The sequence below is a fragment of the Cryptomeria japonica genome, chromosome 4 (genome assembly GCF_030272615.1).
Source record: "Cryptomeria japonica chromosome 4, Sugi_1.0, whole genome shotgun sequence".
Lineage (NCBI taxonomy): Eukaryota > Viridiplantae > Streptophyta > Pinopsida > Cupressales > Cupressaceae > Cryptomeria > Cryptomeria japonica.
In genome coordinates, this window is record NC_081408.1 from 446732213 (window position 1) to 446876391 (window position 144179).

Genomic DNA, 144179 nt, shown 5'->3' on the forward strand with positions numbered 1-144179 from the left:
TCGCAGGTAGAGGGATCTTGTCTATTCTTATCCCCTCCCATTATGCTCTTGGTCGCTAGAAAATAGGAGATCACTATTGCCAACCAGATGTAGAAAATGAGCCACACCCAAAGGATATCAAAACAGTAGTACAAAAGCCACAGACTGAGATAGGAAAACCAATTGCCAAGGAGGTTTCTGGGATTATGATTAGGGAAAACCAGAAAGAGTCGTTTCCCTATCAACTCAGTCATGTATGGTGAGGGATCATTGATTAACGCAATAATCATTACGTGCCATATCGCACAAATTTTTGTGGAAAACATCCCTGCTACTCCACCAATTGGTTGCCACGTATCCCACCGCAAGATTGGCCAGAAGATCTACCGCCTTATTGCCTTCCTGATATATGTGCGAGATTTTAAAATTAGGCAGATCATTGATTATATTTTGGTAGTCCTTGATCAGATTGGCAATCGTGCAGCTAGGATCCGTGCGGCCACTCAAGCAGTTGATAGTGTTTAGAGAGTCAGACTCCAACCACACTTTAGTAAACCCCTCTCTTTTAGCCATGTGTAGCCCAATGTGAGCAGCACTGACTTCTGCGTAATGGTTAGTCTGGGTGCCTAGAGGGAGCGCCACCGTGGAAACCAGTAGACCAGATTGATTCCTAGCCACTCCCCCATACCCAACCGGCCCAGGATTTCCTTTAGCCGCCCCATCCACCTTGATTTTGATCCAGCCCATAGGGGGAGGATGCCAAACAACATTTTGTCTACACTGCTTTGTTTTGTAGATTGGGTTGGCAATGTTCCAATCAATTTTCCACCAATTGACAGTATCCCAATCCTCCTGGAGAGTAGGAATGGGGGAGTCATTCTTTCTGCTAGGGTAGGCATAGAAAAAGTTCTCTTTGATAGCATTGTGTATTCTAACAACCACAACAGAATGAGGGGTTTCCAAGTCCTTGAAAAATGTATTATTTCTTTCTTTCCAGATGCCCCAGGCAATATGAGGAAGAGATAAATTCCAAAGAACACCTATGGATTGATTATCAGAAGGGTATTTCCATACAAACCACATTCGCTGAGTAGAAACAGGGAAGACCCAAGCAATGTTCCGGGTGTTAAGGAAGTGGTTCCAGATATCTTTGGTATAGGCACAATGCAGCAAGAGATGGCTAGCATTTTCCTCCGCCTCTTTATAGAGAAAGCATCTGTTAGTGAGAGGAATACCTCTTCTGCAAAGATTATCGATGGTAGAGATCTTGCCCTGCATAAACAACTAGAAAAAGATGTTAATTTTAGGAATTAGGAGTTTGATCCAAATACCTGCCCAATAGGGGGGAGAAGGATCTAGAGATGAACTTGTAGGCATCAACATAATGAACATTTGTTTGAATAAGGGAAACTGATTATTTCTATAATTTCATAAACCCTAAATTGGTACAATGGACCTATTGTTTTATGTATGAGCATAAGTCTAGAACTATTAAATTTTCTAAAGTGAATTTCAATTGATGATCTTGTTATCCTAAGGTAAAATAACTTGCTAACATTTAAGGGAGTAATTACTTTAAAAACATTGGTGGCAATCGCCTAATTTTATCTATAGTACATAGGGAATTATCTTCTTTAGTACATACAATTTTCTCAAGACATACACAGGCATAAAATCTATTCCAAACCTTTTTATAGTTCAAGCCTAAGTGGAATTTTAATGTTCTAACCATTGTATGCAAACACTAGAGTTAATTGATGCTATTAACAAATTTTTGTGCCACTCATACATAAAATTCAAATATAAAAATATAATTCATTATAATATTGCAAATTAATAGAGTAATCATTAAGTTTCTCCACCAAATAAAAATATAGATACATACTAATAAATTTTCATTGCATTCACAATCTAACATTATTAAACACTAGTGAGTGCCTTGAATCATTCTACTAATTTTTTAAGCATGTACATATATGTGTAATTTTTTTTGTGGATATACAACATGTTGATTCCTCCTGAGAATGACTCATAATATTTCCTATCTATATGTATCTAATTGCTTTATTTTATAAGAATAAATCCCCAAAATAACTTTTATGGTCCACTTTATGTTTGCAATTTTCCAACATGATTGTTAATGTGAGGGTATCCATATTGATCCAATTAATTGGTTTAATATAATGTGGAAGAATTACTATAATATTTTAATTTCATATATGATAGCTATACACATTTGAATATTGTATTAAAATGACCAATATCATCATTGTGAATAAATTTATAAGCATCATCTTGCCTCTCCAATTGAGACTTAAAGAGGTGGATATATTGGTTCATATTGTTACCTCATTAGGCAGATTCTCGATGACCTAAATACATTGTTCTTAGAAACATAGGGTGGTACATTTTGTTTGCAAATTTAGTATCACACCTCTTAAAGGTATTTGAAGGATCTACCTATCCACCCAATTACTTCAAGAGAAATATCTCTATCCATGAATCTATTTCCTTTTCTTCTTTTTTTAGATAATGCATTATTATTTTAGAATCTTGCATAATGCTACTCAATGTTTCTTTTTTATTATTATATAAGTTTCCAAGTTAGAGCACTTATTTCAAGAAAAAAAGTTGCAAGGTAAAATATTCATCTATATTACTATCTTTTTATAGCTCTATACACATTTACTTTATTATTGGCTACTTGTATTTACTTCAAAATGAATACAAGTCAAAGTTGGTGAAAGATGCAATGGTGAGAAATACACACCTCACACTTTTCACATTTATTTTCAACTCATTTTGAGTTGCTTAACTTCTTTATAAAATAATAACAAGTATACTTCTAATTGTATATTTTTAGTTGAGTGGACAAACAATCTAGGTCTTATCTATTATATTCTTATTTGAACTTATCCCTATAGACCAATTCTAACCTTTAGTTGACTCTTTTCTATCTTAAATTAGAATTGCAGTAATAAAAGTGATATAGATCATTTCAATATTCACATAATGATTTTTTTTTTTTAAATTCATGTTTAAATTTAGATTTGATGTTACATCTATTTATGACCATCATGTACCAACACAAATGTATACAAGTATTTCCTTTGATCCTTGATGCTATATTTGAAGGGATGCCCCTAGTTTATTTTGATTATTTGATTAATATCATGTAGATATGACCATTCATGCTATAGATTATGTTTTGAGTTGTTAATCACTATTTACATGCATTATTAAGGACTATTTATCATGGAATCTAAATCACAAAGAACCTAAGATGTCTCAAGTATGTTTGAGAGTGTTGTCATTGATGTTTTTATCTAGTTACTAGATTAATATTCTTACATGGTTTGACACAAGAGAAGAAATTATCCTTACCAAGAGTAGACCGACAAACACCAAAACCTTGTTTTTTATGTGAGGGTAGATTAATGACATCGAATAGAGCTAAAAAGCCAACAAAGATGAAACTCATAATTACAGTTGAATTCTATAAAATAAAGATCAAAATTGAATTTACACAATCAATTTTACAATTATTGATCTAACTCAAAATAATAAATTTATCTTTTAATTCGTAAATATTCATCTAAACATTAATAACATCTTTCTTTAGTCGATAAATCATATCCTATTATTGATCACAATATGTTTAACTAGATACTATTATTTTATACATTTAATTTAGTACATTTATTCTCATTTTTAATCAACTAAATTATTAGCACATATACTATGTATTTATCCTGAATTCATTCCACAAGGTATTTTAGAAGATCTTCCATAATATTTAACTTTTCTAATAATAATGAGAATGTTCGTTTATGGTTCTTTGAAAAGGTTGAATTCTTGTATCTAATGAATCTCTTTTAATTAAGAACTCCTCTTTTCACATGAAACGCGGAAGTAAGGTAAAGAATATAAATATATATATTTAAGCCTAGACAAGGAATACTCACTCTGAGTCGTCATCAAAGTATAAAATAAAATAATCAAAAGTGAGCACTTGTTAAAGTAAATGAGTTGAATATATGTAACGTTTCCTTTTCTAACAGTCAAAGAAAAAGTTGAGTTGAGTATATCCAACTTTTCCTTTCCTAACAATCAAACATAACTTTCCCTATTCTATCCCCAATTCTAATTCTTCCTTTACTTGATCTCCAAGTTAATAAAATAAACAAATTAATTTAAATTAAAAGATAAGGATTTATAATAGATGATATGACAAATAATGTATTTGATGTAATTTTTTCATAAAATAATTAAAAGGTATTATGTATTTGATTTGTCAAAGAAAAGTTTGTTATAATAGTTGTAATTTGATCTATAATTGTATTAAGGAATCTAAGAAATCTTAGATGTGACTTCAAAATAATAATTTTTTTAAGTTATTTTATTTAAGGTCATGTTTATAAATATGATTTTCACATTTACAAAAGTGAAATGTGTACTTGCAAAAGTTAACTTGATATGGAATTTTCAACTTATGTAAATGATTTAATAGAATATTGAAGACTAAAAAGTGTTCAACTTGATATGTTATACTTGCATCAAGGAAAATGGTGTTTAATAGACATTGTTGGGAACTTTCTCAATAAAGATTTCTTCTCTTTTGGTCAATTTTCTATGCAAGTTAATTCAATGATGATGAATATGTTGGATATTGTTGCTACTATGATATGTTGTTGTCATTGATGTCAACATATTCCCGTGTTTTGGTGCTTCGGTGATTGCAGAGAGTTGATCTAGTCAGTTTATTGGTTTGATATGTTGAATCAACTAGAGGTACTTGATTCAGTGTTGATTTCATGATGCTATGTGGTGATTTGATCGAGTTATGGATTTGGGTATGAAGATTGGTTTTTCAATGTTAAGTGTTGCAGTGTTCTGGTATTTGATCCATTGTGCTCCAGAATGATTATATCTTGAGTTGTGGATTTGGGAGAGCATTTGAGATGTTCATGTGTGTCTTCAATTCAGATGGTTCGTGATTTGGTACTCTGCAACTTATCTTTCTAGTCCCAGTTGTTGTTGTTGAGTGTTCTTGAGTATCAACATGTTGATTGATGAAGATTTGATTAAGTAGTTTTGGTGCAACTATTGTAGATGGTTCTAGCATGCTTGTTGGTGTTTCCTAATCGTGTCCTATTTGTTTTGCTAGTCAACATTGACCATTGTGCACATTATTGAGGATCTTATGGGTCTGACGATGTTCTTCGTGTTATGCAACATTTTCGGTGGTGTTACGTGTTGCAAATGATCTTGGCAAGATTTCTAGTGGTGTTGCATGTTCGAGGATTTGATTTGGGTCCATGCTATGTTGTCATGGCATTGTATTGGTCCGATGATTGATCTATGTATTGTGTGATGTAATTTTGTAATTAGGTCTTAAGGGTTGAGCTAACCTTGTAGCCAAGGTTGATGACTTGTATAAATAGGTGTCATATTCATGTAATTTGGTGATCGGTGTTGAGTCTGCATTATAAGAGAGTGGTGTATGTGAGAACAAGTGAATTTATCTTTCGATGAGAAGTGTAGGGCAGAGAGTGTTGCAGAGCAAACAAATGTGCTTAACTGGAACGGTCGGGTAAAAGTACAAAGCCGCCACACTTTTATAAAGGAAACGGTCAATGTTGATTCAACTTTTTAAATTAAATCAATAGAAAGTGAAATATATGTTTTGAATTTTGAAATGATGTAAAATAATAAAATTTATATTCTTATGTCTATTTTATGTTTGTAATTTTAACAAAAATAAAAAAAATTATTTGAATGTAGTTTTTTATAAAGTAAACACTATAATTTAGTTGTTGAAAAATGTTGAAATTTAAGTTACACAAGCCACCACACTTTATTTAGTAAATTTTACCTTTTTTTCTTCAATTTTTTTTGTATATTGATAACTTGAAACTTTAGTGCATAGTTATATTTTTTACTATTTTTTATAAATATATATTTTTCAATAAATTTGAAAAGTTGTGTGTGCCGAAATACAACTCGTTCCAATTCCCACCACCTTTTTTCTTAATTATCTATCCAAATTAGAAAATAATTATATCATCTTCATGTAGATTCTTTTCTCTACAACATCATATTTTTTTCAAAATTTTAAAATAAATTTTAGCATTTTTCCTTTGTAGGATAATCAACCTTATATTTTAGTGTTGATGACCTACTTTCAATACAAAAAAATATAAAATATTAAAACTAATTAAAATATATATATATATATATATATATATATATATATATATATATTCACTTATAGATCTATAAAAGAGTATTTTTACATTTCAAAAAAAAAAATTATTTATAAGAGTATGAGTTGTTGAAACATCGAGTTTTATTTTTTTTGTAATTAGACCAAAAGAAGTATGAAATATACATTTAGTAGGCACTTCCAATTGGAAAAGTTGTGGCCCATATATAACTTAGCTATAATGAATCTATATAGACCATATGTTTGACTAAAATTAATTTTTAGTTAGAATTACTTAAATTCACTTGTGTTGATAAGTTGGCCTGAAACGTGACACAATTTTGTGCTTTTACCCTGTCATCAGGCATTTGGAGATGTTATTCTTTCAATTCATCTAATCCAGATTGTAGTCTGATCTTTGTAAGGCAGTGAGCCTTCCTCGGGGTTGTAACCCTTCTTGTTTTTGAGCAATGAGCTCTAGGCAGTGTGCCTGAATGCATGTGCATTCCCCATTGTAATATTTTCACATACTACTACAAAGTATCATCTTATTGTGGGTAGGTTCCCACTGTGGTTTTTCCCTTAACCAGGTTTTTCACGTAAAATTTTTGGTGTAATGTGTATTGTTATTTTGTTTATCTTTGTTCTTGTTGCAATTGATTAGATTTGAAGTTGTGCTTAAATAGTTTGATCCGGTGAAAACTGATTCACACCCCCCCCCCTCATTTTTCATTCATTGTTGTTGCCAACAAAATAAAGATTGAATATATCATATAGACATGTAATAGGCTCCTAGGATGATGTAAATATTTCTTAATCTTCTTACAATTGATTTCTATATTTATTGAATAGATCCTAGATCCTTCTCCAAATTACTCAAATGAAAATTAAGGTTAATACTTAAACACCACTTTACCATACAATTTTGAAATAATTTATGAATTATTTATCTCATAATGGATGGTAAGAGAGTAGAACATGGGTCTAATTTACAAATTTTAAATTTAATTTTTTAAGGATTAGATTTGCACATGTATAAGTCACCTGGGCTAATTAGTAAGTTGTAAATTGTAATTGATCTATAAAATGATGGATTTAGTAAGAAAGTATGAGCTCTTGATATTTATGGAGATTAAATGCAAAGATACCAAATTTATCAACTTAGATACTAATCAATCCATTAAGGACAACCTAGTTTCTATATGTCCAAAACTTGAGGGAGAATCGCATGAATGCTTTGTTTTCATGATTTAATTTGTGCCTACTTTGACTTGCATGAAAACTACCATGAGGATACCTTAAATGCATTAACTAGTTATCATTTAAATTAGATCATTTAGGCACTAAAAAAAGTTACAAGTATGAATCTTAATTATGTGAGTACTCTTCTCACCCTGTGTGCTCCATCTGAACAAATTGTAGGAAAAAAATTAAAATTCTAAGCAGTATAATTTGTCAATAATTTAAAAGAAATCATAATCACAACAAAGGAAGGTAAAATCATAATCAAAATTTACTTTTATAGAACTTAGCTAACTAGTAACTGTGTTAAACTCATTCAAATGATCACTAACAGACTCACCTTCTGGCATCTTCAAATTAAATAAATGTTTCATAAGAAATACCTCATTTGAGGTCAAGGGTTTCTCATACAGTTTGTCTAATGCCTTCATTAGACCCTCCATTCTTGTTTCTTTTTCCATATTGAAAGCCATCAATGATGCCAGGAACAACCATATTGCTCCTAGTGCCTTCCTATCAAGAACCTCCCATTGTTCATCTGATGTAGTCATCGACTTCTTTTCTACTCCACCCAATGGTAAATAAAGATCCTTCTAATGTAGATAATCTTCCATTTGTATCTTCCATAGATGATAGTTTTCTTCATTGAACTTCTCAACATTAAGCATGCCTTCCTCTACCATTGCTCCCACTTGAATCTAATATTTCCTTTCAAATCATTGAAATATACACCACTCTAATACTAGTTGTTAGGGTTTTGACAAATATGAGCACTAAAACAATATTAAGAAAATGCAGAAATAAGAGAAGACAAAAAAAATAATAACACAGAAATTTCATGTGGTTCACCCAATATGGGCTACATCCACCAGAGAAACAATCATCCACCCTTTTTATTATCCAACAAAGAAAAAATTACAATTTGATAATTTTCACACAACACGCCCACTTATTTAACAAGCCTTTTTGAGGTGGTTTACAAAGTCGGTTAACAAAATTAACCCTAACCCTAAAAGAATATTCTCATAATCTTTTCCTTGTACTCGTATTCTCGTACACATAAGAAAATTTGGGGGGGGGAGCTACGCTCCCCATTATGGCAGCCCTTTGGGTTGATTCCTCCACCCAATGAGTGTACAATACTTGCATGATCACTCATCACATACCAAAACATTAGATCTTATAGCCTTCTTCAATGGGTTTAAGATCCCTCAATCTATGAATGAAGCTTTGAAGGAGCCTTGTGTGTCATTTATCCAAACTTCTTCTAAAATAATTCCTACCTCCCCTTCCAACACATGTCTTGATGATGATGGGGGCTCTTTAGACTTTGACACTAAGAATGAACCCTCTCCTCTATACATTTCAACACACATAAATATGATTCTACACATGGATACAATTGACATGGTTTAGGATGTGTACAACAAATTTTTGATAGTTAGGTGAAATCTACACCGCACATTCCAAAGAAGGTCTAAGTTTCCAAAGTCCTCCTTTGTCAACATCTTATCCCCCATTGTCGAAGGCATCCATGTCTTCTTACAAATTCTCACCACAACAAGAGAGTATTTTGTATGAGCTTCTTAAAGCTAACTTGGTTACTCTCTCTTTAAAAAACCAAAGAAAGAATCATAAGAAAAATCAACACAATCCTTCTTTTTTTGCATGTATCATCAAATTTATGGCCATTCCACTAATGAATGTTGTGGTCTAGGGGATAAAATTTAACAACTTATTGTAATTGGTATCATTCAAATACTAGATGACAATGAGTTGGACTCCCATATTATTCCTTCCACATAAAATTGTTGTTCCTATTATGTCGCTCCTCACTATGTGACACTATTAGCTTATTTATTGGGGGCTCATTGTCATTCATGGTGGTACAATTTCAGGTGCAATCATAATTAGGTAGCAACATAATAGCATTGTTATTCTTGTTGGCAATACGACAGAAAACAAGGAGAGGGGGGGGGGGTGAATTAGTTTTCTCACAAACTTTATTCAACTCAAACACAATTTCATATATGATAATTAACAATGAAAGCACGAATCAAAACCACATCATTAACACACATAAGACCAATATTTTTGACATGGAAAACCTGGTTAAGGGAAAAACCATGGTGAGAACCTACCCACAATATGATAATAACCTATTAGAAGTATATGAAATATTACAATGGGGAATACACATGCATTCAGACACACTACCTAGAGCTCACTGCTCAAAACACATAACAAGAAGGGATACAACCCTTGGGAAGACTCGTTATCTTACAGAAACATTCGGATTACATCCGAAAGATAATGAAATGATAAAATAGAATCTCCTCATGCTTGGTTACCATTTCGAATAAGCACATATCACATACTTTACTCTTTCGCACTTCTTCACGCTTCTTCTCACTTATTCTCTGCTATTGAATGATTAATACATTATTTGCACATAGCTACATCTCATACATGACTATTACATTTATTTATACATATCATCAACCTATCTTTAAAGTTCGGCTCAACACACATCATAAATTACAAGAATATAACCACACACACTACAATATAACATGCAGACCAAAACAATGTTAGCTAAGACATAGTATGGACCTAAATCAACACCTCAAACAAGAAACACGTCCTAGAATTATGCCTCAAACATCCACAACACGCTACAATCATCATGTCGGCCAAGAACATGAAGAACATAAAAGAATCAAAGAAAATCATCAATAATGCTCACAACGATCAATGTGGACCATCAACATGGATAGGAAATGATCTAGAAACATCCAAAAGTATCATGAATTACCACAACAACAACCACAACATCACCACTTACTAGAATCTTTATCATCATTATATTGAACCTCAAGAACACCAACTGAACTGACTATCAAACTGAAAGATTCACTTGTAGACCTCCAAATCATGAACCATCTGAATTGAGGACACATAAAAACATCCCAAACACTTTGCCAAATCTAAAAAACAAGATATTTCAATGTGGAGAAATGCAAAGAAAAATATAGAACACTGATCAACATTGAGCAATAGAAAAAACAAGTGCAATACTAGAACTCATAACTCGATCAAATCACCATGCAGACCTTTGAAACTATAGATGAATCAACTAGAGATACTTATATCAAAACCCTTTAATCTAAAACAACTCATCTGCAACACACTAACAAAACCAACTCATTTAATTTGACTGCAACACTGGAACACACAGAGGAATATGTTGACATCAATGACAACACATCACTCAACAAACTTCTCAACAATATCCAACAATCCCCCCCTTTGGAATTTATGGAAATATATGAATGTGAAAACAATCAATGCAAAGAAATAATTCAACTACCAACAATCTCCCCATAACACTCAACAATCTCCCCCTGAGATCTAACACATGATATGACAGTGTTTCACATGATTCTCTCTACCTTTGACATCAATGCAAAAGGAACATATGGAAATCACAAATCATGACATTGAATACTCCTTCTGAGTAACAACCACAACTCATCAATCTAGATCACAAGATATCTCTATGAAATCCACCAGACTCATGCAACTCAATACATCTTAGTTCTCATTAGGAGGGGCAATCACCCCTATCTTCTCTTTGAGATACTCAAAAGTATTCTTAGGCAAAGGCTTAGTAATGATATTTGCAATCTGTTCCTTTGTAGATACATACTCCAATATGGCTTCCTTCCCATTCACCTTCTCTCTCAAGAAATGAAACTTGATTGATATATGCTTGGTCATAGACTATAACACCGAATTATTAGAAATGTTGATAGACTTGAATTATCACAGTATATAGTAGTAGACTCATAAAAGATAACTCTAATATCCTTTAGCATTTGCTTCATCCATACCATTTGAGTACAATTTCTAGTAGCAACAATGTATTCAGCCTCTGCAGTAGATAAATAAATAGCATTATGCTTCTTACTCATCCAAGAAACTAACTTCTTTCCCAAGAAAAATGCACCACCACTAGTATTCTTTTGGTCATCAACATCACCTACCTAATCAACATCAGTAAAAGCACTCAAAGTAAAATCATCATCTTTAGGATAACACCAACCAAAATCAACTGACACTTTCAAATATCTGAAAATTTCTTTTCACAGCTACAACATGCGATTCCTTAAGATTAGCTTGAAATCTAGCAACAAGACAAACAACATTCATAATATTCAACCTAGTCTGAGTTAAATATAACAATCCACCAATCATAGATCTGTATCTAGTCTAATTTTCTTTCAGAGAATCATCATCCTTAGTCAACTTTTATCCAGTCACCATAGGAGTACCAACTAGCTTTTAATCATATAAAACAAACTTCTTCAACAATTCCTTCACATACTTAAATTGAGATATAAATATGCCTTTATCCAACTAAGTAATTTGCAATGCCAAAAAGAATTTCATCTCACCAATCATAGACATCTCAAACTCATTTTGCATATCATCAACAAACTTGCACAAACTATCATCTCCTCCAAAAATAATATCATCAACAAAAAATTCAACAATCAAGATGTTATCATGATCAATCTTGAAATAGAGATTACTATCAGCAGTACCTTTCTTGAATCAAAACTTTCACAAATACTTATCCAATCCAGAATACCAAGGTCTCAGGGCTTGCTTCAATTTGCAAACCATATCTCTCTAATGTTTCAACTGAAATCCATCTAGTTACTCAATATAAAATTCCTCTTACAACTCACCATTAAGAAAGGATGACTTGACATCCATCTGATAAATTTTAAAATCTTTATAAGCAACATAAGTAGGAAATAATCTAGCAGCTTCTATTCTTGCCACCAGATTAAAAGTCTCCTCAAAATCAATTCCTTCCATCTGAGAATAACCCTTACAAACAAGTCTTGCTTTATTCCTAACAACTTCACCTTTTTCATCTAATTTATTCCAGAACACCCATTTAGTTCCAATCACATTTTTATCCTTAGGTCTATGAACAAGAATCCATGTATTATTCTTTTCAATCTGGTTCAATTCTTCTTCCATTGCTTTAGCTCAATTTTCATCTTTGCTTGCTTCACTAATATCCTTTGGTTCAATTTTAAAAATCAAGCAATATTCTTCAACAATTCTTCTTCTAGTCATCACACTTTTATTCTTATCTCCTATGATCTAATTTTATGAATGATTCAATCTTACATACCTGGGAGTCTTAGAATTTTCTTGATTTTTAGATTCTTGAGCTCTTCCTTCTATGTTAGCACTTGTATCTTCTCCTTCCTTCTTAGGCTTATTCAAAGCAATATTAATTAGGTTTTGAGTGTGCACTTACTTTCCTTTACCAAATCTATCAGTCTGGTCATCTGAATCATATCTAGAACATCTAGGCTGATACTCATTGCCTTCAACTTTCACATTAGCACTCTTAACTATCTTTCTCAAAATCTTATTATCACACCAGTAGGCCTTGCTCTTAGTAGAATAACCAAGAAAGATTCCTTCATCACATCTGTTAGATACTTGGTTAATCCCAAAGACACTGAGACGGGGGGGGGGGGGGGGGGTGTGAATCAGTGTCTGACCGGTAGATGAAAGGTTTAAACTTATTTGCAATTCTGTAACTAAAATTAATATACCGGTAAGAAAACAATAATGCAGTAAAGAGAAACAAAAGGATCAACATCAATGCACACCATAACATAGATATTTTGGCGAGGAAACTTGGTAAGGGAAAAACCTTGGTGGGATTTGTGACCCACAATATTTACTCACTGGCCAATACAAATAAATATTACTTAGTACAATAGGGGCCTACACATGTAGGAAGGACAATTGTCTAGAGATCACTGCTCAACAATAAAAATGGAGTCCCACTAACTACACAATTGGATGGTTAAATCCAATAACAATATATTGCTTCAAAATAGCATCTACAATGCTAGATTCAGTGTCGGTTTAAGCTTTGTCTGATACGTCTGCCAAAAACCTTGCTAGTAAATGATTATGCTTATATAGAATAGTCTTCACTCTACTCTGCTTCTTATTCACTCTCAAGATAAACACATCAAAGTGCATATACAATTATCTGGTATCATATCCCTATCTTATCACATATATCGCTTACATACACACATTTCATTACCTACTTCTACTAACCAAATGACCTACAAGATCTCATACATATATGAGTCTTTACAATCATGTCGGCCATACAATTACAATTTACATTACATAAAAAATATAATTTCCAAGTCAGCTTTGGATGCTGGTATGATCTGTTGCCGGTGTAAACTAGATGCCGGTGTGAATAAACCTTTTTGTATCTGTCGGTTCCGGTAGGTGAAGTCTGTTGCTGGTTGAACCTGTGAAACCTTGTTGCCACTTTGTTGCCATCAATGACAACATCTACCATTCTCATCTATGTGTATAATACCAACAATCTCCCCCTCTGGCATTGATGGCAACACTCAGGAGAAAAATTAAAAACTGAAATCCAAAACTGAAAGTGCTCCCCTTGAGCAACTGATCTCCTTCTGTTCACTTGTCACCATGCCTTATTCTGTACATTTTTCTCACTATACCACTCCCCCTTTGACATAAATGACAAAGGATGTCAAAAGTATAAAAAAATTTCAAAAATTACCTAGACACTTGTAGTCTGTTATGTACAATCTGAAAAATATCCGCCAAAACTAAGTTAAGACCCTGTAGGAACTTTGTACTGTCGGTAATTATTGTTTCAGTCTACCTGATCATCCCTATAAGATAGTGCATTTGTTGTTCTTTTGATCTATCTCCTTGAATTGTTGCCTTTGATAGTTCATTCTGGTGTGTTAATAGATTGTCCAATCTTGGACCAAGTTTATTCTTTAACTCCCAGGTTTTCATCTTCAACCTTGCTTTCTCTTTTTCTGGATTTTCAATGTTCTCTTCATGAATAGCCATTTCCTGATCCAAAACTGATGTTAGTTTTGAACAAACAATCATGTTATCTGCAATGTCATCAATCTCTTTCTGAGTTTTCCTGATTTGTTCATCAATATCATCTGTTAGATGACGAGGTTTGCAAGCTTCCCTGTACAATTTCTTATATTCCAAAATGGTGGAATTCAATGTCGGTAGCAATGAATCAATCTGCTAATTACAATCCTTTATTCTTTTATCAAAGAATTCTTCCTTTTCTTTATTTACTCTTTCCTGAATAGTTTCCTCATTTATTTTATCTAAAGACTAAATGTTAGAAGAGATGAATTTGGACAATGTGTCCAATTAACTTATTGAACCAACAATGTGATCTACCTTGCACACCGGTGCAATCATTTGCAAAATCGGTAGAGATTCATCAATAGCCTTAAATGCTAAGGCATTGCATTCAGTTATCTTCTTTATAGAATCCAATAATACATCAGTGATAGTTGTCAGTCTGAAGTCCATAGTAAAAGTACTGGAAGAAGTGCTAGGTTCTGCATTAAGTTTCTTCTCTTCTCCAGATACCTATTCAACCACCTTAACCACTTCCATATTCTCATCATTACTCTCATTCTTATTCTTTTTCAGTTTAGATTCTATTTGTTCTTGTTATTTTTTTGCTGGTATCTCAACATTTTGTTGAGTGTCAACTGTGATTGATTCCGATTTCTTTTCCTCAGCAATTTCCTTATCCATTACAATATTGATGTCCTAAGTGTCAACATTCATTGTGAATAGAATGTTTGACTCGGGATCAATATCATCTGCTTTCACTTCCTCTGACTTCTCTTTAGGCTGATTTTGCATTTCTATCGGTGCCTCTGCTACTGTCGATGGGGTGTCCTGAGCCGATGGGGGTAGGTTATCTTTTATTGTGAAGTTAGGTACACTGCCAACCTTATTCTTTCCTTTATCTCCTTTTTGGTATACCTTAGTAAGAGATTTGTCGACCTTTTGTCTTTCTTTTTCTTCTCTTTTCTCTTTCTCCACAAAGAAAATGTCCCATTAATCTATTGTCTCATCTTCTATTTCCTTTATTTTGTCATTTGTGAGGCTTACTTGTCGGTGACCACTTGCAAAAATAGTTCTGTTAGCTTCAGCTATTAGTTCATCAATTTCTTGTCTAGATTTAACTGGATGAACAACCAATAGTGCTTCAACTTTCAATTTCTTATCCAATTCCATAGTAGACATTCTTTTAGCTTCAAGTCTCAGATATAAGTCATTAGGGAGAACATCAATGACTTCAATAAGAACTTTCTTATATATATCTAAGTAAAAAATTATGCTCTCCTCAATGGTATCCTTATCATAATCTTTGAAAGAATGATAGAACTTACTAACATTTCCAAGATTGTCATCCTGAGTTATTTCATTTACAAGCTCTTTCGGGGAAAGAGTATCAGATACCTTTTGTTCCAGTTTCTTCTATGTGACCTTCCTCTTCGGACCACTGGGCTCTCTCACAACATGTTGTTTCTTTCTTAGAATCCTTGTTTTCTTCGGTGATAGAGCAGGTGTTGATGAGGATTTTCTCTTCTTCCTATCCACCCTTTTGAATTTTTCAGCCTTGTCATTATTAGAGTCAAATGAGGTAGCCACAGGAGAAATATGTGCTACTAGTTGCTATTTTGATTTTATTTCTTGTGCAGCAGCACCACTCATCGAATCAAGTTTCAATAAGACCTTAGTAACAACTTCAACAAACTTCAAAGCATATTTCAATATTTTGTCTCTTTTCTTCCTCTGCTTCTAAATTTCAACATCTTTTTCAATAGTTTCTGCATTGCCAAAGATCTTCTCTATCGGTTCCAGTGGAGCATCTAGGAGTATCTTGGCATAAGATTCCAGAATGTTTGAATCCACTTCATAACCCATCTTAGTTACCCAAATAGTTCTAGGTCTAACTGCATCCATCCATACTTCATCTCTCTTAATAACAAAGCATATCTGTTGTTCATATTTATCAATGATATTCTGAGGGATTCTTTCCCTTTGCTTCATTTTAGCTTGAAAGTTCTTGAAGTATTCTTTTACCTGCTTGTCACCATCTGAACCCATGCTGGTAATTGCCTCCTTAATCTGTTTTCCAATAGGAATATCATAGGCAATCTTTGTGGCCTATATCGGGAATCTCCTTTGAGAAGTATAGCATTAAACATACAATCAAATTCCCAAACTTGAAAGTTCCCTTCTTATCACCTTTGATCTTATCCAAGTTTTCTATCAGTTCATCTTTCAACCACTCACAATATCAATTTGAGAATTGTTCATTATCATCTCATAAGCACTGTGAATGCATAGACTGGAAATAAAATTCGGCCTATCTGTATGAGCAACTTTGTATCCAATAGCCATACTAGCAGATTTGACATTATTATCAGTTATATCGCTAACCCTGAGCGATCTATTATTTGATGTACTATCGGTTAAGTTCATAACCTCTTTGTTTGGAATTTTATTTTTCTTCTCAGGCCTAGTGCTAGTAGAAGGTAAACCTGTAACAACCCTAATTACTTCCTTAGTGATTTTTAAAACTGAGTCTAGCCATAAAAATTCACCATGACTTTTGCTAAGAACATAACAGACAATCTCATCTGAAAATCTAGGCATGTGAAGGATGTCAACTAACCCTAAATCTTCCACAATCTTGTGTTTCGGTTTGACTATACCTTGTTTGTTTGTGATAACATTCATGAACATGTTCTTTAAATCCTTGAACCCTAAATCTTCAATGTTATAGTGAATGTTGTTAGGTCCCGGAGACAATTGAGAGGGGGGGGGTGAATCAGTTGTCAACTAAATTCAAACCAAAAACAACTTAACCAACTTAATACTTAATACCAGTAAACTAGTTAAGTATGCCGATAGACAGTTATAACAATTAATTGCTATATCGGTAAAGATTAATGCATGAAACATAAACACAAAGTCATCCACAACACATAACACCAATATTTGTATGTGGAAACCCTATAAGGGGAAATACCATGGTGGGAAACCTTACCCACAATCAGATGATACTACTATAGATAGTAAGTGTACATAAATGGGGTCTGCACATGCAGAAAGGCCAACAACCTAGAGCTCACTTCTCAATCACAAAATGGGAGTCACACTAACTACAGTTGGATGGTTAAATCCAATAAGAATGTACTGCACAAAATAGCATCTTCATATGGTGGATTCAATACCAGTGTAATGCGGATATGCTTCCACAAAAACCTAGCTTCACCTTCAAATGATGTCTTCATGTATAGCTTTTCTTAATCTCACATATACCTTCACACAATTCTTTTTCGCATTCCACATTCAATCTTACAAATAAGATCTTACATTTATACCATAACCTAAGACCAATTTTAGTAGGTTGGCTCTACAAGATATTACAATAAAAACATTTTACAAACAATATAATATCTGATGCAATAACCGATTAAACATGTTGTCTTAGTGCATTTACAACAATAATTAATCATCTCCATAGCGTTCCATGCTGATCTAGAAAAGATAAACTTGCCGGTGTAACCCTAGGTAACCTTGGACCTATTTGCCAGTAAAAGCAAATATGCAAATATGAATATACCAATGAACAAAACTCCAGGACAAGATGTCCAAACAATGTCTTCGACACCACCAAGTGTCTTCCATACAATTCTGAGTGTTGGTGATAATTATATCCTGCCGTGAACCATATACCAATAACTATGCAATAGTTACTTGCTTGCCGGTGAATGTTGCTGGATCTCCAAAGTGCTAGTGTTTTAGTAGGTGTTGACATCAATGACAAAACCATACCAAAATACCAACAAATGTATGCTTTAGGGTCTTTAGCAAATGTATCTCCCTTCAAGATTTTTGAAAATGCACTAATGGAGTCATCGAACTTAGCTATCTTAGGGATTATCTTAAAGACTGGTCTAGGGCGCTTGATATTTTCCACAATAGTAGGGTTTGCAATGAATTCAGGAACGAAAGATGAAGAAGCCATGTTGTAAAATAAATACCTTTTAAGTGAAAACCTTGGATGCCCTGAAAATATTTACTGATTCACTTCTTGAATGTCGGTGCTCAACTTTTGCACTCTTCGAATACTTGAATGCTTGGTGAATCGAAATGAGAGCTTTCAATGCTTTATAACCAAAAAGTTAACTTACAACCGCAATAAATGCTTCACTGGTTAAGTGAATACTCAACATTTGTGTCGGTAAAGAAGAATTATGACTTCTTACCACCATCTGAGGGGAAAATGCATGATCTTCAATTAGTTGCCTTACCCCTAAGGATTATTCCTTAGTTAGATGAAGAATCTCTTGCCAGTGTAGGATTTCTCTATTCTACCGGTGTAGAGCTAGATTCATCATTTCTCTGATCTCTCTTCTCGACCCATTGTTTAGAGAATTCTTGCTTGATTTCATTCACTTTTTCCTTGCCTTTATCATTAGATCCTCTGTCGTTTGTCAGTACATTCTTGCTTCCGCAAAATCTTGCAATATGCCCAATATTGTTGCATGCATAACAAGTTACATTGTTTCTTTGAATAGCTTTTCCATAACCTTGCCCAGTTTGAGTTCTGCATTGATTAGATAGATGTCCAAATCTACCACAAGCATAGCATTTCACATTAATTCTGCAATTGTTTGAGTTATGACCATGTTTATTGCATTTGGAATATTGACCGATGGATAAGTTTGTATTTTGATTATTCCTATATCTGCACTGATTTGCTGTATGACCAAATTTGTTGCAATTAAAACATTTTCCATTGAATTTATAAGCATTGGGTTGCCTTACCAGTTTGTTGTGATCATGATTGTTTGTAGTTCCAGAACTTTCTCCATGTTCAAATCCAAGTCCAATTGTTTCTCCATCAGGTTTTTGACTTTTCAGCATATCATCAAGCTTGTATGAACTCTTTTTGAAATTGTCCTTGTATTCATTTGCAGCGACCAACTCACCTTCCAGAGTGCTAACTTGTGTCATAAGTTCCTCTTTGTCATGTTGCATTTGAATCAACTTTGTTTTAAGCATATAATTTTCATAACTAAGCCTTAGAGATTCATCTTATCTTACATTAACTTGTCTGACTAAATCTTCCTCATTCTTCTTTCTATCTTCAATATCCTTACATAGTTTCATGGTTAAATCTTGCATCTCATTCTTCATGTTACTATTCTGTTGTCTCAGTTTCTCTGCAATATCTCTAAGAGTTTCTTTTTCTTCATCATCTTGTTTTTGTAATTGTACATGTAATTCTTTTCTCTTATGTTGTTCCATGACCAGGTTTTCTTGAAGTGCTTTGATGAATTCCTGAGTAGATCTGAGTTCATCTTCCAGTTTGATATTCTTCAATTTTTCTACATCAAAATCTTCAAGAGCCACTTACAACTATTGTCTCAAACTTTCCATCGGTACTGGTTTCAGATTCTTCCTCAAGGTGTTAGGCTTCTGCAAATAGAGGACCAGACTTTGATACCAATTGTTAGATACTTGGTTAATCCCAAAGATGCTAAGAGGGGGGGGGGAGTGAATCAGTGTTTGACCAGTAGATGAAAGATTTAAACTTATTTGCAATTTTATAACTAAAATTAATATACCGATAAGCAAACAATAATGCAGTAAAGAGAAACAAAATAATCAACATCAATGCACAACATAATAGATATTTTGGCAAGGAAACCCGATGAGGGAAAAACCTCAGTGGGATTTGTGACACACAATATTTACTCACTAGCCAATATGAATAAATATTACTTAGTACAATAGGGGCTGCACATGCAGGAAGGCCAACTACCTAGAGCTCACTGCTTAACAACAAAAATGGAGTCCCACTGACTACACAATTGGATGGTTAAATCCAATAAAAATGTACTACTTCAAAATAGAATCTGTAATGCTAGATTCAGTATTGGTTTAAGCTCTATCTGATACCTTTGCCAAAAACCTTGTTGGTAAATGATTCTTCTTACACAGAATAGTCTTCACTCTACTCTACTTCTTATTCACTTTCAAGATAAACACATCAAAGTGCATATATAGTTATCCCATGACATATCCCTATCTTATCACATATATCGCTTACATACACACATTTCATTATCTACTTCTACTAACCAAATGACCTACAAGATCTCATACATATATGAGTCTTTACAATCATGTCGCCCATACAATTACAATTTGCATTACATAAACAATATTATTGCCAAGTTGGCTTTGGATGCCGGTATGATCTATTGTTGGTGTAAACTAGATGTCGGTGTGAATAAACCTCATTGTATCTGTTAGTGCTGGTAGGTGAGGTCTATTGCCAGTTGAACCTATGAAACCTTGTTAAACCTTGTTGCCACTTTTTTGCCATCAATGACAACATCTACCATTCTCATGTGAGTGTATAATGCCAGCAACATCTAGCATCAAACTTCCCTAGATCTTCATCTCTTCTAATATAGCATTTACTACCAATTTTTTTGAAATATCTAACTTTAGGAACATGACCAAACCATAACTCATAAGGAGTCTTACCAGTATCGCCTTTGATATGCACTTGGTTAAGAGTGTATACAATAGTACTCATGATTTCTCTCCAATAGATATGTGAAACATTTCCTTCCAAAATCATGGGTCTAGCAGCTTCCTGAATTGTTCTAATCTTCCTCTCCACAACACCATTCTACTGAGGGGTTCTGGTGTAGATAACTATCTTATCACTCCATTCTCTTCACAAAATGCATTGAATTCACTGAAAGTGAATTCACCACCTCTATCAAATATTAGATACTTCAACTTCAGTCCAACCTCAGTCTCAAACATAGCTTTGAAAATCTTAAACTTCTCCAATGCTTTAGACTTCTTTCTTAACAAATTAACCCACATCATCCTTGAATAGTCATCAATCAACAACATGAAATACCTATCTCCCTGCAAGCTTCTCACTCTAGAAGGACCACACAAATCAGTATGCACAATATCCAATAATCTATTATAACTAGATTGTTTTCTTTTGAAAGTAACTCTTGCCTGCTTTCCTAATTGACATTCCTTACATACTAGATTAGTATGCTTTACCAACTTAGGAAGATCTCTCACTCTTGAGTAGAACTTATCTTAACAATGAAATCAAAATTTACATGACACACCCTTCTATGCCATAACCAAATTTCATCAATCTGAGCAATCAAACAAATTTTACAATCAACATTCAAGTGAAATATATTACTTTTAGTTTTTATTTGTAAAGCAATCTCAATTTTGAAACCACGTAAGATTTTACATTTGCCATTCTTGAACTACAAATCATATCCCTTGTCAACCATTTTTCCAACACTCAAGAGATTATGCTTTAGACCTTCTACATATAGGACATCATTAGTATTGTGCTTACCATCAAGAAAAATGGAACCTCTACCACATATTATACCAGCTTTGTCATCTCCAAATATTACTACACCACCATCATACTTTTCCATACTCACAAACTTACTCTTATCACCTGTCATATGATGAGGGAAGCCACTGTCAATAACTGACTCATCTTTCTCTTCAAATTTAGTAGCCAAATCTTTCTCCTTATTGATGCAACTAGTAGGATCAATAGTCACCGGATCATCTTATGTGATAGCCATGAACACCCATTCATCTTCTGAATTTACCTTATCATATTCATCATCTATCACACCTTCATCACCAGCATAATAATATTTGTTGTGATATTTAGGCTTGTATGGCTTGGACTCAGGAACTCTTTCCAGACACCTTGAAAAAATGTCCTATCTTATTACATGAAAAACATTTAACAGGCAACTTCCCTTCATACATGTCGACTCCTTTAGGCAATCTTCTGGCAATCAAGGCTTCAAGATCCTCAAGCTCTTTTTCTTCTTCTTCAAGTTCTCTCATCGCCTTATCATATTTGGAAACTCTTGCAGAACTTTTTCCCAACCATATTTTTGCTTCCCAAAAATAGTAGCTTTGAATCCAGATTTTGACTTAGGAAGAGTTTCACCAAATTTGCTTAACTCAAAGGAAATAAGCTTTCTAATTAGCATGTCTCTAGTCACATTTTTCACCGTTCGGATCAACTCAATAACAACAGCCTTGTGCTTGTAAGTAGAGGCAAGGATCTCAACACTTTAGCTACAATCTCTGATTCTTCCAATACTCCACCGACACATCTGATATTCAACACAAGCTCATTCACTTTCTGCGTAAAAGAAGTAATGTTCTCATCCTCGCCCATCTTCAACAACTCATACTTTCCCTTCAAGCTCTATAGCTTGTCAATCTTCACATGACTCACCTTCATACACAGTTTCCAATTGTAGACACCTAAAATTAATATTTAATTAATTTAAGCCTATCAACATAATTAATTAATTAAATTGTGTTATCCTTATTCCTCTCAGAATCAATTAAACCTAACTTAATTAATTCTATCACTATTGTCCAATAATTAATTTATCAAATTAACTATTCCCCTATTCTTCTAAAGTCCCATCCAATAATTATTTCCTCTAAACCCACTCAGTTAATTAATTCTAATTAATTAGCCTAGTCATGTGATTCCTACAAATCAATTTTCCTAATCCCACTCAACCTAATTAATCCTTCTAGAATCTCTCATAATAATTCTTATCATTATCCCTCAATTTTTAATTCCCACTCATGTCACATCAACATTGAGTCTCTCAAAGAAATTCAAATTTCTTTGAATCCCTCAATGCATCCTTATTTTGGAATTTTTAATTCCTCATATTTGAAATTCAAATTTCTCCCCCCTTTTTCCCAAGGAATTTTATATTCTTGTTTACTTTCCCAAGGAACCCTTGATCCATGCTTTCTATCTCAAATCAATCTCAACCCTTCATGATCAAATTAATCTTGGCCCTCCATTGGCCTTCTCCAATATATAAATTGGAGCCTATTCTCCTCACAAATCATCCACTTCTCATTCATTGTCATGCTGCTCTTTTCTCCTATCTCTTCATAATCCTCTATCAAGTACATCCATCCTTAATATTTCAATCCAAATCCAACCCATCAATCTATCTTGTTGAGCACAAGGAGAGCAATCCATATCCAAATCAAGCAAGCAACACATCAAGTGGAGCATCAAGGCGCATCCTCATCATCCACTTCATCAAGCTCAATCCAAAGGAGAAGGTAAAATAGTAAGGTAAAAATGATCTCTTGATGTTTTAGTGTTTTTATGTTTATTTAATTGTGTTTTTGATCATTTGACCTTCCATTCCATTTTACCTTCATACTAGCATGCCCGACGGGACCCACGTCCCGAATTTAACAAAAAAATAGTTTTTTGTGAAGGTTTCTTGCAGTTTCACGCTTCAACGTGAGTGCACACACATTGGCATGACTGTTTGCTAGATCAGCGTGACCGCTTGCTAATCAGCACAACCGCTCAAATTTGAAAGTTTTTCTGGTGCCTCACTGTGCTTTACCGCGACCGCCGTGAAAATTCATCTATCTCCTCTTCTTCATTCTTTCTGTTCTTCTCACTTCTATCTCTTTTTAGGTGTCGCTTCAGTGTGACCGCTCTACAATTAGCACAAGTGTTTTGTTAAAAATTTGAATTTGAATTTTTGGGCGCTAACTCTAGTTGTTTTAACACAAGTGCCTGCTAATCAGCACATTTGCATTTTTTTGCTACTTGTATTATACTAATATTCTGTCTGATAGCGCTATTGTCTGCTAATCAACATGACTGCATGAATAATCAAAAACCCTAATATATATATATATATATATATATATATATATATATATATATATATATTTGTCATTCTTTTGTCTTTTGCAGGATGCTTGTCAAAGACTTCATTTTCAAACTACTAATCAAGTGGTTTTGGAGGTTGCCTAGGAGGTTCAAGCAAAGATTGTTTCTTTTATTAGGCACCTAGATCTAATTAGGGGGTAAAATAATCTTGTGTTTTCTTTGTCTTGAAGATTCAAAGGGTAGGAGAGTATGCTCTTGTCTATCTAGGCAATCAAAAATCTAGACCCCTTTGGTCTTTTCTAGGAATATTTCTTGTGCTACCCTTAGCAGGCCTACCCTCCCGAGTTGCTCTTAGAGCCGGTGAGAGGGGAATGACCCAAGTGAGTACACCCAGACCTGGGGTTCCCAACTCACTATAATAAATAGGCCATTGAGATTGAAAGAATCAATGGTTGGGGCTATTTGAGAGTTCACTCTCACATTGGGTGCTTAGTAGGATCCTAAAGATCTCAATCATGCTTGCATGACTACTAAGTTCTTGGTGCTTCATTGGGCTATAGGCCTCAGTTGCGCTTGCGCAACTGCGAAGGGTAGTTCCTAATGGGAAGCCATACTAAACACCTTGTGCATAGTGGTCAAAAACCTTCTAGTCATTGGTGCAGGAGGTCGGACCTCTGAAGCCACCCATATTTTTATAGCCCTTAGTAAAGACACAAAGTTTTCCATGAGGAGTTTTCATGGGAATTGATGCTTGGCTTCCCTAGAGAAGTGAGTGTCATGGAGGGGAGCTAGTGGGGTCAAGCATCTAAGTGTCCGCTCTGGGTAAGCGTAGCTGGGAAACCAATTGGGATCCATTGAATATTGTCTTTTCTTGCCATAGGATATGTTGTGAAGGAGCATGAGTGTCTTTTGAGTCTAACTTCTTTTGACCATTGTGTTTTCTTTACTTGACATCTCTTGCCAAGTCCATCCCCCATAACCAATCAATCATCCCTCTTTCCAAATTCCATCTTGTCATCATCAAATCTTTAATCAATTCTATCTATCCAAGAAATTCTTCAATCCCCAATCCACTTTCATCCATTCAAATAATCATCCTCCCTCAACCAATATTTTTGTTCAAATCATTCATCCGACTTTGGGTAGCCTCCCCCTTTATTCTTCCTTTTATCTATCTGTTCTTTCATAATAATTCTCCCCTCTAATTCAATCAAATCCATCCATCTTCCTAATCTAGTTATCCAATCCTCCATCAATCAACCAATCAAATATCCAAAATTCCAATGAATCAAATCCATTCATCTTCCTAATCTGGTTATCCAATCCTCCATCAAGAAATCATCCAATCCTTTAATCCAAATAAAATCTAATCCAAATCCAATCAAACTAAGTCCTAATCCAAGGACCAATCCAATCCAATTCAATCCAATCCAAATCCAATTCAATCAAGCCCTAATCCAAGGACCAATCCAATTCAATTCAATCCAATCCAATCCAATCAAATCCAATCCAATCCAATCCAATTCAATCCAATCCAATCCAATCAAATCAAATCCAATCTAATCCAATCCAATCCAATCCAATCAAATCAAATCCAATCTAATCCAATTCAATCCAAATCCAATCAAGTCCTAATCCACGGACCAATCCAATCCAATCAAGTCCTAATCCAAGGACAAATCCAATCAAATCAAGTCCTTATCCATGGACTCATCCAATTCCAATCCAAATCTAATCAAATCTAATCCATCATCATTCCAAGCCAAGTCCTAATCCTTATCTTCATTTAACATCATATTCATAATCTTTCCCCTCCAAAACACAATCATCCAATTCCAATTTAATCCTTCACTCTCAACATGACTACCAAAAATTTCAAATATTGGTATGAGAATATGCTCATGGAAGTTCACGAATCTACCTACCAAGTTAATCCCATAATCTCCCACTCACCTATCATACCTTCATCCATCCCATCTCAACAAATTACACCCAATCCCAATCTATACCATATCTCTTATCCCACCTCTACCTTCGATAAGGGAAATCCATCTTATTCCCCATCCATATATCCATCTTATTCCTCATTCATATCTCCATATTATCCCTCATCCACATACTCCTCTAATCCAATATGTATACCTCCATCTCCCCCCCCATCTACATCTGAATCCCCATCCTTCTACAATGCATTCATTACCTCTACTCCCCATCCAAACCCTTTACTCCATATTCCTCCAAGCACTAATCCTAATCCCTCAATCCATTATCCTTATCCTCCATCCAAACCCAATCCTCCATCTAATCCCAATTCTCCATCTAATCCTAATCCTCCAAAATCCATATTGTCTGCATCCTCCAAATCCATTATCCATAACCTTATCCAAGACATGCTAGCAAAGGAGACAAAATCCTCACCTCAAAGCAAATTGGCCAAGTCTCCTCAAGTCCTTCATCCACCCCAATCACCTCCACCTCAAAACAAATCCCAATCCTCCGCACTTCATGATACCCTCATTTCCCCATCTACTCACATCAGAGCTTCCGTATCTTCTTCCATCACACAATCCCCAAAAATCCAAACATGCCAAAATCTTGTTCCAAAGCATGCTAGCATAGGATCCTCTCCATCTCATGGTGCATCTCCCTCCACTCCATCTAATGATATCATTCCCTCCACTTCCTCTCATGATCATATGATTCCTCTATCCAACCCTCTCCCTCCATCGCATGATCCTCTCACATCTCATGATAACCTCCCTAGTCAAGATCAAAGTATCCCTTCATCTCCATTTCATGATCCCAATCCATCTAAAGATCCTAATCTTCCTCCACATCTCATCCCCCTCAAAATGGACTTGTATCTTGTTTCCAAAATAATAAGGGTCCTCAAGCTAATGTTCAAGATGTTGGTACATCCTCTATTCCTCTAAAATCCAAATTTCCTTCATACAAATCAGAATCCCATTATTCCCCGTCATCCACATCCATTTTGGGACCCTATACTCCAAAGCTAAATCCTTCATTCCTTCCATCCATTTTGGGTCCTTACATCCCTCCATACACTATCCCTAAGCAAGATCAACAAAGGCACACATCATTGAAGGCCTCCCAACACACTCCCTCCATCATCCCACCATGCATAAAATCCTTACGTCATTCATCCTCATGCACCCATCCCATTGCTATTGGAAGCAATTTGGATGCCCAATCTAAAAAGCATAAAGCTCAAAATCCACAAAAATCAAAGGATCAACATGTCCCCTGAAAATGACATGCTCAAAACAAAAATTTAATCCAAAAGAAAGAAAAATAAAAAAGGCCACAAAGGCCCCAAAAGAAAAAATCAAGAACTATGTGGATTCTCAAAGAAGCAAAGCATCCCAAAGTAAAATCAAAATCAGCATCCAAAATTTCTAATCCAAAAGCTCCATCCATTCATAACTCCTCCAATCCTCCATCTAATTCTCCTCCATCTTCAAAATCCATTTTGGGTCCTTATGTCCCAAAATCCACCATCCCAACTCCTTCTTCTATTTTGGGTCCTCATTGATGAATACTAAGAGGGGGGGGGTGAATCAATATGCCAAAAATCTCTGCACTAAAACACTTACACAATCTAAAGATAAACCGGTAAAGCAGTTTGACAGTCAAACCGGTTACCACACATGCAAACCAAAATGCGAATAGAACATTCACCCACAAAAGTAATACAACCACAACACAAGATATTTGACGTGGAAACCCAACTGGGAAAAACCACAGTGAGATGGAACTCACAAGTCACTATCTACAGAATAGAAACCAGAGTGGTTAAGGTCTTACAATGTTCTTCACCAGAACAGATCTTGTTAGGAATCTCAATCTCTATTAGGAGATAAGTCTGATTAAAGACTACCTTGTTAGAGGATTTTAGATTCACATGTGTGAACCACCTTGTTAGAAGATTTTACAAAGGCTTTGAGGCCTACCCGGTTAGGGGCTACAAACTTGTCAAAGATGTGAGTAATCAACAAGTGTTTGATCTATCTAATAGCACAAACTGCTTGGTTAGATCCGGTATTGCTCACAGCTAATGCATTCCAACATTACTTTAGTCTTCTCTATCTCTCTCTTAGTTACAACTCGATCTTCTCAGATAAGATTGCTCTTACAACAACTCAACATCCACCTTAAACCCTAGCTCAACATTAACCCTTTTCGCAACCACCTAAAACCCTAGACATGATGTCCTTTTAAAGGAATCTGATTTCATGCCGGTCCAATAGGATTTATTTACAATTTCCTAGGTTCAATGAACCTAGACATACTTAGTAACATGACACAAGAATCATTGTCAATGTGTCGACACCATCAAACAATCAGTGGATTGGTAACTCATCACAAAATGCCGGTTGGTAACTCATCACAGAGTATTACCGGTTCATACAAAATGCCGGTTGCTGGTTTGACAAAAACGAAAACTGGTAAGAATGTGTTGTGCCACTTTTCTCCCTCATACTGCTTGTGATCTGCGAACCGCTTGGGGTCGACATGCCGCTTCAAACCGGGAAACACATTCTGCAAAATTGCCACTAGTCTAGAGACTAGTATACAACATACCGGTTGGAACAAATACCGGTTGAGCATAAGCTCATACATATAAAGGGGATCTCAATACAAGTGTGTGTCCATCAATGACAGTCATGGCATAAACCACAAAAATGCCAACAATCTCCCCCTTTGGCATTGATGGCAACACTTAGGAAAATAAATTTTTGACATCTAAGTGTTTTACAATAGAAAAACTTGTCATTAACAAAATTTCTCCCCCTAAGCATATACACTATCCCTTAATCAACAGAGTGTATAGAAATTTTGCATTCAGAGCATTATCATCAGAGTATATAGCATATATCACAGCATATATCAAATTTTCAAAATAGATACTTCTCCCTCTGATATACCAAAATTTCAAAATTTAAAAAACCATATACTTCTTCCCCTTTGCCAGCAATGACAAAGTACTGCTGAAAAACCCGTTTCCATATATATAAAAGAGTTTATGACAATAATGAATAATAATTGTCAAAAACCACTTTATAGTCCTGCAAAAATTGTTTCATGGAAAGAGACCAGGACTCAAGTAGGGAGGTCGCCACTTCCTTCTCTGTCTGCATTTGTGATACCTGTTCCTTCATGGCATCTATTGTGCTCAGTTCTTGTGTGACTGTCAGAGCATCTAGGTTTAGATAGCATTTCTGGAGAATTTGCAATTGTGGAAGTAATACCAGTTGAAGCTCCTACAAATCCCTAGACCTTGTGCTGATCTCTTGCTCCATCTTGGCTGACTGGATCTGGAACCGGTGAACGGTTTGCCCATATGTTGCAAAAGAGTCATAAGGAGTCTTGAATGTGCTCAAGTAGGACTAGAAGTTTGTTTGAAGTTGTTGCTTCTTGGCTAGCACATCATCACAGAATAGATGAGGTTGACAGATTTTGCTGAGTAGCAAGTTTCCCTCATCCATGGCACTCCTTATGTCCTTTTGATCCTTTAGCACTTCAGTCCTAAGCTCATTCAATTTTTTCACTAGAGCAACATTAAGAGCCTTTTGGTGCTCTTTCTTTACATTGGCCTCTGTTGCTTCTTCTAGACTCTGCACCTGATCATCCACTACAGTACATAGAAGTTTGAGTTGTGCTAGTGATGAATCAGTGTCAGGAAGATTAGTGTCGGGTATTAGATCGGTAAGTGTATCTACAACTGCTTGGATGATGTCCTGTTTCTTTTTCCTATGAATGATCTCAAGGCGCTCTTGAGCAACCTTGATGCTCTGCATAAGCTCTGACTCACTTGCAGATTGGAGATTGATAGGACTAGAGAGATCAACCGGTGAGGGTTGACTTCCGGTTGCCTTCAAAGTCTCCACCTGAGAGCTTTTTGCCGCTTCTCATTCCTTGGCTTCTTCAACTTTCTTCTTTTCTGCTTCTCTTCTCTTCTCTTCTTCCTTGTCTTCCTCTACCTTTTTCTTCTCCTCTGCTCTCCTCTTTTGCTCTTCCTTTTCTTCTTCTTCCCTCTTCTTCTTCTCTTCCTCTTCCTTTTTCTTCTTCTCTTGCTCTTCCTTCTTCTTCTTCTCCTCTTCTTTCTTCTTCTTTTCTTCCTTGTCCTCTTCTTCTTTCTTCTTCCTTTCTTCTTCTTTCTTCTTTCTTTCTTCTTCTTGCTTCTTCTTTTCTTCATCTTTTCTTTTCTCCTTTTCCTCTTTTCTCTTCTCTTCCTCTTTCTTTTGTTTCTCATCTTCATCCTTGTTCTTTTTCTCTTCTTGATCTTTTGCCGCTTGCTGTGTGTCCACAGCTTGTTCACCACCCTGATCGACCTGTTGCCCTTATTCAGTACCCTCAGAAGGTATGTCTTGAGTGACATCTTCTACATCTAAGGCATCAACATCTATGGTGTTGATTGGTTCTTCCACCAGGTTTCCTTCCTCATCAAAAACCTCATCCGGTTTGGAAATAACCAGTTCCTTTTCCACTTGGAGGTTGGCCATTCGTACTTTGTGAGAACCGATAGCATGGGCCATGTGCTGATGTATATCTTTTTCTACATCATCAACTCTCCCCTCCAACAACTAGAGTCTTCTTCTCCTTGTGAAGAAGAGACCTTTATTTTGATCCAATACATCAAACAATTCTAAATTTGAGAGTTCAGGGAATTACTGTGCAAAAACTTTCTCCCTAATCTCCTATTCCTTTTCAATGGCAATGCACCATTTGTTATCCAATGCTTTAAATAATGAATCTGGTGTCTGAGATTTAATCTCTAATGGTGACCGGTCATTTTTACATAAATAAAGAATGATTTCCTGTAGTACTTCATCTTTTTCCTCACTATTGAAATCATCATAATAATCTATTAAATCATGAAGTAACTTTCTCCTAATATTTTTTACTATTCTTTGACAATGTGTCAAAGGTTTGTAAGAGGAGATATCTATATTTACCAGTGCGGATGTTGCCGGTTCATTCTTCTTCATCTTCTTGGTTTGTCTAGCCTTCTTTGGCTATTCATCAGACTTGGTTTCTTTGGAGTCCGGTTCATTTTCCTTAGTCTTCCTCTTCCTTTTGAAGACTTTTGCCAGTGTTACCTTTGGTTTCTTCTTTGCCAGTGACTTCTTGGTCACTCTTAGAGTCGCAGTGGTAGCTGGTGCCGATGCTGCAGGCACTGCCTTAACTTTCTTAGCTGCCAGTTCTTTTCCCTTCTTCACTGATGGTTCTTCAACCGGTGCGATCCTCTCCAAGTAGGTTCCGGTCTTCTTAGCCTTTGGATCAAGAGTCGAGGCAATAAGGGTTGAAGCATACCCTTCCAGCATGTCAAACATGACCTCATAGCCCATAGGCTCCACTTCCTCCATTCTAGGCTCAACAACCTCCATTAGACATTTGTCCACCTGAATAGTGAAACAGATGTCATCTTCATATTTCTTTACTATGTAACTGAGATTCTTACCCTCTGACTCATCTTTCTTCTAAACTCATCAAAGTATTTGTTCAGCACCTCAAGGTAGCCAGTTCCAATGGCTTGCACACTTTCCTTTATCTGTTTGGTTACCAGTTGGTCAGGGGACCACTGGACATCTCCTACACATGGAAAGTAGCCTTGGAAATAGAAAAAAAACCCTACCAGTAGTTGTCCAAACTTAAACCTCAGTGAATTGTCCTTTTTTATTGCCTTAAGATTTAACAGGAGTTGCCTCTGCATACCGGTGCATATGTCAAGTGATTTATCCTCTTTAATCATCTAGTAAGCGGCATTTACCGCTGCAGCAGATACAAAATTAATCTTGCTGGTTGAGAATGTTTTGTAGCCTATCACCATGCAGGCGTATTTCACCAGTTCATCTTTGATAGGATTAACTGTCATACCTCATGAATCACTTGTCAAACCGGTGAGCTTGGTCATTTCCATTTTGCTTACCATTCTCAAGGCTGGCACTTCCCCTATGTTGCAGAAACTGGTGACTGCATGAATTGCCTCAGGCATGGTATCATGTGTCCTCTCCAGGTACATCTTGTCACCATGGACTATGCTAAAGATGATCCTGATGTGTGAAGTCTTCCAGAAAATATACTGCATTATGGAGTTTCTTCTTCTCTAAGATACTGAACTCTGGTTTGATCATTTTGTCCTTGCCACAAAATAGACCTAACTGAGTGTGAATAGCTAAAGACCCTAGGTCTTCTATTTTGCAATCAATATAATCAAAAATTCCTTCTTTGACTATGATTCCAGCTGGGACTTGTGATAAAGCATTATATTTGGCCTTCCTTTGAATAAAAATTTCTGACTCTATGGATGTACTCGAACTGGTATGAGATGCAGAAGCCATTGTAGAGTATTTCAAGAACATGAAAAATACCTTTCAAATGTGAATTTAGGGCTTTCAGATTCTGCTTCACTTCGCTCTCCGTCAGATGCCAAATCACCGCTTTGAGTTCTCCACTACCGCTTGCAAACTAAATTTGAATCTCATTCAAGGTTATCCAATTTCTTGAAATCTAAGCTCAAATCGCCTTTTCTTCGCTCTGCACTTGAAAACTTTTCTTCGCTCAAAAATAGATAGTGAGAAATGATTTGAAAAATTGCATTTATACATGTCTCTCACCTACCATCATTAATGCTCCTCTATTAGGGCGTAAACCCTAATTTTCCTTTTTATCATTTCTGGTCTTCTACCAAGCAACAAGTATCACATACCGGTTAAGGTCTTTTACTGGTGTCAACTGGGGGTTCGAAAGCATTTCGTCATTTTCTCCCCCTAAGCCTTTGAGGCTTAGTTTGCCGGTTCCGATATTTCCATACTAGGTGCAGAAACTGGTTCCTCCTTTGACAATATTGGTTTCTTCCTCCATGTTTTCTTCATGTCTCCTTGAACTTTTTTAACATCTATTTCTCCTTCCTAAGTGACCGAGATATCATCAGATATACTTTTTCTGCTTCTGCAGAATCTTGTAATGTGACCCAGTTTGTTGCAGTGATAGCAGGCAAGTCCAGGTGCTCTCCAAGGTCCATTGTACATGTTTCTATTCTTTCTTCTGCATCTTGCAGCAGTGTGACCATGACCATGACAGATCATACAACTTTCTCTCCATCCGGTTACTGCTTGATGACCACCGCTTCTTGACTAATGATTGAAGTCGTTAAATTGGTTGTGGTTCCGGTTCATAAAAGATTCAGGACCAGTTCCTTGGGTCCTCTAAGGATATCTTCTAGTGTTATCCACTATAGATCTGCATTCAAATGCTCTATGCCCAAACTTGTTGCATGCATAACAATGACCATTGAACTTATTGAATCTAGGTACATTGTTGATGAAATAAGGAAAATTATTATAGGCTTTGCTCCTACATACATTGGCAGTGTGTCCTTCTTTAAGACAGTTAAAGCAAACAGATTTGAATTTTTGCTTACCTTTTCCTTTGAGTGTCGGTTGCTTCTTTGATGCTTCAGCATTTGTTCCTGAGGATTCTCCTTCCTCATGTCTAGAAAAACCAAGACCATTGGTATTCTTTGCTGGTCTAGATGACTCAAGCTTTTGCTCTAGCTTGACAGTACTTTTGCCAAACTTAGCAAGTATTTCCTTTGACTTAAAGAGTTCTTTGGAAATAGCAGTATTTGTCTCCATTAGACTTGCATTTTCAGTGATGGCTATGTTCAGTTCTCCTTGCATGTCTTCCTTTTCCCTTCTGCTCTCATGAAGGTGACCAGTCAGTGCACTAATCTCTTGTTTCAACTTGGAGATCTCATGATCTCTATCCTTTATCTGATCTTTAGCTTTTCTCCGGTTCTCAAGCTCTTGACTAAACCGAATAGTCAGTCCCTCCAATTCCTTTCTTAGATTGGAGTTTGAATCATTCAGCTTATTCACTTCAGCAATCATGGCTTCCATGTTAGCTTCATCTTCAGAACTACTTTCAGATAGTTCCATTAGTCTCTCTGCATGTTCTCTTCCTTTTTCTTGAGATGCCTTGTATTTGACCATAAGATCATCATAGTCTTGCTCAGACTTAGTGAGTCGTTGAGTAAGTTCCCTCAAGGTGTATTCTCCCATATCTCTTTCCAAGTGGTTAAACTTATAGAAAGGTTGGCTCTGATACCAATTGATGAATACTAAGAGGGGGGGGTGAATTAGTATGCCAAGAATCTTTGCACTAAAACACTTACACAGTCTAAAGATAAACCGGTAAAGAAGTCTGACAGTTAAACCGGTTACCACACATGTAAACCAAAATGCAAATAGAACATTCACCCACAAAAGTAATACAACCATAACACAAGATATTTGACGTGGAAACCCAACTAGGAAAAACCACAGTGAGATGGAACTCACAAGTCACTATTTGCAGAATAGAAACCAGACCGGTTAAGGTCTTACAATATTCTTCACCAGAACAGATCTTGTTAAGAATCTCAATCTCTGTTAGGAGATAAGTCTAATTAAAGACTACCTTGTTAGAGGATTTTAGATTCACATGTGTGAACCACCTTGTTAGAGGATTTTACAAAGGCTTTGAGGCCTACCCGGTTAGGGGCTACAGACTTGTCAAAGATGTGAGTAATCAACAAGTGTTTGATCTATCTAATAGCACAAACTACTTGGTTAGATCTAGTATTGCTCACAGCTAATGCATTCCAACATTACTTCAGTCTTCTCTATCTCGATCTTAGTTACAACTTGATCTGCTCAGATAAGATCACTCTTACAACAACTCAACATCCACCTTAAACCCTAGCTCAACATTAACCCTTTTCGCAACCACCTAAAACCCTAGACATGATGTCCTTTTAAAGGAATTTGATTTCATGTCGGTCCAATAGGATTTCTTTATAATTTCCTAGGTTCAATGAACCTAGACATACTTAGTAACACAACACAGGAATCACCGTCAATGTGTCGGCATCGTCAAACAATCGGTGGATTGGTAACTCATCACAAAATGTCGGTTGGTAACTCATCACAGAGTATTACTGGTTCATACGAAATATCGGTTGCCGGTTTGACAAAAATGAAGACTAGTAAGAATGTGTTGTGCTGCTTTGCTCCCTCATACCACTTGTGATCTGCGAACCGCTTGGGGTCGACATGCCGCTTCAGACCGGGAAACACATTCTGCAAAATCGCCACTAGTCTAGAGACTAGTATACAACATACTAGTTGGAACAAATACCGGTTGAGCATAAGCTCATACATATAAAGGGGATCTCAAAACAAGTGTGTGTCCATCAATGACAATCATAGCATAAACCACAAAAATGCCAACACTCATTTCCCAAATTCCACACTTTATCCCCCATCTAATTCAAAACACTCTCCTCCACTACTCCACCACCCTTCAATGTGTGTGCCAATGTTGATCTTCCACAAATTCTTCAAAACCCCATCCATTATCCACCATCCACTTTTCACAATCCCATTCCATTAGTCCAATCCTTTCTAGATCCTTATCTCCCATCCCCTATCCATTTCATCTCCCCAATTATTGTTACCAACATCTATGAGCATACCTCTACTTCAAAGCAATACTAAGGGATGCCATCCATGGAGCTATATGCTTGAGTCCTCCCTTCCTCCTTCACGCATCGACTATATTCCACATCTACTCATCCTCATCCTTATCCATCAAAACTACTCCAAAAATTCAAAACACAAAAATAAAAAAATCAAGAAAAATACAAAAACAAAATCAGAAAAAAGTAAAGAAAAATCATTTCATCCAATGGTGAAAACCACTCCTTGTGGCATCTTGGGTAAGTACCATGATGAACACTTGGAAAACAAGCATCATGTGTAATCCCTTCTACACTTGGGGGAAAGCTTCATCCACGCAATCCTCCCATCCATCTGCATCATATCTATGTCCATTCTCCTTTCCTATCTTTGATCTTAACTATCCTATCCATATCCTCCATCTCATATCCCCCATCCTATCAAAATGAATCCTCCATTCCTATCTTTCATCTTGATCATATGAGAGGCAAAATAATGTATATGCATGCATGATTTGGAGCACACAAGCCTTAAATTCACTACCATCCATATCCATTACACATTATCCTTCCACCTCATACCCATCCTTGCATCCTTAATTCCGCTACCTCTAGTGTGGGGCATTGGACTCCTTTGAAGCATAGTCCTTGGGTATCCATCACCCTACCCTCCATTCTTTATACCTCCATTTCTTATCTATATCCATCCACTTGATCCATCTATCCAAACAATATCTTCATCCATTCATCCATCCATCCTTTTACCAATCCTTGGTTCTCTCTTGTCATTGGTTCCAGTCAATCAAATCCTATCCACCAATCCACCCCATCCTATCCAATCATATTCTCCATCTCTTCCAATTCAATCAATAATCCCATCCCCAATCCAATCTTATTCAATCATCCATCGCCCTTTTTCATCCTATCTAACCATTTATCCTTCTTCCAATCCTATCCAATCCATCAAACTGAGATTTCCCCATCTACCTGATCTTGCACTAACTTTTACCTAATCCAAGCACCCATCCATACTTTTCTAATCAAATCCAAGTGGAAATCCTCTCATCTGCAGATCTTGCACGTCCAACTTGTCTTTTGTCATCCATCAAAATCCACCACTCTGCCCATTGGGATGAATCCTTCCCATGTCTGGCAGTCCATCAATCAATCCATCACCTACCCATTGGGATGTATCCTTCCCTAGTCTGGCAATTTATCCAAATCCGTATCCTACTCTTCGGAAGAGATGTTAGTTGGTCATGTGCATGTCATTGGCATGCTTGAGCTTTCTCTTTTATTTTTATCTTGTGTCCCAGGAGTATACTTGTTTAAGACTGCCTTGATCATCCTATATCTTGGTATGTCTTGGTTGGTGTATAATGGGGCATAGTTTTCATGGCATGGTGTGTTTGAAGGTCTTCCTTGTACGAACCGACAACCCTGTATTAGTGTTTATCAACACTTGCATGATTATGTGCAAGGCATTCCTATTTGACTGAGCTTTAGTCCACACCTCGGATCTTCATATCATCCTGGTTCTTATAATCAGTGGTGTAGACTATCCATGAAAATATTAAATCTAGGATTTCTCTCTATACTTTCTCAACAAGAAATCCAATCCATTTATCATTTCTTTGTCTCATTTCATTCACAACACTCCAACCCATCCTACTTCCCTCTTTCATTATCTTCATCCTTTCATCACTTATTCTTCTAATTCCTTTTGAGAGCACACCTGTGTTCTTCAAACTCACATGTCCTCTCAAGGGGGCATAACACTGCTTCCTCATCATCCTTCCTCCTCATCATTCTTCCTCATCTCATGATTGGGGCATCATGCTACTAGTCCTTATCCTTTTCTTCATCTCATGACTGGGGCATCATGCTACTACTCCTTATCCTTTTCTTCCACTATGTTTAATTATTCTTTGATATAGCATCATTTCACGATGCTATATCAAAGAGGGGCAAAATGTAGATACCTAAAATTAATATTTAATTAATTTAAGCCTATCAAAATAATTAATTAATTTAATTGTATTATTCTTATTCCTCTCAGAATCAATTAAATATATTTTAATTAAGTCTATCACTATTGTCCAAAAAATTAATTTATCAAATTAACTATTCCCCTATTCTTCCAAAGTCCCCTCCAATAATTATTTCCTCTAAACCCACTCAGTTAATTAATTCTAATTAATTAACCTAGTCATGTAATTCCTACAAATCACTTTTCCTAATCCCACTTTACCTAATTAATCCTTCTAGAATCTCTCACAATCATGCTTGTCATTATCCCTCAATTTTTAATTCCCACTCATGTCACATAAACATTGAGTCTCTCAAAGAAATTCAAATTTCTTTGAATCCCTCAATTCATCCTTATTTTGGAATTTTTAACTCCTCATATTTGAAATTCAAATTTCTCCCCCCTTTTTTTCAAGGAATTTTATATTCCTATTTATTTTCCCAAGGCACCCTTGATCCATGCCTTCTATCTCAAATCAATCTCAACCCTTCATGATCAAATTAATCTTGTCCCTCCATTGGCCTTCTCCAATCTATAAATTGGAGCCTATTCTCCTCACAAATCATCCACTTCTCATGCATTGTCATGCTGCTCTTTTCTCCTCTCTCTTCATAATCCTCTACCAAATCCATCCATCCTTAATCTTTCAATCCAAATCCAACCCATCAATCTATCTTGTTGAGCACAAGGAGAGAAATACACATCCAAATCAAGCAAGCAACACATCAAGTGGAGCACCAATGGTGCATCCTCATCATCCACTTCATCAAGCTCAATCCGAAGGAGAAGGTAAAATAGTAAGGTAAAAATGATCTCTTGATTTTTAGTGTTTTCATGTTTATTTCATTGTGTTTTTGATCATTTGACCTTCCATTCCATTTTCCCCTCTTCACCAACTTCCAGATCTCATGAGTAGTCTACAAATTCATCACATTAGTCATTTTATAATTAATCAGGGCACTCAATAATGCTTCCTTTATCTCATCCAGAGTTGTAGGACCATTTGAAGGAACATTATATACATTCTTAGTAATCTTCTTGTAATCTTCACCAATGCATATCAAGTGACACTCCATTTGCTTTTTGCAAAGACAATAATTCATTCCATGAAATCTTAGACTATCCTTGTTGTAAGCATAGGTTGTCATCCCGGATCACCTCAAGTGGTCAAGCTTCTTTCTAAGGATCTATCTCTAATACCAATTGTTGGAAACAAGGTAGTAAACTGAGAGGGGGTGTGAATTAGTTTGCTCACAAACTTTATTCAACTCAAACACAATTTCAGATCTGATAATTTATAATGAAACCACGAATCAACATCACATCAATAATACACATAACACCAAGATTTTTGATGTAGAAAACCTAGTTAAGGGAAAAAATACGTTGGGAACCTACCCACAATATGATAATACCCTTTTAGAAGTATATGAAATATTAAAATGGGGAATGCACATGCATTCAGGAACATTGCCTAGAGCTCACTGCTCAAAACATATAAAAAGAAGGGCTGCAACCCTTGGGAAGACTCACTATCTTATAGAAACATTTGGATTACATCTAGAAGATCTTCAATTGACAAAATAACATCTCCTCATTCCAGGTTATCATTCCAGTTAAGAACATATCACATACTTTTCTCTTTCACACTTTTTCTCACTTCTTCTCTGCTACCGAATAATTAATACATTATTCACACATAGCTACATCTCTCACATGAGTATTACATTTAGTTATACATAGAATCAACTTATCTTTCAAGTTTGGCTCAACACACATCACAATTATAAGAATATAACCACACATGCTACAATATAACATGCAGACCAAAACAATGTCAGCTAAGACATGGTATGGACATAAATCAACCCCTTGAGCAAGAAACACCTCCAAGAATTATGCCTCAAATATCTGCAACATGCTACAATCATCATGTCGACCAAGAACATGAAGAACATCACTAGATCAAAGAAAATCATCAATAACATGGACAATGATCAATGCGGGCCATCAACACGAATAGGCCACGATCTAGAAACATCCACAAGCATCATGAGCTACCACAACATCACCACTTACTAGAATCTTCATCATCATTATATTGAACCTCAAGAACACCAACTGAACTGAGTGTCAAATTGAAAGATTCACTTTGAACCTCCAAATCATGAACCATTTGAATTCAAGACACATCAAAACATCCCAAATACTCAGCCAAATCTACAAACCAGGACATTTCAATGCAGAGCAAAATCTAGAACACTGATCAACACTGAGCAATAGAAAAACCAACTGCAATACCGAATCTCATAACTCGATCAAATCACCATGCAGACCTTTGAAACTATATTTGAATCAACTAGAGATACTTATCTCAAAACCCTTTAATCTACAATGACTCATCTGCAACACACTGGCCTAATCAACTCATTTAATCTGACTACAACATGGGAACATAAAAAAGAATATGTTGACATCAATGACAACACATCACTAAACAAACTTCTTAACAATATCCTACAATTATTGTCTCTACACTTGGGGGGAAAGAATAGCCTTTCAATCATTCTTTCTTTCTTAGGATTCCCTTTTCCTTTGTTGAGTTCCATCTTTTCATAATTTGATGTCATTTCTTGCAAATAATTATCCTTCATGTGAGTACATGTGTTTAAGACCTATTCTTTCTTGAAATGGTTTTTCTTTTATGAATAATCCCTCCTTAGTGAATGCGTGCAAACTTTCATTAAGAAACCATTTTTTCCTAAACATTGGAGAAGGTGTGTATTCTTAGTCCCCTTCTCCTTTCTAAAGATGTCATCTTTATTAAGGATTTTCTCTACTCTTGGAGGTAGGTATCTTTATGCAAAGATCTTTTCCTCCTTTGTCAATCATGCATCCCTCAAAAGGATCCCTTTACATTTGTAGCAAGATAATATTACAATTATCTCTTTCTTGCTTAAAGAAATGAAGCCTAATCATGCATCTTTCTTTCTAGCTTGGAATGCAAGCATTGTTTCTTAGCAATATCTCCTTGGTGTTGAAGGTGTGTATCCTTGTTTCTATCTACCTTTTTGACATAGGATTATGTTGACATCTTAATGGGAGGCATATATGCAACCTCCTAGTTGAATTTAAACTATCGATTATCAATGTATGATTATTACATTGAGTAAGTGCACAAAGTCGAGTCCACATAGGGTGGAAGTTTTAAACTTAGCTAAAAACAAAAAAATGTGTCAAATGAAATGGGATCCTATTATGCTTTGGGGTCTCGAGAAAAAAAATGAAATGAGATCTCATTTCACAGCAGGATCTCAAGCCTTAATCTATGAAACGGGATCCCATTTCTTTTCGAATTATTATTATTTTTATATAGAAAATGCCTTAAATATACATGAAATATAATATTTAAGTATAAGTCACATTTCAATATATATCATTTTCCTTTCTTATACTTAAATTTATATTTCATTTATATATTGATAGGATGTTTGAGAGCAGTTTCATATCTCTAGGATTCATAATACAAATTCTAGATTTTAGAAGATCTTCTAAATTTTTAGAGAGTCAAATTTCAGTAATTAGTAGGATCCTATTCACATTTTGTTACTTTTTTTTCCATCTCGCTCTCTTTATCTTCCTTGAGCTCTAGACCCATCTCTCTCCATATCACCATTCCTCTATCTCCTCTCTATATCTCTATCTCAATCTTGTTGGTATTATGGATATGTTGCATTGGTTTTGTCATTGATGTCAACACTTATCAACACTTATCCTTCTGGAGATCTTTGGTTATGTTCACCAACAAGTTCAGTGACTTATGTACAGTCACTGGTATTTGGTTCACTAACATGTTATATTGTTCACTGACACTGAGGATTACTTGTTATCATCTAGAGATCACTTGGTTATGTCGAAGACATGGTTTGGACACTTGGTTTTGGTGATTTGGTTATTGGTCTAATCAGGTTGACATATTTGTTGTTACCGACAAATTGGTCTAGGTTATGGACCAACATGCATTATTTATTCCAGATCAGCACGACACATTATGGAGATGATTTAATCAATTGGTATTGTTGTTGAGCCGACATGATGCATCGCATCTTGACTTACTTGTTGTAATTGATTGTATTGTAATATTCTTAGTGAGCTGACCTACACATTTGGTCTTAGGTTTTGGTATATATGTAAGATCTCAATTGTGAGATGAAAAATATATATATATGTAAGGTTATGGTATTGTAACATGGCATGTGTGAATATTGAAGATCATATGAGCAAACCATAGAGAAGGTTCAAGGAAGGTTTGAAGGAGATAATTAGAGCTTAACCGGTACTGAATCTAGCATTGGAGATGCTACTTTGAGCAGTACATTATCATTGGATTTAATCATCCAATTGTAGTCAGTGTGCCTCATATTTTGTGATTGAGCAGTGAGCTCTAGGCGGTTGGCCTTTATGCATGTGCAGACCCCATTTGTATAAACATACTATCTATAGTAGTATCATCTGATTGTGGGTAAGGTTTCCCACCATGGTTTTTCCCCTTACAGGGTTTCCACATTCAAATCTTTGTGTTATGTGTTGTGGATGTTGTTTCTCTTTCTATTTCATGCATTAAGTTTCACCGGTATTGATATTAACTATTAATCTGTTAACCGACATTAAGTTTGGTTTACTGGTATTAAGTATCAAGTTTGATTAAGTTATATTTGGGTTGAAATTATTAGACAATTGATTCACCCCCCCTCTCAATTGCCTCCAGGTCCTAACAATTGGTATCAGAGCTAAGTCCTCTTTTTGCAGAAGTTTAACAACTTGAGGAGATTCTATGGCAACTAACTATCTCAAGAAGGACAGTCCAAAACTTGATGGAACTAACTATGGTATATGGAAGATCAGAATGGAGATAGATCTGAATTGCATTGGAAAAGACATATGGGATGTTACACATAATGGCTATGTTGGTCCTACACCGAATCAACCTAATCCATCTATATTGGGTAAGGATTAAGAGAATGATTGCAAAGCAAGAGAATCACTTTTGAGTGCCTTGTCAGATCAACAAAGCATGGGATTATTAGACCGATCTATTGCTAAAGCTATTTGGGATAAATTGGAAACATTAAATGAAGAGATACCACTGTCAAATTTGCAAAACCGGAATGCTTCCGGGTCAGGTATGAAAATTTGAAAATGGAAGAATATGAAAGAATTTTTTCTTTTATGGAAAGGGTTAATGAAATTGTTTTAGGAATACAATGTTGTGGAGGTTCCTTAAGTGAAGATGAAATTGATTCTAAAGTTTTGAGAGCATTTCCACCGGCATACAAAATGAAAGTAACTGCTATTAATGAGTTGAGAACTATGCCTAATACATGAGTATCTAGAGATACCTTGGTTGGAAAACTTTCAACATTTGAGATTGAGGAATTTGGTCCTATTTCTATAATTAAGATAAATTTAGCCTTCAAAGCATCACCATCTACATCATCTTCATCATCAGCTGATAAATCTGATTGGAAAGCACTTTATGCAAGAGAACTTGAAGACATCAGGAGGGAAAATGAAGAACTAGAAGAACTTGAAGCACTATTTGCAAGGAAAATGCCTAAAGGTCCTATTGGAAGTAAGTATGAATGTAAAGCACCCTTTAAATGTTTTAACTGTAATAAAGTTGGTCATATGGCATCTAGATGTCCTAATAGACATGAAAGATTGAGAGAAGAAGCTAAAAGAACATATAAGCCTAACCCTAAATATCAGAGATACAAATTTAAGAAGAATAGAGACAAATCATGTTACTATGATGATGCAGGAGTTACTGATAATTATGATGAAGAATTGACAGACAATGGATGGGCTTTTGTTGCAATAACAGAAGATCAACTGACACCTACTGTTCCACCGATAGAGTAGGCCCTGACAGCTAAAATTGAAGAAAAGGATGAATGGATTATAGATTCCGGATGTTCACATCATATGACTATTGATAAAAGTAAATCTTATCTTTTCAGGAATACAATGGAGGTCTAGTAATATTTGGAGATGACAAATCTTGTTTGATCAGAGGAAAAGGCACTATATCTTTTGATGGTAAGCACAATACTGACAATGTTTATTATGTTGAAGGTTTGAAGCATAATCTTTTGAGTGTTGGTCAATTAGTTGAAAAAGGATTTCAGCTACAATTCAAGAATGGTAAATGCAAAATCATGAATAGAACTGGTTTCGAGATTGCAACTGGTAATTAGAGTAGAGGTAATGTCTTTCATTTGAATAACAATGAAAATACATGCTTGATTGCACATATTGATGAAAGTTGGTTATGGCATAAAAGACTCTGCCATGTGAATTTTGATTGCATTGTAAAGATTAGTTCATCTAAGGCAGTAAGGGATTTACCTAAGATTGTAAAACCTCATAATCCGGTATGTAAGGAATGTCAAATGGGAAAGAAAGTTAGCACAACTTTCAAGAGTATTTCTGAGAAAACCAATGATGTTCTTGATTTAATTCATACCGACTTATGTGGTCTGACAAGAACAAGAAGTCTACAGGGAGATAGATACTTTATGCTAATCATTGATGATTATTCTAGAATGTGTTGGGTTATTTTTCTCAGGAAGAAATCAGAAGCTTTTGGGAAATTCAAATTATTCAAGGCACTTGTAGAGAATGAAACCGGTAAGAAAATCAAATATTTAAGATCAGATCAAGGAGGTGAATTTACATCTAAGGAGTTCAATATATTTTGTGAAGTGAATAGAATTAGAAGACAACTATCAGCACCCTAGAACCATCAGCAAAATGGAGTTATGGAAAGGAAGAGCAAAACTATTCTGGATGTAGCTAGAAGCATGATATTAGAAGAAAATCTACCTCATGTGTATTGGAGAGAAGTAGTGAATACAACGGTTTACACTTTCAACAGAGTTCACATCAAAGGTGAAACCGGTAAGACACCTTATGAATTATGGTTTGGTAATATTCCTACTCTTAAGTACTTTAGAATATTTGGATGCAAATGTTACATTATGAGAGATGAGTATATTGGTAATTTGATCCTAGAGGTGATGAAGGAATATTTCTTGGTTATTCATCTAAGAGCAAAGCATATAGATCTTTTAATAAAAGATTGCAGAAAATCATTGAGAGTGCAAATGTGAAGATAGATGAACACTTTAGAAGAAATTCAAGGTCTATGGATTCTCAACCGATAGTTGAGATAGTCACAAATGAACCTATACAAAGTGCACTGGTACAAAATGTTGATCCAGTCACATCAGAATCATCAGAGAATTCCACAGTGACTGATGAATAACAACAAGTGAACACACCCAAGTATGTAAGACTGAATCACTCTAAAAGTCAGATAATTGGGAATAAGTATCAAGGAGTTATGACAAGAGGAAGACTGGCAAATGAAGAAGTATGTTTAATTTCTCAAATTGAACCAACAACTATCATTGAGGCATGTGAAGATAAACATTGGACTAAAGCTATGTAAGATTAATTGGACCAAACTAAAAAAGAACAATACATGGACATTAGTTCCCCGCCCTAAAAATAAAAATGTAATTGGAACTAAATGGGTATTTAGAAACAAACTTAATGAATATGTTAAGGTAATCAGAAACAAAGCAAGATTAGTGTGTAAAGGCTATTCACAGAAAGAGGGAATTGATTACAATGAAACCTTTGTACCGGTAGCTAGAATTGAGGCAGTCAAATTATTTCTTGCATTTGCAGCACACAAGAACTATAAAGTATATCAAATGGATGTTAAATGTGCATTTCCGAATGGTGATCTTGAAGAAGAAGTTTACATTGAACAACCTAATGGATTTTCATTGACAAAAGATAAAGATATGGTTTGCAGGTTAAGGAAAGCTTTATATGGATTGAAGCAAGATCTCAGAGCTTGGTATGCTAGATTGGACAAATATCTTTTGAAGCTTGGTTACACTAAAGGTAATACTGACAACAAGTTATATTTCAAAGTGACTAATGAAGATATTTTGGTTATTGAATTTTTTGTTGATGACATCATTTTTGGAGGAGAAGATGGATTGTGTAAAGACTTTTCTAATAAGATGCAGGAAGTATTTGAAATGTCTATGATTGGGGAGATAAAATTCTTTTTAGGATTGTAGATTTCACATACTGATAAAGGTATATTCTTGTGTCAATCAAAGTACTTGAATGAATTACTGAAGAAATTTGGTATGGAAAACTCTAAACCAGTAAGTACTCCTATGCCTACAACTGATAAACTATCATTGAAGGATGATTTAGCTCCTGTTAATCCGACAAGATACAAATCTATGATTGGAGGTTTACTATATTTGACACAAACAAGACCTGATATAATGAATGCAGTGTGTATTGTTTCAAGATTTTAGAGTAATCCAAGAGAAAATCATGAATCAGCAGTGAAAAGGATTTTTTGGTATCTACAAGGCACAACAAATCTTGGTTTATGGTATCCTAAAGATGAAAATTTTGATTTATGTGCATACACCAATGTTGATTGGGTAGGAGATATAGATGACAGAAATAGCACTACCGATGGGGCATTATTTCTTGGTAGCAGATTGATTTCATGGTTGAGCAAGACACAGAGTTGTACATCATTATCAACAACATAATCAGAATATGTTGTAGTAGCAACTAATTGTACTCAGGTATTATGGATCAAGCGAATGTTGAAGGACATAAAGGTAAAATGCAAAGAACCTATAATCATCTATTGTGATGATTCAAAAACAATTGATATATCTAAGAATCCAGTATTTCACTCTAAAACTAAACATGTTTCTATCAAATACAATTTTCTGAAAGAGAATGTTGAAGCAAAAGAAGTGATATTGTTTTATATGAATACTAAAGAGAAGATTGCAGATATCTTTACTAAGCCTTTGCCTAAGGAAACTTTTGAATATCTCAAATAGTAGCTTGGGGTTATACCCTCACTGGTAGAGACTTAGACAGTTCATGCTTGGAATCAAACCAATAGAATTTACAAAGAAACCTTTTTTCGGCTTTGATGGAAGAGAGCTACTTCTCAGGGGGAGTAGTTGGTATTTAATTGGTTCTATGAATTGGTTGTATCTGGTATTTGTATTGATTTGGAATTTGATGTCAAATAGGAAGAGATATCTATGGAAAAACAAACATTATCCTTTGGAGATAGATTATTCATTGGGGGAGAGATACTTACTCTCTGCATTTATTTTCATATCTATTTTGGAGATTGCTGGTTTTTTGGTTTTTGGCATTTCTGCTTTGGCACTTACATGGTTTTTCGATCTTGTGTTGCCATCAATGCCAAAGGGGGAGATTGTTTGTATTATGGATATGTTGCATTGGTTTTGTCATTGATGTCAACACTTATCAACACTTATCCTTCTGGAGATCTTTGGTTATGTTCACCGACAAGTTCAATGACTTATGTACAGTCACCGGTATTTGGTTCACCAGCAAGTTATATTGTTCACCAACACTAAGGATGACTTGTTATCATCTGGAGATCACTTGGTTATGTCAAAGAAATGTTTTGTATACTTGGTTTTGGTGACTTGGCTATTGGTCTTATCGGGTTGACATATTTGTTGTTACTGGCAAATTGGTCTAGGTTATGGACCGACATGCGTTATCTATTCCAGATCAACATGACACGTTATGGAGATGATTTAATCAATTGGTATTGTTGTTGAGCCGACATGATGCATCACATCTTGACTTGTTGTAATTGATTTTATTGTAACATTCTTAGTGAGCCGAACTACACATTTGGTCTTAGGTTTTGGTATATATTTAAGATCTCAATTGTGAGATGAAATATATATATATATATATATATATATATGTAAGGTTATGGTATTGTAACATGATATGTGTGAATATTGAAGATCATATGAGCAAACCATAGAGAAGGTTCAAGGATGGTTTGAAGGAGATAATCAGAGCTTAACCGGTACTAAATCCAGCATTGGAGATGCTACTTTGAGCAGTACATTATCATTGGATTTAATCATCCAATTGTAGTCAGTGTGACACCTATTTTGTGATTGAGCAGTGAGCTCTAGGCAGTTGGCCTTTCAGCATGTGTAGACCCCATTTGTATACACATACTATCTATAGTAGTATCATCTGATTGTGGGTAAGGTTTCCCACCATGGTTTTTCCCCTTACAGGGTTTTCATGTACAAATCTCTATGTTATGTGTTGTGGATGTTGTTTCTCTTTTTGTTTCATGCATTAAGTTTCACTAGTATTGATATTAACTATTAATCTGTTAACTGACATTAAGTTTCATTTACCGGTATTAAGTATCAAGTTTGATTAAGTTATATTTGGGTTGAAATTATTAGACAATTGATTCACCCACCTCTCAGTTGCCTCTGGGTCCTAACAAATCTCTCCTCTCTCCCAAAATATAGACCTATCTCTCTATCTCTCTCTCTCTCTCTCTCTCACATCCTTAAATCTCTAGTCTCTATCTCCTATATCCCTACACACCTCCCCTTACTCCTTACCTACCTCTATTTCTCTACATATACCTCTCTATCTCTCTCTACATATATTTATCTATTAGGATAACCAGTGAACAATTGAGAGGGGTGGTTTGAATCAATTATTAATAGATTATAACTTTTAATCCACAATATAACCTTAAACAAATCAAGTACTAGTAAAGCACAAAAAAGATATTGGTAGAAATAGATATCGGTAAACAATACAACTTAACAATTAACCAGATAATCAATGCAAAGAAATCATACCACATAGCACCATGATTTGTATGTGAAAAACCCAGAAAGGAATAACCACGGTGAGAAGCCTACCCACATTCAGATGATACTTCTATAGAAAGTATGTGTTACAATGAGGGGCTTGCACTTGTAGGAAGGCACACTTCCTAGAGTGTACTGCTCATTACAAAAGAGTCTCACTAACTACAGAGAGGCTACAACCTTCTCAAGATAAATAGACAATAATCCAATAGAGTGAACTCCTAGAAATAGCATCTACTATGTCTGATTATAGTCCTAGTTAAGCTCAATGTTGGAGGAGTAAATCCTCTTCTAAAACCAAACCGAACACCAATGATCAATGAACTCCTTTGCCTAAATGATATTACAATATTCTCACATTACATTCCTTGACCATGACCTTTCCAATAACCATGATACTTTACAAAGAGTTTCTACCTCTTATTTATACAAACCCTAAGGCCTAAACCAATTAGGTCGGCCACCTAAAGATATTACAATAATATCATTACATAATTCCTTATTACAATGATATGCCATGTCGGCTTAAGATCAAAATAATAATAACAAATCCATAAATCATCTCGAATCATCCAAATAACATGTAGAGTACACACTAGCATGATACCGGTCCATAACCTAGATAGGTACCAGACCTATTTTGGGTCGACCACGCCAAAGAAATGTCTTCAAGCAATTGAAGCACGATCAACAAACATCTTTAGCATCCTGAAATTCTTGAAGAAGCTGCATCAACAACAATTGTGCATCTTGTCATGATTCGTCAATGAAAGCTCTGCCGGTAAAGCCTTAAACTAGTGCCACTAAGGGTTTACCAGTGTGTATGATGACATCCAATTATCAAGAAAATACCAAGTGACCAAAACATTCTTATAGAGCATCTTTATTGATCCAATCATGTCAAAAGTATCCAATAGATAGTCTCTTTTTCCGGTAACACTAGATCTTCTCCCGGTAACCAAAACTTGTCTGCCGATAACCAACCAGAACAACTAGTGTTGACATCAATGATAAAAAATCAATGCAACACAATCAATTCATCCATAATGCCAACAATTTCCCCCTTTTTCATTGATGGCAACACTAGATGTGAAAAATATCCAAGTACCAAGAAATGCCAAACAAGTCTCCCCCTGTGGAAGACAACCAACAATCAATAGCTCTCCCCAGTGAATGATATCTCTGTAAGGCTCTGAACAAATCTCTCTCCCCAATGTAAAAAACTTTTCTTTTATTTTCACATCAATATCTCTCCTCTTTTGACATCAATGCTAGAAACCTGACAAAAATATCAAAGAAATGATATAAACTTGTAAATCTCAAAGCTGAGTAGTAGCACCATTCATCAGTTCCGGAACGGATAATGTTTCTGATAATGCATACCAGACTAATGACAAATTTCATCAATCAAGTCTCTGCCAGAGGGGCATAAACCCCTAACCTGTCTCTCAAGTATTCAAATGATTCCTTAGACAAGGGTTTAGTGAATATGTCTGCAATCTGTTCTTTAGTGTTCACATAAACCAATTTGACTTCCTTTTCTTCTACCTTGTCCTTCACAAAGCTATACTTTATTGAAATATGCTTAGTCTTAGAGTGAATTACCAGATTCTTGGACATGTCAATAGCTATAGAGTTATCACAGTAGATAACTACCGGTTCACTACAATTTACCCTGATATCCTTCAATATTTGCTTCATCCACAAGCTGTTGCAACTTACTCAGCTTCTGTAGTAGATAAAGAAATGTATGATTGTTTTTTTCTTATCCATGAAACCAATTTCTTTCGAAGAAAGAAGTCTCCACCAGAAGTGCTTTTCCTGTCATTTGTATCACCTGCCCAATTTGAGTCAGTATATGTACATAAAGTGAAATCATCATTTCTGGAATACCATAAGTCATATTTTGCTTTTCTTTGCAAATACCAGAATATCCTCTTTACTGCACATTCATGATTTTCTTTAGGATTACTTTGATATCTTGAAACAATACTTACTACATTCATAGTATCAGGTCTAGTCTGAGTTAGATATAACATACCACCAATCATAGATTTATACGTTATCAGATTTACAAGGTGAAGAAGTATCCTTGATAGATAATTTCTCACTTGTAGCCATAGGAGTACTTACCGGTTTAGAATTATCCATACCAAACTTTTTCAATAGTTCCCTTAGATACTTAGTTTGATAGATAAAAATGCCTTTGTCATTTTGAGTAATCTGCAAACCCAAGAAAAAATTCTTCTCACCAATCATGGACATTTCAAATTCATTTTTCATGTTGTTAGCAAATTCCATGCACAGTTTATCTTCTCCTCCAAAAATGATATCATCAACAAAGACTTCAATAATTAGAATATCATTATCCATGATCTTGTAATATAGATTAGTATCAGCACTACCTTTAGTAAAGCCAAGCTTCAAAAGATATTTATCCAACCTTCCAGACCAAGCTCTAGGAGCCTGTTTCAAACCATATAAAGCTTTCTTCAATCTACAAACCATGTCTTTGTCATCTGTCAGTGAAAATCCATCAGGTTGCTCAATTTAAACTTCTTCCTCAAGCTCACCATTCAAAAATGCACATTTGACATCCATTTGATAAACCTTATAGTTCTTATAAGCTACATAGGCAAGAAATAGTCTAACAACTTCAATTCTAGCTATATGTGCAAATGTCTCACCACAATCAATTCCTTCCATTTGAGAATATCCTTTACAAACCAATCTAGCCTTGTTCCTTATAAGTTGACCATCCTCATTCTATTTATTTGTAAAAACCCATTTAGTTCCAATAACATTCTTATTTTTAGGTTGAGAAACTAAAGACCAAGTTTCATTCTTCTCTATTTGATCTAATTCATCTTCCATATCCTTTAACCAATTTTTATCCTTACAAGCTTCAATAACAGTTGCCGATTCAACTTGAGAAATAAAACATTCCTCTTCATTTGCCATTTTTCTTCTTGTCATTACTCCCTTGTTCCTATCTCCAATAATTTGATCTTCAGAATGATTTAATCTTACATACCTTGGAGTCTTTTGAACTTCAGGTTCACCACTCTGATCATCAGTCACAGTTGAATTTTTTGCTTGTGTCGGTGTAACTGTTTTAGCTTCATGTACCGGTTGAGGCATTTATGGTTCAATTATGAGAATTCCACTGTCGGTTCCCTATCATATGATATAGAATGATTTTTTTATTGTTCATCCACTTTCACATTAGCACTTTCCACAATTTTCTGCAATCTTTTGTTATAACATCTATATCTTTTGTCTGAATTGAATAGCAAAGAAATATCCCTTCATCATGTCTAGGATCAAACTTTCCTATTGAAACATCTCTTTTGATATAGAATTTACTTCCAAAAATTCTGAAATACTTAACAGTAGGTGTATGTCCAAACCATAGTTCATAAGGGGTCTTACGGGTTTCACCTTTAATGTGAACTCTGTTGAATGTGTAGACTTCTATACTCACTGCTTCTCTCCAGTAGATATGAGGCAATTTGGCTTCCATAATCATAGATCTAGCTACATCCAAAATGGTTCTATTATTTCTTTCAACTACTCCATTATGTTGAGGAGTCCTAGGTGCAGATAGTTGTCTCCTGAATCCATTTGTCTCACAATAACTATTAAATTCATGAGAAGTGAACTCACTGCCATGATCTTATCTTAGACATTTGATTTTCAATCTAGTTTCTATTTCAACCTTTGCTTTAAAGATCTTGAATTTCTCAAAAGCTTCAGACTTCTCCCTTAGAAAATTCAACCATGTCATTCTAGAATAGTCATCAATAATCAGCATGAAATTGTTAGGACCTAGAGGCAACTGAGAGGGGGGGTGAATCAGTTGACTATTAATTTCAACCCAAATATAACTTAACCAAACTTAGTGCATAATACCAATAAACTAAACTTAATGTCAGTAGACAGTTTAGCAGTTAATAACAATACCGGTAAAGTTTAATACACAAAACAGAAAGACAAATAACATACACAACACGTAACACAGTTATTTGTACATGGAAATCCTGTAACGGGAAAAACCACGGTGGGAAACCTTACCCACAATAAAATGAAACTACTGCAGATAGTATGTGTGTACAAATGGGGTCTGCACATGTAGAAAGGCCAACTGCCTAGAGCTCACTGCTCAATCACTAAATGGGAGTCACACTAACTACAATTGGAAGGTTAAATCCAATGATGATGTACTGCTCAAAATAGCATCTTCATATGCTAAATTCAGTACCAGTTAAGCTTTGATTGTCTTCTTCATACCTTCCTTGAATCTTCAAATGATGTCTGCATGTATAGCTCTGCTTATATTTGCATATACCTTATTACAATCCTTTTTCCACACTCTTCTACATAATCTCACAAATGAGATCTTACATATATACCAAAACCTAAGACCAAATGTGTAGGTCGACTCACTAAGATATTACAATAAAATCAATTATAAATGAATCAATATGCGATGCATGATGTCAGCTCAATGCATTTACAATAATAACCAATCAATAAAACATCTCCATAACGTTCCATGCTGATCTGGAATAGATAACGCTTGCCAGTCCATAACCTAGACCTATTTGTCGATAACATCAAATATGCAAACTTGATTGTACCAATAATCAAATCACCAAAACCAAGTGTCCAAACAATGTCTTCAACATAACCAAGTAATCTTCATCCTTAGTGCCGGTGAATAATACAACCTATCGGTGAACCAGATACCGGTGATTGTGCATAAGTCACTGAACATGCCGGTGAACATAAGCAAAGATCTCCACAAGGATAAGTGTTGACAAGTGTTGACATCAATGACAAAACCAATGCAACACATCCATAATACCAACATAAATACCTATCACCTTGAAAGCTTCTAGTCCTTGTTGGACCACATAAGTCAGTGTGAATCAAATCAAGTACATCATTAGATTTATCATGTATTCTCTTAAAAGGACTTCTGACTTGCTTACCCAATTGACATTCCATACATACTGGATTATGAGGCTTTATAATCTTAGGTTTATCTTTGACTGCCTTAGTTGAACTGATCTTAACAATACAATCAAAATTAACATGAAACAACCTCTTATGCCATAGCCAACTCTCATCAATATGAGCAATCAAACATGTCTTATTACCAGTGTTCAAGTGAAAGATATTACTTCCTATCTGAATACCGGTTGCAATTTCCAAACCAGTTTTGTTAATGATTTTGCATTTTCTATCCTTAAACTGAAGTTGAAAAACCTTATCAACTAATTGACCAACACTTAGAAGATTATGCCTTAAACCTTCTACATAATAGACATTATCACTATTATGCTTTCCATCCAAAGAAATAATACCTCTACCTTTGATCATACATGCCTTGTCATCTCCGAATCTAACTTGAAAACCATTGTATTCTTCCAGGGACAAAAAATTCCTTTTATCTCCAGTCATATGATGTGAGCATCCACTATCAATTACCCATTCATCCTTATCTTCAACTTTTGTTGCCAGGGCCTTCTCTTCATTTTTGATAGCCGGTTCTGGTTCATCTTCCTTCAAAGCATAGAACACCCATTCCTTTCCATTTCAAGATCCACTAGCTGAGTCTTCTGCTGGTTCATCTCCAGAGTCATTAGTTACTCCTTCCTCATCTTCTATGTAGCAATGTTTGTCTTTCTTGAATCTATATCTTTTTGGGTTGGGCTTAAAAGTTTTCTTAACTCTTTCATCAAACCTTGCATTCCTTTCAGGATGGCTAGATGCAAAATGAGCAATCTTATTACATGCAAAACATTTAAAAGGTGTTTTTCCTTCATACTTACTTCCAGTTGGACCTTTAGGTACTCTTCTAGCAAATAAAGCTTCAATTTGTTCAAGCTCTTCATCTTCTTTCCTCATGTCTTCCAATTCTTTTTCATATAGTGCTCTCCAATCACTTTTTCCAATAGATGTTGATGATGATGCATGAAAAGCAGGTTCAGACTTTACAACTCTAGAAGATCCAAATTCTTCAAGTTTAAAAGCAAATAATTTCCCAATCAGAATGTCTCTGTTGACTGAAGTGTTTTCCATTGTTCTTAACTCATTAATTGTAGTTGCCTTCATCTTGTAAGATGGTGGAAGGGATCTCAAGACTTTGGAAACTATTTCATCTTCACTTAGAAATCCTCCACAACATTGAATTCCCATAACAATCTCATTTACTCTTTCCATAAACATAGAAATTCTTTCATTTTCTTCCATTTTCAAGTTTTCATACCTCACCTGATAACTATCAAGTTTAGCAATTTTCATAGTAGGGTCTCCTTCATTCAGAGTTTGCAATTTGTCCCATATAACCTTAGCCGATGATTTGTCAGTCAATCCCATGATTTGTTGAGTAGTAAGTGCACACAAGAGGGCTTCTCTAGCTTTGCAATCATTTTCAATATTCTTGTCCAAGTCGACAGGATCAGGATTGCCAGATGCCAGATCATAAGGTGTGTATCCTTTCTCAGTGATTTCCCAAATATCCTTGCCAAGACATCTAAGATGAGTCTCCATTCAAATTTTCCATATCCCATAATTTCTTCCATCAAGCTTAGGGATTTCTCTTCTGAAAATAGTTGTCAATGGATTAGAAGTGTTAGCTGCCATAGGATCTACCTCAAGCGGTTAAGCTTTTGCATAACAGGACCAAATCTCTGATACCAATTGTTAGGATAACTGGTGAACAACTGAGAAGGCGGGGGGGGGGGGGTGAATCAGTTGTTAATAGATTATAACTTTTAATCCACATTATAACCTTAAATGGATCAAGTACCAGTAAAGCACAAACAGATACTGGTAAACAATACAACTAAACAATTAACTAGATAATCAATGCAAAGCAATCATATCACATAACACCATGATGTGTACATGGAAAACTCAAAAGGGGAAAAACCATGGTGGGAAGCCTACCCACAGTCAGATGATACTTCTGCAGAAAGTATGTGTTACAATGAGGGGCCTGCACTTGTAGGAAGGCACATTGCCTAGAGCGTACAACTCATTACAAAAGAGTCTCACTGACTACAGAGAGGCTACAACTTTCTCAAGATAAATGGACAAAAATCTAATAGAGTGAACTACTGGAAATAGTATCTACTATCCCTGATTATGGTCCCAGTTAAGCTCAATGCCAGAGGACTAAATCCTCTTCTGAAACCAATCCGATCACCAATGATTGATTAAATCCTCTACCCGAATGATATTACAATATTCACACATTAAATTTCTTGATCATGACCTTTCCAATAACCATGATACTTTACAAAGAGTTTCTACCTCTTATTTATATAAACCCTAAGGCCTAAACCAATTAGGTTGGCCACCTAAAGATATTACAATAATATCATTACATAATTCCTTATTACAATGATATGCCATGTCGGCTTAAGATCAAAACAATAATAACAAATCCATAAAACTTCTCAAATTATCTAGGTAACGTGTAGAGTACACACTAGCATGATACTGGTCCATAACCTAGATAGGTACCAGAACTATTCTGGGTCCACCACGCCAAAGCAATGTCTTAAAGAAATTGAAGCATGATCAATGAACATCTTCAGCATCCTGAAATTCTTGAAGAAGGTACATCAACACCAATTGTGAATCCTATCATGATTCCTCAATGAAAGCTCTACCGATAAAGCCTTAAATGAGTGTCGGTATGGGTTTACCAGTGTGTATGATGACATCCAATTATCAAGCCAATACTAACTGACCAAAACATACTCATAGAGAATCTTTACTGATCCAATCATGCTGATAGTGTCCAACAGATAGTCTTTTCTGCCGGTAACACTAGATCTACCGGTAACCAAAACTTGTCTGTCAGTAACCAACCATAACATCTAGTATTGACAGAAATGACAAAACATCAATGCAACACATAATCAATTTATCCATAATGCCAACATTCTCACCCTCCCTACCAACTTATATTTCTCTACATGCATCTCTCTTCCACCCGAGATCTCTCTCTCCATCTCTCTCCTTCCCTCTCTACTTTGATCTCCCCTCTCTCCACTCTCTACCTCTCTATCTCACTCTCTCCTCTCTCTACCACTATCTCACATCCTTAATTATCTATTCTATATATCTTGTCCCTCTACATTCCTCCCCTCACTCCCTACCTACCTATATTTCTGTACATATGCCTCTCTATCTCTCTCTACATACCTTTTCTCCCTTCCTACCACTAGTAGAAATATGGCCAATAAATGACTACGTGACCAAAACTTTTAGTCACGAGACCAAATTTTAGCAATTTTTTACAAGAAAGCTATTAATGACTAAATAAATGACTAATTTGGTCATCGGGTGAGATCACACAAATAAAAATGATGAAATAAATGACTAATATGATAGATGATAGAGAAATTCTAAATAAATGACTAAATAAATGACTAAAAAAATGACTAGATAATTGTCTGGCTCTTCTCTTAAAGAAATTAGGTACTTGTGGAAATGATATACAAAATTGATCCTAATATTTTTGTTTGTTAATTATTTATTATTTAAATATTATTTTTATTTATAAATAATAAATTATTTTATTAGAAGATGTATTATATTATATTTTTTTATTCCTATTAAAAATATAATAAGAATAAAAGTAATATAACATGGCACAACATGTTCATTAACGGTGATCATAATTAATACCATCTTGATAAACTTTTAGGACATAGGACTCAAATTTGAGGTGAAAGATTGACATAAACAAATTTTAGAAATAGGACAACCAAAATCCCAATTTTGTTAAATAGATTGATAGAATTCAATAACACATAGATTTGAATACTACAAGTAGATTCTAGCTACAAAGTATAATAACTATATTTACAAATCACAATCACCTCTTATACAAACTAAGCAACCTAATCTTATTCTCATTTCATTAATACTTTACTTATCATATATATTGTTTATATTAGATTTACTCAATTATTTATTTATCTAAATTAATCAAATTCAAAAATAGAATACTTACTTTGTAACTTTAAATTTGATTCCTATTCAAAATATTAAATATTTATTGACCAATATTAAAATTAAACATGCCTTTGTAAAAATATGACAATTAAGTAAACCAACTTTAATATTAATTAAATTGCCCATTGGCAATCACAATTTTAACCACATTTACTGTTAATATTATTTCCTTGTATTATTAAATAGTTCTAAAAATCCATTAAACTAATACTAATACAAATTCGTTGCATTATTATTAATTAGTTGAACATTTGAAAATAAAGTTCTGATACAACATTAAATTAACTAAGTCGTTAATAAAGTCATCTAGAAAATAAATCTTCCATTGTGGACAACTAACCCCCTTAAAATATTTAAATAATCATATATAAATAATTTACCCCCTTCTAATTTAAAATGACTGAAACAATCCATTAATGCCAATACAACTTCAATGTTAATTAAATCATTTAGTTGTAATTCTATGATTTTAACTATTTTAGAATTCATGTAATTTCCCTACAATAATATTATTTAAAAAAAATCATAGGTAATTGTTTACCAATCATAAATTTAATCATTTAGATATCTTTACTCAGGTAAAGATATATATTATAATCATAACCAATTGTTTAATGAATATATATATATATATGCATATCTAAATGTTCATATATATATATATATATATATATATACTTGTATACATATATATATATTTTTCTTCTATATGTATACAATACACATGCTTATATATATTCTTAAAAGAAATATAATTCCACTTAAAAGATTTCAAACCACTTGCTAGACCCTTTTTATCAATGCCCTAACTTAATACTAAGTTAGGGCATTCGTATCTCCTTACCCCTTATTCTTGTTTGTAGGGCAGAGATATGAAGGGTGGCGAGAGTAAAACCAGGTGGTGGAGGGAAGGCCAAGCTTCCCCCCCCCCTCGGGCGGTTGTGTGTGTTTTCATGATGAGAGGTGGAAAGGAAGGGGTCGAGCCCATGTGGTCCACTGCTCTCTAGGGGTCGTGGCCCACATAGTGGGTTGCGGCTCCTTGAGGCACCACTTCCCATAGGGGTGGGGTGAGCCTTCAACTTCCCCATTTCCCCCTGTTGTCATGGCGAGATGCGGAAAGGAAGGAGCCAAGCCTATGTTGTTCACAGATCCCTGGGGGTCATGGCCCACATAGTGGGTCATGACTCCTTGAGGTGTTGCTTCCCACAGGGGTGGGGCAAGCCTTCGGATTCCCCATTTCCTCACTTACAGCCCCGCACATTGCTATATTTTTTTTTGTTTAAAAATTTATTTATCAATAAAAAAAATTTATGACTGAGATTTGTCATATTTATTTATCTAGACCTTGTAAAGTTGCTCCTTGTGCTTTAGTACATTGCTTATGTTACTCATTTGTATTGAACTCTGAGACTATATTTATAGTATTCTTCATTGTATTTTATCACAGACCTTAAGGTTTGATTCATAACTTTGTCTTTATGATTCTAGCTTTTAGGCATATGACTGCTATAGTGTGTTGAAGGATCTATGACAAAGTTGTTGTGGTTGTCTCCTATGCCCTTGGTCTGATATTCCACATTCTAACCCTGCTCTAGGGTGCATTGTGTCATGTATCATGGTTTTCTTGTGTAACTTTCATATGCATTGAATGATAAAAACCCAAGATTTCTTTGCAATGGCTGCAACTTTTTCTTTTCATGCACTATTAAGCCTTGGGGTTTGGACTGCTTTCTTTCTTTCAACTATATACAAATGCTTGTAGCTTCCCAAGGGTATATTTTAGGTTTGTAACAAGCCTTGCTCCTCACTGTTTTTTCAACTTCATCCACATGGCTATCAATATGCACTTCTTTGGTATGAAATTTCTTTGGCTATGACTCTGTATAAATTAATAGTAGATTAGAATTCTTCGTAGACCACCAATTTACTATAAATCTTGTGCAAGTAAGGAAATATTAGAGAAAACTATAAAAACCATATTTTTGTTCCATCATACAAATAAGATATTAATTTGTATGAATTTCTCATATGTTCTATATATTAATACAAATGGTTGGTTTTGTTTTCTTTATGTAGATCTATGAAGGCTCATGTGAATATGCAAGGTCCATTGCCACAAAATTGATGGAAGTTGTAGATTGTCCAACAAACTATATTTCTAATCTTTTAAGTACCATTGAAGAGTTGATGTATTTATACCTTAGGTGATTGACTGACATACAATTTTTTTTGATAGAAATGACACTTGAGACCAATTAGATGGTAGTCATATGGGACTTTAGACACAAATGATCACTGCCCTCATATTGCAATAGCTCTTAGAAAACCTATTATAGTTCATTCTTCACTATTTAGAAAATATTGGTAATTGACACCAATTGGTTGGTTTCACTATTTTTTCATTCATGGCAACATGGTATCTTATTTTGGCTTCATGTTTTGGTTTAGTTGTGTACAGACATGCACTTCACACACTACACTGGCACTGGCACTAACACTGATAAGATAGAAGAATTTCTTTGGTTACCGACAATGCAGGCCAACATGGTTTAGAATATGGTTATCGGTATTGGAGGCTGACATCTCTTGGATCTGGCATCGGCAATTGTTTATAATGTTTTTGCATTCATGTTATCTAGCCGACATGTAATTTGATATTGTAGTTATCTTTGTAAGCCAACATAAGGCATGATAAATTGTATAGGGTATATAGGTTAGTTTGATAGATCATTTTGAAATAATCAGCATGCACATATGTAATTGGAAGGAGATGTGAAATATATCAGAGAGATTATGTATGTGAGGATATATATGTAAGGGTTATTCTGGTAACGGGTTTAGGGTTTCAGACTAGAACAGATAGAGCTTAAACCAAAACTATATTCTAGCATAGAAGATGCTATCTTAGTAGTTCAACACTTCTCCGGATTGTAGTCTGGATTTATATGTAGTCAGTGAGGCTCTTTTTGTGATTGAGCAATGTGCTCTAGGCTGTAAGCCTTCCTGCAAGTGCAGAACCCTTATATTTTGTAATATCTCTTTATATGGCCAGTGGATTGATATTGTGGGTCACAAATCCCACCATGGTTTTTCCTCTTTGAGGTTTTCTATGTGTAATTTTGTGTGTTATGATTCTCATTTATTTGATTGGCTTATTGATTGCTTTACTTCTTTCAATTATGTATGTACCGGTATACCGGTTGGTGTATACATGTTTTAATAAGGCTAAAATTGATCATTCTGGTATAACACGGATTCACCCTCCCCCTCCTCAATGTTATTGGATTCTAACAATTGGTATCAGAGGCATGTGCCTCGGAGGAAGTTTAACAACTTGAGGAAGATCCTGAATCTGAATTCATGGATATGGGTTTAGAGAAGCAAATTGAGATGGAAATTGAAGATTATGATGATGAAAGGTTGAAGAACTTAAAGCTACAAGATGAATTGAATTCTTCTAAGAAATTCATTCTTGTCCTATAAGAGAGGTTATCATATGTTCAAGCTAGGAGGAAGGAACATTTGTAAAGTCAAGATTATGAAGAGAAAGCTACACTTAAGGAACAATGTCAGAAATTGAGTCAGGAGAACATGGTTATGAAAAATGAAATGCAAGCTATAACTATGAGGATGTCTAAGGAGATTGATGATTGAAGAAAAAGGAAGAATATCTTGTTGTATCATTGAAGAACAAATTTGAAGAATGTGGTAGGTTGGTTCATGAGAATGATATGTTGAGAACTGATTTAGTACAATCCTAGAGTAATGAACAAGAGCTTGAGAGACAAATGATATTTCTGAGAGAAGACTTAACTACTACAAGTGAGTATAAAGAAAAATTCAAGATTAGCTTAGCACAACTAGATGAGTTATTGAAGAGACAAAGGCAGATTAGAGATTCTAGTGGACTTGGATTTGAGCAAGGACAGAGTTCTAGTACTACTAATAAAGATCAAAACCAGAAGGCACTGGTAAGGAAATTTAATGCTTATAAATTTAATGGTAGATGTTTTGTTTGCAATAGATTTGGTCACATGGATAGGCAATGTAGAAATAGAGCAAATCAGAACCCTGATTCTACTCCCGGTAAATGTTCTAAATGCAATAAGTATGGTCATAAGATAGAAGATTGTAGGATGAATGTTAAATGCTATGCATGTGGAAATTTTGGACATATGGCTAATCAGTGCAGGTCAAGAAATTTCATTGGTTTTAGCAAAGAAATTCAAAGGAACAATGTTACATGTTATGCATGTAATGAGGTTGGACATATTGCTAAATTATGTAGAAGCATAAATCCACCGGTTGGTAATGGAGGATCAAATGCGAAAGGGAAAGAGAAGGTTAGTGAAATATGACAAGATCATACTCAAAGATGGGTTAGGAAGACTGAAGAACAATCATCAGATGGAAATGCACAGGTTACTTATCTGGTAGAAGAGGTTGCTCCTGCACCAGCAGGTAGCTCATCTGGTAACTGCGGCAGATGCCTTAGGGGTAGGAAAAATTCATGAAGATGTTGCATATGCCCTGGGAAGAGATTCTAGAAGATGTTCCATACATTGGAGATGCTTATCCAACATGGATATGTTCTATTTGAGATCCAATATCTTTCACTGGTAGTCATTTATGTCAATAGAAGATTAGGGTTTTTCATGAAGGATAAAAGGTCGAATTCACTTCATTATTGATCACCTTGCATTTAGAGCGATTTCAAAGCGACTAAGAGTGATCAAGGCATTTCAGAGCAATCATATTTCTTCTTGAGTGATTTCCTCGGCAACTGGAAGAATTTGTTGAAGGTTTTCACTGAGAGCGATCAAAAGGTATTTATCTTTAAACATGGAAGTGGGATCATCATCTATTTGTTAGACAATTCAAATAACCCAAAGACAACTAAGAGGGGGGGTGAATCAATTGTCATAGATTACCAGAACCCAAAAAATTAATACTCGAATAGCAGATAAACCAATTAAGCATAAACAATAACCACATAATAAATACCATCCACATGACATGAAGATTTATACGTGGAAAACTTGGTAAAGGGAAATAACATGGTGGGAAGCCTACCCATAGTCAATTGATACTTCTGTAGTAAGTATGTGAATTTCAATTAAGGGGCATGCACTTGCAGGAAGGCCAACAACCTAGACCACACTACTCATCACAAAAGGAGCCTCACTGACTACATAGAAATCCAGACTACAATCTAGAGTAGTGTTGAAGTACAAAAGATAGGATCTCCTATGCCTGAGTATAGTTCCAGTTAAGCTCAATACCAGAGGACTAAATCCTCTTACATAAACCCAATTCGATCTCCAATGATCGATCAACTCCTCTACCTTAATGATATTACATTATTCGTAGATTGCATTTCTTGACCATGACCTCTATCAATAACCATGATGATCTACAATGAGATCTTACACCTATATATATACAAACCCTTGACCATAAACAATCAGGTTGGCCACCAGGTAATAAACCAATTACATAATTACAAACCATGTCGGCCTTAGACTAAACAAATAATATCCAACACATAAGATATCCCAGAAATACATCGAGAAGTCCAATCCAAATGTTACATTAAAGTCAGTCCATAACCTAGATCAATCGGGACTCAGTATAGGTCCACACGCTATAGCAATAATCTCCATCCACCAAGTCTCGAGCATGATCACCAACAACATCTAGAAACCTCACTAGAAGCTTCACCAACACCACTTATGCAATTCATCAAAGATCTCCACCAAAAGTTTTGTCGGTGAAACCCTCGCTCGAACCAAAAACCAAGCTTCTAGGCAAGCAGGATAGCATCTGATCTCCAGACCAAAACCAACTAACCAAATATGAGTATGAGTATCATGAACAAGCCAATTCCACCACCAAACTATACTGGAGCCTACTAGATCATGTTGGAACCAAGTTAACCAGAAACCACTCAACTTACTAGGACTAGAAGGGTGCCAGTAAAGTATCCAAACAACTAGTGTTGGCATCAATGACAAAACATCAGTGAAACACATAATCAATTCCACCAAATGGCCAACAATATCCCCCTTTGGCATTTATGGCAACACTAGATGTGAAAAACACCTAAGTACCAAGAAATGACAAACAAGTCTCCCCCAATGGAAGACAACCAACAATCTCCCACATATAGCTCTGAATATCAATATCTCCCCCTATGAAAAATATCTCTGTAAAGGTCTGAATTTCTCCCTTTTCTCTTTTACTTTTTTTTCTTTTTCACATCAATATAACTCCCCCTTTGACATCAATGCCAAAAATCTGACAAAAATATCAAAGCAAAAACATAAACCATTGAATCACAAAGCTAACTACTCCCCCTGAGCAGTAGCATCCCACATTAGTGCCAGAATGAATAGTATCTCTAATAATGCATGCCGGACTGATGCCAAAACGCATCAATCAAGTCTCTACCGGAGGGGCAAAAACTCCCAATCTGTCTTTCAGATACTTAGATGATTTCTTGGGAAAAGGTTTAGTGAAAATATCTACAATCTACTCTTTAGTGTTCACATAAACCATTATAACTTCATTTGCTTCCACCTTCTCCTTCAAAAAGTTATACTTCATAGTTATGTGCTTTGTTTTAGAATGAAATACTGGATTCTTTGATATATCAATAGCAGTAGAGTTATCATAGTGAATAACTACTGGTGCATCACAATCCACCTTTATATCCTTCAACATTTGCTTCATCCATAAAACTTGTGTACAATTAGTAGTAGCAACAACATACTCAGCTTCAACAGTAGATAAAGAAGTACATGACTGCTTCTTGTTGATCCATGAAACCAACTTCTTTCCAAGAAAGAAAGCTCCACCAGAAGTACTTTTCTGGTCATCAACATCTCCAGCCCAATCAACATCTATATATGTACATAAAGTAAAGTTACCATCCTTAGGGTGCCACAAGCCATATTCTAATGTACCTTGAAAGTATCTAAAAATCCTTTTCACCACCATCTCATGATTTTCTCTAGGATCACTCTGAAATCTTGAAACAATACAAACAACATTCATAATGATAGGCCTAGTCTGAGTCAAAAGAAGAAGACCTCTAATCATAGATTTGTATCTTGTAGGATTTACCGATGCAGAAACATCTTTTATCGTCAAATCATCACTTGTAACCATAGGAGTACTTACCAGTTTAGAATATCCCATACCAAAATTCTTCAACAATTCCTTAGCATATTTAGTTTGATAGATGAAAATACCTTTGTCAGTCTGAGTAATCTGCAAACCTAAGAAAAATTTCATCTCACCAATCATAGACATCTCAAATTATTTCTCCATATTCTTAGAAAATTTTATGCATAACTTATCTTGACCTCCAAAAATAATGTCATCAACAAATACTTTAATAATCAATATATCATCATCAATGATTTTATAATATAAATTGCTATCAGCACTGCCCTTAGTAAAACCAAGCTTCAAAAGATATTTATCAAGCCTTGCATACCAAGCTCTAGGTGCTTGTTTCAATCCATATAAAGCTTTACTTAACCTACAAACCATATCTATATCATCTGATAGTGAAAAACCATCAGGTTGCTCAATATAAACTTCCTCATCAAGATCCCCATTCAAAAATTCACATTTAACATCCATCTGATAAACCTTGTAGTTTTTATAAGCAACATAGGCAAGAAATAATCTCATAGCTTCAATCCTAGCTACATGTGCAAAAGTCTCTCCATAATCAATTCCTTCTTTCTGAGAATATCCTTTACAAACCGATCTAGCCTTATTCTTTATAACTTGACCATCCTCATTCAGTTTATTCCTAAAAACCCATTTAGTTCCAATAACATTTTTTATTTTTAGGCCAGGGAACCAAGGTCCATGTGTTATTTTTCTCAATCTAATCTAATTCTTCTTCCATAGATTTCAACCAATATTCATCTTTACATGCCTCAATTACTGATACTGTTTCAACTTGTGAAATTAAACATACCTCATTAGTTGCTAGTCTTCTTCTTGTCATCACTCCATTTCTCTTATCCCCAATGATCTGATCTTCTGAATCATTCAATCTCACATACCTAGGACTCTTCTGACTTTCTGTTCCTCTTCCTATTCTTTTGTTACTATATAATTCTCTGATACTATCAGGGTAATTGGTTCAACTCTCTATTCTAGTAAAGGTGCTACCAGTTTATATATAATCATTTCCACTGCCAGTTCTTTCTCATAAACTTTGATTTGACTTTTGTTCAGCTCATCTAATTTCACATTAGCACTCTCCACAATTCTCTACAATATCTTGTTATAACATCTATATACTTTGCTTTCATTAGAATAACCTGTAGCATCATAAATTGTACACACTTGCTAGGGTGGTACAATTTCACACCTAGTTTAGCACCCGCCTTGGCGCATTTTTCATTTTGCATTGCATTTTCCCTTTAGCACTTAATTAATTAAATTAATTAGGTCTAAGGTTCTATTTTATCATCTCCCATATCATAAAGTTGGGCCCTTTTCATTAAAGTGTGCCCCTTTCATTTTATTCCTCTAATACATCATTTAATCAAAAACCCTAATTAGGTCCTATTTTGAACTTGGGGGCTTGATTTCGGGGGTCAAAACATCTCAAAATCACCTGTAACTTTGGGATTCTCTCTAAAATCATCATATCCGACGGCCCTAAAAATTTGGTGAAAAGTTGTCGGGACCATGGCGCCCGGTGTGCACACGGTCCCGAACATTTTTCTCAAAAATTTAGGAGCGCAATCCAATCATAAAATAAAGCTTAACCCCAAGAAATTGGTGGGAGATTCAATCTCTAAGTCGGCCTAAAGTTGAAATTAAGACCTAGGGTTTCATATATAAGAGCTCTCTTTCTTCATTTGAAAGGATCCAGAATTTTGGTTTCAGGGACCTTCTACGCAGTGAAAGAGCAGATCTTTGAAGACTTCAACAACATTCAAACATCCATCCATCAAGCATTCATCAAATTCATTAATCCATTTAGGGCTTTGAAGACATTGAAGAGCAATAGGGGATCACCGACTGAAGATTGGCTTGTACCCCTCCCTTGGGGTTGGGTATGATTTCATGTTGTTTTCATGTCTTTGCATAAGCCTCATTATATCATTTGTATTCATGCTTTAGATCACTTTGCATCTTGATGTAGAGCATTTACTTTGTCAATTACAAGCAATTAGGGTTTACTTTCTAGGTTGCTCTAGCTTGCTTACTTTCATTTTAGGATCTTGCACACACACAAGGTCTGCACACACACAACTTTTACTATACAACTTGGCTATTCATGGAGGTGGAAATCACCAAAGCGGGGGTTTGACTAAGGCAAAACCCTATATAGCCACCTACAACCCTTTTCAGATATAAGTGCAGATTTCCGAATTCGAAGGACGCCGCAAGTTGCAGATCCAACGGAAGCGGACCGAGATAGAACTACACACCAAATTGCAGAGTAGAAACCTAGGACAGGGGCGTGGGGTACCCTGGTCCTGACAGGACAAGGGCGCTAGGCACCCTGGTCCCTCAGACAACAGTAGTTTTCAGCACTTTTCGACAGCTTTCAGGTTGCTAAAAGGAGCAGTTTCAGGTGCAGAATCAGGTCAGTGGTGCATGCACCCTCGTCCTGAACATTTCCAGTCAGATTTTAACCCTAGGTACACATCTGCATTCTCCTCTTATCCTTGTGTTTACAACTTTTCATCACTTAATCTCAATCTTGCAATCTTGTTACTAGTTCATACTTGCACTCTAGGGCCAGTAGTTGAACTTGCATCATTTTATCTATCATTTGCAACAAAGGAATAGAAATCCTAATAGGTAGCCCGTGGCTCTCTCTCTTCCACAAAAAGAAGTAGCCAATTGTGTGATACCTCTAGGCTCTTTCGTATTCCACAAGTGTGTGATTGAAAGTGAGATTAGGGCATGTTTGCTTAGTGTCACTTTTTCCCCTACACATAACCAAGAAATATTCCTTCATCACATCTAGGATAAAATTTACCAATGATATCATCTCTCCTAATATAACATTTACTACCAAAAATTCTGAAATACTTAATTGAAGGTGTATTACCAAACCATAATTCATAAGGTTTCTACTGGTTTCTCCTTTGATATGTACTTTTTTGAATGTATAAACCGCTATACTAACTGCTTCTCTCTAGTAGATATGAGGTAGACTAGCTTCCATCATCATTGTTCTAGTAGCATCCAAGATACTTATGTTCTTCCTTTCCACAACTCCATTCCACTGAGGTGTCTGACGAGCAGAAAAATGTCTTCTTATACCATTCTTGTCACAAAAGTTGTTAAAGTCACCAGATGTGAATTCTCCACCATGATTTGACCTCAAACATTTAATCTTCAATCCTGTCTCAGTTTCCACTTTAGCCTTAAATATTTTAAACTTTTCAAATCCTTCAGATTTTTCCTTAAGAAAAGTAACCCACATCATTCTAAAATAATCATCAATGATTAGCTTAAAATATCTATCACCTTGAAAATTTTTAACTCTAATAGGGCCACACAAATCAGTATGAATAAAATCAAGAATATCATTTGATTTATCTTATATACTCCTAAAAGAGGTTCTAACCTATTTACCCATTTGACATTCTTTACATACTAGACTATAGGGATTCATAATCTTAGGTATATCCCTAACTGCCTTAGTTGAACTAATCTTCACAATGCAATCAAAATTCACATGACACAACCTTTTATGCCATATCCAACTCTCATCAATTTGTGTAATCAAGCATGTATTCTCACCGGAGTTCAAATGAAATATATTACCTTTTGTCTTTGTACTGGTTGCAATCTCCAAACTAGATCTGTTAATGATTTCACATTTTCCATCCTTGAACTGTAATTGAAATCCCTTATCTACCAATTGTCCTACACTCAAAAGATTATGCCTCAAACCTTCAACATAATAAACATTGTGAGTATTGTTTTTACCATCCAATGATATAGTTCCTTTTCCTTTGATCATACATGCTCTGTCATCTCCAAATCTAACTAGACCACCATCAAATTCTTCCAAAGAGAGAAAATTCCCTTTATCTCCAGTCACATGATGTGAACAACCGCTATCAATTACCCATTCATCCTTGTCTTCAATTTTAGTAGCAAGTGCCTTCTCTTTAGGTACATTCTCTTCTGATGCCAGATCATCTTCTTTGATAGCCAGGAACACCCATTCCTTCCCATTGTTGGATCCACTAGTAGAATCTTATGTCAGTTCATCATCAAAATCAGTAATGCCTTCCTCATCCGCTATGTAGCATGATTTGTCTCTATTTTTCTTGTATTTATACTTGTTCTGATATCCAGGGTTAGGTTTAAATGATCTTCTAGCTCTTTCTTCAAATCTTGAATTTCTTTCAAGACATCTAGATGAAAAATGATTGATCTTATTACATGCAAAACATTTAAAAGGTGCTTTTCTTTCATACTTACTTCCTACCAATCCTTTAGGTACTCTTCTAGAAAATAGTGCTTCAAGTTGCTCAAACTCATCATCTTCTTTCTTCATATCTTTCAATTCCTTTGAATACAAAGCTTTCCAATATTGTTTGCCAGTTGTAAATGTAGATGCATGAAAAGAAGGTTCAAACTTCATAGCTCCAAAAGGTCCAAATTCTTCAAGCTCAAAACCAGATAGTTTCCCAACCAAAGTATCTCTGTTGACAGATGTATTAGCCATTATTCTCAACTTGTTAATAGCAGTAGTGTTCATTTTGTAAGCCGATGGTAGGGCTCTCAGGACTTTAGAAACAATTTCATCTTCGCTTAGAGTTCCACCACAACATTTAATTCCCATAACAATCTCATTTACCCTTTCCATGAATGTAGTAATCCTTTCATCTTCTTCCATCTTTAGGTCTTCATATCTCACCTGGTAAACATCAAGTTTTTCAATCTTCACTATAGGGTCACCTTAATTAAGAGTCTCCAACTTATCCCATATAGCCTTTCTAGATGATTTTTTGGTTAATCCCATTATTTGTTGATTAGAAAGTGCACACAAGAGGGCTTCTCTTGCTCTATAATAATTCTGAAGCTCCTTGTCTAGGTTTGCCAGAGGAGGATTGCTAGATCTTAGAATATAGGGTGTGACACCATTCTATGTGATCTCCCAAATCTCCTTGCCAAGACATCTTAGATGAGTCTCCCTCCGAATCTTCCATACTATGTAATTTGTTCCATCAAGCCTCAGAATATCCCTTCGAAAGATATCTCTAGAAGAATTGGATGAAGTTGAACTATTAGTTGCCATAGGATCTTCCTCAAGCGGTTAAGCTTTCTGTAGAGAGGACCAAAGCTCTGATACCAATTGTTAGACACTTCAAATAACTAGAAGACAACTGAGAGGGGAGGGAATCAGTTGTCACAGATTATCAGAACCATTAGCAGTTTAACCTTTAATACCAGATCCCAAAACATTAATACCTAAATAGCAGATAAACCAATTAAGCATAAACACTAATCACAGAATAAATACCATACACATGACACCAAGATTTATACATGAAAAACCCGGTAAAGGGAAAAACCACGATGGGAAGCCTACCCGTAGTCAGATAATACTTCTGCAGTAAGTATGTGAATTACAATTAAGGGGCTTGCACTTGCAGGAAGGCCAATATCATAGAGAACACTGCTCATCACAAAAGGAGCTTCACTGACTACATAGAAATCTAGACTACAATCCGGAGAAGTGGTGAACTGCAAAAGATAGCATCTCCTATGCTTGAGGACAGTTCTGGTTAAGCTTAATACCAGAGGACTAAATCCTCTTACATAAACCCAATTTGATCTACAATTATTGATCAACTCCTCTTCTTGAATGATATTAAATTATTTGCACATTACATTCCCTGACCATGACCTCTAAGAATAACCTTGATGATCTACAATGAGATCTTACACCTATGTATATACAAACCCTCAACCATAAAAAATCAGGTCAGCCACCAGACAATAAACCAATTACATAATTTTACAAACCATGTCGGCCTTAGACAAAACAAATAATATCCAACACATAAGACATCCCGAAAATACATCGAGAGGTCCAATCTATACATTACATCAAAGTCGGTCCATAACCTATATCAACTAGGACCCAGTATAGGTCCACACACTATAGCAAAGATATCCATCCACCAAGTCTCAAACATGATCACCAACAACATCCAAAAACTCCACCAGAAGCTGCACCAACACCACTTATGCAATTCATCAAATATCTCCACCAAAATCTCTGTCGGTGAAACCCTAGCCGAAACCAGAAACCAAGCTTCTAGGCAAGCAGGATAGCGTCCGATCTCCAGACGAAAACCAACTGACCAAATATGAGTATGAGTATCATGAACAAGCCAATTCCATCACCAAACTATACTGGAGCCTATCAGATCATGTTGGATCCAAGTTAACTAGAAACCACTCAACCTACCGGGACTAGAAGGGTGTCGATAAAGTATCCAAACAACTAGTGTTGACATCAATGACAAAACATCAATGTAACACATAATCAATTCCACCAAATGGCCAACACTATTCCTATTTTTGTTGCAAACCCAACTGTAGTAGAGGTCAAGGACTTCCCCATGCCAATTTTTAAGTGGTATCCACATGCAACTACCCTGGAAAATTTGGTTGGACCATTTTCCCATGTTTCAAAGGGAGTCGTCTATGTTGAATATGTTAGGGCATACATACACTATCATATTGAGGACTTGGGAACATTAGACATAAAGGGCATGTACATGAGTGAGCTGATGGGAGAATTTGAAAAGATCAAACTGGCATACAGGAACATTGAATACTTTGGGTTTACCAACATCTGGACATTTCGAAATTTGAAGATGAGATAATTAGGTATGTTTTGAGTAGAGTACATGGGGAATTTATATGGTTAGATAGACCTTACAAGATCACCAAGGAAGTCATCAGGGAAATCACTGGTTTACCATCAGTTGGAAAACATCCAGATAAGAAGGTCTCAAATGATTTCATGAACAAAATCACTGACGCGGCATCTGACAAGAGATCTATGAGAGTGAGCACTATTACCGACACAAACATTAGATTCGGTAGCATGATCATCAGGTATAAGGTAACTTAGTCAAGCCTACTGAATTCTATTTCCAGTTCCTGTATTTTAGTTGCATACAAAATGATGAAAGAAAAAGTGAAATTGGATCTATGCAGTTGGATGTTATATGAGTTATTAATAAACCTAGGAAAGATTAAGGGAGAAAATAAGGGAACCTTCTGGTATGGCAACTTAATAGCCTACTTAATATTATTTTTCATGAATGATACACCCAGTTATGGTAAAAGGCAATGGGAATTTGACATCCCGGTAGGGAGACAATTGAAACAGTCAATTGCTTCTTTAGGAAGTCAAAGAGATGATAAAGTATGTGGATATTTTAAGGGGTTTTGGAAATCTATGGAGTGTAGGGAAATGGTTCCTAAGCATATAGTAGAAAAATATTTAACTAACATATGCTTCATGGTGAAGAAGGATGAAACACTATTGGAAGCAGTTAAGCCCTGAAAGATTTGGATTGAGGAAATGGGCTACAAGGTGGATGCACAGATCCTTGAGGCTTATGAATAAATGTTCATTGATGCACCTATTGATGAGGCATAGAAGTCCTGTGGTAATACAAAACAAAAATCACAAGTGGTTGAAAGAGAGTTCAACCGAAAGAAGAGAGAGAAGAAGGAAAAGAAAGAAAATTTGTTGAGAAGGTCTCACAAGACATCAAAAAATTAATTGATGTCGTCCCAGAGAAAGGTAGGAAGAGGAAGAATCTAGAAGTACACATTGAGCCTGTTACTACAAAGTCTGTATCCGAGGATGAGACACCATTGGCATTCAAGAGGGTTGTAAGGAAGAAAAAAAAGGAAATAAAGGTTGAAGCTAAAAAGCAACCAATTAGGAAGGTTACATTCAAAATACCAACATAAAAGCAAGCACCAAAAGTAACCACTTCAGCTGCATCTGGTATTGCAAAGAGGAAGAAGAAGAGTGACATCTAATTGGCAATTCAATCTAGTAATGTGACTATCATTCCACCTAAAACTTGTATAGAGCTAGCAGATGAAATCACCAAGGATGGCATGTTAAAGAATGTACAGTTTTATTATGAAAAATTAGAGGATGATGAACAAAGAGAGGTAGAGGAAGCAGTCTTATTATACTTGGATATTTATAAGAAAGCCTTAATAGAAATTGAAAATCAAATACTGGCTGAATTGTATAATATGTTAGATGCTAGAAGACTGTTAGCTATGCAAGAAGACAAGCATATTAAAATTCAAGAGTTATTATTTGTTTGTGTTACTATTTCTATAGAGGAATGGAAAGGACACTTGAGGTAGCAAATAGAAAAGTCTTTAATAGAAAACATAGAATAACCAGTCTGATGCTAGGAAGGGTAAATAAAATAATAAAGGAGACTCAAAAAGCATGGGTTAAGTTCTTTGGAGAGAACAAAGGATTCTTTAATTCAGCAGAATCCAAGATAGACATTGTAGACACCCCAGTTGAAGGAAAAGGAAAGGGGATAATGGGTACTTCACCCTCAATTTTGAAGAACATTAAGATAGTTGAAATTAAGTCCCTGGTAGATACAGATGTACAGACAAATATTGAGATACTGGTTAACATAGAGAATGAGAAAGTTAATGATGTACAAGATACTAATATTGAGGATAACAATCCTTTAGATACAATGTATAGGTTGAGGTTATAGTTCCTACAGAGGAACTGATAGTTATAGAGACTACACCAACTGGCAAAGCCACTGATGCAAGTGAGGAAACTATAAAGGATAAATCATCAGAGGAGAAGAAAGGGGAATCCGGTAGGGAACCGGTAGTTGGTCCATCATTGTTGTCAATTGACACCTCACGGGTTGAAAAGAAAAACATAACAAAGACGAGTCCTACTAAACTCATGATGATGGTAGCACAAAAACTAATGAAGGAGGGATCTACAGATAAATGGATTATTGATCAATCAATCACTATTTTACATAGACTAGTCCCAGAGTGCAAGATTGACAATAAAGCGAGCCCATTTGACAAGCTTAAGAAAATTACTAATCATATTTCAAAGGATTTTCAATCCTTACAGCATATTTCAAACTAGCAAGCACTGAAGAGGTTCACTCAGGCTAAGAGAGCTGCATTTGATTAGGTGATTGAATCTGAGAAGAAAAAGATTGATGAGAAGCTAAAACTGATAGATAATTATTTGAAGCAATGTACAAATATCTATAGGGTATATTGTAACACTGCTATACTTACAGTTAATATGGATAAGAAGATAAAATAACTTCAAGAGAAAATTGTAAATATAGCTAATTCTTTTGACGTAGTGACTTCATTGACTACATCCATTGATGGTCAAATTTTGATTTTGGAAGCCCAAATTTTTGTTCTTGAGAAGGAAAGAGACAAAATTATAAGAAGAGCTAGAAGTCTGAGAGGCTTGGTGAGTCCCTGGTTGGATTCACTTAGTGTAAATAAGAAAGAATGTATGGATATGGTAGGAAAGCCCACACCAACAGAGGTAAATGAGAAAGAGTCATTTGCACATATATTAAATGGACTTGTATCCATTTTCGACACTTTCAAAATTGGTTGGGATACCTATCTTGAGCTATTGGAGAAGGCTTATCAGGAAATTTTGAAATTTTTTAAGCTCCAGTAAGATATTTTTGGGATATTCATTGTACAATTTCTTTGACATTCTTTTTGGAATTTTTGATGACATTGATGTCAAAGGGGGAGTGATATAGACGTAAAAAAGAATAGAAGGATTTGTATACATTAGGGGGAGTTATAGATATGGAGATATGGGAGTATGGAGTATTTGAATATTCAGCTCACGGGGAGTAGGCAGGATGGAACTGGCAGATGAAACCTTGACCATTTTTCACATGAATGTTGCCATCAATGCCAAAGGGGGAGATTGTCGCCAATTGACACTCAATTGGATAGTTTCACTATGTTGTCATTGATGGCAACATGGTCTCTTGTTTCGGCTTCATGTTTTGGTTTAGTTGTGTACTGGCAGGCACTTCACTGACACTACACTGGCACCGGCACCGACACTAGCACCGATAGGACATAAGGATTTCTTTGGTTACTGACAATGCAAGCTAACATGGTTTAGAATATGGTTGTCGGTATTGGAGGCTGACATCTCTTGGATTTGGCATTGGCAAATGTGTTTAATGTTTATGCATTCATGTTATCTAGCCAACATGTAATTTGATATTGTAATTATCTTTGTAAGCTGACATAAAGCATGATAAATTGTATAGGGTATACAGGTCAGTTTGATAGATCATTTTGAAATAATCATCATGTGAATATGTAATTGGAAGGAGATGTGAAATATATCAGAGAGATTATGTATGTGAGGATATTTATGTAAGGGTTATTTCGGTAAAGGGTTTAGGGTTTCAGACTGGAATAGACAAAGCTTAAACCATAATTGTATTCTGGCATAGAAGATGCTATCTTAGCAGTTCAACACTTCTCCGGATTGTAGTCTGGATTTATATGTAGTAAGTGAGGCTCATTTTGTGATTGAGCAGTGTGCTCTAGGTTGTAAGCCTTCCTACAAGTGCAGGCCCCTTATATTTTGTAATATCTCTTCATATGGCTAGTGGATTGATATTGTGGGTCACAAATCCCATCGTGGTTTTTCCTCTTTAAGGTTTTTCACGTATAATTTTGTGTGTTATGATTCTCATTTATGTGATTGGCTTATGAATTTCTTTACTTCTTTCAATTCTATATGTACCGATATACTGGTTGGTGTATGCATGTTTTAATAAAGCTAAAATTGATCATTCTGGGTATAACACTGATTCACCCCCCCTCTCAGTGTTATTGGATTCCAACAGAAAATTGTGAGCATAAATTTTTTTCATGTATAACTTGTGATTATTATGTACTCATACAAAGTCTTTGCTAATGCATACAATGTACATTTGGAGTATCTGCTCATTATTATAGAGCTCTTTTTTCTTGCTTTCTATTTATAAATTGTTTAGTTATGCAATTGGTATTTTTATGTTGTTGTTATTATTGTGTGCTCATATATCACTATAGCAACAATCAATGACTAAATTAATGACTAAATATATGATTAAATATTTGACTAAATGAATGACTAACATGAATAAATATATGACTAAATTAGTGACTATCATGACTAAATAAATGACGAGATAAAAACAATCAATTGACTAAATTAATGATTAAATATATGACTAAATTAGTGACTAAATCAATGACCAAATAGATGACCACATTGATGACCAAATTGATCAATCAAAACAACCAATGGTCACGTGATCAAATTGATTTATGGCTAGCAATAAACTACCAGTGGTCACATGATCAAATTTAGTCATTTATCTACAATTTTTGGTAGTTTTTTTAGTCATATATTGAGCTGTTTTTGTACTAGTGTACCAACTTATCTTTCTCTACATACATTTTTCTTTCACTCTCTCTTTATTTCTCCCTATCCCACTATCTCTCACACCATTCCTCCTTCCTTCCCTCTCTACTTTTATCTCCCCTCTATCCCCTCTCTACCTCTATATCACTCTCTCCTTTGTGTCCCAAAATCTATACCCATCTCTCTACCTCTCTCTCTCTAACACATCCTTAACTCTCTACTCTCTATCTTCTCTCTCTACACACCTCCCCTTACTTCCTACCTAACTATATTTCTATACATATATATCTTGGAACAATGCTGCAAATATGTTCTTAAGAGATATTTAAGAGATGTGTTGTCATTGATGTCAACATATTTCTCTATCTATGATAGTGTTTTAGTGGAGTTCAGTGAGTTAGTTTCTTCTAATATGGTGAAGATCAATGTTTGTGGATTATAGGTTTTTTAGAGGGATGTCTATAGTTGATTTAGTTCAAGTCCCAAAGGTCCACATGAAGATTTGATTGAGCTATGAGTATCTATGTTGTGGCTGATTTTTTCAATTGTTTAGTGATGACAGTGTTCACTATTTTAATCTGCATTTCTCTATATTGTAATATTTTATTATACGGATTTAGAGGTATGTTTGGGAAATCAGTGTATATCCTCAATTCAAGTGGTTCATGGTTTGGAGGTCCGTAGGTGATTTTTCAAGGCTGACAGTCATTACGGTTAGTGTTCCTGAGGTTCAGTATAAAGATGTTGGTGATTCTAGTAATTTGTGCTGGTGAGGATGTTGCTATGGTAATTAATGATGCTTGTGGATGTTTTTGTACTGTTCCCCTTTTGTGTTGGTGGTCTGCATTGATCATTGAGCTCATAATTGATGATTTTCTTTGATATATTGGTGTTCATGTTTTTGGCCGACCTGATGCTTTGTGGATGTCCAGGGAATAATTCTTGGAGGTGTTTCATGCTTGAGCTTATGATTTGAGTCCATGCTATGTCTTAGTCGACATTTCTTTGGTTTGCATGTGATCATTTTTATTTGATGAACAACTATATAATTGTAATTGTTTTATATGTGTTGAGCTGACCTTGTTGATCTTTCCAAGGCTGATGTCATGTATAAATAAATGTAATAATATTATGTGAGGAAGGAAAATTGGATGAGTGTGAGCATGTGAGTGAATAATGCATTGATCTTTTAGAAGCAAAGAAGAAGTGTGAAGAATAAAATGAAAGTTATTATGTGATTAACCAAAATTGTAACCAAGCATTAAGGATTCTATTTCTCAGTTCATGATTTCTAGAAGTAATCTGTGATTATTTGTAAGGCAGTGAACCTTCCTTGGGTTGTAGCCCTTTTTATTCTGAGCAGTGAGCTCTAGGTAGTGTGCCTAAATGTAAGTGGATTCCCCATTGTAATATTTCTAATAGAGTAGATCTTTTGTAGTTTCACTCCCACTGTGGTTTTTCCCCTAACATGGTTTGCACATCAAAAATCTTGGTGCTATGTGTGTTTATGATTTGTTGCCAATTTATACTTTCATATTTAATTATCAAATCTGGGAATAAGTTCAAGTTGTGTAGGTTTTTGGTGACAACTGATTCACTCCCCTCTCAGTTGTCTGTCCTATTTCCATCAATTGCTATCAGAGCTATTTCCATCAATTGGTATTAGAGAAGGATCTTCCAAAGAAGATTGACCACTTGAGGTGATTCAGGATGGCAACCTACAAGAAGGATAGTCCAAGATTTGATGCCACCAACTACTGTCTTTGGAAGAATCGCATGGAGTGTCACTTGAGATGCATTGGTGAATCTTACTAGACAATTACCAAAGACAAGTATACCATTCCTCAAAATGGTCCTTCAACTCCAGATGAGATAAAGGAAGTTAAATACAATATTAGGGCTAAGCAAGAATTTTTGAGTGCTTTGACTGATTATAAGCTGATAAATGTTATGGAACTGTAGACTGCTTAGGATATTTGGAAGAAGTTGGAAACTTTGTATGAAGGTGACAGTAATGTGAAGATTGCCAAGTTGCAGATCCTAAAGGGAAAATATGAGATGTTGAGGATGAGAGAAGATGAGAACATCACTTCCTTCATGTGGAAGGTGAATGCACTTGTGTGCAATATCAAATGTGCGAATGGAAAGTTGGAAGAATAAAAAATTGTTGCTAAAGTGCTCAGATCTTTACCTGCATCCTACAAGCATAAATTTTCTACTATTGAGGAGATCAAAACTATAACAAATGTAACTAGGGGCATGTTGATTGGTAAGCTTTCAGCCTTTAAGTTGAGTGAGTTTGGTGACTCTCTTCCTAAGACAAAATCTACATTGAAGGCTAGTGTTTTTGAAAAGGGTAAGAAAAGATATGATCCGAGAGAAATTTATTCAAGGAGGATATTCAAATATGAGAAGGATATGTAGGAAATTGAAGAAGAAGAGCGATAACTTAAAGAGATTTAAGACCTTATTATCAAGAGATTACCTAAAGGAGCTAGCAAGTATGAAGGAAAATTGCCTCTTAAATATTTTTTTTTTTGCAATAAAATAGGTCAATTTGTCTCAAGTTGTCTGGAAAGAGTTCCTAGTCAAGACCTAACAAAACTAGATTTCAAAAGAGATGTTATTATGCTACTGATAAAGGTATGACAAATGATGAATCTCATAAAGGAGGTTCAAGTGATAATGAATGGGTGTTTATTGCTATTAAGGAAGATGATCCAAATCCTACCGATTCTGCTAGTTGCATGAATGTGTAAAGTGTCTTGGCTGCACAAGTTGAAGAGAAAGATGAATGGGTGATTGATAGAAGATTCTCTCACCATATGACAAGTGATAAGAGCAAGTTTGTGAGTTTGGAAAAGTGAGAAGGTGGCATTGTAAGGTCTGGTGATGATAAAGCTGGTATAATCTATGGTGGAGGATCCATTTTTCTTGATGGTAAGCACAATATTGATGATGTCTTGTATGTAGAAGGTATAAAGCATAATATTTTGAGTGTTGGAAAGATGGTTGACAAGGGATATGCTCTTCAATTAAGAATGATAAGTGTAGAATCTTGGGTAGTTCTAGAATTGAGATTGCATCAGGTACAAAGACTAAAGATAATTTCTTTCACTTTAATGTTGCTGGTAAAAGTTGTTTGATTTCTTAAATTGATGAGAGCTGGTTGTGGCATAAAAGGATGTGTCATGTGAATTTTGATAATATTATCAAGATAAGTTTTACTCAGGCAGTGAGAGATCTTCCTAGGTTGATGAAACCTGCTAACCTTATTTGTAAGGAATGTCGGTTAGGGAAACAAACCAAAGTTACTTTCAAAAGTAAGAAGCATTGTTCAAATAGATTGTTGGATCTTGTGCATAATGATTTATGTGGTTCTTCTATAGTTAGAAGCCTACAAGAAGATAGATATTTCATGTTGTTGATTGATGATTATTGTAGGATGATGTGGGTTACTTTCTTGAGGGAGAAGTTTGAAGCTCTAGATAAGTTCAAGATTTTCAAGGCTATGGTTGAGATAGAAATAAGTTAAAAGCTAAAGTGTTTGAGATCTAACAGAGGTGGTGAATTCACTTCCAATGAGTTCAATGCATTTTGTGAAGAGCATGGGATAAAGAGATAGTTGTCTGCTCCTAGAACTCCTCAGCAGAATGGCGTTGTGGAGAGAAAGATCATAACCATTCAAGAAGCAGATAGAACCATGATGTTGGAGGGAAATGTTTTGAATGTCTATTGGAGAGAAGTTGTGAGTACTGTTGTTTACACTCTTAACTAGATGCATATCAGATGTGATACCAATAGGACTCCTTATGAACTATGATCTGGTCATGCTCCTACTGTTCAATATTTCAAAATTTTTGGAAGTAAATATTATATCAAGAAATCTAGGAAATTTTGATTGTAAATGTGATGAAGGAATATTTCTTGTTTATTCTACTAAAAGCAAGACATATTGGTGTTATAATAAGAGACTAAGAAAGATAGTTGAGAGTGCAAATGTCAGGGTTGATGAAAGAAATGAGAGACAATTTAGCTCCTTTGGATATGATTCAGATGATCGAAATGATAGCTCAGATAAAGGTAAGAAAGCTCAAACTTAGAACCAAGTGCAGACCATTCAAGAAGAAGGAACAAGTGCAGTTGTTGAAGAAAGAACACAAGAAATTGAAGTTCAAAAAAATCTTAAAATGTCCAAGTATGTAAGGTTGAATCACTCTGAAAAATCATATCATAGGAGATAGAAATAAAGGTGTTAAAACAAGAAGAAGAGTTGTTGAAGATCAAGTTGAGTATTGTTTGATTTCAAAGATAGAACCTAAGGATGTGAATGAAGCATGTAAAGATGAACATTGTGTAAAAGCAATGGAAGAAGAATTGATGCAGATTGAAAAGAATAATAGATGGGATCTTATTCCCACACCTAAGGAAAAAAAATATAATTGGAACCAAATGGGTCTTTTAGAACAAATTGAACGAGCAAGGTGAAGTTGATAGAAACAAAGCCAAACTTTTTTGTAAAGGATATTCACAAATGGAAGGAATTGGTTATGAAGAGAATTTTGCCCCTGTGGCAAGAATTGAATCTGTTGGACTCAAGTTCTGATTTCCTTATTCTCTTTGCAAGAATTGTCAAGCCTCTACTACTTATGGAGAGAAACAACAGGAAACAGAAACAAAAGACAACATATAACAAGGTTTGTACAAAAACCTTCTACACTTCAAGCTTTCACTTAGCTTAGGTAGGTTTACCCTTTGTGATCACTCTTTCACATATGCAATTAAAGACTTACAAAGAAGACCAATGCTAACCTCTACAAACCCTATCACTTTGAAAATAATTGAACATAAAAGAAAGACTTGTAATCATTTTCATTGATCTCCAAGAAGGTTATATAACCTAGCAAACTATACCAATGCCTTATCTCGAGCTTCAGAGTCACCTAAGACTAAATAAGAATTCTAAGTAGGAAATCCACAAACATTTCATCATTCTAACTTCATCAAATTTATATATGCCTGACATATATAAATTTTACCTTTATGCTAAACCAAGTTATCAAATTCAAGCAGAATTACTGATTTACTATCAGAAAGATCTTAAGTATATTTAATCCCCCTCCTTGAGAGAAAAACCTAAAACATCTCTATAAATTTGCCTTGCAAATCATTCAATCAAACATTCCTAGATTATCTAACCAAACTAGTAAATCAATCATACATACAAGAAGACAACAGGAAACTAGGCTCAAAATGCTTTGATTTGTATATTGATATCCTTCATCAAAATCTTTACATAACTTAGAATAATCCTTCAAAACCAGAAAAAGGCCCCAAATATATTTTGCCAGAGTTTTCTTACAAAATTGTTGTGATCATCCCTCAAAATGAGAAGAATAGAGACTAAGAAGAATAGGGAAAAGATTAGGTCTACAACCGAAATTGCCAAGTGTCTCTTTTTCCAATTGAATTTCATTTGCTTTCTCCTTCCCATGGAAACTGCTCTCAAAATATCTGAGATTTGTTGAGACAAACTTCATGATTGGATTCCTCATTCAGAGAGATTTCTGGTGATATATGATACTTGCTATTTCGGGCAAAAAACAACTCCTGGGCGAATTAATCTGTTGTGCACCTTTGTCATTTAAATTTTTTGAATTTTTCCTATAGTCTCAACTATGCAATTTAACTTTCATTTTCACCTATTTTTGGCTAGACGCCCTGCCCCATGGTAGCATGTGATTTGCTAATGAGTCCATGGGGTGCCACCTAGGATGACACATCACCGCCACTGGACTGCTTTCTTGTTGCCACCTGTCTACCATGTCATCACCACCTCAAGGCCACTAGACAGGACCCATGAGCTGGACCTACACCTGGACCTGCCACGTCATCTTTTGCCATTTTGTGAAGGGTAACGGGCTTGCATCTCCACTCTGCAAAATCACACCGACTGTCAATCTTCATGGAACTTGCTCACTCTTTAGCCTTCACTTTTTCGCATATGCTTTTCACCATTTCGTGAAGCTTAACTTCCGATCATATTTCCTTCACGAATCAACATGCACCATTGAATCTCTTGCAACCTACTCACCGGTTAAGTCGCTCTTTCTCTGCAAAACTTGCCTCAGGAACTGTGCCTGCATGGGGCCTGCCTGGTTGCCCAGCCAACACCTTGTGTCAAAAGCCCCTAAGGCTTTGACATTATAGATGGGTAGAGCCTTAGTTATAAATATCAAAAAGTTCCATTCCCCAGCGAATGTGGGATAAAGCATTTCACTTGGGACTGCAATTTCTGAGCTTTTCCCCTGAGTTTTAATGGCACCAATGCATTTTGATTGAAATTTTAAAACTCCCTTCTCCACTACACTAGAGAGGATGCTGGAAAAGGTCATGGCATTTGGGCTTTACACTAGCCAAATGAATTTTTTGAAAATTTTGAATACCTCCTTTGCACCTTCCAATTTGCATCTGACTTGGAGATTTTCTCATCACTCTAGCGTAAGCTCAATGCATAGCAGGGAGGATTTGGGATTTTCTATTATTTCAATGTCTCTTCTTCAGCACATATGTGGAGGAGGAATACTGGCTGCACACCCAGCAATTGCATTGCAATTTTCTTATTAAACAAATACCTTCACATCCTGCATAGAGGGAAGACTGTTGTTTGTATTGGCTCTAAGGTTTCAATGCTACTCCTTCACCATCCACGCGGAGGGGAATTTTGCCAAGGCTGCTCCACACCATACTCCATACAGCACGAAGGGCTCCCATTTTCCATTTGTATGAAAATTTCTGCATTTTTTAAAACATGCGTGGGAGGTGGTTTGCTGATTTTACACCGTCAGTAGTTATATTTGCCATTGATTTTAATGTCTCTGCAATGTTGCCTTCTACCTTTCAGCTCACGGCATGGGGAGAAATTAAGTCTGCAGCTGCCCATTTTATTGGTTTTGAAAATTTTACATAACCCCCAAACATGCTGCGTGGGAGGAGCTATGGCGTTCAACCTGCCAATGGCCTTTGCTTTGACTTTCTAAACCTCCACCATGCCACACCAAAATAGGGGAATTTGTCATACACTTGCTATTCGAATTTGTTAGAAATTTGAAAGGTTTGAAACGCCATTTCAATGCCAAAGGACAATGACACACGATAAGGAACATTTGGGAGGTACAATGCAAATTTTCTGGAGTTTAATTGGCCTCTAAACTGCCACGCCATTGAGGGAAAATCAAACAAAATTTATGGAATTTGGCATTATACTTGACCAATGGGATTCGGTAAAAACTTCAATGAGTCTTACCCATTCCACACCACTTTTCTTTGTCAAGCTATTTGTTATGGTATATTAAGGATCAAGGTAACCAAATGTATCTATCGACATGAGTTACTTCACTAGATGACCCCTCCCTTAAAAGCCCAAAATCTGCTACTTTCGCTTCCATTTTTCACTTAATAATATATTGGTAAATTTGATATTTCTCTGAAGTATTTGAGGTTTACAACTAGTATGCAAGATACACATCCATCAATCCATAAATGACAAATAAACTGAAGTCGGCTCTAACCATCCTACTAGAGAATTGCAGTCGAGCTGACATTGATACACATTACCATGAATTCAAGACCATTTCGCCATAAAATTAATGCATGGGCATGAGCCACGTCAGGCCTCAAAGTGGATCTGACTAAATTTTTTTTTGTTTTCATGCAACTCACCTTCCAAATGCCTCAAGAACCTTAAACATACCTCTGGAATCGATCGACACCATTTTGGGATCATCAAAATGAGTTTTGCAGCTTTCAGGCGCCTGCGCCACATTTTCGAATTCAATCACGAAGACAATTTTCAAACCAATCAAAACACCTTTCTGGACCTTGGAAATTAACAGGCGTGTACTCTGATATACAAACATGAACTCTACCAAACAGTTTCTCAACACAAATCTCATGTGAAGAAATATTAATGGTCAAAGATGATGAACTGGCTTTGTCGGCACTACGGACCTGATGAAGTCAATGCGCAGGCTACTCATGATGCCTTTCTTAAAAATATCAAATGATCTCCGTAGACCCTCAAATATGAGGTAGAGGCACCTTGAAGTACATATCAAATCTTAGAAAACTCAATTCAACTAGGAAACTAATTGGATGCAAATGGTGCGCTCATGAAAATAGCAACTTAAACTGATATAGTAATGAAAGTACAGATCACTGAAACAGATGGCCTGAGAAACCCTTTTGAAAACCAATCAAACAGATTGGCAAGAGCTTGAAACTGGAAACATAGCTGCCATTTATGCCAACAATAGCCTGGAAAAAACATTATGGCATGAAATTCACTAAGGCAACTTTTACAATTATGCAAAACGGGGCTTTGACTAGCTGTTGAAACATGGATTTGTCAAACAACACCAACTGCAAATAGATTGAGCTTTTAAAACTGAGCAAATTGATTCATAAAGACTCAAAAATTTGCATGATGACTCACATTTATGCATAGAATTGAATCCATTTTTAATTTAACTAGGATGATCAATGGGGCAAAAGATATAGGAGCTCAAAGTAGGCTACTCAATAAAATATGCATTTGCACCTAAAATGCACTTTTACCTCACCCCTTGAAAATGGGTAGCTGATCAACTGATCCAAATTGAAATCTGAAAGTTGTACAACACTGCATAGGCCAAATGAAAGGTGTAGGACACACTTCCCAAGCCTTACCCTTTGAAAATTAACTGGCTCCATTTTACCCTCTCTCTAACTAGGCCATTCAAACTGACTCATTTCATGATCATTTGGAAATGCAGAGCAAAATTTTGAAATGGACCTCTAAACTTGACTCAAATTTAATGAGTCCCAATAGTGGCTTTGACTGGGGATGGTTGATTGCAAGATCAACACAAGAATTCAGAATCTATGGTTAAGCAGACCACCCTAAAATGGATCACTTCTCTTCTCTTATAAAAAACAAAGGGCTCCTTATTCTACCCAAGCAACAAAGCACTTTATTGAAAACCACACAACTGAAGCAAAGCAACTATACAAAATAAACAAACATACTTATGACTGATTATAAACTGCTCCAAACAATTTTAGCATTTACCTCTATCAAAAATTTGATTCTCATCGCCCGATATCATGATCCAAACAAAGGTACCTTTCAACAGCAACTGAGCATAATTCTTATAATCAAACTCTTCCATTATACTACTGTAACAGCTGGTGTGCACACCTCTTGTCTAATTTTGAACTTTGTAGCCACAGACTACTTCAACAAAAGTAAAATCATGAGACAAACCACTGCAAAGACCTTCCCACAAGCTGCAATATATTTCACTATCCCAATCAACTCTATCATTTGCAAGGGCATCATCATGCTGAATTTCAAAAATAAAACATTCACTCTCAACACTGTAGTTTTTATCAACACTTTCTTTGTTATCATTTACATTCATATAATGGGGGACATTAACAACCAATTGATGCAAACAAGGAACATAAATATTTTGGTCCAGATGTGTTACTTCACTATGCTGATCACACTTTACATTATCCTTGTTTATCAAAATCAAAACATCTGCATCCTCAATATCCCATTCATGGAAAACAATGCATACCTCTGGCTAAAGAAAATCCTCAGCCAAGTCTTTCTCATTCAGACTTACACCCACCTAAAAAACATCCATTTGTGGCCTGAAGTAATCATCAGACAACCCATGCCTCTTATCTTCATCATGAAGTAAGTTTTTACAACACACGCTATTGCTGTTCGGAACTTCATTAGTATTAAAAATTTGTTAAACACAAGGGGAAACTTTAGTATTTTCATCAATGAGGTCAGCACCATGAACATTTATATCAAAAGCAAAGAAGTCCATATTCGGTTCAAGCATACCATCAACATTCACATTCTCTTCATGGTACTTCAAATTTTGAAAACATTCAAATATAGGTTCACTTAAATCTGAAAATAAAACATTATCCGCATTGTCACATATATTTTTATCTTCAAAAATACTTTCATTTTCAGATTCATGATTGAGATATGTAACTTGGTCTCCTCTTATATCACCTTCACAAGATGAATAATAAGAACTCTCATAGGTGTCCTCAGCTGCATGACTCGCATTCATTTGCTGATCATAAGAAGATGAAAAACTTGTATCAAAACCACACTTATTCTGAAATTGATCTTCATTGTTCATTGGTATACCTTCAAGGTGTTGAAGATCGAACTCAATGTCCTCATAATCAGCAACACCACTCCATTCTGAAACACATTCATCACTGGGTATACTCACATTGAAAACACTATCAACATCATCCACAATTTTGTTTTCAGTTTTATCAGACTTAATCAAAATTTGATTTACATTATATTGCCCATTTTCACTTGCAAAATCAGCAACATTTGGTGATCCCTCTGTATTTGGTACTTCAACATCAAATACAGCAGTAGCATGTAAAGACCGATGGTCATCATCATCATTATTTTCATTATTATTAACCTTAGGGGATGCATGATTTACTTGATAGTTTGTGGCCACATAATCAACATAACTGGCATACAAATCAAATGGTACATATCCTTTATATATATCTATCTCTGTATCAGCATTATCACAATATTTCCCACTCATCATTCCATCATTACTATGAGAGACAACTGACATTGATAGAAAAGATTGTTGACTCTCAGTTAAATTTGAATCACATGCATCAACAAAACCATTTGGAAGAGCGGAGCTTGACACACCTTGACAAGGAATGATTTGTTCAGAAGCTGTTTTGGCAAGAAACAATAGCAGACACAAATCTCTTTGAGATCCCAAATTTCAAATTATTTTCAATGTCCCTAGCTGTGTTAAAGGCTTCATAAAAAGTTTTGGGTTCTTTGTTTCTCAATAAGAAACCTATCTTTTTGTCAAAAGAACTCATATAAATATCCAAACATACTTTATCATCAAACTTATACTTTCTAGAAATTTTAGACAATGTTTGTGAAAACCTGATATTAAATGTTGATACCAATTCATCTTCCCTGATTAGTATATACATGAATTCTTTTAGCAAATCATAATCACTCACCTTTTCAACAAATTGGTCTATGAAGTCTGAAATTAATTCTTCCCATGAGGAAATACAATCTGCTGGCAAGAAAGAGAACCAATCCCTTGCATCCTCTTTCAATGATTGGACAAATAACTTCATACACACATCTTCTTGACAAATTTCAAACTCTCCCATCAAATCTGAAAATCTTTTCAAATATTGACATGTTGATTCTGATTTCTTCCCACTGAATATGGGCAAATACTTTCTAATCTCTGTGGGTATGGGATTTGGGTAACTTGGAATACCTTCAAAGCTAAGAGCAGCATAATGGTTGATGATGAAACTTCTCCTATTATATGGTTGTGACACTTCACTATGCATGGTTATATGTGAATAAGATTGGGGCTGAAATAACTGATTGTACATTTCTTCTTAAACTTCATACACAACCCCACCAAAATTTCAACAACTTGTAAATATGTTAAGCTACAAATTTATCTTCTTCACCTTTTGACATAAAACTCATGGATACTTGCATATCATAGGAAAACTTATAAGATTTTAAAACTTAACAACACTTTGAATATGCAAATATTTTTTATCTTCTTCCCTTCCAACAAAGTGGAAAACACTAGATAGGGAAACTATTTTGCTCTTTCAAATTTTCAGAAGAAATGTCTTGCATTGAAACTTCTAAAAGTACTTGGATATTTGTAGTTGTAAGACTTGTAGATCTAAACATTAACATCCACTTTCAGCATGGTATTTTACCTCAGAGTCGCCACCTCTTGCATAGAGTACATTTTGAACAGCAGAATGCCATTCAACACAAATTTAATTCTCTATTGTCTCCTTCAATCTCACTGCAATAAACACTCTTCCGGGCCACAAACATATGGATTTGGGAAAATAACACCAAATCTATGTGTATCTTGCTACTGCACTTTCTTATCAAACTTCTATGATGAAGAATTTGTATAAATCTGCATTAGCAGTGATAACTCATATCTCTACACTATATATAAAACTAGAAAACCTTATGCAATACTAATTGCATAGACATTCAACACTGGTATAAACCATAGAGTTGTCACCCAATAAGGATTTGGGGAAAAATTTGCATACAGATGCAAGGACTTGCTCACAACTCAACAATATGAATTTACTGTTACTCCTTCATAATATATGACATGAAAAAACATATCATTCAACAGATCTAGAACAATGAGCATTCTCTTCACCATAAAATCACTTTCAACTCTGTGCATACACAATGGACATACTAGTTGGATGAAATTAGGCAATTTCTATTCAGCTTCACCAGCAGAGTCACCATTTTTGTTGGTCTCAAATTCTGATTTCCTTATTCTCTCTGCAAGGATTGTCAAGCCTTTGCTGCTTATGGAGAGAAACAACAGGAAACAAAAACAAAAGACAACATATAAAAAGGTTTGTACAAAAACATTCGACACTTCAATCTTTCACTTAGCTTAGGCGGGTTTACCCTTTGTGATCACTCCTTCATAGATGCAATTAAAGACTTACAGAGAAGACCAATGCCAACCTCTGCAAACCCTATCACTTTGAACATAACTGGACATAAAAGATAGACTTGTAATCATTTTTATTGGTCTCCAAGAAGGTTATATAACTTAGCAAACTATACCAGTGCCTTATCCCAAGCTTCAGAGTTACCTAAGACTAAATAGGAATTCTAAGTAAATCAATCATACATACTAGAAGACAATAGGAATCTAGGCTCAAAAGGCTTTGATCTGTATATTGATATCCTTCATCAAAATCTTTACATAACTCAGAATAATCCTTCAAAACCAGAAAAAAGGCCCTAAATATATTTTGCCAGAGTTTTCTTACAAAATTGTTGTGATCATCCCTCAAAATGAGAAGAATAGAGACTAAGAAGAAGAGGGAATAGATTAGTCTATAACCAAAATTGCCAAGTGTCTCTTTTTCCAACTGAATTTCATTTCCTTTCTCCTTCCTGTGGAAACTGCTCTTAAAATATCTAAGATCTATTGAAACAAACTTCATGACTGGATTCTTCATTCTAAGAGCTTTCCGCCACGTGCTCGCCTCATCACCGCTACTGGACAGCCACTGGACTGCTTGCTTGTCGCCACCTGTCTGCCATGTCATTGTCACCTCAGCGCCAATGGATGAGACCCACAAGCTCGACCTCCACTAAGACCTTTCACATCACCTTTCACCATTTCATGAAGGGTAATGGGCGTGGATCTCCACTTTGCGAAATCACGTCGGCCGTCGATATTCATGGAACTTACTCACTCTTTAACCTTTACTTTTTTGCATATGCTTTTCGCCATTTCATGAAGCTTAACTTCCAATCATCTTTGCTTCATGAATCAATGCGCACTGTTGGATCTCTTGCAACCTACTCACCGGTTAAGTTGCTCTTTCTCTGCAAAACTCACCTTGGGAACCATGCCTGCGTGGGGTCAGCCTAGTCGCTTAGCCAACACCTTGTGTCAAAAGCCCCTGAGGCTTTGACATTATAGATGGGTAGAGCCTTAGTTATAAATATGAAAAAGTTCCATTCCCCAGTGAATGTGGGATAAAGCAATTCACCTAGGAATGCAATTTCCGAGCTTTTCCCCTAAGTTTTAATGGCACCAATGCATTTTGATTGAAATTTTAAAACTCCCTTCTCCATTGCACTGGAGAGAATGTTGGAAAAGGTCATGGAACTTGGGCTTTACACCAGCCAAATGAATTTGTTAAAAAATTTCGGACACCTCCTTTGCACCTTCCAATTTGCATCTGACCTAGAGATTTTCTCATCACTCTTGCGTAAGCTCAATGCACAGCAGGGAGGATTTGGCATTTTCTATTGTTTCAATGTCTCTTCTTTAGCACAATACTAGCTGCACACCCATTTTTATTTTAAACAAATACCTTCACATCCTGCACAGAGGAGGGAAGACTGTTGTTTGTATTGGCTCTGAGGTTTCAATGCTACCCCTTCACCATCCACATAGAGGGGAATTCTAGCATGGCTGCTCCACACCATACTCCATACAACATGCAGGGCTCCCATTTTACATTTGTATGAAAATTTCTGCATTTTTTAAAACATGTGTGGGAGGTGGTTTGCTGATTTTACACCATCAATAGTTACATTTGCCATTGATTTTAATGTCTTTGCAATGTTTCCTTCTACCTTTTAGCTCATGGCATGGGGAGAAATTGGGTCTGCAGCTACCCATTTTATTGGTTTTGAAAATTTTACATAACCCCCAAACATGTTACATGGGAGGAGGTATGACATTCAACCTACCAATGGACTTTGCTTTGCCTTTCTAAACCTTCACCATGCCACACCAAAATAGGGGAATTTGTCATAAACTTGTTGTTCGAATTTGTTTGAAATTTGAAAGGTTTGAAACACCATTTCAATGCCAAAGGACAACAACACACAACAGGGAACATTTGGGAGGGACAATGCAAATTTTCTGGAGTTTAATTGGCCTCTAAACTGCCACACCATTGAGGGAAAATCAAACAAAACTTATGGAATTTGGCATTACACCTGACCAATGGGATTCGGTAAAAACTTCAATGAGTCTTACCCATTCCACACCACTTTTCTCTATCAAGCTGTTTGCTATGGTATATTAAGGATCAAGGTAACCAAATGTATCCATCGACATGAGTTACTTCACTATATGACCCCTCCCTTAAAAGCCCAAAATATACTACTTTCGCTTCCATTTTTCACTTAATAATATACTGGTAAATTTGATATTTCTCTGAATTATTTGAGGTTTACAACTAGCATGCAAGATACACATCCATCAATCCATAAATGACAAATAAACTAAAGTCTCCTCTCACCATCCTACTGGATAATTGCAGTTGAGCTGACATTGATATACATTACCATGAATTCAAGACCATTTCTCCATAAAATTAATGCACGGGCATGAGCCAGGTCGGGCCCCAAAGTGGGTCCAACTAAAAAATTTTCATTTTCATGCAACTAACCTTCGAAATGCCTCAGGAACCTTAAACATACCTCTGGAATCTATCGGCACCATTTTTGGATCATCAAACTGAGTTTTGCAGCTTTCAGGCGCCTGCGCCACATTTTCGAATTCAATCACGAAGACAATTTTCAAACCAATCAAAACACCTTTCTGGACCTTGGAAATTAACAGGCGTGTACTCTGATATACAAACATGAACTCTACCAAACAGTTTCTCAACACAAATCTCATGTGAAGAAATATTAATGGTCAAAGATGATGAACTGGCTTTGTCGGCACTACGGACCTGATGAAGTCAATGCGGAGGCAACTCATGATGCCTTTCTTAAAAATATCAAATGATCTCTGTAGACCCTCAAATCTGAGACATATGTACCTTGAAGTACATATCAAAAATTAGAAAAGTCAATTCGATCAGGAAACTAACTGGGTGCAAATGGTGCACTCATGAAAATAGCAGCTTTAACTAATCTAGCAATGAAAGTACGGATCACTGAAATAGATAGCCTAAGAAACCTTTTTGAAAATCGATCAAATGGATTGGGAGGAGCTTGAAACTAGAAACATAGCTTATCATTTATACCAACAATAGGTCAAAACAAACATTATGGCATGACATTCACTCAGGCAAATTTTACACTTATGCAAAACGGGGCTCTAACTTGCTGTCGAAACAAGGATTTGTCAAACAACACCAACTGCAAACGATTGAGCTTTGAAAATTGAGCAAATGGATTCATAAAGACTTGAAAATTTGCATGCTGACTCAAATTTATGCATAGAATTGAATCCATTTTTAATTTAACCATGAGGATCAACGGGGCAAAAGATATAGGAGCTCAAAGTAGGCTACTCAATAAATTCTACATTTGCACCTAAAATGAACTTTCAACTCACCCCTTGAAAATGGGTACCTGATCAACTGATCCAAAATGAAATCTGAAAGTTGCACAACACTACATAGGCCAAATGAAAGGTATAGGACACACTTCCCAAGCCTTACCCTTTGAAAATTAACTGGCTCCATTTTACCCTCTCTCTAACTAGGCCATTCAAACTGACTCATTTCATGATCATTTGGAAATGCAGAGCAAAATTTTGAAATGGGCCTCTAAACTTGACTCAAATTTATTGAGTCCCAATAGTGGCTCTGACTGGGGATGGGTGATTGCAAGATCAACACAAGAATTCAAAATCTATGGTTAACCAGACCACCCAAAAATGGATCACTTCTCTTCTCTTATAAAAAACAAAGGGCTCCTTATTCTACCCAAGCAACAAAGCACTTTATTGAAAACCACACAACTGAAGCAAAGCAACTATACAAAATACACGAACATACTTATGACTGATTATAAACTGCTCCAAACAATTTTAGCATTTACCTTTGTCAAAAATTTGATTCTCATCGCCCGATATCATGATCCAAGCAAAGGTACCTTTCAACAACAATTGAGCATAATTCTTATAATCAAACTCTTCCATCATACTACTGTAACAACTGGTGTACACACCTCTTGTCTGATTTTGAACTTTGTAGCCACACACTACTTCAACAAAAGTAAAATCATGAGACAAACCACTGCAAAGGCCTTCCCACAAGTTGCAATACATTTCACTATCCTAATCAACTCTATCATTTGCAAGGGCATCATCATGGTGAATTTCAAAAATAAAACATTCATTCTCAACACTGTAGTTCTTATCAGTACTTGCTTTGTTATCATTTACATTCATAGAATGGGGGACATTAACAACCAATTGATGCAAACAAGGAACATAAATATTTTGGTCTAGATGTGTTACTTCACTATGCTGATCACACTTTACATTATCCTTGTTTATCAAAATCAAAACATCCACATCCTCAATATCCCATTCATGGAAAAGAATGGATACCTCTGGTTGAAGCAAATCTTCAGCTAAGTCTCTCTCATTCAGACTTACACCGACCTAAAAAACTTCCATTTGTGGTCTGAAGTAATCATCAGACAACCCATGCCTCTTATCTTCATCATGAAGTAAGTTTTTACAACACACGCTACTATTGTTCAGAACTTCATTAGCATAAAAAATTTGTTCAACACAAGGGGAAACTTTAGTATTTTCATCAATGAGGTCAGCACTATGAAAATTTATATCAAATGCAAAGAAGTCCATATCCGGTTCAAGCATACCATCAACATTCACATTCTCTTCGTGGTACTTCAGATTTTGAAAACATTCAAATATAGGTTCACTTAAATCTGAAAATAAAACATTATCCGCACTGTCACATATATTTTTATCTTGAAAAATACTTTCATTTTCAGATTCATGACTGAGATATGTAACTTGGTCTCCTCTTATATCACCTTCACAAGATGAATAATAAGAACTCTCATAGGTGTCCTTAGCTACATGACTCGCATTCAGTTGCTGATCATAAGAAGATGAAAAACTTGTATCAAAATCACTCTTATTCTGAAATTGGTCTTCATTGTTCATTTGTATACCTTCAAGGTGTTGAAGATCAAACTCAGTGTCCTCATAATTAGTAGCACCACTCCATTCTGAAACACATTCATCACTGGGTATACTCGCATTGAAAACACTATCAACATCATCCACAATTTTGTTTTCAGTTTTATCAGACTTAATCAAAATTTGATTTACATTATATTGCACTTTTTCACTTGCATAATCAGTAACATTTGGTGATCCCTCTATATTTGGTACTTCAACATCAAATACATCAACAACATGTAAAGACCGATGGTCATCATCATCATTATTTTCATTATTATTAACCATAGGGGATGCATGATTTACCTGATAGTTTGTGGCCACATAATTAGCATAACTAGCATACAAATCAAGTGGTACATATCCTTTATATATATCTATCTCTATATCAGAATTATCACAACATTTCCCACTCATCATTCCATCATTACTATGAGAGAACCAACATTGACAGCAAAGATTCTTGACTTTCATTTAAACTTGAATCACATGCATCAGCAAAACCATTTAGAACACATGCACCTTGATAAGGAATGATTTGCTCAGCTTCACATGGTATTTCACCATTGAAGGTGTTTTGGCAAGAAATAATAGCAGATACAAATTTCTTTGAGATCCCAAATTTCAAACTATTTTCAATGTCCCTAGCTGTGTTAAAGGCTTCATAAAAAGTTTTGGGTTCTTTGTTTCTCAATAAGAAACCTATCTTCTTGTCAAAAGAACTCATATAAATATCCAAACATACTTTATCATCAAACTTATACTTTCTAGAAATTTTAGACAATGTTTGTGAAAACCTGATATTAAATGTTGATACCAATTCATCTTCCCTGATTTGTATATGCGTGAATTCTTTTAGCAAATCATAATCACTCACCTTTTCAACAAATTGGTCTATGAAGTCTGAAATTAATTCTTCCCATGAGGAAATACAATCTGTCGGCAAGAAAGAGAACCAATCCCTTGCATCCTCTTTCAATGACTGGACAAATAACTTCATACACACATCTTCTTGACAAATTTCAAACTCTCCCATCAAATCTGAAAATCTTTTCAAATGTTGACATGTTGATTTTGATTTCTTCCCACTGAATATGGGCAAATACTTTCTAATCTCTGTGGGTATGGGATTTGGATAATCCGGAATACCTTCAAAGCTAAGAGCAGCATAATGGTTCATGATGAAACTTCTCCTATTATATGGTTGTGACACTTCACTAGGCATGGTTATATGTGAATAAGATTGGGGCTGAAATAATTGACTACACATTTCTTCTTAAACTTCATACACAACCCCACTAAAATTTCAACAACATCTAAATATGTTAAGCTACAGATTTATCTTCTTTACCTTTTGACATAAAACTCATTGATACTTGCATATCATAGGAAAACATATAAGATTTTAAAACTTAACAACACTTTGAATATGCAAATATTTTTTATCTTCTTCCCTTTCAACAAAGTAGAAAACACTAGATAGGGAAACTATTTTGCTCTTTCAAATTTTTAGAAGAAATGTCTTGCATTGAAACTTCTAAAAGTACCTGGATATTTGTAGTTGTAAGACTTGTAGATCTGAACATTAACTTCCACTTTCAACACGGTATTTTACCTCAGAGTCGCCACCTCTTACATAGAGGACATTTTGAACAGCAGAATGCCATTCAATACAAGTTTAATTCTCTATAGTCCTCTTCAATCTCGCTGCAATAAACACTCTTCCAGGCCACAAACATATGGATTTGGGAAAATAACACCAAATCTATGTCTATCTTTCTACTACACTTTCTTATCAAACTTCAATGATGAAGAATTTGTATAAATTTGCATTAGCAATGATAACTCACATCTCTGCACTATATATAAAACCATAAAACCTTATGCAATACTAATTGCATAGACATTCAGCACTGGTATAAACCATAGAGTCATCACCCAATAAGAAATTGGGGAAAAATTTGCCTACAACTGCAAGGACTTGCTCACAACTCAATAATATGAATTTACTGTTACTCCATAATATATGACATGAAAAAACATATCATTTAACAGATCTAGAACAATGAGCACTCTCTTCACCATAAAATCACTTTCAACTCTGTGCATACACAATGGACAGACTGGTTGGATGAAATTAGGCAATTTCTATTCAGCTTCCCCAGCAGAGTCACCATTTTTGTTGGTCGCAAATTCTGATTTCCTTATTCTCTCTGCAAGAATTGTCAAGCCTCTGCTACTTATGGAGAGAAACAACAGGAAACAAAAACAAAAGACAACATATAAAAAGGTTTGTACAAAACCTTCTACACTTCAAGCTTTCACTTAGCTTAGGCAGGTTTACCCTTTGTGATCACTCTTTCACAGATGCAATTAAAGACTTACAGAGAAGACCAATGCCAACCTTTGCAAACCCTATCACTTTGAACATAACTGAACATAAAAGAAAGACTTGTAATCATTTTTATTGATCTTCAAGAAGGTTATATAACCTAGCAAACTATACCAGTGCCTTATCTCGGGCTTCAGAGTCACCTAAGACTAAATAGGAATTCTAAGTAAATCAATCATACATACTAGAAGACAATAGGAATCTAGGCTCAAAAGGCTTTGATCTGTATATTGATATCCTTCATCAAAATCTTTACATAACTCAGAATAATCCTTCAAAACTAGAAAAAAGGCCCTAAATATATTTTGCCAGAGTTTTCTTACAAAATTGTTGTGATCATCCCTCAAAATGAGAAGAATAGAGACTAAGAAGAAGAGGGAAAAGATTAGGTCTGTAATCGAAATTGCCAAGTGTCTCTTTTTCGAACTGAATTTCATTTCCTTTCTCCTTCCCATGGAAACTCCTCTCAAAATTTTTGAGATCTGTTGAAACAAACTTCATGACTAGATTCCTCATTTCGAGAGATTTTCGCCACGTGCCGCCTCATCACCGCTACTGGACTGCCACTTGACTGCTTTGTTGTTGCCACCTGTCCACCATGTCATCACTACCTCAGCACCAATGGATGGGACCCACAAGCTAAACCTCCACCAGGACCTTTCATGTCACCTTTTGCCATTTCGCGAAGGGTAATGGGTGTGCATCTCCACTCCGCAAAATCACGTCAATCATCGATCTTCATGGAACTTGCTCACTCTTTAACCTTCACTTTTTCGCATATGCTTTTCGCCATTTCACAAAGCTTAACTTTCGATCATCTTTCCTTCACGAATCAACGTGCACCATCGGATCTCCTACAACCTACTCACCGGTTAAGTCGCTCTTTCTCTGCAAAACTTGCCTCAAGAACCTTGCCTGCGTGGGGTCCGCCTAGTCGCTTAGCCAACACCTTGTGTCAAAAGCCCCTAAGGCTTTGACATTATAGATGGGTAGAGCCTTAGTTATAAATATCAAAAAGTTCCATTCCCCAGTGAATGTGGGATAAAGCATTTCGCCTGGGACTACAATTTCTGAGCTTTTCCCCTGAGTTTTAATGGCACCAATGCATTTTGATTGAAATTTTAAAACTCCCTTCTCCACTATGCCGGAGAGAATGTTGGAAAAGGTCACGACACTTGGGCTTTACACTAGCCAAATGAATTTGCTAAAAAATTTCAAACAATTCCTTTGCACCTTCTAATTTGCATCTGACCTAGAGATTTTCTCATCACTCTTGCGTAAGCTCAATGCACAACAGGGAGGATTTGGCATTTTCTATTGTTTCAATGTCTCTTCTTCAGCACATACGTGGAGGAGGAATACTAGTTGCACACCCAACAATTGCATTGCAATTTTCTTTTTAAACAAATACCTTCACATCCTGCGTAGAGGAGGGAATACTGTTGTTTGTATTGGCTCCGAGTTTTCAATGCTGCCACTTCACCATCCACACAGATAGGAATTCTGCCAAGGCTGCTCCACACCATACTCCATACAACATGCAGGGCTCCCATTTAGCATTTGTATGAAAATTTCTGCATTTTTAAAAACATGCATGGGAGGCAGTTTGCTGATTTTACATCATCAACAGTTACATTAGCCATTGATTTTAATGTCTCTGCAACATTGTCTTCTACGTTTCAACTCATGACATGGGGAGAAATTGGGTCTGTAGCTGCCCATTTTATTGGTTTTGAAAATTTCACATAACCCCCAAACATGCTATGTGGGAGGAGGTATGGGATTCAACCTACCAATGGCCTTTGCTTTGACTTTCTAAACCTCCACCATGCCACACTAAAATAGGGGAATTTTTCATACACTTGCTGTTCGAATTTGTCAGAAATTTGAAAGGTTTGAAATGCCATTTCAATGCCAAAGGACAACAACACATGGTAGGGAACATTTGGGAGGGACAATGCAAATTTTCTGGAGTTTAATTGGCCTCTAAACTGCCACGCCATTGAGGGAAAATCAAACCAAAGTTATGGAATTTGGCATTACACCTGACCAATGGGATTCGCTAAAAACTTCAATGAGTCTTACCCATTCCACACCACTTTTCTCTGTCAAGCTGTTTGCTATGGTATATTAAGGATCAAGGTAGCCAAATGTATCCGTCGACATGAGTTACTTCACTAGATGAACCCTCGCTTAAAAGCCCAAAATCTGCTACTTTCGCTTCCATTTTTCACTTAATAATATATTGGTAAATTTGATATTTCTTTGAATTATTTGAGGTTTACAACTAGTATGCAAGATACACATCCATCAATCCATAAACGACAAATAAACTGAAGTCTCCTCTCACCATCCTACTGGATAATTGCAATCGAGCTGACATTGATATACATTACCATGAATTCAAGACCATTTCACCATAAAATTAATGCACGGGCATGAGCCAGGTCGAGCCCCAAAGTCGGTCCAACTAAATTTTTTTCATTTTCATGCAAATGACCTTTGAAATGCCTCAGGAACCTTAAACATACCTCTGGAATCGATCAACACCATTTTTGGATCATCAAACTAAGTTTTGTAGCTTTCAGGCGCCTGCGCCACATTTTTCCATTTAATCGCGAAGACATAATTTTCAAACCGGTTAAAACACCTTTCTGGACCTTGCAAACTGACATGCGTGTACTCTGATATAAAAACACAAACTCTACCAAACATTTTCTCAAGACGTATCTCGAGTGAAGAAATATTAATGGTCAAAGATGACCAACTGGCTTTGTCAGCACTGCGGCCCTGATGAAGTCAATGCGCAGGCTACTCTTGATGCCTTTCTTTAAAATATCAAATGATCTCCGTAGACCCTTAAATCTGAGACATATGTACCTTGAAGTACATATCAAATCTTAGAAAAATAATTTTGATCAGGAAACTAACTGGGTGCAAATGGTGCACTCATGAAAATAGCAGCTTTAACTGATATAGCAATGAATGTACGGATCACTGAAACAGATGGCCTAAGAAACCCTTTTGAAAACCGATCAAACAGATTGGCAGGAGCTTGAAACTAGAAACATAGCTTATCATTTATACCAAAAATAGCTCGAAATAAACATTATGGCATGACATTCACTGAGGAAACTTTTACACTTATGCAAAACGAGGCTTTGACTAGCTGTCGAAACAGGGATTTGTCAAACAACACCAACTGCAAATGGATTGAGCTTTGAAAATTGAGCAAATGGATTCATAAAGACTCAAAAAATTGCATGCTGGCTCACATTTATGCATAGAATTGAATCCATTTTTAATTTATCCATGAAGTTCAATGGGGCAAAAGAAATAGGAGCTCAAAGTAGACTACTCAATGAAATCTGCATTTGCACCTAAAATGCACTTTCAGCTCACCCCTTGAAAATGGGTACCTGATTAACTGATCCAAACTAAAATATGAAAGTTGCACAACACTGCATAGGCCAAATGAAAGGTGTAGGACACACTTCCCAAGCCTTACCCTTTGAAAATTAACTAGCTCCATTTTACCCTCTCTCTAACTAGGCCATTCAAACTGACTCATTTCATGATCATTTGGAAATGTAGAGCAAAATTTTGAAATGGGCCTCTAAACTTGACTCAAATTTAATGAGTCCCAACAAAATCTATAAGATTGTTGCTTGCTTATATTGCTTACAAGAACTTCAAAGTCTATCAGATGGATGTCAAGTCAGCATTCTTAAATGGTAAATTGGAAGAAGAGGTGTACATTGAGTAACCGGATGGATTTCAGTAGTCTGATCAAGGTGATATTATTTGCTAGTTGAAAAAAACATTGTATGGACTCAAAAAAACCCCAAGAGCATGGTATGCCAGATTGGGTAAGTATTTTCCAAAGGTAGGATTCAAAAAAGGTATTATTAATAGTAATTTGTACTTTAAGATTGATAATGATAACATTCTCATTGTTGAAGTTTTTGTTGATGATATTATTTTTGGTGGAAATGAGAGCCTATGTAAAAAGTTTTCTTATGAGATGTACAATCAGTTTGAAATGCCTATGATTGGATATATGAAATTATTTTTGGGTTTGCAAATTAATCAGTTAGATAAATGCATTTTTGTATCTCAGTCAAAGTATTTGAAAGAGTTGTTGAAAATTTTTGGTTTGGAAGATTCAAAACTGGTTGGTACTCCTATGGTGATTGGATGTAAGTTGACTAAATATGATGATTCTCCTAAGGCAAATCAAACTAGATACAGATCTATAATTGGTGGATTTATCTATTTGACTCAGACCAAACCTGATATCATGAATGTTATTTGTCATGCTGCTAGATTTCAAGCTGATCCTAAGGAATCTCATGTTGCATCAATCAAAAGAATTTTTAGATATTTAAAAGGAACAAATTTTTTTGGTCTATGGTATCCTAAAGATGATGATTTTACTTTGAGTGATTTTACTGATGATGATTGGCTAGGAGATGTGGATGACAGGAAGAGTACAATGGTGGTGCATTTTTCTTGGGAACAAGATTGGTTTCGTGGTTGAGCAAAAAATAGAATTATACCTCTCTATCTACTATGGAGGCATAATATATTGTTGTTGCAAACAATTATACTTAGGCAATGTGGATGAAGCAAATGTTAAAAGATATCAGAGTAGTGTATGATGAGCCTATATCTATTTACTGTGACAACTCGAGTGCAATTAACATCTCTAAGAATCCGGTGTTGCATTCACAGACTAAACATATATCCATCAATTTTTACTTTTTGAGAGAGAAGGTAAATGAGAATGAGGTCAGATTGGAGTATGTGTCTACTAAGGAACAAATTGCAAACAATTTCATGAAGGCTTTTCCTAAGGATACTTTTGAGTATCTCAGAGGGAATTTAGGGGTGATTGCCCCTCTTGATCAGAACTAAGATGCATTTGGTATGCATCAATCTGGTGCATTTCACAGTCATATCTTGTGATCTAGATTGATGGTTGGTTGCTTCTACTCAAGGGGAGTAGTCAGTTTTGTAAGTCACTTGTTCAGATTCAATTTTATGAGTTAATCTTGTGGTTTGATTGAAAATATGTGCCTTTGCCTTTGATGTCAAAGGGGGAGAGAGTCATGTGAAAAACTGTGAAGATGTTAGGGGGAGAAAGTCATGTGAGCCATTGATTCTTTTTCTTTGTCATTGATTTTTTTCACATCATATGTTACCATCAATGCCAAAGGGGGAGATTGTTGGAAGAATGATGCAAATATGTACTTAAGAGATATTTAAGAGGTGTTGTCATTGATGTCAACATATTTTGTTATGCCCAATATGGAAAGCTAATGTACTGAGAGGGGAGGGGTGAATCAGTACTTCAAAAATTTTCTTAAATAATAAATTCACTATTATGCATAAACAGAATAGTGCAGTAACATAAAATAAAGTTAAAACAAATAGATAACAATCATACATGATTCACTCCATAACACATATATTTTTGTTATGCAGAAACTCTTGGTTAGAGAGAAAAACTGTGATGGGGATGGCACCCACAACTTCACTACTACAATAATAAAGATGCTCGGTTAGAGCTACATGTTTAGCTATTTCTGATAGCTTACCCTGTTAGCAGTATCTATATCTGTTAGATCTACCTTGCTAAAGGATTTCACAACACTTAATCTAAATGCTGCACCTGGTTAGAGGATTTACAATTTATAGACTTGGTTGGAGTCTTTTACCCTGTTAAAGGTTTCTCTATAACTCAAAATATTACAATGAGATTATTACAAATATATGCAACTTTACATCTAAAATGTTATAGTAGATTCTATGTGCTCAGAATAGATTACCTTGCTTATAGCATACCTCGGTAACCCATATAGTAACTCGATAAACCCTTCTGTTTACTCTGTTCTTTGACTGTTCTCTGAAAACCTTCTTGGTGACCTCTGTGTCTCTGTAACAGTCTTCTTACATTGATGCACACACACTTTAACTCTTAACTCATGCTGTATAAATAGATCTCTTAAGATGGTGATCCAACTCATTGCTTCGATCTTACAAACATGATTCCTCGAATGAATAACTATACAAAATATTTCATTGGTTAGATTGATCTTAAAATCATACACAATCTTCTAGTGCAATTTCCAATGTGATAATGGTTAGATGTGCCTCAATCTTGTAACACGCTTTCATATGCATGTCTAGGTTCAATGAATCTAGTAACATGTTTCACTCGGTGTATATCAGCTCAGTGTGTCATCTTTGCTGCTCGGTAGACAACTCGGTGTGTACTACGTTCTGTGACTGCTTTTTTTTGTAATCGACTAGACTGTGCATACCGACTTCTCTATGTATACCAACTGCATAATTTGGTAGTGTTAACCGACTAGAGTATATAGTATGAATTTGAATATAAAGACTAATGGCAACTTGATAAGTAGTAACAATCTCCCCTTTTAACATTAGTTGAGATGTTTGACAAAAACTACTTTCGAAGTCATAACTCAAAAATCTATATACTTTTACAAAATGACTATACTTGACAGTATATACAATAGTCAATGAAATAACATATTCAGATATACTCCCCTTATCATTATATTGTACATAACTCTGATTTTGCATGCTCGGTAATCTGTTCTGTGTGGTGATCTGTTCTATTTTGGGATACTCTGCTTGGTATACTCCCCCTGTATACTATACATATTACTCCCCCTGTATATTATATTTCGAATACTATATTATTCTCAATACTGTATCAAAACTGTATCACTCCCCAAATATATTATATCACTCCCTCAAGACTATCATATTACTCCCCCTTTTTGACAAACATCAAAAAATTTAATTTCCATCTGGGAGCGGTAACTGGTCAAAAATGGATTTGTACTTGGTCTGTGCATCGGTGAGAGCGACAAAGAGTGCATTCTTTACACTTTCCATTAAAGAATTTTGTGCTTGAATATCAACCAATAGTGATATTAAGCCATCAAGAGTGCTTCCCTCTTGTGTAGTAGATAGGTGTGTGGCTCAGTTAATCTATTCTTGGACGGATGAAAGATGAGGAATGAATAATGTCTGGAGTGTCATTATATCCATCCTGATCTTGTGTTCTTCATTTCTTAGTCCCAATTGTTGAGCCATGAGCTGTTGAAGCTTTCTATAAAAATTCAGAACTGAATTTGGCTTTGTGGTCAGCTTATTTGAGAGTTCGGTGATCTCTTTCTTAATTGCCTCTGTTTTATTCTTAATGTCTTTAATGAATAAAGAAAATGTGTAGAGTTTTTGAAATAAATAAAGAATGTGCTTGAGTTGTGGGGACAACTCAGCAATGAATTTGACAAGTTTGACTTTGTCAATAGCTAGAGCTTTTGTACCTCTTCTATCATTTTTGTAGTAAGCTCCTTGTCTTTTAGCTTTCTCAAGTACTCAGATGCATCAACTCCAGATGTTTCTATTTGATTGAGGAGTTCATCCAATTGAATGTGGATGGCTACATCGGTTGACATTGTAGCTGTAGGTAGCATATCTGATAGCAGTGTCTTCACCTTCTGAAGTACTTTATTCTTCTTTTGTATGGCCATCTTGTTTTCCTGTTCGGCCTTTGCTTTGCATAGTTCACCAAAATCAATGAGTGCTTGCCCCTTTAATTTTGATATATCCAAATTGGGCAACACTATCGGTTTAGATAAATCAATTTTGAAACTATGCTTTTTCATCTTCTTTTCTTTAACTTTCACCGAAGGAACTAAGACCAGGGCTTGTGAGGCTTGATGACCCTCAGTAGGTTGCTCGGTAGAGGCAACACTTTGATTGGTTTCCTTAGCCTCTATAGAGTCCTTTGGTGTCTCAGTACTTGTTGGCTCAGTTGCAACAGTTTTAGTGCTGGAAGGTGCTTGAGAGGGTTGTTCCCCGGTTGCTTGAGAAGTACCTTCTCCTGTTGTAGACTTGTGATCCTCTTTTGCTTGTTCCATATCTTGAGGAGCTTCAGTAGACACAGGTTGATTGATCGGTGGATAAGGCTAAACTTTTTCTAAAATGGATTCACTAGATACAAGCTTTGCATATGTAGTGCCTTCTATCATTTCTTGCTCTGGTTCCTCTGTATCCATGACATCTTCATCTATTTGAATAGTGTCAGCCAAGTCTTGTTTGGTAGCATCAAGACCTTACTCGGTGACATCAGGATCGTGCTCGGTGACATCAACTATTTCAATTTCTGCTTGTTCACCAACATCTTTGATTTTGAAGATTTCCTACCATTTTGCTCTTGTCTCTTTTTCTACGTCAATATATAGCCCATTCATCAGTTTTAAGGCTCTCTATTTGACAAGAAATTTTGAATTGTAGGTTGTTAGATGTTCCTTTATTTCCGCTACAGACATATCAGGAAATAGATGGACTAGACTTCTTTCTCTAATTTATTTCTCTGAGTCCATTGCATACTTCCACCTGTTATCAATATGCAAGTAAAGTTCATTTGGAAGTGACTTTACTAGTTCCAATGGAGCTAGCCGAAACTTTAGAAGTGTATAGATGATAGCTTCTTCAATTTGTCTCTTCTCATCATTATTTCTAGTTTCATACTTGACATATCTAAATAAATCAAGTCCGCCATATTCTTTCAGATTGGCACAAAAGTTTTCAACACTATGTACATTTTCCTTCGTGCTCTTGACAATCTATAATTTGTTTGCATCCTCAGATTCTGTATCACTAGACTCTTTTGGCAAAATGAGTCTTCGAGTAGATTTCTTGTAGGTCTTTGTTACCTTAGGAATAGTAACACTCTTTTGTTTCTTGCTCGGTGATGCTACATATGATTTTGTGTTAGGTCTCTTTGTTGGAGGAGTCGGTAGGGCCTTTGAAATGTCCTGTTTCTTTCTTTTTAACACTTTACCCTTAGGCAATTCGGTGCTTAGTATTATTGCAGCCTCTTGGGTTTCTGATTCCTCTTCAATGGTGGCAAGAGTGCCTTTGATAGGTGTAGAGGAAGATTCTTCTCCGAATTTCTCAAATAATGCCTTAATCATCTTTGTAGCCTTTCTTGTAGCTTTGGGTACTACAATGCTCATTTTTACCTTTTCCTTAACTTCTTCATAGGTTCCATACCTCAGCTCGGTAGCATGCCTCAGTAGTGCAAGAAATGCATCAATTTTCTATTGTGTGATCTCAAAGTCAATCTTGTAACCCATAGGTGGAAAAGATTGAGTCCTTGGTTCCACAGCATTCACATAATAGTAATCAGTGTCTACCTCAAAGCATATGTCATCTTTATATTTCTCCACTAGCTGGGGTGGAATCTGGTACCTGTTGTGCATTTTCTCTTGAAATTTACTAAAATAATCATCCATTATGTCATTGAAATTATCACCTAGCTTCTTGATAAGGTCATTAACCTGATGGATGATTGGTCAGTGTAGCTCCCAAACTACTTTACCGACTGATGGAAAGAATTTTTCAAAGTAGAAAAACATGCATACAAGAAGTGAACCAAACTTTAGTGTATTTGCCAAGTTATTCTTTTTCGGCTTCCTTATTGTGTTTAGATTCTCAAATAGGTTCTTCAATAGCACTTCACATAAGTCAAATTTCATTCCCTTTTCATAATTTTATAAGCTATGTCAACTGTTGCACAGGGTACACTGTTTTCCCTTGCTGATTGGAAGAAACAGTAACCAATTACTCTAATGGCAAACTTAAGTTCTGCATCAGTGACATTGTTCAATTTCAATCCTCTATAATCAGATTCTACTCTGGTTAAACTGATCAATTCCTTCTGTGATATCATCTTTTCAGCTCGTGCATGATCATAGATAGGATAACTAGTGATCACATGAATGATTTCCTTGGTAATCTTAAATGGTTGCTCTTCTAGCCACATGAACTCTGCTTAGAACAAACTTGACCCATTGGGGTTTGAACACACAAGGATAGGCTAGGGCTTCAGTTAATCCTTTGATTTTGATGTGTTCATACTTGCTGTTTAATACACCATCGGTACATAGTTCATCATAGGTGTCTCTTATTTCAACATGACCTAGTTCTTCAACATGACATCTGGTGAAGAATCTCACATCTTCAACTAACAATACTTTGTCCAGGATGAGTGAAAAGGTGGTTTTGTCATCCGGTTCAGAGGCGACTTTAGGAGTCAAAGAGCATTTCAGAGAGGGCTTCTCTACATTCTTGACAACTATGGGATCTTGGATCTTGGGCGCCATTGTAGATTTCAGATAAAAGATTAACAAAGGATCCTTAGGGTTTCAAAATTCTAAATGATAGATGCTTTATACTTAGCAAATAATGGCAACAACATTGGTAAACCAGCTTAACAATATGTTGAGATTTGATGTAAATACCTTGGATTTGCTTTGAATGAGGTTTTGATCACCTTGGAATTGCTCTGTTGTGCTCTTTCAAAAACTTGGTAAGTGTAAATGATCGCAAAAATACTTTAAGTATACAATATACCTTATCGAGCTCCATGCAGGTTAGGGCAAAAAACATTAAATGCACTCGGTTCACCTTTAATCGATTTACTCTCCTTTTTTTTGTTTTAACCAAGTAATCAGACTTCCTTCATTTACCAACTTGACAGGCTTCCTGTAAAGTACTCCAAAGGACTTTGATAGAACTTCAAACTTACTAATACATCTTAACTATGCAGATTTTGAATTAAGTACATAATAAAGTAGGAACTGTTAAGATTTAACCTTGAGAGAATGCAGTCCCTTTATACCTTTACCGATTAATTTGGAATAGGTGCACCTAACTCGATAGGTAAGGTGCTTTCTTCATTTGACACAATTTCCTTCTTTTTCCAAATCATTTGTAATTTGCCTTTTATTTCTTAAGTATCTTCTTTAGGTTGATCTCTGCAATCTCCAGCCAAGTGTCCCACTTTGTGACAATGAAAACATGCCATACCAGGATTTCTCCATGATCTTTGGTTGTTCATTCCAAACCTTATAAAATAGTTGGCACTTATATGTCCATATCCTCCACAACATTCACACCATACCCTTGTATTGTAATCCCATGGTACTGCAAAATATTGTCAGTAAGGATCTTTGTGAGTTCGGTAACCTCTAGTGTTTGTTCGATGTGCATACTACATATAGTTCTTTTGCTTAAGCCAACACTTCTCAGTATTATGTTCATATCTATTGCAGTTTTTACAAAACCCTTTGAATTTTGCCTTCTGATAATTGTTAATAGACTTTGTCCTACATTGGTTAAATGTGTGACCATATCTATTACAATTATGACAATAACCATTAGACTTAGTGACATTTGGTTGCTTACCTTTTCTGATTTGGCACATGTTGGTAGTATGACCTTGATTTCCATAGTAGTTGCAAATAGGCTTCTTTCTTTTGATGTTCTTGTTTCCAGCTTGCTTTGATGATTCTCCTCTCTCGGTAGTATGAATTCCTTTCTCGGTAGAGTCTTTTCCCTTGTAATCAAGTCCTTCATCTTTGTTGGGTCTTCTTGTATTCAGTTGCTCATCCAACATCTTTGATGCTTCATAACTCTTCTTCAATGATTCTTTGAAATTTCTTCTCTGTTTCAAGTTCATTGGACAACCTTGATACTTCAAGTTTCAATGCTTGATTCTCATTCTCTTTCAGATTTGCATCATGATGTGCATAGCCTAGTTGATCTGACATATTTTGTTGAATCCTAGTCAACCTTATGATTTCATCATTTTTTTCAGATACTAATGCTTCAAGCTGTTGTTTCTCTCTTTCTAGATCTCTAACTTTATTCTCAGCTGTCCTCAATGTATCTAGATTTTCAGTCTTCTATGTGCTGAAATGTTCATGTTCTCTTTTCATTGCTTTCAGTTGATCAGCCAGTGCTTTGTTCTTCTCTTTCAATATTCCAATCATTTCTTCAGTCTCTTCAGATATATTGTTCTCAGATGATGTCTCAATTTGTTCCACTAACTCTTGAGAGTCCTGCAAATCATCAGATAATCTTCTTCTTACTTTCAGAGATTTTTGCATTTGCCTTTGCATGTCTGCAATTACTTGATTAGCATCATCTAACTCTTCTTATAGATACACAATCCTCTGAGATTGTTTGTAGCCTTCCATTGATAAGATCTTTCTCTTTAGGTAGTTAAACCCTTTTCCAAGATTCAAGCTCTGATACCAATTGTTAGGCCCAATATGGAAAGCTAATGTACTGAGAGGGGAGGGGTGAATCAGTACTTCAAAACTTTTCTTAAATAATAACTTCACTGTTATACATAAACAGAATAGTGCAGTAACATAAAATAAAGTTAAAACAAATAGCTAACAATCATACATGATTCACTCCATAACACATATATTTTGGTTACACAGAAACTCTTGGTTAGAGAGAAAAACCTACAGTGGGGATGGCACCCACAACTTCACTACTACAATAATAAAGATGCTCAGTTAGAGCTACATGTTTAGCTATTTCTAATAGCTTACCCTATTAGGAGTATCTAGATCTATTAGATCTACCTTGCTAAAGGATTTCACAACACTTAATCTAAATATTGCACCTGGTTAGAGGATTTACAATTTATAGACTTGGTTAGAGTCTTTTATGTTACTACTTATCAAGTTGCCATTAGTCTTTATATTCAAAGTCATACTATATACTCTAGTCGGTTAACACTACCGAATTATGCAGTCGGTATACATAGAGAAGTTGGTATGCACAGTCTAGTCAGTTACAGAAGAAATCAATCACAGAACGCAGTACACACCGAGCTGTCTACCGAGTATCTTTTTATGTCTATCGAGCAGCAAAGATGACACACTGAGTTGATATACACTGAGTGAAATGTGTTACCAGATTCATTGAACCTGGACATGCATATGAAAACATGTTACAAGATCGAGGCACATCTAACCATTATCACATTGGAAATTGCACTAGAAGATTGTGTATGATTTTAAGATCAATCTAACCAATGAAATATTTTGTATAGTTATTCATTCAAGGAATCATGTTTGTAAGATCGAAGCAATGAATTGGATCACCATCTTAAGAGATCTATTTATATAACATGAGTTAAGATTTAAAGTGTGTGTGCATCAATGTAAGAAGACTGTTACAGAGACACAGAGGTCACCAAGAAGGTTTTTATAGAACAGTCAAAGAACAGAGTAAACAGAAGGGTTTACTGAGTTACTATATGGGTTACCAAGGTATGCTATAAGCAAGGTAATCTATTCTGAGCACATAGAATCTGCTATAACATTTCAGATGTAAAGTTGCAGATATTTATAATAATCTCATTGTAATATTTTGAGTTATAGAGAAACCTTTAACAGGGTAAAAGACTCAGAAAAAGTCATGTGAGCCATTGATTCTTTTTCTTTGTCATTGATTTTTTTCACATCATATGTTACCATCAATGCCAAAGGGGGAGATTGTTGGACGAATGATGCAAATATGTACTTAAGAGATATTTAAGAGGTGTTGTCATTGATGTCAACATATTTCTCTATCTGTGACAGTGATGCAGTGAAGTTAAGTGAGTCAGTTTGTTTGATATGGTGAAGATCAGAGTTTATGGATTAAAGAGTTTTTAAACAGATGCCTATAATTGATTTAGTTCAAGTCTCAAAGGTCCACATGAAGATTTGATTGATTTATGAGTATCTATGTTGTGGCTGATTTTTCAGTCATTTAGTGATGACAATGTTTAGTATTTTGATCTGCATTGCTCAACATTGTAATATTTTGTCATGTGGATTTGGAGGTATGTTTGGGATGGTGTGTATCCTCAATTCAAGTGGTTCATGGTTTGGAGGTCTGCAAGTGATTTTTCAAGGCTGATAGTCATTACATTTAGTGTTCCTAAGGTTTGGTATGAAGATACTGGTGATTCTAGTAATTTGTGTTGGTGAGGATATTGCTATGGTAATTCATGATGCTTGTGGATGTTTCTGGATCATGTTCCTTTTGTGTTGGTGGTATGTATTGATCATTGTGCTCGTAATTGATGATTTTCTTCAGTATACTGGTGTTCTTCATGTTCTTGGCCAAGCAGATACTTGTAGTGTGTTGCAAATGTTTGAAGCATAATTCTTGGAGGTGTTTCATGCTTGAGGTGATGATTTAGGTCCATGCTATGTCTTAGTTGACATTACTTTGGTCCACATGTGATAATTTGTATCTAGTCAATAGCTATATTATTGTAATTGTTTTATGTGTGTTGAGCTGATCTTGTTGATCTTTCCAAGGCTGATGCCATGTATAAATAAATGTAATAATATTATGCGAGGAAGGAAGAGTGGATGAGTGTGATTATGTGAGAGAATAATGTATTGATCTTTCAGAAGAAGAGTATAATTATGAAGAAGAAAAAGAAAGTTTTTATGTACTTAACCGGAACTATAACCAGGCATTAAGGATGCTATTTCTTAGTTCATGATTTTTGGAAGTAATCTGTGATTGTTTGTAAGGCAATGAGGCTTCCTTGGGTTGTAGCCCTTTTATTTTGAGTAGTGAGATCTAGGTAGTTTGCCTAAATGTAAGTGCATTCTCCATTGTAATAATTCTAATAGAGTATATCTTTTGTGGGTTCACACCCATAGTGATTTTTCCCTAGCAGGGTTTCGACGTCAAAAATCTTGGTGTTATGTGTGTTTATAATGTGTTTTTGATTTATGATTTCATGTTTAATTATCAGATCTATGAATAAGTTCAAGTTGTGTAGGTTTTTGGTGACAACTGATTCACCCCCCCCCCCTCTCTTGGTTGTCTATCCTATTTCCATCAATTGGTATCAAAGCTATTTCCATCAATATATATCTCTCTACATTCCTTTCTATCCCTCCCTACCAACTTATCTCTCTATCTCCACCCCTCCCTCCTTTCCTCTCTACTTTTTTCTCCCTTATATACTCTCTTTATCTCACTCTCTTCCCTCTCTCCCAAAATCTAGACCTATCTCTCTACCACTCTCTAACATCCCTAACTCTCTACTCTCTATCTCCTCTCTCTCTATATACCTACACTTACTCCCTACCTATTGATATTTCTCTACATATACCTCTCTATCTCTCTCTACATGCCTTCTCTCCCTTCCTACCAACTTATCTTTCTCTACATACATCTCTCCCACCCTCTCTTTCTTTCTCTCTCTCTCTTGCCACCCTCCTTCCTTCCCTCTCTAGTTTTATCTCCCCTCTATCCCCTCTCTACCTCTCTATCTCAATCTCTCCTCTCTCTCCAAAAACTAGACCCATCTCTTTACCTCTCTCTCTCTCTCACATCCTTAACTCTCTACTCTATGTCTCCTCTCTATACACCTCCCCTTACTCCCTACCTACCTCTATTTCTCTATATATACCTTTCTAACTCACCTCTATCCTCTCTCTGTTAGGTCTCGGAGACAACTGAGAGGGGGGGGGGTGAACTAGTTGTCAAATAAATTCAAACCAAAAACTTATTAACCAACTTAATGCTTAATACCGGTAAACCAGTTAAGTATGTCAGTAGATAGTGTTAATAGTAAATTGCTATACCGAAAAGGATTAATGCATGAAACATAAACATAAAGTCATCCACAACATATAACACCAATATTTGTACGTGAAGGGGAAAAACCACGGTGGGAAACCTTACCCACAATCAGATGATACTACTGCAGATAGTAAGTGTACATAAATGGGGTCTACACATGTAGAAAGGCCAATAGCCTAGAGCTCACTGCTCAATCACAAAATGGGAGTCACACTGACTACAGTTGGATGGTTAAATCCAATAAGAATGTACTGCACAAAATAGCATCTTCATATGCTGGATTTAGTACCCGTGTAATGCTGAAATGCTTATACAAAAATCTAACTTCACCTTCAAATGATGTCTTCATGTATATCCCTGCTTGATCTCACATATATCTTCACTTAAATCTTTTTCGCATTCCATACTTGATCTTACAAATAAGATCTTACATTTATATCATACCCTAAGACCAATTTTAGTAGGTCGACTCTACAAGATATTACAATAAAAAAAATTTACAAACAATATAATATCCGATGCAATAACCGATTGAACATGTCAGCTTAATGCATTTACATCAATAATAAATCATCTCCATAGTGTGCCATGCTGATTTGGAAAAGATAAACTTGCCGGTGTAACCCTAGATAACCTGGACCTATTTGTCGATAAAAGAAAATATGCAAATATGAATATACCAATGATTAATTCTTCAAAAAAAAGTGTCCACACGATGTCTTTGACATTACCAAGTGTCTTCCACATCATTCCAGGTACTGGTGAACATTATATCCTGTCGGTGAACCATATACTAGTATTTGTTGCACAGTTTACTTGTTTGCTATTGAATGTTGCTAGATCTCCAAAGTGTTGTATTTAGTAGGTGTTGACATCAATGACAAAACCATACCAAAATACCAACAATCTCCCCCTTTGGCATTGATGGCAACACAAGATGGAAAAACCATTAAAGTGCCAAAACATAAATGCCAAATACAAAAACCAACAATTTCCATTTCTCCCCCTGGGAGTAACATGTGATTATTTCAATACCAATCTCTTCCTTAAATGTGTTTTTTAAAAAAATCTCTCCCCAAAAAGATAATGTGTTTTTCCATAGATATCTCTCCCCCTTTGACATCAAATGCCAAAGCTACAAAATTCAAGTCCATACAAAATACCAACTACTCCCCCTGAGAAGTAGCTTCCTCATCAAATACCAGAATAAAGATTTGTCTTTTTAATTCTGTCAGTTGATGACAATCATCAATTGTCTAAGTCTCTACCGGTGGTGGTATGACTCCAAGCTAATCTCTAAGATACCCAAAAGTCTCCTTAGGCAAAGGTTTTGTGAAAATATCTACAAGTTGTTCTTTAGTATTCACATAAACTAGTTTTATCTCCTTTTCTTCAACTTTTTCCCTTAGAAAATTCAGTTTGATAGAAACATGTTTTGCTTTAGAATGTAATACTAGATTCTTAGATATATCAATTACTGCAGTGTTATCATAGTATATAGTAATAGTTTCCTTTCATTTTACCTTTATGTCTTTCAACATTTGCTTAAGCCATAATACCTGCGTACAGTTAGTTGCTGCTGCAACATATTCTGATTCTATTGTTGATAAAGATGTACAACTCTATTTCTTACTCAACCAAGAAACTAATCTCTTTCCAAGAAAGAATGCTCCTCCAGTGGTGCTCTTTCTATCATCTACATCTCCTGCCCAATTTGCATCTATGTATGCACATAGATCAAAATTTTCATCTTTAGGATACCATAATCCAAGATTTGTTGTGCCTTGTAGGTACCGAAAAATCCTTTTTACTGCTGATTCATGATTTTCCCTAGGATTCCTCTGAAATCTAGAAACAATACATACTGCATTCATAATATCAGGCCTAGTTTGTGTCAAATACAGTAAACCTCCTATCATAGATTTGTATCTAGTTGGCTTAACAGGTGTAGATTCATCCCTTTGAGATAATTTTTCATTTGTAGTCATAGGTGTGCTTACCAGTTTAGAGTTCTTGATCCCAAATTTCTTTAGTAATTCTTTCAAGTACTTGGATTGACTCAAAAATATACCTTTATTAGTTTGAGAAATCTGCAAACCTAAAAAGAATTTTATTTCTCCAATCATAGACATTTCAAATTCTTGCTACATTTCAATAGAAAATTCCTTACATAATCCATCTTCTCCTCCAAAGATTATATCATCAACAAATAATTCAATAATCAAGATGTCATCATTAGTTATTTTGTAATATAAATTGCTATCTACATTTCCTTTAGTAAAACCAATCTTCAAAAGATACTTATCCAACCTTGCATACCAAGCTCTTGGGGCTTGTTTCAATCCATACAAAGCTTTTCTTAACCTACAAACCATATCATTGTCATCTGTCAAAGAAAATCCATTAGGTTGTTCAATATATACTTCTTCTTCAAGATCTCCATTCAAAATTGCACATTTAATATCCATTTGATAAGCTTTGTAGTCCTTGTGAGCTGCAAAAGACAAAAATAATCTACCTCAATTCTGGCTACCGGTGCAAAGGTTTCATTGTAATCAACTCCTTCTTTCTGAGAATATCCCTTACACACTAGTCTTGCTTTATTTCTAACAACCTTACCATCTTCATTAAGTTTGTTTCTAAATACCCATTTGGTTCCAATTACATTTTTATCTTTAGGCCGGGGAGCTAATGTCCAAGTATTATTTTTCTCAATTTGTCCTAATTCTTCTTACATAGCTTTAATCCAAAATTTATCTTCACATGCCTCATTGATAGATGATGGTTCAATTTGAGAAATAAGACATACCTCTTCATTTGCCAATCTTCCTCTTGTCATAACTCCCTTAAATTTGTTTCCAATTATCTGATCTTCAGAATGATTCAATCTTACGTACCGGGGTGTCTTAGTTTGTTGTTGTTCTTCAATTACTGTGGAATCTTCTGATGATACCGGGGTAACTAGATCTTCATTCTGTACCAGTGGATTCAGTATAGGTTCATTTTTCACAATTTCTATTGCCGGTTCAAAATCTATATACCTTGAAGTTCCTCTGAATTGTTCATCAATCTTTACATTTGTACTCTCAACAATTTTCTGCAATCTCTTGTTAAAATATCTATATGCCTTTCTCTTAGATGAATAACCAATAAATATTCCTTCATCACTTCTAGTATCAAATTTGCCAATATACTCATCTCTTCTAATATAACATTTACTTCCAAAAATTATGAAATACTTAAGAGTAGGAGTATTACCAAACCATAGTTCATGAGGGGTCTTACTGGTTTCACCTTTGATGTGAACTTTGTTGAATGTATAGACAACAGTGCTGACTACCTCTCTCCAATACACATGTGGTAGATTTGCTTCTGATAACATACTTCTAGCTGCATCCAAGATAGTTCTATTTTTCCTTTCAACAACTCCATTCTGTTGTGGTGTCCGAGGTGCTAATAACTATCTTTTGATTCCATTCACTTCATAGAATGTATTAAAGTCCTTAGATGTGAATTCTCCTCCTTGATCTGATCTTAAACATTTGATTTTCTTACCGGTTTCATTTTCAACCATTGCTTTGAATAGTTTGAACTTTCCAAGTGCTTCTGATTTCTTTCTGAGAAAAGTAACCCAACACATTCTAGAATAATCATCAATAATTAGCATGAAATATCTATCACCTTGCAAGCTTCTAGTTCTAGTTGGAGCACATAAATAAGTGTGAATTAAATCAAGAGCATTATTGGATTTTTCTGGAATATTTTTGAAACTAGCTCTAACTTGTTTTCCAAATTGACATTCCTTACAAATTGTATTCTGAGGTTTCACAATTTTAGGTAGATCTCTAACTGCCTTAGAAGTATTGATTTTTACCATGCAATCAAAATTTACATGACATAGTCTTTTATGCCACAACCAACTTTCATCTATATGTGCAATTAAGCATGCCTTTTCACGGTTACTCAAATGAAAGATATTGCCTCTAGTCTGATTACCGGTTACAATTTCCAAACCAGTTCTATTCATGATTTTACATTTTAGATTTTTAAATTGTAACTGAAATCCCTTCTCAACTAATTGACCAACACTTAAAAGATTATGCTTTAATCCTTCAACATAGTAGACATTGTTAGTGTTATGTTTACCATCAAGAGATATTGAACCCTTACCTTTGATTGAATAGGCTTTGTCATCTCCAAATCTTACTAAACCTCCATTGTATTCTTGAAAGTTCAAGAATTTACCTTTGTCTCTAGTCATATGATGTGAGCATCCTGAGTCAATGATCCATTCATCCTTTGCTTCAACTTTAGCTGTTAGGGCTTGTTCTACCGATTGAGCAGTAGGTACCAGTTGATCTTCTATTATAGCAATAAAGACTCATCCATTGTCTGCTGGATCCTCATCAGAATCATCAGTCACACCTTCATTAGCAATGTAACAAGATTTATCTTTGTTCTTCTTAAATCTATATCTCTGATATTCAGGATTAGGCTTGTATGTTCTTCTAGGTTCTTCTCTTAGTCTAGCATGTCTATCAGGGCATCTTGAAGCCATATGACTAATTTAATTGTAGTTAAAAAATTTAAAGGGTGCTTTACCTTCATACTTACTTCCAATTGGACCTTTTGGCATTTTCCTTGCAAATAGTGCTTCAAGTTCTTCAAGCTCTTCATTCTCCTTTCTGGATTCTTCAAGTTCTCTTGCATAAAAGGCTCTCCAGTCTGATTTGTCAAATGATGGAGCAGATGATGTTGATGCTTTAAAGGCCAAATCAGTTTTTATAGTTGCAACAGGACCAAATTCCTCAATTTCAAAGGCTGAAAGTTTTCCAATCAATGTATCCCTAGTTACTGATGTATTAGGCATTGTTCTCAACTCATTTATAGCAATAACCGTCATTTTATATGCCGGTGGCAAACCTCTTAAAATTTTTGAAACAATTTCATCCTCACTCAAGGTTCCTCCACAACATTTAATACCCAAAACAATTTCATTTACTCTTTCCATAAAAGCATAAATCCTTTCATCTTCTTCCATTTTTAGATGTTCATACCTAACTTGAAAGCTTTCAAGTTTTGCAATCTTGACTATGGAATCTCCTTCATTCAGTGTTTCCAAGTGATCCCAAATAGCTTTAGCAGTAGACCTATCTGATAATCCCATGATTTGTTGATCTGATAATGCGCTCAAAAGTGCTTCTCTTGCTTTGTAGTCATTTTCTTCATCTTTAGCTAAGGTAGTTGGAGCAGTCTGACCAGCTATAGCAGCAATATAACCATTCTTGGTAACTTCCCAGATGTATTTACCAATGCAATTCAGATGTGTCTCCATTCTGATCTTCCATATCCCATAGTTGGTTCCATCAAGTTTAGGACTGTCCTTCCTAAAATAATTAGTAGACATTGGATCTCCTCAAGTTGTTAAAATTCTGCAAAAGAGGACTAGGCTCTAATACCAATTGTTAGGTCCTGCAGACAACTGAGAGGGGGGGGGGGTGAATCAGTTGTCAAATAAATTCAAACCAAAAACTTATTAACCAACTTAATGCTTAATACCGGTAAACCAGTTAAGTATGCCGGTAGATAGTGTTAATAGTAAATTGCTATAGCGGTAAGGATTAATGCATGAAACATAAACATAAAGTCATCCACAACATATAACACCAATATTTGTACATGGAAACCCTGTAAGGGGAAAAACCATGGTGGGAAACCTTACCCACAATCAGATGATACTACTGTAGATAGTAAGTGTACATAAATGGGGTCTGCACATGCAGAAAGGCCAATAGCCTAGAGCTCACTGCTCAATCACAAAAGGGGAGTCACACTGACTATAGTTGGATGGTTAAATCCAATAAGAATGTACTGCACAAAATAGCATCTTCATATGCTAGATTCAGTACCTGTGTAATGCTAAAATGCTTATACAAAAACCTAACTTCACCTTCAAATGATGTCTTCATGTATATCCCTGCCTGATCTCACATATATCTTCACTCAAATATTTTTTGCATTCCACACTTGATCTTACAAATAAGATCTTACATTTATATCATACCTTAAGACCAATTTTAGTAGGTTGGCTCTACAAGATATTACAATAAAAACATTTTACAAACAATATAATATCCGATGCAATAATTGATTGAACATGTCAGCTTAATGCATTTACATCAATAATAAATCATCTCCATAGCGTGCCATGCTGATCTGGAAAAGATAAACTTGTCGGTGTAACCCTAGATAACCTGGACCTATTTGCCGGTAAAATCAAATATGCAAATATGAATATACCAATGATTAATTCTTCAAAACAAAGTGTCCATATGATGTCTTCAACATTACCAAGTGTCTTCCACATCATTCTAGGCACCGGTGAACATTATATCCTACCGGTGAACCATATACCAGTAACTGTTGCACAGTTTACTTGTTTGCCGGTGAATGTTGCTGGATCTCCAAAGTGTTGTATTCAGTAGGTGTTGACATCAATGACAAAACCATACCAAAATATCAACACTCTCTAGCTCTCTATCTCTCTCTCTTCTTTGTCTCCCAAAATCTACACCTATCTTGATGTAGGAGCATCCCCGGTTCATGGCAATCTTGCATCAACCAAAAATATTTTCCTTTATGTTTGCAGTTTCTTCATTTCTTTCTATATGTACTAGTTTTGGCTCACCGGATCCTGTGGAGTTGGATTTTTCTTGAAGACTTGACCATCTACCTTATTTCCAAACCACTTCACATTTGGATAATTTTCCAGCAAGTTATTGCTACCGGTTTCCATGACAATGTCTTGTTACCGGTTGACAGTTCCTTGTTACTGGTTGCCTGGACCTATTTGCATTTGGTGATCTACTAGATCTTTTCCATAGCTTGTGGAGCCTTGAGCATTGATTTTGATGTTCCTTGGAATGTGGCTAACCTTTTCCCATGATTTACACTTCATCCTTTGGATATTCTAGAAGGATTTCTTTGGCGGAGGCCGACCTTGTTGGTTTTGTACATTAGGTCTTGTTCTTCAGGTTTTGATCCCTTTTTGGGCTGACCAGATCCCCTTGGATCATATAAATCATTGTAGTTGTACATTAGAATGTAATCAAGAAGAAACAAGTAGCTATATTGAGCATAGATGATAGATCTTGAGATTTGAGGTCTCGATTGTGACTAATATGTACTTTGAGTATGTTCTAGCAGGCTTGTGAGCTGGTTTTCTGTAACTTGGTTGTTATCAGTTGGTTGTAATCAACTTTCATGATATAATTCAATCTATTTTGCATTGTCTCCATCATATCTTTGTGTTTCTATTGTTTTTACTCTTGTTGACCAGTTCAAACTGATCTCTTTGAGGTTTCTCCTTACCAGTGACTGCACCAAATGGTATCAGAGCGAGTTTTCATTCTGGGTGTCCTGAGAATTTTGCTGTAGGGTGGCAGACTATGGATCTAACCCATAGCTGCAGAGGAATGGTGGAGCACATGGGAATGTAGACCCTGGTGTGATGGTGATGTTGCATGGGATAGTAGCTCGGTTGGAAGCCATAGAGACAACACAAAGGAGAGGCTGACATATTGAAGATGTAAGTGAAGATGAAGGAGAAGAAGCCCTGATAGAACAAGTAAACCCACCAGGGGTTTATTTGGATGAGGAAAGGTTTTTTATGGTTTTGAATAGGGTTAATACTAAACCCCATTTTACCCCACCAAAATATGATGGAAAGTTGGAATCCGATGAATTGATGGATTGGATCATAGAGATGGAAAAGTATTTTGATTCTGAAAACACTGCAGAAGAAAGGAAGATGAAATATGCATGTACCCGGTTGAAAGCTCATGCATCTCTTTGGTGAGAGAATTTGCAGGTTGATAGACAAAGAAGAAATAAAGAGAAAATCAAGACTTGGGATCAGATGGTTTCTAAGTTGAAGTCAAAATTTATACCGGTTGATTATCAAGTGGATCTATCCTGGAAGTTACTAAATTTGAGACAGAAGGAATCTAGTGTGAAGGAGTACACTGAAGCATTTTACAAGTTGAAAATCAGATCTGGATATTTTTATGATGAATTTGAACAAGTTTCAAGATATTTGAATGGATTGCAGATATCTATACAAGATAAAGTCAGTCTAATCAAATTGCAGAGTGTGGAAGAGGCTTACCAGTATGTCTTGAAGGTTGAAGAGAAGTTAAACAAGAGACATGAGTATAGGTAAAGAGGTAGAGGTGGAAGTTTTACTATAGGTAGATTTCAAGGAGGAAGAGGGTATACCAGAGGAAGAGGTACCAATGCAGATCAGATTAAGGACAAGGAAGTAAGCAAAGAAGGTAATTCATATCAGAAATATGATAGAAATTACTACCAAGGAGAAAACCGGATGGCTACTAGAATGAGAATTTTGGTAGACAAGGTAAGAATACATTTAGATGTACTTGCTTTAAGTGTGGAGGAGAAGGACATCATGCATTTGAATGTAAAAAGATAGAGAATACCAGAAGAGTAGCAATGGTGGAAAAAAACCCCACTAGATCAGATAAAAAATCGAAAGAAGGAGAACTGTTGATGATGAGGAGAGTTTTGTGTCATACCAAAGAAGATCAAGAGCCCTTACAGAGGAGAAATGTATTCAAGACCAAATGTAAGGTATCTGATAAGTACTATAAAGTTGTTATTGATAGTGGTAGTTCAAATAAGCTTGTTTCAGAAGAGATGGTGAATAAGTTGAATTTGGAAAGATTGAAACACCCTAAGCCTTATTAGATAGCATGGATTTAGGATGAACATAAGTTGTTGGTAAGTGAGAAATGTTTGGTGAAATTAACAATTGGGGGTTATCATGATGAAGTTTTGTGTGATATTATGCCTATGGATATTTTTCACCATTTGTTGGATAGACCTTTGTAGTTTGATAGACAACCAATACATGATGGGAGGAAGAACATATACACTGTTGTGGCAAATGGAATGAAGAAAACCTTATTACCTTTGGAGGAGCCTTTCAAGAGTGAAGTTTGTATGAATGCTAGGATCTATTTGGTGGATGGGAGGAAACTCCTGGATGGAATGAGACATGAGAATGTATGTTTTGCCTTGGTTCTAAGAAGACTGAGAAAATGGAACTAGAATAAGAACAACGAGAGGAGGTAAAGGAATTGTTAATAGAATAAGAAGACATCATTTCAGATAATGTGCTTGATGGATTACCACTGGTAAGAAGTATCAGTCATTGCATGGATTTGATTCCCAAAGCTAGTTTTCCTAACAAGGTTGCCCACCGGGTGACACTGATAGAGAATGGAGAACTAAATAGACAAGTGCAAGAGTAGTTGAAGAAAGGTTTGATCAGAGAATGTTTGAGCCCTTGTGCAGTACCAACAGTGTTAGCACCTAAGAAGAATGGAGGATGTGTACCGATTCCAGAGCAATAAAAAAGATCATAGTTAAATACCGGTTTCCCTTGCCTAGGATGGATGACATAATGGATAGTTTGAGTGGAGAAAAATACTTTACAAAGATAGAATTGAAGAGTGGATATCATCAGATTAGGTTCAGAGAAGGAGATGAGTGGAAGACAACATTCAAGACAAATGAAGGACTGTATGAATGGTTAGTGATGCCTTTTGGGTTGACTAATGCACTGAGTACTTTCATGATATTGATGAATGAGGCATTGAAGAAATTCTTGGGTAAGTTTGTTATTGTTTATTTGGATGAGATTCTGATTTTTAGTAAGACAAAAGAGGAGCATTTGTTGCATTTGAGACAAGTTTTGCAGAGGTTGAGAGTAGAGAAGTTGCTAGTAAATCTTAAGAAGTGTACTTTCATGAAGGAAGAGTTAGTCTATTTGGGATATGTGATATATGTTGATGGTTTGAAGATGTACCCTAAGAAAGTGAAAGCAATTGTTGAGTGGCCTACACCGGAAAGTATTGGAGTGGTAAGATCATTTCATGGATTAGCTAGTTTCTACCAGAAGTTCATTAGAAATTTCAATTCAGTTTGTAACCCTATGACTGAGACCATGAGGGGAGATAAGAAGGAATTCAAGTGGACCACTAGAGAAAACAAAATCTTTGAGTTATTGAAGCAGAAAGTGATGGAGCAGCTTGTGTTAGCTTTACCGGATTTCAGCAAAGTATTCCAAGTTGATTGTGATGCAAGTGGAATAGAAATAGGAGTAGTCTTGAGTCAAGAAGGGAGAGCATTAGTTTATTTCAGTGAGAAGTTAAATGATGCTATGAGGAGATAATCAGTGTATGATCATGAATTCTATGTCATAGTTCAAGCTTTGAAGAAGTGGAGACATTACTTGTTGCCTAAGGAGTTTGTGTTATATACAGATCATCAAGCCTTGCAGTATTTAAACAGTCAAAGTAGGTTGAATCAAAGACATGCGAGATGGGTGGAATTTTTGTAGAGTTACACCTTTGTGTTGAAGCATATAAGTGGGAAATCTAACAAAGTTGTTGATGCACTGAGTAGGAGAAGGAATCTACTGACAGAGATGGGAGTGATAGTGTTAGGATTTGAAGAGTTGAAGACCTTGTATGATGATGACCTAGATTTTGGAGAACCTTGGAAAGCATGTAGAAAACCGGTTATGGTAGATAGGAGTAAGTGGTTGGATTATTTCATTCTGGATGAGATGTTATTGAGAGGAGTTCAGTTGTGCATACCTAAGAGTTCTATGAGGGGGAATCTGATTAAGGAGAAACATAGTGGAGGATTAGCTGGACACTTTAGTGTTGACAAAATAGTAGCCTTGGTGAGTGAGCAATACTTTTGGCCCTAGATTCATAAGGATGTTAGGAAATATGTGCAAAGTTGTAGAGTTTTCCAAGTTACAAAAGAGAGTAGTCAGGATGTAAGATTATATAAACCTTTGACAATACCAATAAGACCTTGGGAGGATATAAGCATGGATTTCATACTAGGATTACCTAAAACATAGAGAGGGAATGAATCTATATTTGTGGTGGTGGATAGATTCTCTAAGATGGCTCATTTCATACCTTGTAGGAAGACATCAGATGCAATGCATGTAGAAGACCTATTTTTCAAGGAAGTAGTGAGATTGCATGGGCTACCTAAGAGCATAGTTTTAGATAGAGATACTAAGTTTGTTGGTTACTTTTGGAGAACACTTTGGAAGAAGATGAAGATAGATTTGGAATTCACTTCTACTTTTCACCCACAAACTAATGGACAAACAAAGGTAGTAAACTAGAGCTTAGGAAATTTACTGATATGTTTAGTTGGAGATAAAACTGGAAGTTGGGATTTGATTTTAGCACAAGTAGAGTTTGCCTATAATAATTCAATGAATAGGAGTACCAGAAAAATAGCTTTTGAGATAGTTACTTGAATGAATCCTAGAGGTATATCAGAATTAAGGGATATTATCATTGAAGACCAGAGAAGTTCAAAAGCAGAAGACTTTGCACATCACATGGAAACATTACATATTCAGGTTAAGCAACATTTGGATGACATGAACATCAAATAAAAGGAGAAGGCAGATGAGAAGAGGAGACATAAGGAATTTGAAGTTGGTGATGAAGTGATGGTGTATCTAACAAAAGAGAGATTCCCGGTTGGAACCTATAACAAGTTGCAGATGAAGAAGTTTGGACCCTATAAGATTATGATGAAATTCAGTTCTAGAAATGCATATGAAGTTGAGTTACTAGATGAATTGAACATATCACTCATATTCAATATTGCAGACCTTCACGAGTATCATGAACCAGAATTTAATGAAGACAATATTGCAGACTTGGAGAAATAGTTGCCCTGGAAGGAACCAGATCAGATTGAGGACATTTTGGATAGTAGAATTGGGTGTAGTACCCGGAGCAGTCAGTATAAGGAGTACCTAGTGAAATGGAAGGGTAGACTAGTGAAACATTCATCTTGGATTTCTCAGGAAGAGGTAGACTGCCTTGGTTTTCCTCTGAACCCAGCAAAGTGAGAGACTCACTTTTTCAACAACCTCTGATGCTTGATGCAAAAGCATCCCCAATTCATGACAATCTTGCATCAACCAAAAGTATTTTCCTTTCTGTTTTGCTTTTTGTTTGCAGTTTTTGCATTTATTTCTATGTGTACTAGTTTTGGCTCACCGGATCTTGTGGAGTTGGATTTTGCTTGAATAATTGACCATCTACCTTATTTCTAAACCGCATCGCATTTGGACCATTTTTCGGCAAGTTATCGCTATCAGTTTCCATGACAATTCCCTATTACGGATTGACAGTTGTTTGTTACTGGTTGCTGGACCTATTTGCATTTGGTGATCTACTGGATCTCTTTCATAGCTTGTGGAGCCATGAGCGTTGATTTGATGTTTCTTGGTGTGTGGCCGACCTTTTCCCATGATTTACACTTCATCCTTTGGATTTTTCAGAAGGATTTCTTTGGCAGAGGCCGACCTTGTTGGTTTTGCATGTTAGGTCTTGTTCTTTGATTTTTCATCCCTTTTTGGGCCAACCGTATCCCCTTGGATCATATAAATCATTGTATTTGTGCATTAGAATGTAATCAAGAAGAAGAAAGTAGCTAGACTAAGAGTAGACGATAGATCTTGAGATTTTAGGTCCTAGTTGTGACCTATTATGCACTTTGAGTATGTTCTAGCAGGCTTGTGAGCCGGTTTTCTGTAACCCAGTTGTTATCGGTTGGTTGTAATCATTTTTCATGATATAATTGCATTGCCTCCAACATATCTATGTGTTTCCATTGTGTTTACTCTTTCTGACCAGTTCAAACTGATCTCTTTGAGGTTCCTTACCGGTGACTACACCATATCTCTCTACCCCTCTCTCTCACATCCTTATCTCTCTACTATCCATCTCCTTTATCTCTACACACCTCCCCTCATTCCCCACCTACCTCAATTTCTCTACATATACCTCTCCATCTCTCTTACATACTTTTCTCTCTATCCCTACCAACTTATCTTTCTCTACATATATTTCTCTTCCTCCCCCCCCTCTCTCTCCTTCTCTTCCTATCTAACCCTCCCTCCTTTCCTCTCACCCTCTCTACCTATCCATATGTCTCTACTTCTTTCTATCTCCCCTCTCCCTCTCATCAAATCCATCTATCAAACCTAATCACTTCTTTATATCCCTTCTCACTCTCTCTACCTACCCCTCCCTCCTTCCCTTTTTACTTTTATCTCCCCCATATCCCCTCTCTACCTCTCTATCTCACTCTCTCTCCCAAAATCTAGACCTATCTCTCTACCTCTCTGTTACATGTGTAACTCTCTACTCATTGTCTCCTCTCTCTCTCTACACACCTCCCTTCATTCACTGTCTACCTCTATTTCTCTAGATATACCTCTCTATCTCTCTCTACACACCTTTGTCTCCTTTCCTACCAACCTCTCTTTCTCTACATACATCTCTCTTTTACCCTCACCTTTTCTCCCTCCCACCCTCTCTCTATCTACCTCTCCATCCCTCCCACTCCCCCTCTCTACCTATCTATCTCTCTCTATTTATTTATATCTCCTCTCTCCCTCTCATTTTATCCATCTATGTACCCAATCACTCTCTTTATCTCCTCCTGTCTTAGTCTACATTCTTTTTCCTCACTCCCTCTCTACTTTTATAAAGAGAGTGTGAGTGGAAAGATAGATGAGTAGAGATAGGGAGATATGAGATAGAAAGAAGTAAAAATAAATGGATAGGCAGAGAGTGAAAGATAATGAAGGAAGGAGGGATCAAGATGGAGAGATGGAGAGAGAGACGGGGGGATATGAAAAGAAGTGGAGATAAGAGGGTGGGAAAGAGATGGTGGAAGAGAGATGTATGTAGAGAAATATAAGTAGGTAGGGAGAGAGATAGAGAGAGGTATATGTAGAGAAATAGACGTACGAAGTGAGTTAGGGGAGGTGTACAAAGAGAGAGAGATGAGACAAGGATGTTAAGGAGAGGTAGAGAGACAAGTCTAGAGTTCAAGAATGATAAAGAGAGTGATATATATAGAGCGATAAAATACTGATAGGAGCCTACTAATTATTGAAAGTTGACCTAAGTTTCAAAATTCATAAGATCTTATAAAATTTAGAATCTGCATTATTATAACTCCTAGAGATCTGAAACCATTCTCAAACATCATGTTAATATACAAGAAATATAACTTAAAGTATAAGAAAGGACTTATACTTAAATGTTATATTTCATGTATATAAGTCATTTGCAATATAAAAAAATAATATATATTTTTCATGTATATATGTCTTTTTCAATATAAAACCATTTCTAGAATGGGACCCCGTTTAAAATAAATAAATATTGGCACTAACTTTTGCTTGGATTTCTCTTCAAAAAAAGGCTTGGTGAGCCGACCCTTAGCCTTGGACCTAGTTTGACTAGCAAATTGAAGGCCATATTAGTGTCCATACAAAATAATGACTTTGGACATATATTTGAACATAATTTTTTTATAATTTTTTGAAACAATGAAAACCCATTACAAAATAGACTGTTTGAATACCAAATATGTAATTTGTTTTAAAATTTGATTACTTTTTATATTTTTAAAATAATTTCTAATGAAAGAGGTCCATAAACTTTAAATAACAAGGTTTTTTATTTTTTAATAACTTTTTTATTTTTAAGTTTTTTGAAATTTTTTTTTATGGCATCAAACTAGAGACAATTCTATATAGTTTTAAAAATTAATAAATAAATAAATAAATGTTAATTTTAGGTCAAGTTATGCTTGTTGAACATAAGGGTTTTTAAAAATAACAATTATGACTAATAAAAATTAGCAAAAAATATATTTAAAAAAATTACAAAAAATATCCTCATCAAAGGTGAAAATGTTACAAATCTTTTCTCAAAAGGATTCAGAACAATAATTTTATTTAGGTAAAATTATGCTTTCCCTACACAGGCATGGTTGTTGGCAATTGACCCTCATCTAGGCTCATGGTGCTATCATTCATGGCAACACACATTATTTTGGGCTGGATACTTATCCGATAATCACCAGTATGCAATGGTATTCAAGGTTTAATGACTGACATTCAAGGTAATTGACAAGCAAGGGAAATTGACAAACTAGGAACAAGTATTTGGAGGTTGACATAGGTGATTGATCCGACAAAGGTTAAAGCAACAACGGTCACAAAGATTAATGTTTATATTTTTGTCTAGGCCGACATGTAATTACTTTGTAATATGATTGTAAACCGACATAAGACGTTCATGTTTATGTATTTAAGGGTATATAAGTCAGAATAGTTAGGTCATTTTTGATAAATAGGTGTGATAGGATTTATGCAATTATGTGAGCGAGATCTTGATCGACAGAATGTGAATGTAATGATCTATAGTCAGTCTTGGTTATTTATCAAGGGGGTTGGAAAGTGAATTAGGTTACTAGTAAGGAAGGAGATAGTGTTAACCGGTACAAATAGTGCTTAGACCAAAACTCATCCAGCATATCAGAGGCACACTCAGGGTTCATATTTTTGTTTGTAATTCACTATTTTGAAATTGTAGTCAATGAGGCTCTTTTGTGATAAGGAGTGCACTCTAGGGAGTGTGCCTTCCTGCATGTGCATGCCCCTCTATGTAATATTTATTCATTTGGCCAGTGGATAGATATTGTGGGTCACCATGTTGGCATTACAGTAAGTAAGGTTGTTGGCATTTCAATATCATGAGATTGTTGATATTCAGTAAGGATATTGAGAAGGTTGTTGAAGATTATTGATATAACTGAAGAAAGATGATAACTATCTTTATAACATTATTTTGTCATTGATGTCAAGAAATGATTATTTGATTCAGTATGATGTTGCCATATCTTGAGAAGATTGATTTGCAGAGAATTAAGATGTCGGTAAAAGACACAGAAAGAATGTGATGAATAAGGGGAGAAATAAGTTATTCAATGGGCAACTATTACTGAGTTAGACAATGATGAGATCATGATGTTTAGATTTTTTTGATATCCTACATATGTTGTTGATTGTAAGGCTAATACTATACTATGTCACCGAGCAAAGAACCTAGTCAGTAAACCCTAAGGAACCTAGTCGGTAAACCCTAAGGTTATTGATATTGGTTAATGAAGGCGGAATGTCTACCGAGTAAAGTTTAGTATTTACTGGGTTGCAACTGACTTATGACAATGCGCATTGGATGGATAAAAGAATTATTTAATGAAGAACAATGATTAGCTAGAGATGTATAAATGATTGGTATTCCGTGCATGAAGTTTGTTAAGGATCTATGGCAAAGGAAAATCGGCAGGAAGATCTATAGTGCAGATTGAACCGCATTAACCTTGTGCAAGTTCCAAGAAAGGACTGCAAGTCCCGAGACAAGGTAAAACATTTTCAGATCGAAAGGATACATTGAACCTGGTCAAGTTTGAAGATCTGATGGCTAAGATTGATCATGGGAAATGTGATCAAGGAGATTAAGTGGTTAGCAATTGTTTATAAATGAGGAATTGTTGATAAACAATGTATGCAGGCAATTGTATGCACAAGGATGCTACATAGTGATTAGCGAGCACAAAAGCTTGAAGACTTGTTTGAATAATAGAGTAGAGAGACCAACAAAGGGACAAGATAAGTCTTATGAATAGATTATTTTGAGCAAATAAGAATCTACTTTAGCATTTTAGATGTGAAGTTGCAGATATATTTTATTACGGTTATTTTGTTAGTGACAGAAAATCTCTTAACCAAGTGGACTTAATAGTCTTAGTTGTAGCAAGGTAACATTCTAGTTGAGTGTTTGAAATACTTTAACAAGGTCACTTCTAACAAAGTGAAGATCCTAACAGATCTGAGGGAAATCCCTTAACCGGGTCACATCTAGCAATGTGTTTGTAATATTTAATAGGATTTGCTTTTAACCGAGCATACTCTAGAATAGTATATTTCTTAGTGGGTCCGAAATCCCATAGTGGTTTTCCCTATTTGGGTTTCCATGTTAAATCTGGTGCTATGAGTGTTATGATGATTATATGCTTATGAGTTTGCATGTTTAGCAGTTTTGGTTATATTGCTGAAGTATAAGTTACCGAGGTTGAATCTATTGTTTTTATGGAGGATTAAGTTTGTATGATTCACCCCCCCCCCCTTCTCATCTTGTTAGCTATTGGCATCTATACTTTACATTAAGTATCAAAACTATCAATTGGTATCAAAGCTTTGGACTCTAGAAGAAAAGTTTAAAGGTACTTGAGGCAAAGATCTAAAGATGTATAAAAGGGATGCATCGAAGTTGAACAAGTCAAGTTTCTCCACATGGCAGAAAAGGATGAAGCTGCATTTATCAAGAATTGGAGAATATGCAACATATTATCTAGAGAATGATTACATTGCACTGAGCACCAACTCTATGACCTTGGAAGAGATAAAGGCAAAGAAAGAACATATTCAAGCCATGATTTAAATAACATCAGCATTGACTGACTCAGAGTTTAATGATCTAGAAGGCTGTAATGATGCAAAAGCAATGTGGACTAAGCTCATATTTGTGTATGGAGGTGATGAACATGTTCAAAGAGAAAAAGTAGATAGTCTAAGAGGACAACTTGAATCCATGAGAATGAATGAAGGTGAGAACATAACCCAATACAGTACAAGACTAAAGGAGATTGTCAATCAAATTAAAGGAGCAAGTGGAATTATTGAAGAAAAGGATATAACAAGTTGTTGAGAGCCCTTCTACCAGCTTATGCTATTCGAGACTCTGCAATCAATGAATTGAGGTCTGTACCTAACATGCCAGTTTCTTTGGATGCTACTATTGGTAAACTACATGCATTTGAGTTAAGTAATTTTGATAACAGTGGGTCTTCGGTAAATAAAGTAGAATCTGCATTCAGTTCTTTTCATATTAGTGAATCTGATGATTACAATGATAGAATGAGTAAGTATTCTGAAGGGAATCACAATGGAGCAAGTGAAAGATTTTGTAAGAACATGGAAGAAGTGCACAAACTGTATGAGGAAATCAAGAAGCAAGAAGAGTTTGAAGCATTATTAGCCAGAAGGTTACAGAAAGGAAAAGGTAAGTATAAAGGGAAGCTACCTTTAAAATGTTTCAATTGTGATAAGATAGGACATATGGCTTCTAACTACCTTGATAAAGAATCTAGTGAAAAGAGAGAATACCGAGATAACAGGCAGAAAGACAACCAATACAGAGAACACTGAGACTTCAGAAGGAGAGATAGAAAGACATGTCTAGTAGCTAATGAGGAATCCAATGATGACAAATCTGATGAAACTGATACTGAGGAAGTTGTTTATGTGGCTATTAAGGATGGATCTAATGAAGAGAGGTATGAAGAAAAAGCCCTAATATCTCACATAAATAATAATGATTCTTGGATCATAGATAGTGGATGCTCACATCATATGATAGGTGATAAACACAAGTTTGTTAAATTAGAAGACTATGATGGAGGCTATGTAAGATTTGGTAATGATGCACCATGTTCGATGAAAGGTAAAGGATCTATAACACTTTTTGACAATGCTAAATGTGATGATGTATACTGGGTTGAAGGATTGAAATACAATTTGTTGAGTGTAGCACAGCTAAACAATACAAGATACCGAATAGAATTTCAAAAAGGAATTGTCAAAGTTCATGACAAGCATGGAAAGTTAGCTGCTACTGGGACACAAACAAAAGGTAATACATTTCATCTTGAATAAAATCAGAACAAGTGTCTTTATGCAAAGATAGATGATACCTGGTTATGGCATAAAAGGTTTTGTCATGTAAATTTTGATAATTTGATCAAAATAAGTAAGAAACACTGAGTAAGAGGTCTACCGAGTCTTGAAAAACCTGAGAATGTTATGTGTCGAGGATGCCAGATGGGTAAGATGACAAGATCAAGATTTACAAGTAAGTCCTACACTTCTAAAGGAATTTTAGATCTAGTACATACTGATCTTTATGGTCTTATGAAAGTTTAAAGTTATTATGGTGATAAATATTTCATATTATTTGTGGATGATTACTCAAGGATGATGTCAGTCATGTTTTTAAAAGAAAAATCAGAAGCTTTTCAAATGTTTAAATGGTACAAGGCAAGAGTTGAAAATGAAACAGGAAGACAACTAAAATGTCTTAGATCCGATAGAGGAGGAGAATTCACTTTTGATGAATTTAACTTATTCTGCAATGATCATGGTATAAAGAGGCAAGTATCTACACCAAGAACACCTCAGAAAAATGGGATAGCCGAGAGAAGAAACAGATCAATTGTAGATTGTGCCAAAACCCTGATCATAGAAAAGAGGGTACCTCAAAATTTTTGGAGAGAAGCAATCAGTACTGCAGTTTACACCCTGAACTAGGTTCAATTGAAGAAAGGAACTATGAAGACACCATATGAGATCTGGTATGACAAGAAACCTAATGTAAGTTATTTTGAAATCTTTGGAAGTAGATGCTATGTTCACAAAGATGACAGAAATGGAAAGTTTGATCAGAAAAGTGAAGAAGGAACATTTCTTGGTTGTTCTTCTAGAAGTAAAACATTTAAATGTCTGATAAAATCATCTAACAAAATAGTGGAAAGTGCAAATGTGAAAATTGATGAATTTGCAGATAGAAATGATGAAGGAAATTCCAAAGAACCAGAAGATTATGAAGAATTTGTTTATGTTCAACCGAGAAGTCCTACCGAGAAAGTTGCTGGAGAAAATGAAGATAATGTCCAGTTACCGAGTGATGAAGAAGATCATACAGAACCTACTGAGCCTATATTAGCCAAGTATGTCAGAAGACATCATGCATCAAGTCAGATTATAGGAGATAAGGATGATCCAGTGACGACAAGGAACAAACTGAGACAGAACACATGTCTAATATCTGAATTTGAACCAAGAATAGTGAAAGAGGCATTTAACAGTGAAGATTGGGTAAATGCTATGATAGAAGAAATTGATCAAATCAAGAAGAATGACACATGGACACTGATCGCAAGACCAAAGGACAAAAATGTAATTGGTACAAAGTGGATTTTCACAAACAAGCTAAATGAGAAAGGTGAGGTCATTCACAACAAAGCAAGACTAGTTTGCAAAGGTTATGCTCAAGAAGAAGGAATAGATTATGGTGAGACTTTTGCACCTGTGGCTAGACTTGAGGGAGTAAGAACATTGTTGGCATATGCTGCTTTCAAAAATTTCAAGGTATATCAAATGGATGTTAAATCTGCATTTTTGAATGGTATACTAGAAGAAGAAGTTTATATTGAACAACTTGGAGGATTTGTTGAAGACAAGAGTAAAGATCAGGTATGCAAACTGAACAAAGCTTTATATGGTCTGAAACAAGCACCTAGAGCATGGTATGAAAGATTGCACTCTTATTTGATCAAGATTGGTTTTATAAGAACAAGTGAAAACAACAATATGTACATGAAGAAAGATGAGGACAATGGAATACTGATCTTAGCCATATTTGTTGATGATATTATATTTTGTGGTAATGACTCCTTATGCAAGAATTTTGGAAATGAAATGTGCAAAGAATTTGAGATGTCACTAATCGGTGAGATAAAGTATTTTATAGGTTTATAGATATTGCAAATGAAAGATGATATTTTCATTACTCAATCCAAGTACATAAAGGAAATCTTGAAGAAATTTGGAATGGAGGATTCTAAACCAGTAAGTACTCCTATGACTACTAACTATAAATTATCAAAGAATGATGAATCTGCATTTGTTGATGAGATACTTTACCAATCTATGATTGGAAAATTGCAATATGTTGTGCATAGTAGACCAGATATAGCAGATGCAGTAGGTATTGTAGCAAAATTCTCTGCAGATCCCAAGGAAACACATATGACAGCAATCAAGAGAATTTTCAGATACCTGAGAGGCACTAAAGATTATGGCTTAGTATATGAAAAGAGAAATGGTTTTGATTTAAAAGTCTATACTGATGCTGATTGGGCAGGCAACATAGATGACAAGAAAAGCACAAGTGGTGGAGCTTTCTTTTTAGGAGAAAGACTAGTGAGTTGGCTTAGCAAGAAACAAGGATGTATCTCATAATCAACATCAAAAGCTAAATATGTTGTTGCAGCATTGAATTGTACCAATATAGCATGGATCAAACAACTGTTGGAAGGTATAAATGAGAAAGTTACCGAGCCAGTAACTATATTCTGTGATAATACTAGTGCCATTAACATTTCAAAGAATCCAGTAATGCACTCTAAGACAAAGCATATATCTATAAAGTATCATTATCTCAGAGAAGAAGTTCAAGAGAAGAAAGTTGTGCTGGAATATATCAGTTCAAAGGAGCAATTAGCAGATATCTTCACAAAGCCATTGCCAAGGGACACTTTTGAGTATCTCAAAAGCAAGTTAGGGGTCCTACCCCTATCTTCTACTCACTGACCGAGTTCGGTGAAAGCATCAATTTGATGAATCTACAAAATATTATGTGTGGATTGATGCTGATTTACGCACTTTAGAAGGTTTTCTAAAGGTGTGCAGGAAAAAGTGAATAGAGATAAGTTACTGTGACTGAGACTGAGATGATACATAGCAAGGCAAATCACTTCACAAAGGAAGAAATCATGATTTAGTTCTTTTTCTTTTTGGCATTGTTGTCAAAGGGGGAGAAGACTAAATGGTTGGAGGACTAAATGGTTGACTGAATGATGAATAACAGAAGACTAATGACAGGGGGAGAAGATTGTGAAATCAGAGAAGACTTCAGAAGATTTTAACAACTCAAGGATAACAGGAGAAGTCTAATAGCAATTTGAATCCAAATCAATTTGAATATCTTGTTGGTATTACCATTTAATTGTTGGTTTTGCCATCAATGCCAAAGGGGGAGATTGTTGGCATTACATTAGGTAAGGTTGTTGGCATTTCAATATCAGGAGATTGTTGATAATCAGTAAGGATATTGAAAAGGTTGTTGAAGATTATTGATATAACTAAAGAAGGATGATAACTATCTTTATAACATTATTTTGTCATTGATGTCAAGAAATTGATTATCTGATTCAATATGATGTTGCCATATCTTGAGAAGATTGATTTGAAGAGAATTAAGATGTCTATAAAAGACATAGAAAGAATGTGATGAATAAGGGGAGAAATAAGTTATTCAATGGGCAACTATTACCGAGTTAGACAATTATGAGATCATGATGTTTAGATTGTTTTGATATCTTACATATGTTGTTGATTGTAAGGTTGATACTATACTATGTCACCGAGCAAAGAACCTAGTTGGTAAACCCTAAGGAACCTAGTCGGTAAACCCTAAGGTTATCGATATTGGTTAATGAAGGCGGAATGTCTACTGAGTAAAGCATAGTATTTATCGGGTTGCAACTGAGTTATGACAGTGCACATTGGATGGATAAAGCATTATTTAATGAAGGAAAATGATTAGCTAGAGATGTATAAATGATTGGTATGTCGTGCATGAAGTTTGTTAAGGATCTATGGCAAAGGAAAATCAGCAGGAAGATCTACAGTGTAGATTGAACCGCATTAACCTTGTGCAAGTTCCAAGAAAGGACTGCAAGTCTCGAGACAAGGTAAAACATTTTCAGATCGAAAGGATACATTGAACCTGGTCAAGTTTGAAGATCTGATGGCTAAGATTGCTCATGGGAAATGTGATCAAGGAGATTAAGCAGTTGGTAATTATTTATAAATGAGGAATTGTTGATAAACAATGTATGCGGGCAATTGTATGCACAGGGATGCTACATAGTGATTATCAAGCATAGAAGCTTGAAGACCTATTTGAATAATAGAGTAGAGAGCCCAGCAGAGGGACATGATAAGTCTTATGACTAGATTATTTTGAGCAAATAAGAATGTGCTTTAGCATTTTAGATGTGAAGTTGCAGATATATTTTATTACTGTTATTTTGTTAGTGACAGAAAATCTCTTAACCGAGTGGACTTAACAGTCTTATTTGTAAACCCTCTAGCAAGGTAACATTCTAGTTGAGTGTTTGAAATCCTCTAACAAGGTCACTTCTAACAAAGAGAAGATCCTAACAGATCTAAGGTAAATCCCTTAACCGGGTCACATCTAGCAATGTGTTTGTAATCTTTAACAGGATTTGCTTTTAACCAAGCATACTCTAGAAGAGCATATTTCTTAGTGGGTCCGAAATCCCACAATGGTTTTTCCCTATTTGGGTTTCCATATTAAATGTGGTGTTATGAGTGTTATGATGATTATATGCTTATGAGTTTGCATGTTTAGCAGTTTTGGTTATATTGCTGAAGTATAAGTTACTGAGGTTGAATCTGTTGTTTTTATGGAAGATTAAGTTTGTATGATTCAACCCCCCCTCTCATCTTGTTAGCTATTGGCATCTATACTTTACATTATGTATCAGAACTATCACACCAATCCTGCCATGGGTTTTCCTCTTTGAGGTTTTCCACGTATAAATATATGTGTTATGATGTTCATCTTTGTAGTTGCATTATTATCACTTGTTATTTTCTTTTCGGCATATTGGTTACTAAGTTGTTTTGTTAATAAGGTTAGAATTAATCTTACCACTAGAACATTGATTCCCCCCCCCTCTCAGTTTTCTTGGATTCCAACAATTGGTATCAGAGTGAGGTGCCTTGGAATAAGTCTAACAGCTTGAGGAAGATCCTGAATCCAAAATCCATGGGGATGAGTATAGAGAAAGAACTTGAAGTAGCACTTGAATACTATGATGTTGAAAGATTGAAGAACATGAAGCTACAAGATGAGTTGAATTCTACAAAGGAATTCATCCTTACCCTACAAGAGTGGTTGTTATCTACTCAAGCCAAAAGGAAGGAACTCTTACAAAATCAAGATGATGAAGAGAAGAATGCCCTTCAGGAACTATGTCAAAAGTTAAGTTAGGATAATGGTGTCATGAAGAATGAAATGCAAGCCCTGACAATGAGGATGTCCAAGGAGATTGAAGGTTGGAAGAAGAATGAAGAAAATCTTGCCAAATCTCTAAAAGATAGATCTGAAGAATGCATTAGGTTGGCACATGAGAATGATATGTTGAGAACTAAATTGGTGCAATCCCAAAATAATGAGAAATAGTTGGAAAGAATGGTGATAGTCCTAAGAGGAGATCTGGATACCACAAATGAATACAAAGACAATTTTAAGGCTAGTTTTGCAAAGCTTGATGAATTATTGAAGGATCAAAGGCGCAATGGGGACATTAGAGGTCTTGGATTTGAGCATGGAGAAAGACCTAGTACTACAAATCAGGATGATGCATCCAGTCAAGAGAACAATCAAGAGAATCCTCTAGTCAACTGGAATCAGAGATCACTGACAAGGTAACCCAATGCACATAAATTTAATGGCAGATGCTTTGTTTGCAATAAGTTTGGTCATATGGCAAATCAATGCAGAAATAGAGTCAATCAGAATAATAATTTCGGTACTGGTCAGTGTTTTAATTGCAAAAAGTATGGTCATAGGACAACAAATTGTAGAATGAATGTGAAATATCATGCATGTGGAAAGTTTGGGAATATGGCTAATCAATTTAGGTCAAGCAATGATCAAGGTTACAACAAGGCAATTAAAAATAACAATGTCACTTTCTATGCATGCAACAAAGTAGGACATATTGCTAAATTTTGCAGAAGCAAGAATCCACCGATAGGAAATTATGAGAAGGGAAAATAAAAGGTTGATAATATCTAGAAGGAGCATGAGAACAAATGGATTAGAAAGTCTGAGGATCAACTGATTGAAGCAAATACCCCGGTTACTCAATGGGCAGAGTAGAATGTTGTTGCATCAATAGGAAACTCATTTGGTAACTAAGGTATTAGCCTTAGGGGGAGGCAAATTGATGATAGATCTTGCATTACCCTTGGTAGTGGTCGAAAAGCTTGTTTCATACATTGGAGAAGTTATTGAGAAGGTTCACCGACGTAGATATGATGGATTTTGGGTCCGATATGATATGTTGGCAAGCATTTATGTCAATAAGAGATTAGGGTTCCATAGGTTAAAAGGCAAAAATTGATTCATTTTTCATCACCAAGCATTTAGAGCAAAGAAGAGCAAGTCGAAGGCAATTCAGAGAGATATTGAGTATTCCCAAGTGAATTCAACTGCATTCAGAGCAAATTTTCAACATTTTTTCACCAGTGAAGTTTCTAAGGTATTTCTCGATTTTCAGCTATCTTTGTCAAATTGCAATGGCTTCTAGATCTACTCCCACACTGAAATTTTTTTCTACTTTTGTTGTGGTTTACATCAAGGATCGTCCACACCCGGTATTTAAGAAATACCCTAAGATTGCGAAGGTTGATGATTCAATCGACGCATTTTCTAGGGTTCCTGACAACATTCTTTATGTTGAAGATGTCAAAGCATACATTCACTACACTTTAGAGGAATTGGGCACATCCAAGATAAAGACCATGTATATGATAGAATTATTGTATAAGAATGGTGTAGTCAAATTGGAATTCAGACATTTGAAGGATCAAGGGTTTACAAACATTTTGGACATGCCTGAATTTGATGATGAAATTATCTAGTATGTGTTGAGCCGTATTCATGGTGAGTTTATGTGGTTAGACCGGCCTCATAAAATCACTAAGGATGCCATTCGGATAATTACCGATTTTCCCCAGATTGGTTAGAGATCGGATAAGAAGAAAATCTTGAACAATGAATGTTTCTCTCGCTAATAGGAACAATAACTAGAGCTAAAATCTCAACCAAAGGATTGGTCATTCATTTTGAGTAGCTATTATCTCCATGACTAAAGTTCATTTACTTGTCAACCTAGGGACGTATTACTTGAAATGGGTCTGCATTGTATATGCACTAAGTTCTGGTTATAGTCATTTTGTACTAATGTAGCAACTAAATCTATTTGAAATAAGAAAGTGAAAACATAACAACTGAATGGCTATAGGAAACCTTAACATTAACAAAATATTCTAATAAAATAATTGTTAATTAAGTTCAGAGCTGACAAATAGGAACTAATCCATCTGCTTTGGCTATAGGAATAGTTAGTAGCTAGAACTTCTACTACATCAAAGGGAAAACTTAATCTAAAATATGCACAGGATTACTCACCAAGTTGGCCCCCTTGGATGAGTGTATCCAAACTTCAAAAGATGATTCTATATACTCATAATAACATAGCTTTATTCATTGTTTTCAAAAGTCAATACAACACATGAAATGAAAGAAATACTTCAAGTTCTAGAAAATTTTGTCTGACACCGTCTCACCCCTAAGAAGAGGTGCAAAACTTTATTTAAAAGAAAACTTCAACAAAATTCCTACTATCTAGATCATGCCAATGAAATGAGGCAAAAAAAACTTATGACCACCAAGAGAAGAAGTTAATCCATAGGAAATGTGGAACTCAACTAAACTGTAGCCAAGAATATAGCACGATGGTGTTATTAGATTGATGTTTGCTGAAGACAAACATAAATGAATCTCGTATTGCCTTACTACTCCTTTGCCAATGATTATGCACACCATCTTTTCTGTTGTTTTGAATTTTAATCCACCCTTGAATATCTCCAACTACTTTTATGATGTGATTCTCCATCTAGCTTGCAATAACCACTTCTACAACAACTCATTTATTCTGCATTCAAAAGTTAGAACAAACAAGCATACATATATATCTATTTTCATTAATTATAACACTTATTCATCCACACATGATATTACCTATAATAATCCGCATGGCAATAGGAATAATAGGTTAAAACAATATAGGGTTTAATGGGTTTAGTTATCATCAAGAATGCACATAGTCAAACTTTAACACATCACATGACTCAAACACTATCCCAATGTGCAACTTAAACATACCAAAAACTTATCAGTTATAGGAATAAAACAGAGCTATTATTTCAACTCATCAATGAAGTCACCAAGCTAACTAGTGCTACATTCGACAATTGGTCTACGAGGATTAGCACAATCAGAGATAAGGATGTGCAATTTTCCAGCATAGTTATTGGGTATAAGGTAACTCAATCTAACCGGTTGAAATTTGTTTCTAGCTCCTATATATACTGTGTACATAAGATGATCAAGGAAAATGAGAAATATGATCTTTGCCACTGGATGGGTGATGAATTCATGTTGAATCTTGGGAAAATCAAGGGTGAGAAGAAGGGTGTATTCTGGTATGGTAATCTTATTGTTTTCCTAATGCTATTCTTTCTCAATGAGACCCCAGGATCCGGTAAAAGGCAATGGGACTTTGACATTCTGATAGGGAAACAAATCAAGGATGCCTTAAGAAACCTAGGCCATGACACATAATCCACCTTATGGGGATATTTCAAGGCTTTTCAAAAAGAAATGAAACAAAGGAAAAGAGTACTAGAGCATATTGTTGACAAGTACTCTATTGAGATTTGTTTTATGGTTAAGAAAGATGAAACACTAATGGAAGTAGTGCAACCTAGGAAGATATAGATAACTAAGATGGGCTATGAAGTAGATGCTGAGATCTTGGACCTATATGCCAAGACGCTTATAGATGCCCTGATAGATGAGACATAGAAGAATTTTGGGACAGCAAAGTAGAAGGAATTGGAATTTCAAATTGGGTTCAATAAGAAGAGGGAAGATCAAATAAAGAAGGATATGGACAGGTTAATCCAGTGGGCTAGAGAATTGAGAGGTTTGGTCAGTCCCCAGCTTAAAACTTTGTTTCTTCATAAAAGGGAATGTATATAAAAAATGAGTAAGCCCACACTAGCAACATTAATTGAAGAAGAATTACATGCATACATTCTTAATGGGTTTGTATCAATTTTGGGGACATTGAAAACTGACTGGGACACTTACTTGGGATATTTGCAGAGTGCTTACTTGGATATATTCAAGTACATCTAGATCCGGTAAACACAATTTTGATTCTTTCATTTTCTATTATTTTCCTTGGATTTGGCATTGTTGTCAAAGGGGGAGAAGTTGGATGTGAAAAATGTTAAGGGACATAAGAAGTAATGTATAGCTCAGGGGGAGCAGCTTTCTGAGATTAGTTTTTGGGAAGATTTTGGATAGAAATTAGAGAAACACTTCAATGATTCATTTTTCACATGAGTGTTTCCATCAATGCCAAAGGGGGAGATTGTTGGCAATTGACACTCATCCGGGCTCATGGTGTTGTCATTGATAGCAATACACATCATTTTGGGTTGGATACTTATCTGGTACTCACCGGTATTCAACGGTATTCAAGGTTTAACATCTGACATTCAAGGTAACCATCAAGAAAGGGAAACCAACAAACTAGTAACCAATATTTGGAGGTCGATATAGGAGATTGATTCAGAAAAGGTTAAAGCAACAATAGTCATGAAGATTAATGTTTATATTTCTGTCTAGGCTGACATGTAATTACTTTGTAATATGATTGTAAGCTGACATAAGACATTCATATTTATGTATGTAAGGGTATATAAGTCAGTCTGGTAAGGTCATTTTTGATATATAGGTGTGATAGGATTTATGCAATTGTGTGAGCGAGATATTGATCGATAGAATGCGAATATAATGATCTATAGTTGGTCTTGGTTATTTGTCAAGGGGATTGGAAAGAAAATTAGGTTACCAGTAAGGAAGAAGACAATGTTAACTGGTATAGAAAGTGCTTAAATCGAAACTCATCTAGCATATCAGATGCACACTCAGAGTTCATATTTTTGTTTGTAATTGAGTATTTTGAATCTGTAGTCAATGAGGCTCCTTTGTGATGAGCAGTGCACTCTAGGCAATGTGCCTTCCCACATGTGCAGGCCCCTCTATGTAATATTTATTCATTTGGCCAGTGGATAGATATTGTGGGTCACCAATCCCACCATGGTTTTTCCTCTTTGAGGTTTTCCACGTATAAATTTATGTGTTATGGTTTTCATCTTTGTGGTTTCATTATTATCACTTGTTGTTATTTTCTTTTATGCATACCAGTTACTGATTTTTTTTGTTAATAAGGTTAAAATTAATCTTACCAGTAGAAAACTGATTCACCACCCCCCCCCCCCCCCTCTGAGTGTTCTTAGATTCCAACACATGGTATGGTCCTGAAAAAGTGACTTTTAAACTATAGGTTTTAGAAATTCTTATTGAAACTTAATTTATATCATATAGGTATTATTGGAAATTAGACTTTGAGCACTACACTTTCTATTAATTATTTTTTAAAGATTCATTCTTTAAGTGCTTCAAATTTTCAAGTCAATCGGGATGAATTCTGAAAAACAGGGAAAACACTTCCACTTTTTGGCCAAAAAGTGGACTCAATTTCTTGAACACACTCCATACTTAATCCTCATCTTATCTATCATTTATGGGATTGTTGCATCTTTATGATTCATCCTCATTTTATGCATCATTTTTCTTATACAATGTTTACTATCTCGAAACCAGACCTAACTCTTATACAAGATGCTTCATTCTTGAAACTAGACACATAATTTTTCAATTGCATGTCCTATACAAGTTGTTGCATGCTCAAAACCAGACCAAAGTCTTAGATGAGATGCTTAACTCTTCAAACTCAATAAAAATTTAGCAATATGGGTGGAAATAGCATAACAAAACTTGCTAGACTATTTTGACTCTTCCTTCCTACATAGATCACCTAGCATAATGCAACTTTCTAGCTTGTGGCATCCATGTTCTCTCCTTTCTCCTTCCTATGAGCTCATAGCTTGGCTATTTTTGGATCTTGGTTCATCACTTGATGCATTATCTTTCTCTTTTCATGTGACCACTTGTGTTCTTGTAATAGCGTGTTGAGAAGGATATTACTGGTTGAGACATTTTGACTATTGAGGTCTATTCAGCTAGCTAACTTGGAGCCTTTTGTTTTTAGTACTAACCCCTTGTGTTGTGTGTCTTTTGTCTTTATTTAGTTTTTTTATTTTATCTTGTTTTGTGTGTCCTTGCATGTGATTGTGTGAGTGGTGGAGGAGCATTTTCAAACCAAACCATCACTCATGGTATGTCATGAGTATAAGGATGTAACTAGGTGCTTACATCCAGTTTGAACTTTTTGCTTTGTAATAAGACCCACTTTGTAAGGCCATTGACATGTTTGGCAGTTATAAGCCTACATGGTCAAATCTGGTCAATAAGGTCAAGAATGAATAGGAATAGGAGTTTTGAGTCTTTTGAGTCACTTTGGATCATGTGGAATCCAAATTGATAATGTGGATGATTGAAATTGTCAAGTTGACAAGAATGTTGCTTGGCAACATTCTTGACATAACAATGTAAACTTTGTCTTTTGGCCAACCACTCCTCCCAATGGTCATAAAATTTAAAAAATTAGTTGGGGGAGTTATTTGATACTTATATAAGGCCCACAAGGTCTAATACATGTGGGTTGGAGAAATTTTGGAGATTGAAGTTGAATGAAAACACACATTTTCCTGCAGTTTCACATTCTTTGTGCAATTCTTATGGTATTACCCAATTAGGGATGTAGTAATCTATTCATAGAAACATATTAGGATGTGTTAGAGTCACTTTGGATTTGGTTACATTGATTTTGGTCGAGTTTGGGATGTTCTAGAGATAGATCTTTGCTACCGGGTCTGAAACCCTTACCTAGGGTTTTATGTTCAAATGCCTCTAACTTGACTCTCCCTTGTGGAAAACTTCCAGCCCTAGGGGGAAGACAAGTTTAGAGAATGTATTTTAAGATTCTAAAAGCCTTGTGCAGGATAATGTGGGTAGGTGGGAGAAAACATTAGCCCTGACCGAGCATCCTCATGTGACTAACCTATATTAAGGAGCAAATTGATGCATACGGTGCAGATTTGGGATGGATCAACCAAACCAATGGTTGAATTGGTGTTTATAGAGTAAGAAAACACTTCCAAAACCATAATCTAACTTGGGTAAGCTATCAGTGGTGTATTTTCTTTGCAAACTTGTCCAATTAGGCCTATAGACCTAATAGGACCAATTTGGGGTTCAAACATTTTCCTTGAGGGTTGGAACCTAAAATTTTGGAGTCTTGAAGAACTTCCAAAAGGGTATCTGAAACCTCCATGTTTTTAGGAATCCCTTTGCAATTTTGGAGAGTTAAGGTCCAAAAACCAATTAGGTTGACCTACTGCAATTAGGCCTCACTCACTAGCCCATCTCAGACAATCATGATTATGGGGCTCATGGTTTGTTAAAACTTGTTGGATTGGTGTATTTGTGTGTTGAAAAAACCCTCTGATCCATTCCCCACGTTGATGAGTTCATTTCATGTGTTTGGTGATACACTAGCCCTATAGGTGTTGAGCTTAAGGGGTTGATAGATGTGTAATAACCGCCAAAATACCCTAGGGAAATATAGCTAAATACACACTAATTTAATTTTTTATTTATTTAACTATACAACACATAACATCTCTTAAGCAATGTAGCGAGCACACAAACAACATTTAAGTGTTATGAACATAGAATAATAAATTCAAGCTAATCAAACAATTACGCAAGCGGAATACAATAAATCATTACTGCTAACTTCATAGGGTATCTCAACACCATTACTTAATCTACCTACTTAAGCCATAAACATTTACTTTCTTCCAGATCAATAACTAATAATCTTAATCATTTTTCAAGCGTAGGTACAACATAGAGATACCTAACACTCATGGTATGCACCCTACTTAATCTTTCATTTAATATGAGATTATATCTTTCAATGCATAGCTACTTCTATTTTTCTCTTCGGTTCATTTTATACACCAAGTCCAAATGTTCCTATTACCATTAGCCAACCTTTTACTATAACATCACCATTCACATACCAAGATTAACCCTTACATTGCATTAACATAAAATCTATTTACAATTAACTTTCACATAATCATTTATGATTCTATACTCCTAGCATGCCTATTACTTCATCATGATTCCTAAAGTAAATAAGGCAATAATCACAAAGTCTACTTAAACATTTAATCCATAGCCCATTTAATTCTCATAAAATCTCTTACACTATATCAATTAACCAACAATCATCTTATTACAAATTAAGAAACTACACTAATTCATCTCAACATAGACTAAGATACAATATCCTAATTCCATAACCACTAATAGCATCCACCAAATGGAGATATAATCTTAAACCATAACACATGATACATCCTAAACCTTCCCTAAAAGACAAAAATTCATTTTACCGTCTACTCATACACCTAATAGTAATTTCCATTAATAAGGTTGGCAATTCAATTCATTAAGCTCATCCATATAATATTTTCATTAGGAACATTCAATTACATCCCAAGTATTATAATATTTCAATCCAATCATTAGTTCACTAGCTACGAAGTATGATACTTTAAGTTCAAATTCTTTAACCATCAAACATAAACATGTCCTAAGATGTATTCCAATATTACTCATACTCATACATCCTATCGAGGCATAACATTTTTTCTACTTAAAGTAATAGTTAAAGACATCATTTCAAGACTAATACCATTATCATGACATTTACACCATTTCCTTTTAACATGGCTCATCAAGAATAAAAATTGTATCTTTTAGTTCCAAACCATATTACTTATCCACATCTCATGCATCCATTCCAT